Source organism: Eschrichtius robustus, chromosome 3, assembly GCF_028021215.1.
Source record: "Eschrichtius robustus isolate mEscRob2 chromosome 3, mEscRob2.pri, whole genome shotgun sequence".
NCBI lineage: Eukaryota > Metazoa > Chordata > Mammalia > Artiodactyla > Eschrichtiidae > Eschrichtius > Eschrichtius robustus.
Genome location: NC_090826.1, coordinates 108,995,546 through 109,101,202, shown reverse-complemented (window position 1 = coordinate 109,101,202; position 105,657 = coordinate 108,995,546). Strand labels below are relative to the sequence as shown.

The window sequence follows — 105,657 nt, the reverse complement described above, 5'->3', positions numbered from 1 at the left end:
TTTCATCCACAAACAGGGTTAAGTGACGTGTGTATGTTTTACATAAACTGGAGGCACAACCATGGCTAAAATAACACTTGGCTCAGCAACTTACATCACTGAGAAGGATCCTGGGAAGTTCATCATAAACATGCTTCTTTAAAAATGCATTAAATAACAAGAGTTAATAACTATCTTAAATTTGAAATAGTGACAAGTATAAATGATATTTGAAGATACCTGAAAAAACTGCAATGTGATACAAAAATATCTGAGTTTTCTTTGGGTGATAGAATTACAAGTATTGCTAATATTACTGTGGTTTATGAACTATGTTCAGAATTGAAGGAAATGCTTTCAGTTAGAGGTTAATGAAAATAAAGATGTTATTGTTTTCCCCATAAAAATCCACAGATTTTCTGAATTATATCCATGGATCCTTTAGGAATCCGTGGATCCCAGGTGAAGAAACTCTGAACTAGTAAGTAGAATAATGAAATATTTAACAAAAATCTTTATTGTATGTCTAACATAAGGAGAAATTTTTAGCCATAAGTAATTTCAAACTTACAGAAATAAAAAGCCTTTTTTAAAAAATAAAATAGTTTATACAAAAAATAAAATAAAATAAAAATGTTAAATCAAAAAAGAAATTTTAAAAAAGTCTTACTCTGGAAACTATATAGGATGATTTGAAGAAAATAAAAAGAAGAATACTAGCTTGAAGGTATTACAGCAAGTATATGTGTGGTGCTAAAACCCTGGACAAATTTTGTAACTGTGAAAAAAAGGAAAAAATTTACAAACAAATCAAAAACAAAGAGCAAATCTGGGAGACACCATAGAAGTTGACACAACTTTTAACTGGATAAAAAAAAGGTAAAGAAACAAGAGGACTTAAACATTCCAGAACTAGGAGTCCACTGGACAATGCCATTAAAAACATTTAAGACTCTTTGGGGCTATTCAGACCCCGAATAGCCAAAGCAGTCTTGAGGGAAGAAAATGGAGCTGGAGGAATCAGACTCCCTGACTTCACCCTATACTACAAAGCTACAGTAACTAAGACAATATGGTACTGGCACAAAAACAGAAATACAGATCAATGGAACAGGATAGAAAGCCCAGAGATAAACCCATGCACCTATGGTCAACTAATCTATGACAAAGGAGGCAAGGATATACAATGGAGAAAAGACAGTCTCTTCAATAAGTGGTGCTGGGAAAACTGGACAACTACATGTAAAAGAATGAAATCAGGACACTCCCTAACACCATAAACAAAAATAAACTCAAAATGGATTAAGACGTAGATGTAAGGCTGGACACTATAAAACTCTTAGAGGAAAACATAGGAAGAACACTCTTTGACATAAATCACAGCAAGATCTTTTTTGATCCACCTCTTAGAATAATGGAAATAAAAACAAAAATAAACAAATGGGACCTAATGAAACTTCAAAGCTTTTGCAAAGCAAAGGAAACTACAAACAAGATGAAAAGACAACCCTCAGAATGGGAGAAAATATTTGCAAATGAATCAACAAAGGATTAATCTCCAAAATATATAAACAGTTCGTGCAGCTCAATATTAAAAAAACAGACAACCCAATCCAAATGTGGACAGAAGAGCTAAATAGACATTTCTCCAAAGAAGACATACAGATGTCCAATAAGCACATGAAAAACTGCTCAACATCACTAATTATTAGAGAAATGCAAATCAAAACTACAATGAGGTATCACCTCACCCCTGTTAGAATGGGCATCATCAGAAAATCTACAAACAACAAATGCTGGAGAGGGCGTGGAGAAAAGGGAACCCTCTTGCACTGTTGGTGGGAATGTAAATTGATACAGCCACTATGGAGAACAGTATGGAGGTTCCTTAAAAAACTAAAAATAGAACTACCATATGATCCAGCAATCCCACTACTGGGCATATACCCAGAGAAAACCATAATTCAAAAAGACACATGCACCCCAATGTTCATTGCAGCACTATTTACAACAGCCAGGTCATGGAAGCAACCTAAATGCCCATCAACAGGTGAATGGATAAAGAAGATGTGGTACATATATACAATAGAATATTACTCAGCCATAAAAAGGAATGAAATTGGGTCATTTGTAGAGACTGTCATGCAGAGTGAAGTAAATCAGAAAGAGAAAAACAAATATCATATATTAACACATATATGTGGAACCTAGAAAAATGGTACAGATGAACCGGTTTGCAGGGCAGAAATTGAGACACAGATGTAGAGAACAAACGTATGGACACCAAGGGGGGAAAGCCGTGGGGGGTGGGGGTGGTGGTGGGGGTGGGGGTGTGATGAATTGGGAGATTGGGATTGACATGTATACACTGATGTGTATAAAATTGATGACTAATAAGGACCTGCTGTACAAAAAAAAAATAAAATTAAATTAAAAAAAATTTTTTTAAACCCTGCTGTATAAAAAAATAAATTAAATTAAATTTAAAAAAAAAACAACATATAAGAGACTCCCTCTTGCGAGAACACCAGAATCACAACTAACTGGTGAACAGTCATCCACAGGAAGACACTGGAACTCACCAAAAAAGATACCCCACATCCAAAGACAAAGGAGAAGCCGCAATGAAACGGCAGGAGGGACGCAATCACAATAAAATCAAATCCCATAACCACTGGGTGGGTGACTCACAAACTGGAGAACAATTATACCACAGAAGTCCACCCACTGGAGTGAAGGTTCTGAGCCCCATGTCAGGCTTCCCAACCTGCGGGTCCGGCAACGGGAGGAGGAATTCCTAGAGAATCAGACTTTGAAGCCTAGTGGGATTTGACTGCAGGACTTCGACAGGACTGGGGGAAACAGAGACTCCGCTCTTGGAGGGCACACACAAAGTAGTGTGTGCATTGGGATCCAAGGGAAGGAGCAGTGACCCCATAGGAGACTGAACCAGACCTACCTCCTAGTGTCGGGGGCTCTCCTGCAGAGGCAGAGGGCGGCTGTGGCTCACCGTGGGGACAAGGACACTGGCAGCAGAAGTCCTGGGAAGTACTCTTTGGAGTCCTTCCTATTGGACTCTGCTCCCTCTCAGGGCATGAGAACTCCCCATTCTGATCTCCCAACTCTATTTAATTGAGGTTTCTGTTTAATTATTTACAAAACTTTAAGTGTAAGGGAAATATGAAGCAAAATAAATAGACCAGGGGATTTTCACTATTTTTGACCCTGAAAACAGGGTTCTGGTCTTCATTCCTCTCCTAATTGACTCTGGGAAAATCTTTTCATATCTGGGGTGGCTGTTTTCTAACTGGTAATGCAGACATACCAAAGTTTATGAGTAATTAATATATGTCTACACTACTAACACAACTTATTTGCATATATAACAATCTGCAAACTAAGAAGTTTGTATTACTAGACAATCTCCAACTACCTACCAGCTCTGAGTTTATTATTTTGCTTCTAAATGAGACATTAATTACAGTAAAGCTAACACTGTCCCCACAGACATAGCACAGTGGAAACATCTAGGTAGGAGACTGCTAGGGCAGCTGGTTTCCTGAAGACACAGGAACTGTGAAGCGTGAATGCAGTATGTGGTAGATCCAATAACAAAATCAAAAGTTAGAAAATAATCAGAAATTAATTTGACTAATTAAATGGCCGTTGAGAACACTTTGGTCACTGTAAGACGGCTATGTATATCGGGAATGCTTAGCACATGCAATTAACCTTCCCCCGCTGATATGCGGCTTTTCTGGCCGAGACGAGTCCTTCAGGCTCTCGGGCGGGGTTCCCAGCGCACCTTGCGCTGCTCTTGGCGGGAAAGGTGACCCCGACCAAAGGTCAAAAGGCTACTGTCTCGCCTCCGCTGGCTACCGTTGAAGGAAGGCGCAAGCGCATTGGGCAAAGCGCGTGCCACGTCGTGCCTCTCTCCTGGTCGCTGCCGCCGGACCCTCAGACTTTACGTAATACATGTTTGTTTTTTTTATTTCCTTTCTTTCCCTTTTCTTTTATTCTTTTGCTTTTTAATGTCTTTTCCTGTTACCTCCCACCTACTTTTAAGTTTCTTAACGTCTTAACGGCGAAACATTCGGGGGAGGGGGAAAATGTGTACCTACTTATTTTTCACAGAGGTTCTTGAGAATAGGTGAGTTCTGGCCTCTGGTCCAGAATTATCAGGATAAATTTAAATGTTTACAGTAAATAGACTCTTATGTGAAGTCTTCTAGATGAATTGTCTGGTTAAGAAAGATAAAATTGGAACCAAAAATATCGAAACTTATTTCAAAATATCAAAGAATTGAGAAATCAAAATCAGTCCAAAATATCTAGAATATTTTCTGTTGTTCTTTTATTGTTGTTCCACAGAATAAGACAATGTGTTATATCCAGAGCCATGCTCAAGTTCCGGGGAGGAAAGTTAACCTGATTTGGTCATTTTGAAACTACAAATTTAAAACAAAAATTAAAAGATTATTTTAAAGGATTTGGCAGGGGTAGTTTTTCATTACCTACTTGTGCAATGTTGTCAATGTTTGAATACTGTGAAGAAAAATAGAAGATTTTGCTTTTTTAAAAAGGTCTTTTAAAGAGCTTTCTTAATAACGCTTTTATGTGAGGGTTGCTAGTCAAAGGGTTTAAAATTAGCACTTTACTCAAAAGAGTTCTATAGCAAAATGAATCTGTTTTCAAAGATTCCATTTTAAGTTAAAAAACATCCTGTCATTTAGTCACATAAAATTCTTTCTGACTTTACATATAGTAAACCAAATTAGTGATAAAAATAAGATCTGAAGTTAAAGCTTGTATTTGTGTCACAAGGTTGAATTAAAGAAAATACTTTATCAGAGGATGGCCACTGCACAATTGCAGAGAATCTCCATGGTATGATTTCTTGTATTTTTTTTATAATCTTGTATTGTACTATATTTTAATTTAGCTAATTTTATTGTTTCTTGAAGTCTCAACTATTTTTATGTTTGAAAGTTAGAGTCAACTCTTTGAGGGTTTAATGATATCAGTAAACTCAATGTTTTAAGAAATGAAGATATTTGCTAAACTAAGTTGAATTAATGGAGAATTCTATTGGATGCTTGATGCATTGTATTAAATTGCTGGTTCAAATTCAGTTCACATTAGGTATCAATGAATGCTATTAGGTTCCTTTGATGAAATTATCACTCATGCAGTCCGCTCCTAGAAAATGAATTTTTATGCCCCACAGACAAACATAAAATTGTCTTCCCTTCACAGATCTTGCATTACAGTTACCTGTGTTAAACCCAGTCAGTGACTAAAGAGAAAATAAGTGTTATCTATCCATGTATTATGCAGTTACAGACAGTTAACCTGCAAGGGATTTCTAACACGATTCTTAAGCATTTTTTGCATGTTACCTTTAGGCTGCTACCCTGCAAACACCCTCACATTTTAGAAGCCACTCTGATTTTGGGGGGACTACTAACTGCTATGGTTAAAAATTCTTTGGGAAAGTACCATGCTTATGCAAAAAATTAGATCTACTTTTTTTTTTTTAATGAATATCATTTTTGTAACATATAATTATGCTACTTTATAATTCTTTATTTTAGTTATTTATTTTTGGCTGTGTTGGGTCTTCGTTTCTGTGCGAGGACTTTCTCCAGTTGCGGCAAGCGGGGGCCACTCTTCATTGCGGTGCGCGGGCCTCTCACTGTCGCGGCCTCTCTTGTTGCGGAGCACAGGCTCCAGACGCGCAGGCTCAGTAGTTGTGGCTCACGGGCCTAGTTGCTCCGTGGCATGTGGGATCTTCCCAGACCAGGGCTCGAACCCATGTCCCCTGCATTGGCAGGCAGATTCTCAACCACTGCACCACCAGGGAAGCCCTAGATCTACTTTTAAGTTCAGGAAGACTGTATTTTTAGTAAATCTAAATAAAATGTTTTAATTTCCCTTGAATTTAGGGTGCGTTGGTATTTCCCAGTAAGATGTCAACTGAGCAGCAGTCTTTAATGTTAGTGAAGAGGCTTCTAGCAGTTTCAATATCCTGCATCACGTATTTGAGAGGAATATTCCCAGAATGTGCTTATGGAACAAGATACCTAGATGGTAATATAATGTTTATTTAAAGACTTTCTTTAAAGAAGATGTTATTTTTATTTTGGCTTGCTCTAAAATGATAATTTTTGACTTAGGGATTTTGTTTTTATAATAACAGCTTTATTGAGATATGATTCGCATATTTAACAATTCACTCATTTAAAGTGCACAATTCATTGATTTTGGGTATATTCACCACAGTCAGTTTTAGAACATTTCATCACCTTAAAAGGAAACCCCATACCCATTAAGTCACTCTCCACTTCCCCCACTTCCCAGTCCTAGGCAACCACCGATCTGCTTTCTGTCTTTATGGATTTGCCTATTCTAGCCATTTCAAATAAATGAAATCATACAATATGTGGTCCTTTGTGACTGGCTTCTTTCACTTGGCATAATGTTTTTAAGGTTCATCCATTTTGTAGCATGGATTAGTACTTCATTTTTTTATGGCTGAATAATATTCCATTATATGAATATACCACATTTTATTTATCCACTCATCAATTGATGAACATTGGGTTGTTTCCACTTTTTGGCTATTATAAATAATGCCACATTCCTGTACAAGTTTTTGTGTGGACATCTAAGTGATTTTTTTAAAAAGTATATTCAATACCTTTGAAAGCACTTAACATAAAAATTTCCCTTAATCTCTCAAGTATGATATCACCTGACATTATTCTTATAATGATGAAGTAAATAGTAAAAACATCCTATTTATAACCTCCTACAGTGGTAGTGTATGTTCTTGTGTTATTTTAAAGAAGTAAAAGTAATGGAGCCAGTTTATACTATAATAATAACTTATTGCCTAGCACATAATGTATACCTAACATTGTACACCAACTCTGTGGACAATATGTTAAGCACCATGTTATGTATGATATCTTGTTAGTTCACATTACAGACCTATGAGTTAGATATTATTCCTATTTTTCTGATAAGGAACCTGAGACTGAGAGATCTCGTCCTTTCCTCTATATTACTTGTTGCTTCCTTACAGGGCTCTGATAGCCTGTTAACTTCTTGGACTTTTACAAGTATTTTACTGGGATAAGAGTCCATAGCAAATATGCTAAGACTCTTGGATAACAATGGCATGAAAGTGTTATATCTAAGTTTCTATAGTTTTTATTTATTTTTTTAAAAATTTATTTATTTATTTATTTATTTATTTATGGCTGTGTTGGGTCTTCGTTTCTACGCGAGGGCTTTCTCTAGTTGCAGCAAGCGGAGGCCACTCTTCATCGCGGTGCGTGGGCCTCTTCACTATCGCGGCCTCTCTTGTTGCGGAGCACAGGCTCCAGACGTGCAGGCTCAGTAATTGTGGCTCACGGGCCTAGTCGCTCCACGGCATGTGGGATCTTCCCAGACCATTAAAATGGAAACATTTTTCTACCCATCAACATGCATCCTAATCATTATGATGCCATTTTATAATAAGGATAAAAAGATTATTTGTTTCCACGTAAACTTTCTTCCTTTAATTATATTAACATCAATCATCTGGAAGTTAATTGCCATTAATAATAAACCTGTAATACACAGCTGAAGAAAATAATCTTCATTTAAATTTCTAGTTGTTTGCTAATCTTAAGTAGCTCTATATTTATATCATTATTTTTGCATTTAGATCTGTATGTCAAAATTCTGAAAGAAGATAAGAATTGTCCAGGATCTACACAGTTAGTGAAGTGGTAAGTGAAATACCTAATGAAAGAAAATTATTTTTTCTTACATCACACTTTTTTGTGCCTTGGATACCTTTAAGTGTTTAACCCAGTTTTAGTGATTCCCTCTTTAACTCTGGATACCATTTTTGCAGGTCTTTGGATTTTTGCATTAAAATTTTACTTTATTTCATGCTCCATGTGAGCAGGCTTCACTTTCCTATTATTGTTCCTCACAAATAGCTGCCAGATATTTTCTATCTTCCTTTCCTTCCATCCCCTATTGACATTTTATATTTCTGCCACATTGTTTTATTATTTTAAGCTAGTTAATAAGAAGGAAGCTTTAATAATAAAACTGTGTATTATTTAGTAATGAGATAATATGGAGACTTATTAAAAGAACTATTTTCTGGAAGTGCATTCAGTCTAAAAATGAATCCTTGATTATTTTTTAGGATGTTAGGATGCTATGATGCTTTACAGAAAAAATATGTAAGTCGGTATCTCTTTATCCTTTTTTTCTACAGTTTATATTCTACAAATGTAACAGCCGTTACATGTAGTAAAAGATTAACTTAAACTAACTTGGGCATAAGCCAGTCCAAAGCTGAAAATTTGAATATTTTAAAGAATGATTTTCAACTCATTTAAAGCAAACAGAATTAATACTTTACAAATTTTGCCAAGTTTTGGTTGTTAACACTCATTTGTATTAATAACACATATTAACTTACAAAAACTTAATGAATTAAAAAGTCTTTTAAAATAGTTTATTCATTAGTTTCACATGCCTTCTATAATCATGTTTATACTAATAATTTAATAAATTATTTCTTCATGAGAGTTCAGAAATAAATTTACATGTAGTCTAGGTTAAATTGTGACAAGCCTTTTTGTATACTTACTTAGCTTATGTTTGTATCAACATATACAAAGAAGTCCAACTCTAAAAAAAATTATGAAAAAGATAAAATTTTATCCATGGTCACCAACCTCCCTCATTAAGACATTATGTATTTAATATTCATTAAATATTGAGTGCCTGCTCTGTGCTAGGCACGTATTCTAGGTAGGATCTGGGTAAGCTAACAATGGTCAACAAGACAAAGAGTGTCCCTTCTATAATGGGAAAATAGTCAATAAAACAAGGAAATTCGATAACATCCAATAGTGTTAACTGCCATTAACATTTTAAGAAAAAGTATGTGGCAAATGGAGAGATGGGGTAACTTTAGATAGGTTAGTCTGAGGAGCTTCTCTGAGGGGGTGATATTTAAGCTGAGACTTGAATTAGAAGAAACCAGCTAGGCACTGATTTTGGGAGAATATTCCTGACAGAGCAGCAAATGCAAAGAGTTGGAGGGGGGTTTGGAGAGTTCAAGGAACAAACAGAAGGCCAGACTGATTAGAGTGTGATGAGCAGCGCAAGAGAGCGGCAGGAGATGAACCTGTGGAGATGGACAGGGCCAGAGCATTCAGAACTGTGTAGGTAAAGAGTTTGGATTTTGGGACTTCCCTGGAGGTCCAGTGGTTAAGACTTTGCTTTCCAATGCAGCGGGTGCGGGTTCAATCCCTGATCAGGGAGCTAAGATCTCATATGCCTCAGGGCCAAAAAACCAAAACATAAAACAGAAGCAATATTGTAACAAATTCAATAAAGAGTTTAAAAATTGTCCACATCAAAAAAAGAAAAAGTATTTAAAAAAAAAAGAGTTTGGATTTTATTTTAGGTGTAAATAAAGGCCATTTGAAGGTTTTGAGTAGAACTGTAACATCATTTGATTTATATTCTAAATTAAAAGAAAAATCACTGTGAACTACTATTTAGAGAATGTACTGTAGAAGGAGAATAAGATTGGAATTAAGGAGAATGGCACTTAATCCATTACTACAGTACTGATAAAAAATAATGGTGGCTTAGACCAGGATGGCAAAGGAGAAAAATGAGAAGATTCAGGATATATCTGGCAGAACTGACTGGACTTGTTGACGATTGGTTCTGGAGTATAAGGAAAAGATCCAAATCAAGGATGACTCAGATTTTGGCAGATTACTTGAGTGAATGATTTCCTGTGATTCTGTTTTCCTATAGTCTCCAAAGCCTCTTCCCTTTACTAAATGAGCAGGGCCCTGAACTCTCTTTTTTCTCTTTTCAAAATCAGTTCTCATACTGGTAATATTTAATGTGTTATTTCACAATATATATTTTCCTTGTAACTGGCAGTAATGCCCCTGTTTGCTTAAGTTAGTGATATGAATTTCAGCCTTCAGTAAGTCAACTAGAAATAGATATTTTGGGGAATAGAGAAAGATATCTGAGGTATTGCTTTACCTGCATCATATGAAGTCTATTTAATGCAAGATTATTTTTATTAGGAATAAATTTGAAATAGGACAAAGAATTCTTATGGTCCATCATGCAAAAATATTTTATAGAATAAAAATAAGATTTTTATAAACTACTATGTATAAAATAAATAAGCTGTAAGGATATATTGTATAGCACAGGGAATATAGCCAATATTTTATAATAACTATAAATGGAGTATAACCTTTAAAAATTGTGAGTCACTATGTTGTACACCTGAAACATAATATTTAAACTATGATAATAAAAATTTAATTAATTTTAAAAAATAATAAGATTTTTGTTCTTTGTTATGTTTCAGCTAAGGATGGTTGTTCTAGCTGTAAGTATTTTTAAATTGTATATTCTTTTTTAAAGACTGTCAAATTCAGCCTTGCTTAATTAAATAACATTAAAACCACCTATTGATCATGTCACTTGATACAAACTACTGATCTATTCAATGGAAAAGTAGCGAATATTTTGAGGGGGTCATTTTGTATTTTGTTTTACTGAATTCATTTACTATTTTAGTCTAAATATCCAATTTAGTTCTCCTTGAATACTTAGCCTCTACAATTTACTAAATTGTAAATTATTTTTAAATAGGTATACACTAATCCAGAAGACCCTCAGGTAAGTATGCTTAAGTTAGTAAAAAAACATAATGCCAAAAAAAAAAAACCATAATGCCTCTAATATCTATAAGTAACATAAAAATATAATATAATAATATCCAGTGCTTTTAACTGTGCTTTTATCAATGCACTTTCACATATATTTTCAAAATTTGAACCTCATAAAGACTTTTTTGAGGTAAGACAGGGCTTGTATTGTTATCTTTAAACAGATTAATACACTTACTACAAGAGAGATTACGTGACTGAGCCTAGGCCACAAAGACAAACCATTAGAAATAACCTAAATCTCCTGACTTCTGGTTCTTTGCAATATTTTTTAATTATATTCTTTTTTTAGAATTATAAAATGTTTGAGTTTGAGAAAAATAAGATACTCATCCTTAATCTTTGAATATTCACCCCAATCCAGTCACATCTACCTGTTCATCTGACAATTAAAGGAAAGAAAGGGTTATAATAAATGAAAGGGAAAACCAGAGGACAAGAAACAAAGGGGAAAGATCTACTGAGTGCTTACTATTCCTAGGCTCTGTTCTTTGGGGTTTCATGTGCATTATCTCATTTATTCATTATAACCATCATGAGGTAATATATCATTATCATATCCACTTTATAGATGAGGAAACCTAGATACAAGGTTTCCTGTGTAAGGTCATAGTGGCAGAACCAGAATTTGGACCTAAGAAGACCAGTTCATGATCTGAGTGCTTACCCATTACACTATAGCTGTTACAATATAGTGTTTCATTCAGTCATGGAGAAGCAGATTTTTAAAAAAGAAAGAGAAAGCTAACCCCATCCCTAAGTGAGCAATGGAATATAAAGAAAGCAATAAAAGTATTAGAGCTTCAAGAGAGCTAGGAATGTCTTTTCTTTGATACTACAAATTAAGCCTACAATTAATGCTTAATATATGCCCAATGGTGACAAAATCATATGGGCAAAGGCTATGAATTATTTGATTGCTCAGAAACTAACTGTTCAGAAAATGTACAGAAAATGTACATGTGAAGATGTTTTATAGTTGCACATTTTTTCTTTCAGTAAAAGAGCAACATTGCTGATGCACTAATATTTATTGAATGCTTAGTGTGCCAGATACTTTATTAAGGGCTGTATATAAATTATCCCATTTGATAAATATTCATAGGCACCAATGAGATAGGTACTATTTTCAACCCCTTTTATTAGCTGGGGAAACTGAGACTTAGGAGGCTTAAATGACTTGCTTGTGGTTACCAAGGATTGAAGCCCTGTGCTTAGCCATTCTGTTAGAGGAAGAGATGTGCTGCCTCCCTCACCTGCCTGCTGAGTTCCTTCTCTCTGGTATATAAAACATACATTGCAATGACTGGGGGAATAACTATCTCTCCAACACTGAAGTCCCAAATCCCAGACCCTGGGAATTGACTATTAGGACTGGAAAGTTTCAATGGACGAATAGGGATTAACATGCAGAAAAAATTATTAAATAAATGGTGAGTCATACAAAAGCTATATATAGCTACTTGGCCACAGGTACTGTATATCAGATTCATAACTGCAGTATTTTCTATTTAAGACAATTTCAGAATGTTACCAGTTTAAATTCAAGTACACCAGTAATGGACCAATCATGGACTTCATAAGGTATTGTTCTATAGTTTTCTTTTTGTATTACAGATGACCACTTATTCATATTAATACTATATACCTAAACTTCAGGAATAATTCTGAAACTTCTCAAACATCCCCAATTAACCATCAAGGATACAAAATATCCTTGGAGTGGCTGCAAGCCAGAATTCTGTGGCTAATTATATACTGTTTTGATTGTGAAACAGAGCCAAAGAGTAGGAAAGCGACTGTATGCTTAAGTGACTAGAAATACAATAAAGGGCTTCCCTGGTGGCGCAGTGGTTAAGAATCCGCCTGACAATGCAGGGGACACGGGTTCGATCCCTGGTCCACAAAGATCCCACATGCCGTGGAGCAACTAAGCCCGTGCGCCACAACTACTGAGCCTTTGTTCTAGAGCCCGTGGGCCACAACTGCTGAGCCCGCGTGCCACAACTGCTGAAGCCTGCATGCCTAGAGCCTGTGTTCCACAAGAGAATCCACCGCAATGAGAAGCCCATGCACCACAACGAAGAGTAGCCCCCGCTCGCCGCAACTAGAGAAAGCCCGCACGCAGCAATGAAGACCCAGTGCAGCCAAAAATAAAATAAATTTTTAAAAATTAAAAAAAAAAGAAATACAATAAAAGTCCATCATTTGTTTCCTTTAAGCATCTTGTATAAAATGCATATTAATATATGTAAATTAGTTTATAATAATAATATTAACAGTGATATTAATTTTTATAATAGTGGCATTAAAACACATTATATAACAATTTTTAACTTAACAACTTAATGCTTTAATGGGAATAAGAATCTCAAGTAGTAAAATGTGAAGTTATGTTATTAGAAGCCATGGGTGCTATAAAAGAAATTAATGTGATTCTCTTCCAGTAAAAACCAAATCAGTGAATCTAGTATGTCATCTGCTGACACCAAGAAAGCAAGTATTCTTCTCATTCGCAAGATTTATGTTCTAATGCAAAATCTGGGACCTTTACCTAATGATGTTTGTTTGACCATGAAACTTTTTTACTACGATGAAGGTACTATTTCCAGTTCATCCTGTTTCAGTTGGTATCTGTATATTTTCTTGTCATTGAAACAGTTTCCATCCCAAATGTTTGTAAGCACCTAAATTGTTATATATATTTTTGAAATTATAAAATTTACATTTAATATCAGTATTTGAAAAAATATACACAACTTCTCCAGTGGTCTGAACATGTCCACGTGAAGTTCAACCTCATTCATAACTAAGGAAGTGAAGCAATGAGATACCATTTTTCAGTTATCGGATCAGTAAAACTTGTAAAATCATTGTTGGCAAGGGTGTGGGGGTAAGCAGGTACTTTTGTATACTCTTGAGGGAATGTATATAGGTGCCATGTAACATTTTAAGAGGACAGTTTGGCAGTATCAAAATTTGGCACATTCTCTTTAATCCAGAAATTCTGTAGCTAGAAGAGTATCTTGGGAATATACTTAGACAAACTTGCAAGGTTATATGTTTATGAGGATATTCATAATGTATTGGTTAAACTAGGAACAAACTGGAAGCAACCTTGAGTTGTTTATTGGAGGACTGAGTAAATAAATTATGGTGCATCTATATAGTAGTGCTGTGCAAGCTATTTAAAAGAATGTGCTGATAAATTGTTATCCAAAAAATATTAAAAACAGATTAAAAAGTGATGTTAAAGGGCTTCCCTGGTGGCGCAGTGGTTAAGAATCTGCCTGCCAATGCAGGGGACACAGGTTCGAGCCCTGGCCCGGGCAGATCCCACATGCCACGGAGCAACTAAGCCCGTGCGCCACAACTACTGAAGCCCGCGCGCCGTGCTCCGCAATAAGAGAAGCCACTGCAATGAGAAGCCCGCGCACCGCAACGAAGACCCAACGCAGCCAAAAATAAAAATAAATTAAATAAATTTAAAAAAAAAAGTGATGTTAAAAACAGCTAGGTACAGAAGAGTATGACCTCATTTGTGTTTTTTAAGGAGATATACATGTATTAATTATATAATGTAAATATTATATATTTACTATATAAATATATAACATATTATATACTTTACATGCATCGTATCTTCTAGAAGAACATAAAGCATCAACAATAATAACTAACATTTATTGAATACTTACTCTGTGCCAGTTCTGTTCTGAGCATTTTACAGACTTTAATACCACAGTGACCCTATGAGGTAGGTACTAGTATTTACCCCACTTGACAGATGAGAAAACCAAATCAAGGATGACAAGTAGTTTCCTCAAGGTTACATAGTCAGTCAAGTGTAGGGAAAAAAGTTTACCTTTAAGGAATAAAATAGGAACTTGGAGATAGTAGGAGAGTGATTTTTACTTTTTATTATATGTCCTTCTATACTATTTGAAATTTCTTTAATCTGCATATATTTTATAATAATAAAAGTTAATGTATTTTCTTCAATTTCATGAACAGCACAGTTTATACTTACTTTTCTGCAGTTACACCCCCAGATTACCAACCTCCTGGTTTTAAGGATGGTGATTGTGAAGGAGTGATATTTGAAGGGGAGCCTATGTACTTAAATGTGGGAGAAGTCCCAACACCTTTTCACACCTTCAAAGTAAAAGTGACCACTGAGAAAGAAAGAATGGAAAATATTGATTCAGCTATATTATCACTAAAACAATTAAAAACACCACTTCAAAAAATTCTCATGGACAAAGATGATTTCGAAGATGAACAGGAGCATTACATAAGTGTAAGTATATTCAAAGAGTTATGAAGAACAATAGTAATGAATGTTTGATTCAATTCTGAGGACTTTAATAGCTATAAATATTTATTACAATCATAAACTCAAGTTTGGAAGGGACCTTAAAGAATGTTAAGGTTTGTGGTTTTAAAGCTTTTTACCTGGATGCAAACAACATTATTCTCAGAAATTTAAAACACAACTCTTGTAAATGAAGTAAGGAATGGTCCTGGAGGCCCAGCCACTCACCACCTCACCTACCCTCATGGTGGACTCTGAGGAAACCCCTTGGTCTGGAGCATAATTTGAAAACCACGGAATTCCCTGGTGGTCCAGTGTTTAGGACTCAGTGCTTTCACTGCCAGGGCCTGGTTTCAGTCCCTGGTTGGGGAACTAAGATCCCGTGGCGTGGCCAAAAAAAAAAAAGAAAAGAAGACCACTGAACTACTCCAATCCCCCAACTAATGCTGGAATCTTTTCTACCATACAACACCCCTGTTAAGTGCTCATGCTTGAATTTCTTCAGGGCCTGGAAGGTCAGTGTCCTGAAGCAGGCTGGAAGTTCCTGGAAGGCAGGAAAAGTGTCTTATTCATCTTTTTAATCCTCCTGTCCCTAACGCTTAGATTTTTTTTTTTTTTACAGTTTTAAAATTCTTTCGTAGTTACATGTTTCATTAATCGTGTCTGAGAAAAGTCATTGATTTTCATTTTGTACAGCATTATTTTGTAAGGACAAGATACAGTGACAACTTCCAAGCTTTTTGCATATCAGAGCTGAAACTGAAATTATCTCCATAATTGAATTTTCACTTCTTATTTGTAATAAGTTTATCCTTAGGAGGATACTTTCATAGTGTTTGATCACAGATGAGTTTGGGCATTGCTATCACTCAATAACGTTAAGCATCTGTCCTAACGCTTAGATTTGCGGAATGCATTCTCCGTATTGGTTGAATGAATGGATGAATTGAAGTATAAAAAAAGCTTTTTTTGTTATAGCCTCACTCCCAGAAAATCTTTCATCATTAATACAATTGTTCTTTAATCTCATCTTTGTTGTTTTCTCTTGTCTCATTTTATTCTAAATTATGACCACAGTTCTTATGTATAGAGACTGACTATTCTGATTTAGGCTCTGTGGCCACATCCTTACAAGCAGAAAATTCAGTTTTTAACGAATTCAGTCAAAGAAGAAGGAATCTTCTTCCTAAAACCTAAATCCCAGTCTTGCCTTATAAACAAATATGGCTGGGATTTATGAAGTGTTCTTTAAAATATTTAAAGCTCTTTGACAAATGTCACAAAGGGAATAATAATTATAGACATTAAACCTTTGCTATTTCTACCATACCATAACTGTGCTTATCCTTCCCCAACTCCCTGAAGAGGGTTGGGTCATATTCAGAGTTTATGCTAATATCTATACAGAAATTCCAGAGCTACAGAAGTGGTAGCTTGTTGTGTGACCATGTCTAATTCAGTGCTCTCAAACAATAGTAAGATCTAAGTGTTCTTAGAACCATCATACCTTTTTGAGAAAGTTGTATATTTTTATCATCTGCCTTAAAGCAACCCTGCAAAGTAAAAAAAATAGGATTTTATACTTTGGATAAATAAGTTGCCTTATTATAGTAATTATAGGGCCACTTTATTTCTAGCAAGTGTAAGGTCGTTGTAGTGTTATGTTATATTTAACCTTCACATAAAACAAATTTGTTCATAAATATTCTACCCAGTTGTTTTAGTTTCTTTTTGAAATGTGTCCATTTTCTCCTTCATGTAATTATGTAGGGTGATTTTGACATTGAAACTAAAAGGGAAGAGCAGAAAAAAAAACCTGGATCTTCTGAACTTGGAGGTGAGGAGTTAATGAAAATGTAAATTAATTCACTTCCAATTCAATTTTATACCATTTTAACTTTTTTTTTTTTTAACAGAACCAGGTGTAGTTTGTGAAGAAGATGAAACTATGAGGTCTAAAGAAAGTCCAGATCTTTCAATTTCTCATTCTCAGGTATAAATTTGACAGTTCTATCTCACTTCTAATTTGATTTTTTTCAAAAGACAGGTGCTTATATGCTTATTTAGTTATTTCTCAGATTTTCTTATATTCTAGGTCTTTTAGAAGAAAATTAGGTATTAAGAATGCTTATTAATAAAATTCGAGAATTATACGTTGAGAAGTTTTGAGTATATTATTGGTTGATTTGTTTAGTAATGAATGTAAATACTGTTCAGAGAATCTCAGAATTTCAGGCTAAATAAAATCTTAAGCAATTATTAACTCCACCACCCTTTGTATTTACAAATGGACTATATAATACATTTTTGTTGCCTTGGAGCAGAACATGTTTAATTTTGTTTTCTACACACAGTAAAATACTGAAATAACATTTAGATAAAATCAACATGAAAATAATGGGACTGATGGTTGTCTGCCTTCCTTTGCGCAGCCCTTCTCCAATGGGGGTGGGCTGAAGTTCTTATCTTCTGGAAGAGTGGTGCCTAGTGATAATTTGGGACTTTCTGAATTCAGTGAATGGTCAATTGTGTACAGTGTCAGTTTCACTATCTTTACCTTTGCACTTTTTATGACAGTAAGAACCAACACAAAATTATTGGTTTTCATTAACTCAACATAGCAAAACCCTAAATTTTATGTGATTGAATTTTTGACCCCCATTATTGTTATGAAAAACTTTTATTATATTATTTTATGTGGTTTTGTGTAATTATTTTCTTTTCTAGGTTGAGCAGTTAGTCAGTAAAACATCTGAACTTGATGTGTCTGAAAGCAAAACAAGAAGTGGAAAAATCTTTCAGAATAAAATGGTAAAAGCATCTCTTTAGATTTGTTTTTCATTCTAACCTTGTAATTTCCCCCCATATTTGAGTTTATTTTGCTTTTAATACTTCATTTATTGGACCAACGTTTGGTAAGCACATACTATGTGTCAGGTACTTTACTAGGTGCTGGAGGTGTAACTTGCTCTTAGATGAAAGTCTAGTAATTGGAGGTCAACAAGCAGTGATACAGGGCCATAATAGCAGTCTGAATAGGCTACATAGAGGCACAAAGGAAAGAATGGTTAATTTTACTGAAGGTACGATAGAGAGCGGAGGGACTTCCCTGGTGGTGCAGTGGCTAAGAATCCGCCTGCCAATGCATGGGACACAGGTTCGAGCCCTGGTCCAGGAAGATCCCACATGCCCCAGAGCAACTAAGCCCGTGCACCACAACTACTGAGCCTACGCTCTAGAGCCCGCGAGCCACAACTACAGAGCCCACGTGCCACAACTACTGAAGCCCGCGTGCCTAGAACCCATGCTCTGCAACAAGAAAAGCCACCCTAATGGAAAGCCCGCGTGCCGCAACGAAGAGTAGCCCCCGCTTGCCCCAACTAGAGAAAGCCCACGTGCAGCAATGAAGACCCAACGCAGCCAAAAATAAATAAATTTATTTTTTTAAAAAATAGAAAGGGGAATCCAGGAAAGGCTTTGAAAAGTGATGCTATCTTCCAGACTCCCAAGGAAATTTCCTAGAACACCAAACTGTTCCCATGTTCTATCTTGTAAATGGACTATCTTGTTAATAAGACATTAAAAATGACTGTTTTATGTATATCTTACATAAAGTGAATCTCTTATTTTTTAAGAAAAAAACCCCCACTGCTTTATTTTAGTTTTTGGTATGAGTTGTACTGAATAGAAATTTGTATTTTATTTAGACCCTTAAGTTACTCTCAAAGGTTCAGAGGTGAAGAAAAAGCATTCTGTAAAATGTAAGGAAACAAATAGCACACTCTAACAGTGGTATGCTGGAGCATTTGTTTCCAACTCTTTATTCAGTGACATCATGTTGACAGCTTGAAACTGGACATGATGAGAGTATTCATAGCATGGAAATCAGCAAATGCCTCAACTCAGGATTTCTTTCTCCCAGAGAACTGTTTGTTAAACATTTACCAGAACACCACTGATGATAGTGCCATTTTTAGGTATCCTTTTTTTGTTTTTAATTTATTTATTTATTTTTGGCTGTGTTGGATCTTCGTTGCTGTGTGCGGGCTTCTCATTGTCGTGGCTTCTCCTGTTGCGGAGCACGGGCTCTAGGCGCGCAGGCTTCAGTAGTTGTGGCACGTGGGCTCAGTACTTGTGGTTTGCGGGCTCTAGAGCTCAGGCTCAGTAGTTGTGGCGCACAGGCTTAGTGGCTCTGCAGTATGTGGGATCTTCCTGGGCCAGGGCTCGAAACCGTGTCCCCTGCATTGGCAGGCAGATTCTTAACCACTGCGCCACCAGGGAAGCCCCTAGGTATCCTTTTTTTCCACATTCTCGATGGGAAGTTAGAACTGGTAGAAGGCAGCATTCAAACTAGTGTGCTGAGAAAAGCAAGAGATAAAAGAATTTCAAAAATTACTACCTCTAGCAGCAAAATGTTCTTCCTAGGCAGCTTCTTTAGGATGAGTATCCTTTACTATCCTTTACTCCACCAAAGTACTCCTGTATTTGAGAATAATGACTGAATTATGGTTAGAAAAGGGCAGGAAATGAAAATATTTAATAATATATATACTAAGGAAGTTATCATTGAAAAGTGCATTTCAAGCATCAGAAAATAAGTATGTACTTTTAGAGAATAATACTATGACAGCTAATAATTTGTCACCATCTAATATTCATTTTAAAAACTGCATATGTAGCATTATTCACAATAGCCAAAAGGTGGGGAAAAAAGCCTAAATGTTTGTAACAGATGAATGGATAAACAAAATGTGGTATTTATACAGTAGACTATTATTATTCAGCCATAAAAAGGAATGAAGTACCAGTATGTGCTACAACTTGGATGAACCTTAAAATCATTATGTTAAGTGAAAGAACCCAGTCACACACACACACACACACACATACACACACACTCTCTCTCTCTCTCTCTCTATATATATATATATATATATTATATGGTTCCATTTATATGAAAGTCCAGAATAGGGATTTGTATAGAAACAGAAGGTCTTAATGCTGGCGGGAGGATGGGGGAATAGGGGAGTGATAGCTATAAGGGTACAGGATTTCTTTTTGGAGGATGAAAGTGCTGTAAAATTGACTGTGGTGATGGTTGCACAACTCTGTGAATATACTTAAAATCACTGAATTTTGTACACTTTTAAATGGATGAATTGTATGGTATCTGAATTATATCGCAGTAAAGTTGTTTTTTTAAAAACCGCATATAGCTGCCTGCGGTTGAAAAAGCATGTTGGTTGTTCTTTGAGAAAAAACCAATTAGTAATTATTCTATCTTTGTGGAGGCTAATGGAAATCAACAAGTAAAATCTTCTAAGGAAAATCGGAAGAGAAGTCAGCTTGAATCTGCGAAAACAGTAAGTCTTATAATAATATATAGGCTGAATAAAATAGCAAGTATCAGAATATCATTACTATAGATTAAATTTAATGATAAATATGATTATATTCCTGGATATACCTCAGAGCTCTGGTACCCAAATCTTGTTTAAATATATTTGATTCTAAAAAATGGGGTGATTTTAAAATAAAATATGCTATGTGGTTTATTAATTTTTCCATGTAAACATTTACTATCTTATTCCATAAATGATTTGAAATAGTTGGAGGAATTTATAAAATAAAAATCAATGTCAGGGGACTTCCCTGGTGGCCCAGTGGTTAAGAATCCGCCTGCCAATTCAGGGGACACAGGTTTGATCCCTGGTCCGGGAAGATCCCACATGCCGCAGACCAACTAGGTCCATGCGCCACAACTACTGAGCCTGCACTCTAGAGCCCGCGTGCCACAACTACTGAAGCCCACACGCCTAGAGCCTGTGCTCCGCAACAAGAGAAGCCACTGCAATGAGAAGCCCGCACACCGCAACTAGAGAAAGCCCACGCGCAGCAACAAAGACCCAATGCAGCCAAGAATAAATAAAATAAAATTTTAGGGCTTCCCTGGTGGCGCAGTGGTTGAGAATCTGCCTGCCAATGCAGGGGACACGGGTTCGAGCCCTGGTCTGGGAAGATCCCACATGCCGCGGACCAACTGGGCCCGTGAGCCACAACTACTGAGCCTGAGCGTCTGGAGCCTCTGCTCCGCAACAAGAGAGGCCGCGATAGTGAGAGGCCCGCGCACCGCGATGAAGAGTGGCCCCCACTCGCCGCAACTGGAGAAAGCCCTCACACAGAAACGAAGACCCAACACAGCCAAAAATAAACATAATAAATAAATAATAAATAAAAATTTTTTTTAAAAAATGCTAAAAAAAATAAAATAAAAATTTAAAAGATCTATGTCAGGAAAAATATGAATAGAATGAGAAAATGAGAGTACAAGAATATTCAGGCCATTTTATTTCTATAGAATTAAAATTGGGCCACAGATTTGATCTGAGCTTTCTAGAGAAAGTAGAAACAAGATAAGTTACCAAATCCACATGTTCTCTAATAATATAGCATCTCCTCCTAGTACCTTAGAAGAAAGAAAATTTTCTTGCCCTAAATCTTGTAACAGTTGTCTTATATTTGGAACCTTATTTTACCAAATCAGATAATGTATTTGTCATTTCTGAGATAAATATTTATATTTTTTCAACCAGAATTTTTATTATTAGTAGTAGGTTAAAATTAGATAACTGAAAACTTAAGATTATTTTTAGAAATCAAGTGTTAAAGGGGTAATCTCAAAAATATACTAGTTGGTTAATACTGTTTTCAATTTATATATCTTAAGAAGGGAATGGAATAACCTGATATATTAGGTTCTTTAATTTTTTCCCCAGTATATTAAGCCTTGATTTTTTTCTGCAAAATCATAATCCAATTTGTATCATTAGTGAGTTTTACCAGAAAAATAAAACTTTGATAACTCAGAATCTTGTTAGCAATTTTCCTAATTCACCCTCCCATTCATTCAAGGGTGCATTGAATTTCTAAAATCTATCAGGCACTGCTAAGCACCATATACAAAAACAAAACATGATTTAAATCTTACATGATGCCAAAGTGGAATGTTTCTCTATTTGCTGCTCATTTTTTAATCTTTCCCCCCTCATTCCCCTCAAAATATTTTACTATTTTGAGAACATAATGTCAAATCTATCTTTCTAACTACTCCAACATCCCTAATGAAAATCTTATACTTTGTAAGGCTATACTTTCAGCAGCCATCAGGATATATAAATATGTCAATAATAAAATTTACCTACTTTTAGAGAACCCAGCTAGCGTATCTTAGGAAATGGTATGTTAGTTACAATTTTTTAAAAGAAGAAAGGAAAGAAGGAAGCAAGGGAGGGCCCTCAGAGACATGAAAAAGCTCGAAATTTAAAGACATTTAAACTGGAAAGTATCTATTCTTAGTAGTTGTTTTCTTTTGACAGGTCCTTCATCACTTTGATTCTTCTAGTCAAGAGTCAGTGCCAAAAAGAAGAAAGTTTAGTGAACCAAAGAAAAATACATAAAAAAATTTTTTTCTGCATGTTTGCAAAGTTCTTCACAACATTTAAAGGACATTATATTACTGTTTTAAGGTGTGTTTGCCCTACCTCTGAAAACTTACATGTAGTCTTAAGCAGTTAGTACACTAAAATTAATCCTTAGCTGACTATCATATTGTGATCCTTAATCTTATCTGAGACAAACTCAGGAGAACTTTTGAGTAAAAAGTACCAGTGTCATAATTTATTCTGTGAATTATCTGCTCAATATTGATCTATCTTCCATTTTGGTGGACACTTCCTTTTAACATATATTAACATTTAAGGTCCTCTAAAGCCATTTTTTGAAGTAAATAGTGTTTATTTTGGTATAAACTTTTGATAGTAATTCACTTTTTACTTATGTTAAAACTATACAATTTAACTGGCTATGTCTGTCATGTTATTAAAACAATGTTCTTCAGTACTTTGATATAGTGTATTAACATAATATATAATGTACAATTAAAAAGTGGTGCTTTAACTTTTTTAACATTTTTTACTACAAGACAAAATGATTTTAAAGTCTGGCATTTTTGGCAGCATAAATAAAATATTGTTCAGCATCTAGACTCTTTCATGGCTTCCAATTTTTATTTAAATAGCAGAAAATTTTTAGGCACTAATTTTGAGATCATTTCAGTAGATGTTACTTTGCAAGAGTTGAGCACACTTTCTAGAACTTCTGAGTGGTAGTGAAAGATACTGTGCTTTTAGTGAGAAACCTGGGACCCAGTTCCACACTTGACTGTTTTCTGTGCTCTAGAAAAGGAAAGCTTAAAACTTGGTCTGTTTGCCTCTTGCATTTTCAGCAGCCATATTCTAAAAACATACATTATCCATGGGCTTGCCAGTAACAAGCACTAATAGAGAATGATAGAATGAATGCTATGGTAGAAATGTGCCTATCCTGTTTAATGTAAACCAAGTAAACGTCCACAAACTGACCCAGATCGGGTTTTTTTGGAACAGGAAAGTTAGGGATAAGCTAATTGTCGAAAACAACCAATTTTTAAATGTTTACGTATTCTTAGCTCTATTGGATCCCAACCCGTCTCACCTAATTGTCACAGTATACACTGCTACAGTAACACACCTGCTACACTGAGGTTGACCAACAGAAATCTTTGTAGATCGGCAGCTGGTGATAGCTCACTGAACGCTTTGATTGGCCGGTTTAATGGGGGTGGGGAGCGCAGCCCTCTTTCCTTTCTCTACCAAGGTTCCTTCATTGGATTGACCAGCTGTCAGGTTGAGCCCAAACCTGCCTCCTTTTGGTGGTGTTTGTCTGGATCGCAACGCAATAGCCGGGCGGGGGGAGAGCCTCCCCTCGTAAGCTCCGATTGGCTGAACTCAACCTTGGAGGTTTCTGATTGGTCCAATGAAGAAACACCAAGGTAGGTTGCCTAGTGATCCTGAGGAAGCTGATGTGTTATTCCTTCTCTGCATCGAAGGATAAGGAAGTTTGTTCTCTCTGCGTGGCTGAGAAGTTTTTCACCTACTCGGACGGGGGTGGGGGGTGGGGGTGGGGACAGGTGTCCCCCTGAAACAGAGCGCAAGCTGCAGCCTGAGTTTGGCCGTAACCCAGGAAGTAACGTCAGGTAAGCAACGGGGGAAATATCAATACATTTTCTAACGTCGAAAAAAAAAAAAAAAACCTCCAAATTTTTCATTTTGTGGGGAGAGGGAGGTTTTTATTTATTTAATTTTGGGACCCTTGGGAGTTTTTTTTCAAATAGGGTCTTTAGTAAATGTCCAAGGGCGATTAATTTTTCAAAGAAAATGCCCCATTATTTTTTTGCCCTGAAGATTTAGTTTCTTGGACTGGATTAGGATATAAGCTCTATTCACCGTGCCAGATAGGGTTAGTGCCCTTAAGCATTTATTTCATGCTTCTCTTCCTCTTTCACTCTTCTTCCCACCTCCCGCCAAGAATTATTTGAAATAGCTTTGTACAAAGAATCTTTTGTAAGTCACTACATTTGTATTTCTTTTTTAAATGTTTACATGCATTTCTGAGTATTCATTTTAATCGGTATATATTTATCGAGCAGTTACAACGTTAAAGACATTGTGCTAGTTGCTATGGAGAATATAAAAACCCAAGAAGACAATATCCCTGCCCTCAAGAAGTTTACAGTTGAGAGGCAGCCATACCAAAAGAAAGACTATAATAAATACTTTAAAGGAAGTAAGTATAAATAAAGTTGTGTGAAAGTACAGCTGAGGAGAGACCTATTCTGGCTATGGGGCATAGGGGTAATGGAGAAGCAGATTCACTGAAGGCTTTACAGTGAGTCCTCAATAGGACTTTGAAGAATGTGTAGAATTTAGAAAGGAAGGGAAAAGGGAGAGAAATCCAGCCTGTACAAAGGAGAGAGGTGGAAGGCATGGACATGTTTGAGAAATGGTTTAACAGTACATAATTGGGAGTAATGGAAGATGTTGCTAGAAGATAGAATGGGATCCAGTCACAGAGGCTCTTGAATGCATTCTTTTGATCTTGAAAAAGCTATTTTCAATAATTGCTGATTTAAAATATTTATTGTATTTCATCTTAAAACATGACATTTAGATTTATCTAAAGTATGCTAACTTTAAACTTTATCACACATGGTAGTGCAATTTCTCTTGACTGTAGATTTTTAAAACAACTATAGTGCATGGTATAAAAGGGCTTGTGCTCTGATTTTTTTTGTACTTGAGAAAGAATCTGCTAATCTTTTAACATTCTCTTGGCAGTGCTTTTTGTTGCCAGCTGTTTGTGTATTTGCAAGGTGGCTAGCCTAGGGATAGAGATGAAAGTTTTCTAGCTATATGGAATTACTACACACGATCTTCTGAGTGTTATTCTCTAGACTGGTAATCTCCAAAGTGAATGCATGAAATGAGTCATTAGGGTTTGGGAAGGAAATATTGGAACATATATTTCTATTTAGTTTTTCTTAATTTTTTTTACTTTTTTTTGTATGTTTTATAATGAACTTGAATATTTATAGAAATTGCACATAAATTACTGTATGCTCTTTGGAGCTGGATGCTCACAATTTTTTGCTGTTCCATATTATTTAACTTGGGGAGAATCCATTTTGTGAAAGGATCACAATGATTATGTGATTAGGTTATGCACAAGAAATCAGCAGGCTTAAAAGTCGGTCCTTTCTACTGGTCTTTAGAATTAATGATTTGATTTCTTGTCAATGCCTCCAGTGGAGTTCAACCTATTGTACTTTGGAAAAGATATTGTTATCCACGTAATTTTTTCTGGTCATTACTCTTTCCTTTATTTAAGTTTGTAAATATTTCTTACCTGTATACATTTTTAGTATGCATGTATGAATATCTAGATGTTTATTTACATAAGCACACATATAGATATTTTTTCATCACCCCCTCCAGAGACAGGTAAGAATGACCACTTTAACTCACCGGGCCCGTCGTACAGAAGTAGGGAAGAACTCTGAAAAGAAGGTGGAAAGTGAGGAAGACACTAATCAAGACAGAAGTCAAGACAATGAGGACACTGAAGACTCTAAGGATATCCGCCTCACGCTTATGGAAGAAGTATTGCTCCTGGGACTAAAAGATAAAGAGGTAATGCAATTGGATTTGCTAGACTGTCTCAAAGACTTAAATATTGGAATGTTTTTAGGAAGTAATCTGATAAAATATTTTCATTAATACTAAATTGGCCTTAGAATTGTGCTTCAGCCATCTGGGGGATGGGGGAGTTTGGGAGTGTGGTTGATACTTGGAGGGTAAAATCCAGAAGTATAATTACTTGAAGTATAATTTAATTACAAAATTACTCCAGAATTTTAGAAGATATAACACAGTGTAAAGTGTTTGTACTTGTAGTTTCCCAAGTGAGATTGATGGTGAAATAACCTCTTATTAAACTAAGAAAGAGGGCTCACACATTGAAGTCTTCTTGAGCTTTGGGGAGAAAAGTCTTTTAAATGAGAAGACAAGGAACATGTATGATTAGCTGTCTTACAAAAATAAACAGGGGTTGGTTTCTTATAATACAGTAAGAATAACTTTTATTCTATACTGTGTGTCTTTATTTTTATTAGTGGTTTTGGACAAGCAGAACAGCTATTTTTTTAAAAATTATTTATTTATTTATTTGGCTGTGCCGGGTCTTAGTTGCAGCATGTGGGATCTTTGTTGCCACATGCAGGTTTTCGTTGCCGCGTGCGGGATCTTTAGTTGAGGGCACGTGGGATCTTTAATTGCAGCATGAAAACCTAAGTTGTGGCCTGTGGGATCTAGTTCCCTGACCAGGAACCTGGGCCCCTTGCACTGGGAGCGAGGAGTCTTAACCACTGGACCACCAGGGAAGTCCCTCTATTCTGTGGATTTTTAGAAGTTAAATATCAACAATTGATGAGGATTATTTTAGAAAATGTTTTAAAATTAATTACAGCTTTCCCTTTTTTTCTAATTTTTCCCTTATTAACAGAACATCTATTTTATAATGAAATTAGTGGAGATAGCAAATCTTGTGATACAACCAAATATTTTCTTGGCTTTTCTACTAGTAGTATACATTATCCTTCACTTGTCATTTAACTTTTTATTGTGTTTTCCCATCACTTTCTTCGCTAATGAAGAGGTTATAAAAATATACAAATAGGGGCTTCCCTGGTGGTCCACTGGTTAAGACTCCACGCTTCCAAAATAGGGGGCGAGGGTTTGATCCCTGGTTGGGGAACTAAGATCCCACATACTGTGCAGTGCAGCCAAAAAAAAAAAAGGATATACAAATAATATTTTAAACAATCTACTTCCTTTTTAAGAAGACTTTGGTGAGTACAAAAAGAGGCATATTTATTATTGGCCTCAGTTTTGAAAACTTATCAAATTAAAATGTTACTTTATATTAAAAAAATACTAAATGTGGCTTTTATCATCGTTCTTAGAAATGAATTGGTTACATACATCTAGTAATATCTCTTCTTTTCTACATTGACTCCTCAACTTGAGAATACCCTTATTTTAGTTTAGTTTAGTTTAGTTTTTCTTTACCACTTTTCCCTTCTCTGATTTTTGTCATGTCAAATTACCAACTTGAACAGAAATTACAAGACTTGTTATAGCCTGTGTATTATTAAAACTAACGTTAGAGACATGCCCATGTGTACTTGGCCAAGATGCAAATATATCATAAAATCTTGCCCGGAAGTATATTTTCCTGTTTGCTGAGAAAGTTGGTGAGGCTCTAGTTTTATAAAAGTCAAATAAATGAAAAAGCAAAACTGACTCTCTAAGAGAAAGTCAGAGTAGGTCTGAAGATTAGGTGGTATAAATACTATTTTGAGATGTTTACACGGTGCCTAGGAAACATTCACTCACTAAAACAGAAGAGCATATTAGATCTAAAAAGCTGTTTTGTTTGTTTTAGTTTTGAATAGGAATGATTAATTTCCTGCTGAACCTAGGTACTAGAATTTTTGCTTCTGTTCTGTAGCGAAACTGCCTTTGGACTTCTCTTTGTGTGTTTCTAAATTTATAATAGTTAATATAAACTTAAGGAAATAGGATAAAAAAAGGAGCTTGTTTAGAGCTATGATCATAGTACGTATTCAACATATTGGTGAAATACTGTATAAAGATGGGCAGATAATATCCATCTTTTGAATTGTTTGAATTTTATTTTTGGAGATAGCTGATAAATTAAGTTTTTAGCTTTCAGTTGGCTCAGAAAGGATGAGAAATGATAAATCCTTAGGCGTACATAAGTAGGAGAGGTCAAACCTTCTGATTTATTAAAGTAGTAATAGTTGCTCCAAAATGCCAGTTACATAACTTTCTCTAAAAAATACTACATTGATTTCCAGCTCAACTTATTTTCTTCTTATCTCTCAAACCACTTGTTGATTTATTTAATCAATGTTTAATGTGTTTAGCATTATACAAATACTAAGGTAAATATAAAATAGTATAATATATTGTCCCTGTCCTCCAGAAACTTGCATTCTAGCTGGGGAAACAAATAATACGTCTTTTTAAAAATTAAGTAACCCAAAGCTCCATCAACAGAAGAGTGGATAAAAATGAATCATTCATTTATTTAAATGAGTATAAATATACTTTCTATATAGAATGGAAATGAACATTGTTACAAAACATGTATGATTCTCATATATGTTCAATAAAGGAAGCCAGACACAAAAGAATACATATTGTATGATTATGTGTATATAAAATTCAAAAAACTAAACTATGGTATCTGGGATTGCATATTTAGGTGGTAAAACATACAGAAAAGCAAGAAGGGGATTACCATAGTTGTTAGAGTAGTGACGAGCAGGGGAGGAGGGGAGTTTTAGTGATTAGACAAGAGCATGAAGGGGTTTCTGGGTGCTAACAGTTTTCTGTTTCTCTACTTGGGGAAAGTTTCATGGATATGCACTTAGGGATAAATCATTGAGCTTTTCACTTTTGTGTACTCTTCTGTGTGTGCATTATATTTCACAATTCAAAAGATTTTTAAAGAAGTAAATGACAACTAAAAAACAGCAAGTGTTACCAAGTTAGAACAGTAAGAGCAGAGGAAGTTGGAGGGAGGAGAGATCATCATAAGTGGGAATAATCTGGGGAAGAACAGAAGGCAGTAAAACCAGCTGGGCCTGTAAGAACGGATAGGATTTACATAAATGGAAGAAGGGAAGGGAACACATTCTGGATGAGTGAGCAAAGGTTTCATAAGCTTGATGAATTTGGGAGATAATTGAGTACCAGTATGACTGAAGTAGATGGTGTTCTTAGAAAACCGTGAGATTCAGAATTGACAAATTAGACTCAGATCAGAGTAGGAATGATTTTAAGTGCCAGGCAAGACTTAGACTCTTTCCTTTAAGTAAAAGGGGATCAGCCTGATGAAAACAGCAATGTCCATTTCATTTTTGTATCCAATTGAAGAATATTTTTGCTCTATGTTCTTTGTGAATATATGTTTTGGTATGTATGTAATTTCTTGTTTTTTCATGGTTTATTTGTGACATGTCAAAAAAAAAAAAAGCCAATGTTAAACTTTGCATCCCAATGTCTCAAAGTTAACTTTTGCTGAAGAGTTTCATAAAGTTTTCAGTATAGAACCTAATGCTATAATTTTTTAAATTATGTTTTAAAAAGCCTATACGTAGAAAATAACATAATGACACTAATATTTCAAGAATTGTAGGCCTAGAAAAAAATGACAGCAGGTCATATAGTCGGATTGCTTGTGAAGTATTACTGTCATCCTTTCTTAAGAGTCTTCTGAGTAGTAGCTGCCACAGACTGGTTTAAAATATTAAGCTTCATTGTCTTGTGAAATAATCAAGAAATTTTTATGTTGAAGAGTCTAACCTTTCAAATACGTTTAAAATTATATGTTACCTCAGTTCAATAACACTGACCTCAACTGAGAAAATTAAACTTGAGCACCAGCCTGACCAAAATAAAATAGATTTATTTCCTGTTGAAATCAAGATCCTGTTTATTTGTCATTATTGCCTTTGTTAAGAGTTTTGATATAGATATTTGTATTGATTCATGGACAGTTAATGCTTTAATTAAATTGCTAATATATTTAAAACTTGTTCTTTATGAAAATCTTTATAATTAAGTTACCTGTAAGAGGAGTGAACCTACTAATGCTTTTGACTTTTGGCCATAATCTTTTAAATTTGGGTAGTGTTTTTTAACCCTCTTCCCTTCCTTGCAAAGCTCTTGCTTAATAATGCCATTTATTGAGTGCTTACTAAGCACTGTGACATAAAAGCTTTTCACCATATTTCTCATGTCACTGGAGTAAAAATCGACAAGAAGTGTTGTTCATTGGTATTAGGGAAATATATTTTCATTCATTTGTTTAGTCACCAAAAATTTATTGAATGTCTCATATATGTCAAGTGCTGAATATTAGAAGAGAACAAAAACAATAGTCCCTGCTTTTGAGATTATTTATAGTCTAGTGGCCTGGGGATGGCTGGAGAAGTTAGGAGGGGGTCAGGAAAGTCAGCGGACTGTTGGAGTACAGTGCGATATATGCATAACTATGTTCTGAGTACTGAGGGAACAAAGAAAGACACCTAACTTGGATGGGTGTGGAAAGTAGTAGGTGGGAGAGGGAAGGAGAAGAGATACTGGGAAAGACTTCTGGGAGGGGATAACTCTTAACCTGAATTCTGAAGATAAGCAGAGTTAGTCTGTGAAGAGAGACAGTTTCTAGGAAAAAAGAACATGAGCTTGATGTTTGTAATAATTTCAGTGATTTGCAGCTGGAAAAATCACAAATATTTGAAAGCATCCCATCTCCTTTAAATGAACTCAGATGTTTTGAAACAAGTACCAGAGCTGGACATCCAGTTGTGTGTTTTATTGTTTAACTTTTCAAAAATTGTGAAATATAGCACATCCAAAAAAGTGTATAAAACACATATGTAAAATTTAACAAGCAATTTTAAAGCAAACATTCATGTAACCACCATCAATAGAACATTGTCAGAATCCTGGAGGCATCATCTTGTGCCCTTCCCTAATCACATGCTGTCCTACCTCCCTGTAGTTTTAACATGTGTATATATCCCTAAACAATATATTTTAGTTTTGCCTGTTTTTAAACTTTATGTTTTAGGATTAATACTGTCATGTATTCTTTTGTCCAATATGTTTGAAATTCATCCATGTTGTTGCATATAATTTAATTCAGTTTATTGCAATATAGTATTTCATTATATGAATATATGACCATTCATTCTACTGGTAGATGGATATTCAGGAGTCCATTATGAATAGTGCTGCTAACAATATTCTTGTACTTACCAATTATGTTCTTTCAAACAATGTCACCGTACATATATAAAAATGATAAATCAAACTGAATAAAACTTTCATTTTAAATTATAAATATAAAATATGTTAATGCTATGCTTTTCAAGCTTACTAATGATCCTTCATCAGTTATAATTTACTCATTGTAATTTATTAGCGATGGGAGATTGGAAGTGCAAACATTTTTAAAGCTGGTAAAAAAAATCTCAGTGAACAATCAGTAAGTTAAAAAAAAATCAGTCACAGTAAGTCAGTACACAACTTGTGGATGAATGGCTATAGATGGAGAAAATTGCTCCTCTTTGAAAGTTGCTGAGTTCTAAAACATTTTATTAAAATCAAAAGATTAAAAGTGTAATTTATAATTTAGGTCACAACCTGGTCTTTTAGTTTCCTGATAGCACAAAATGAACAATAAATCTCTTGTCACTAGTATTGCCATTGTGAATAGGGCAAGTGTATCAGAAAGACTCGTTTGTCAGGTTTTGTGGTTTTTATTAACACAGGCTGTTATTAAAAAAGAAAAACTTTTGTTTTGCTTTTTTAAAATTATATCTAGTCATATAACCGCAAAGAATTATTTACTATTGGTACAAAAGGAAATAAACTGGGAGACCAATGTCCTATTTTAACAGTAGGAAAATATAGTTTAAGCTGTTTCATTGAGAGCCTGCCTCTCTGTATGCTCCCCCAACCACCAGTTGCACACTGTTGTCTTCTAAAATATCTGGTATTGATATTAAGACAAAATCCTGTCCTGCTTAAATTTGGACTTTTGGCAGTAACCACTGACTCTGTAAACTTGATGGGAGCCATTTCATCTCTTTTGTCTCCCTCTTCATATTTTATTAGTATAACATAGAGTTTTCAAAACATTTTGCACTTTCTCTTGCTTGATCCTGCAAGGCAAATATTATCCTCTCTTTATGGGAGTCAAAGTTAAACTGGCCAATAAATTGTGGAATTTATGTTCAAACCAAACATAAGTATACTAAAATGTTTTAATTCTCTTCTCATTTCGTTTTCTGTATATTCTGTAACTATTTTCTTTGTTGTTACCATGGGGATTACATTTAACATCCTAAAGTTATAACACTTTAATTTGAATTTATACCAACTTAACTTGAATAAAATAGGAAAACTCTGCCTCTGTATAGCTCTATCCCACCCCTTTTAGTTCTTGATGTTACAGAATTAGATCTTTATACATTTGTGCCCCGAAAGTTAAACTAATTATGATGCATTAGTCTCTTAAATTATGTACAAAACAGAATGTAGAGTAACAAACCAAAGTTATAGTAACTTTATCGTTTTTAGACTAATGTTTTAAAGTGTATTAGTCTCAAAAAAAAGAAAGTATATACCTCATTGGGAAAAAGAATAATAAAGTGTATTAGTCTCTTAAATCATGTAGAAAACAAAAAATGGAGTTACAAACCATTTTTACTATAATACTAGCTTTTGTAATTGCCCATATGTTTACCTTTACTGACATCTTTATTTCTTCATACTGCTTTGGGTTACTGTCCAGTGTCCTTTCTTTTCTACCTGTAGGACTCTCTTTAGCATTTCTTGCAGGGCAGGCCTAGTGGTAAAGACTCCCTGAGCTTTTGTTTATCTGGGAATGTCTTAATTTCTCCTTCACTTTCGAAAGATAGTTTTGCCAGATATAGAATTCTTGGTTGACAGGTTTGTTGGGTTTTTTTTTCTCTTTTAGCATTTTGAATATATCAGCTCATTGCCTTCTGGCCTCCAAAGTTTCTGATGAGAAATTTGTTGATAATCTTATTGAGCATCTCTTGTATGGGACAAGTGGCTTATCTTCTGTTGCTTTCAAGATCTCTCTTTGTCTTTGACTTTCAACAGTTTGATTTTAATGTGACTCAGTGTGCGTCTCTTTGAGTTCATCCTATTTGGAGTTCATTTAGCTTTTGGATATTTATATGTATATCTTTCATCAAACTTGGGAAGTTTTTGGCCATTATTCCTTCAAATAATCTCTCTGCCCCTTTTGCTCTCTCTTCTGGAAGGCCCAAAATGTGTACGTTGGTTTACTTTTGTTGATATCCCACAGTTCCCTAGGATCTGTTCATTATTCTTCAATCTTTTTTCTTTCTGTTCCTCAGACTCAATAATTTCAGTTTGTCCTGTCTCCAAGTTTGTTAATTCTTTTGTCTGCTCAAATCTTCCTTTGAATCCCTCTAGTAAATTTTTTTATTTCAGTTATTATACTTTCAGCTCTAGAATTCCTTTTTGGTTTCTTTTTAGGTTTTCTGCCTCTTTACTGATATTTCCATTTTGTTCATACATCATTTTCCTGACTTTCTCCACATCTTCCTTTAGTTCTTTGTGAATCTTTAAAATAGTTGTTTTAAAGTCTTTGTCTACTAGGTCTGCCATCTGGTCTTTCTGGGACAGTTTCTGTCATTTTTTTTTTCCTTTGAGTTGGCATACTGAACTGTTTCTTTATATGTCTTATGATTTTTTTGACTGAAAATTAGACATTTGAATCTAATGATATGGTAACTCTGGAAATCAGATTATGCCCCTTACCCAGAGTTTCCTGGTTTTTGTTTTGTTTTGTCTTTATTTTTTTCAGATTTATTTAGGTATAACTGACAAAATTGTAAAATATTTTAAATATATAACGTGATGATTTGATATATGTATACATTGCGATAAGATTCCCCCATCATGTTAATTAACACATCCATCACCTAACATATATTTACCTTTGTGTGTGTGTGAGAGAGAACAATTATGATCTATTCTCTTAGCAGATTTCAGTTGTACAATACAGTGTTATCAGATACACATCACCATATATAAAATAAACAAGTATTTACTGTAACGGCGCAGGGAACTATATTCAGCATCTGTAATAACCTATAATAGAAAAGAATCAGAAAAAAAGAATATATCTATCTATATCTATCTATCTATCTATATCTATATCAATCTATCTATCTAACCGAATCACTTTGTTGTATACCTGCAACTAACACAATATTGTAAGTCAACTCTACTTAAAAAAAGAAAAAGTAGATAGCAATACAGTGTTATCAACTATAGTCACCACATTGTACATTAGACCCTCAAACCTTATTCATCATGTAACTGAAAGTTTGTACCCTTTTACCAACCTCTCCCTATTTCCCCCCACCCCCCAGTCCCTGGCAAACATTTTTCTACTTTCTGTTCCTAGGAGCTCAGATTTTTTAGATTTTACATGTAAGTGATACTATGCAATGTTTGTCTTTCTCTCTGGCTTATTTCACCTCCAGGTGAAATATCTCCAGGGCATAATGCCCTCCAGATTCTTCCATGTTGTCACAAATGTCAGGATTTCTGTCTTTTTTTTTTTTTTTTTTTTAATTAATTAATTAATTTATTTATTTATTTATATTTGGCTGTGTTGGGTCTTCGTTTCTGTGCGAGGGCTTTCTCCAGTTGCGGAGAGTGGGGGCCTCTCTTCATCGCGGTGCACGGGCCTCTCACTGTCGCGGCCTCTCCCGTTGCGGAGCACAAGCTCCAGATGCGCAAGCTCAGTAGTTGTGGCTCACGGGCCTAGTTGCTCCGCGGCATGTGGGATCTTCCCAGACCAGGGCTCGAACCCGTGTCCCCTGCATTGGCAGGCAGATTCTTAACCACTGCGCCACCAGGGAAGCCCAGGATTTCTGTCTTTTTTAAGACTGAGTAACATTTTTTTTCCTTGATCCATTTATCCATTGATAGATACTTAGATTGTTTCTGTACTTTGGCTACTGTGAAAAATGCTGCAATAAACATGACAATACAGATATCTCTGAAATAATGATTTTTTTTTCCTTTGGATGTACACCCAGAAATGGGGTTGTTAGATCATATGGTAGTTCTATTTTTAATTTCTTGAGAAACCTCCATACTGTTTTCCATAGTGACTGTACCAGTTTACGTTCCCACCAACAGTGTACAAAGTTTCCCTTTTATCCACATTCTTGCTAGCATTTGTTATCTCTTATCTTTTTGATAATACCATCCTAACAGGTATGAAGCATTATCTCATTGTGGTTTTGATTTGTATTTCCATGATGATTAATGATGTTGAGCGCCTTTTCCTATACCTTTCGGTCACTTATATGTTTTCTTTGGAAAAATGTCTGTTCCGGTCCTTTGCCCATTTTTAAATTGGGTTATTTGGTTTTTTGCTGTTGAGTTATTAATATGTGTGTTCCTTGTGTATTTTAGATATTAATCACTTATTGGATATGTGGTTTGCAAATATTTTCTCCCATTCCATGTGTTGCTTTTTCATTTTATTGATGGTTTCCTTTGCTGTGCAGAAGCTTTTTAGTTTGATGTAGTCCTGCTTGTTGATTTTTTTGCTTTTGTTGCTTGTACTTTTGGTGTCAAGTCCAAAAAAAACATTGCCAAGACCAATGTCAAGGAGCTTACCCTCAGTTTTCTTCTTGTAGTTTTACTGTTTCAGGAGTTACGGTCAAGTCTAATCCGTTTTGAGTTGATTTTTGTGTATGGTGTAATGCTTTTTTTTTTTTTTTAATTGTTGTAGGCTATTTTTGTGCTGAGGATCAACCTAAAGTGTAAAATTAAGGTCTTCTCAAGTCTTTTCTGAGCCTGTGCCTTTCCTTGGGCATTTACAATAACCTTCTAATTTCCCCTGTGTATGTAGTTACTTTTGAATGTCCTAGTCTTTGGTATCTGGCTCCAAAACGAGGGGAAAGGAAAATGAACAGGAGGGAAAAAGCATAAGCCCTTTAAATCACCTGGAAGTCACCAGAAGGGGAAGGGCTTGCAGCAAACCAGGGAGGTTACAATAATGGCCTCTGTGTCTGCACTTCCATGATCAGAATGCAGATCCCTGATATCTGATATTTGGAGGACAGAGTCCTTATTGCCCACCCTAGGTCCTAGTAGGGGCATGTAAGCTGCTCTAAGAACATATGCATAGCTGCCTGCCATGGGGTGAGGGGATGGGAGATGGGTAGCTTCTGCTAAACTAAGATTTGAAATTGACTGGAATTAACTGTAATTTATGATTCACATCTTCCCCTGGAAGTTGCAAGCCTTCAGTAGCCTCCAGAGTTCCAAAATAGTTATGTCAGACAGATTCTACTGATACAGTTATTGTCTAGGTGGGAAGACAAATTTCTGGTGCTTCCTACTCTGCAACTTCCCAGAATCCCCACATTTGTTTTTTATATATTCCTACCATGTTACCGTCCCCATAGTTTGTTTTAATTTAAATTCTACATTTCCTTTCAAAGCCTATCACAAATCAAACAGTGATCTTTCCATTCTCTAAATTCCCTTGCGTTTATCATACATCTCAATGTGATTAGTTACTGCATTTTCTAATTTTCTTATGGGCAGTGTTTAAAGACACAGGCTTTGGGGGCTTCCCTGGTGGTGCAGTGGTTAGGAATCCGCCTGCCAGTGCAGGGGACATGGGTTCGAACCCTGGTCTGGGAAGATCCCACATGCCGCGGGACAACTAAGCCCGTGCGCTACAACTACTGAGCCTGTGCTCTAGAGCCCACGGGCCACAACTACTGAGCCCGTGCACCACAACTACTGAGCCCGCATGCCTGGAGCCCGTGCTCTGCCACAAGAGAAGCCACTGCAATGAGAAGCCCATGCACCGCAACAAAGAGTAGTAGCCCCCACTCGCTGCAACTAGAGAAAGCCTGCATGCAGCAACGAAGACCCAGTGTGGCCAAAAATAAATAAATAAATTTATTTAAAAAAAAAAACAAAACACAGGCTTTGGAAGCAGACATAGCTACATTAAAATGCAAAGTCTACCACTTACTAAATATTTGACTTGGCCTTGGTTTCCACATTATTTCCTTATCCTCATTTTATAGAGATAATAATATTGACTTCATAGTGCTATTGTAAGAATTAAATTACTTCTATAAAATGTTTAAATCAACCTGACACATATAAATACTCAATAAATAATAAACAAAGTGAACTGAAATAAGTCAGACAAAAGATACTGTATGATCTCACCTATATGAAGAATTTTAAAAAAAACAAAACTCATAGACACATAGAACAGATTGATGATTGCCAGAGGTAGGGATTGGGGGTGGGTAGGTGAAATGAGTGAAGGTAATCAAAAAGGTACAAACTTCCAGTTATAAAATAAGTCCTGGAGATGTAATCTTTGGCATGGTAGCTATAGTTAATAATACTGTATTGTATATATTAAAGTTGCTGAGAGTAGATATTAAAAGTTCTCATCACAAGAAAAAATTTGTAATTAACTATGTTTGATGATGGATGTTAAGTAGATTTATTGTGAGGATCATTTCACAATATATACATATATAGAATCATGTTGTACACCTGAAACTAATATAAAGTTATATGTCAATTATATCAATAAAAAACAATAGCCATATAAATTTATAATTAAAAAATTGGGAAGTAAAGGAATAAAGATGGGAGAAAGCATAGGAGAAATATTAACTTTTATTTTTTATAGTAAGAAGTCAATTAGATGTTGTCTAATATTGAAACATTTACTTTAAACAAAAAACTCAACCTCTTAATCTATTTTCTTAACCTTAGAAATGAGTCTTTTAGGAAAATCTCTTGTAATAAGGAAATGTTTGAAGTTCAGTAATTCCTTCAGTTTCAGTTCATTTTCTTTTTATGTTAAATTTAAGTAAAATTATATTTATTACATTTTACTTTAAAAATAGCACATGTAGTATGATTTACTCCATTTTTTTAAAATGTTGAGTGTAATGTTACTTGAATTTGACATAAAAGGGAAATTGAGGTTAAACTGAATATTGCTTTTCTTCATCACAAGATATCATTTACTAAAAGGCCCCACTAAGGTTAAAAAAGAGCTTATGAAAAAAATAAGACTATGTGTGGACCTTGTTTGGCTCCTAATTCAAACAAACCAGGTATTCTAAAAATGCATTAAACAATTGGTGGAATTTGAACGCTTACTGAATATTTGATAGTATTAAGGAATTATTAATTTTTTTAGGTGTGAAGTATTGCATTTTTTTTCCTTCATCTCTTGGAGAGATTATTGTAATATTTTATGGATGATATGTTTCAGCGGCTGGGATTTGCACTGAAATAATCTGGAGTTGGGGTGAGAGGTATAGATGAAAGATTGTACTGGTAGCTATTGAAGCTAGATGATGGATACATAGAGGTTAATAATCTCTATAGTTTGTGTATGTTTAGAAATGTTAAACCAAAAATGTGTTTAGAAAATGGTGTTGGGGTCATGTTTTCTTAAACCACATGATTCCAATTTAGGCAATATCCTATTGACTCCCTGTTATGAAAGATAAAGAAATTACCTCTCTCACAGTTTCTTTTACTTCTACTCCCCAGTATTTTATGAAAATTTATAGTGTATATGTTCTGTTCCATAATTTACACAAAGCTGTTCTATGAAAGGAAGCCCCACAACTGGGGTGGGGGGAGAAGCAGATGGGAAAATTGGTGGGTATGAGAGAAGATATGTGTATTGCATATATAAAGAAAAATCTGGTTTTACATACACCAAAATGATGATAAGATGATAGAATTTATGAGCAATTTTTATTTTATTTTTTATGATTCTTTTTTTCTTTCCATATTTTCTAAAATATATGTATATTACTTTTTAATCAGGGAGAAAAGATCTATTTGAAGACAAAAGATATATCTGCATTTACCTAGTTTGGCTCTTCTGAGGTTTGAACATACCATAAATGCCTTTATGTGTTTCTAAATCTATTTTAAATCATTTGAGGAGTTGTAGGGAAGTAGATTTAGTGCCTTAGACACATTTTCAGATTTTTTACTCCCCCTTTTCAACTTTCTTTGGATGGTGTGTAGCAATGAAAATTCCATTTTCTCATAAGTAACAGATTGTGGGAAAAGAAAGGCATGTAAGTTACTGTTACTGTTTTTGGTGCTGCAATCATTTTAAAATTTTTTAGAATAAAAAATTGAGGACATTTTTACTGGCCAAAATGAGATTTAAAGCTTATGTAGGAATATTCAAAGATTACCAGTTGCTTTCCTTTATTTTGGATTTCCTTTTCACTGACAAGGCATTTCCATGTTGTTTTTATTTTCTGAACTTTTGATAGTGGTTTTTATTTTAAAAAGGGCACAGGGGGAGTTCCCTGGTGGCCTAGTGATTAGGATTCCTGGCTTTCACGGCTTGAGAAATTGTATCCATTTGTCTAGGTTTATAATCCATTCTTCACAATCATGCTGAAATCATCTGTTAAACCAGAATAACATCCAGGTCACAGTTCCTTATTCCCCATTATGATTAAGCAGAGTGAGCTTTTATTAATGCTTAATCTCTTTTCTAAAATGTCTCTTTTGACTTGGATGGACCTAGTGACTGTCATACACAGGGAAGCAAGTCAGAAAGAGAAAAACAAATATCATATATTAATGCATATATTTGGAATCTGAAAAAATTGGTATAGATGATCTTATTTACAAAGCAGAAATAGAGACACAGACCTAGAGAACAAACGTATGGATACCAAGGTGGAAGGTGGGGGAATGAATTGGGAGATTGGGACTGACATATAGTATAGCACAGGGAACTCTACTCAGTGCTCTGTGGTGACCTAAATGAGAAGGAAATCCAAAAAAGAGGAGATATATGTATACGTATAGCTGATTCACTTTGCTGTACAGTATAAGCTAACACAATATTGTAAAGCAACTATACTCCAATAAAAATAAATAAATAAAATGTCTCTTTTGGCTCTGTGGACATAGAAATATTAATTGGAGTTAGAATGAATCACATTAATTTATAAAAGAGGAATTTAGATCAAATCCTGGAAGCCACTCTTTTTATAGAGCACTTCAAAGGAAAATAGTAAATTAACTCTTCTTAAAGTAATTTTTTAGAGGAAAAAAATGAATTAAAATTCGTTTTGCTTGTAAAACTTCTTTTTTCTTGTATAATTTTTGATAACCCTGGAGATCATCATGCAGACATTGGGCTTTGGAACTGGGCATATAGAAAAGGCTTCAAGAAGAAACAGTAAAATTCTTTCTCTCATGGAAAGTGAAGCAATTTTTATGTTGAATCTTCAGATTTGGTCGGGGAGAAACATTTTTTTTTCAGTGTAGATAATTTGGAAAAATTAGAAAACCACTTTTTTGGTTGGTTTGTAGACAGTATTTTACATAATTGTGATAATCCTGAATATACAATTATGTATTTGCCTGTTTTTCACTCAAATTTATCATAAGGATTTTCGAACCATATTTTTTAAAACTCCTTTTAATGATGCTTTAAGTTTCTTTGCTTTCTTTCCTCTTTTTACCCCAAGCAGGCAACTTTAAAATCTTTAACCTTCGTTGTTGTTATAAAGTGTGTCTTTAAAAAGGTTTGAATAACGAATACTTCACTAGGCAGAAATTCAGTGCAAAGTGTTGACTGTCTGAATTTATTGAAATCTTATTGTCCAACCTTTTACAAGAATAAAATAGCATTATCAAAAATTTCTATATGTATAATCTTTGACTCAAAAATTTCTTCTGGGAATTTATTCAACAGACATACACATACAAATGAATATTTCTTTATAGCATTTTTTTTTATAATGGCAAAAATTTGTAAGCCACCGATACATACATCAGTAAGGACTTGGGTAGATAAACTATAGTGCATTTAGGGGCTTCCCTCGTGGCGCAGTTTTTGAGAATCTGCCTGCCAATGCAGGGGACACAGGTTCGAGCCATGGTCCAGGAAGATCCCACATGCCATGGAGCAACTAAGCCCGTGCACCACAACTGCTGAGCCTGCGCTCTAGAGCCTGTGAGCCACAACTGCTGAAGCCCGTGTGCCTTGAGCCCGTGCTCCGCAACAGGAGAAGCCACTGCAATGAGAAGCCCGTGCACCGCAACGAAGAGTAGCCCCCGCTCACCGCAACTAGAGAAAGCCCATACACAGCAACGAAGACCCAACGCAGTCAAAAATAAATAAATAAATTTACTAACAAAAACAAAAAACTATAGTGCATCTAAAATGCAGTACTATGCAGTCGCAACAATGATTGAGGTAGCTCTGTGTTTAGTGATGTGGAAAGATATCCAAAATAATAGCTAAGTGGAAAAGTTGCCACTCAATATGATCTTATTTCTGTATGTAATATTAACAAATATATAATAGACTATGTATGTAAAATCTAGAAAATGTCCACTAAACTGTTATGTGGAGGTGATAAGATTATAGGAGACTTTTACTTTCTAAATTATACATTTCTAAAATATGATCTTTTTTTTTTTTGACAATCATCTATTACGTTTATAATCAAGACAAAAAAAAATCTACTATCCAAAGATCTCATTCTGCCAATTCTCCAATAGTCTCTATTGGTCATGAAGTAGTGTGCAATTTTGGTATTTTTAGTAGATCCTAAAATTTTTCTTTTTCTCTTTTCCCTCATGTATATAGCCTTTGGTAATTAAATTTAATGACTGAATGCTGAATTTCAGTATACATGTGCTAGATCATCCTGCATACTAAAGCAGTGGCCCTTTAACACAGCATCTTTATTATAGATGGTTTGAGAATTTACCAAGACAGCTCCATATATTTAGAGCAAAATAGACTTACAGTTATAATCATTTTTAAAACTCTTCATGTGTATTTTTATACTTTTTTCTATTATGGCATATGATTCAATAAAAAGAAAGTTAAAAAACATTTGAAGAGTTTTATATAATATGAGATACTATGATGGGGAAGGGTGATATTGAAAAACATACAGTTTATACATCCTGGTCTCCATTGCTTCTTTTCTTTTTTTTTTTTTAATTCATTTTTGGCTGCCTTGGGTCTTCATTGCTGCGCGCGGGCTTTCTCTAGTTGCGGCAAGTGGGGGCTACTCTTCCTAGCGGTGCGCCAGCTTCTCATTGTGGTGACTTCTCTTGTTGCTCTAGGCGTGTGGGCTTCAGTAGTTGTGGCACGTGGGCTCAGTAGTTGTGGCTCACGAGCTCTAGAACGCAGGCTCAGTAGTTGTGGCACACGGGCTTAGTTGCTCCACAGCATTTGGGATCTTCCCGGACCAGGGCTCGAACCCATGCCCCCTGCATTGGCAGGCAGATTCTTAACCACTGCTCCACCAGGGAAGCATCCATTGCTTCTTTATTTGCAGTGATTCTCATTTATAGTTCTGTCGACAGTCTGACATCATTGTTACTGAAACAGAAGTTATATGGTCAGGCAGAAATGAAAAAACAAGAAAAACTTTCCTCTAATTGCTTTAATACTGGCTGAAATGTTTGCACACCTGTTGAGATTCATAAAGTCACCAGGATTATATAAAAGTTATGCCTAAGTATATTATATATTGTAAAATAAAGTTATAGTTTAACCTTAATGAGGCAGCTAACTTGTATAAACCGAGTATTAATGGGGAAAAAAAAGGCTTACTGCCTCCTTAAAGAGGAGTTATAAGTATTACTCCTGAAGTAGCCACAAGGCAGGCAGTGGAGAGAATTAATCCCAGCTTTTAGTCTAAGATCAGGCCCTCAGGAAATTTGGATATGTCTAGGGATGCTTATGATTCAAGCTGACCTTTTGCCAAGTTAACATATTTACTCTGAATCATAAATTTATGCCTTCAAAAAACATTTATTGATAAATACTGTATATCACTCTCTCCCTAAGGAATTTATAGTCTACTGAGGACAAGCAGTTGGTTGCAATGTGATATAATAAATGATAGGGGAGAAGTAGACACACACACACACACCCAGGTGAGGAATCTAACCCAGAGGATGGAGTGGAGGGAAAGATAATATTGGAGAAGGTGACATGGAAGGTGTGACCCTTGTACTCAATCCTTAAGAACAAGGAGGAGTTGAGTAAAGAAGAGTATTGGTTCTTCTAGACAGAGTGAACTGTGTGTGCAAAGGCCAGTAGGCAAAAACGATGCATTAAGAGTACTTAACATGGTTCCAGAAAGCTGGGGCATAGTGTTCTAGGGGAAAGAAGCCAGAGAGAGACTAGTAAGCAGCCTCCTGATTTAAGTGCTATGACTAAAAAATTTGGATTTGACTGGGAGGAGCATTTGAAATATTTTTAAGCAGAAGGGAAGGGAGTTATATGATTAGCTTTGAGCTTAAAGATCATCCTGGCTGTGGGAAAAATGGAATTAGAACACCTCTACTTCTGGCAGTATAGTGGTAAGACTTAATTTTTCCTTTGGAATGGAAAGGAAATCTTCAGGGCCCCCAAACAAACACCAAAATTAAAATCCTAGACTTGAGCGAAAAACAAACATGAAAACCAGATTGCTCTGGGGCAAATTACCGGATCAGTCCAGAGATTCAGGAATTAGGTGGTCAGCAGTAAACTTTTGGGTTGAAATAAAATGGAGAAGCTAGGTTTAAATGTGGTCCCTGTTGTGTGGCAGTCTCCCAGTCCCACCATGCCTTACTCTCAGCAGAAGCAAGTGCAGATCTTCCTCTCTAGAGGAAGATATCCTCAATTTAGGCCTCCAGAATCTCATAGATTCAAAAAAAATTAAATATGGACCTCTTAATCAAATATCATCAAACATACAAAGAAAAATACACGTGAGAAAAAATCAGCAGAAATAACAAATAACAGGTCATTCAAAGACCTTAGATATTAAAATGATCAACCAATATGAAGTATCTATGATATTTTTAAAGAAATATAAGAATCACAAAATGAACAAGAAGAAATGATCACAAATGACCAGGCAAATGTGAAAAATAACTAAATAAAACTTTTAGAGATGAAAAATAGTTGAAATCAAAATCTCAGGGATAGTTTAACATATTAAATATAAATGGAGAGAGTACATTGGAAGCCAGATATGAACTAACTCTTGTGAAATCAATATAGAGACAAAGGAAAATGGAAAATATAAAGGAGAGATTAAAAGACATGGAGGTTAGAATAAGAAAGATTGAAAGAAAGAAAAAAGGAAATGAAGGAAAGCCAAAATTCTTAGAGATAAGAATTGAGAATTTTTGAGAAGTAAAAAAGGAACGTACAGACACAGGAAGCATATTACCAAACAGGATGCGTAAGTTCACACACAGTCATGTTGTAGTCAAACTGCAAAACACCAAGAGAGAAGACCTTAAAGAACCTAAAAGAAAAAAGACAAATCGCCTACCACAATCAATAAGAGTGATAGATTTCTCACTGCAACAATGGAAGTTAGGAGGGCATAATATCTTCAATGTGATAAAGAGAAAACTATCAACCTAGAATTTTATGTCCAGAGAAGCAGTATTTTAAAAACAATGGTAAAATAAAGATATTTCATATAAACAAAATAGAGTTTGCCTCCAACAGACTTTCATTTAAGGAAATTCTACTTTAGGAGGAAGGAAAATGGTACCAGAAAGGAGGTCTGAGATGCAAGAAGGAATGGTGAGCAAAGAATTTGGTAAGCAACTGAGTAAATCTAGACAAGAGCTACCTATATAAAATAATGATGATGCTAATAATGATGTCTAATTTGTGAGGTTAAAAAAAAGATAAAATATTGGCAAACTAGGAGAGTGATAAATATATTGATTTGTTTTAAAAATAAATTAGGTCTTGTATGAATGTTAAATGATCATGCATGTTAAAATTTCAAAGATAACTTCCTAAAGAAAAGTGAATGTATAACTTCCAAATCAATAAAGAGGAAAACTGGAATTTTTAAAAGATGTTTTTTAATTCTTTGCCACCACTTAGCTTTGTGACCTCTATCATATTACATAACCTCCATAAGCCTTAATTTCCTCATCTTTAAAATGTGGATAATAGTAATACCTCCCTTATAAGATTGTTGTGAAGATGTAATCATATAGTGCATGCAAAAAAGCTTAGCACAAATCTACTGCATAATAAGTGTTCAAAAAATATTAGATATTACTGTTATTACTAGTGACTTAGTCTTGGTGATGCTTTAAAGCCATGCTAGAATCTGCCAACATCACACCCACCTTCTCTCCAGTGAGAGGGAATGCTACACACAAAGATAGCTAAAGAGTGTTAAACAGTTCTGATAACACCGATGGGTCTTCCTTGTGTTAATCATAACTCCTTGTTCAGAACGTTCAGAATTTAATATTGCCTTTCAATAAAACGTTCAGAGCATCAAGGCTTTCCACAGCCTAGCCCAACCAACTTGATCTCATGAGTTCTCTTTAAATTCTTGAGTTAAATCTGTAAACATATTTGAGGTCTCCTTCCTTGACACTTTTGCTTGGAACGCCCTTTTGAAGAAGAGGTAAAATTTGGATGACTTCCTTCATCTGGAAAATCCACCCTCTCTGCTAAATTCAACCTATTCTTCAAACCCCAGCTCAAGTCCCGTAAGAGTTTCTGACTACTCTAGCCCAAAAGTGATTTATAATTTGAAAAGCTATCATCTAAACCAAACTTCCGGGACTTCCCTGGTGGCGCAGCGGTTAAGAATCCACCTGCCAGTGCAGGGGACACGGGTTCGAGCCCTGGTCAGGGAAGATCCCACATGCTTCGGAGCAACTAAACCTGTGCACCACAACTACTGAGTCTGCACTCTAGAGCCCGCAAGCCACAACTACTGAGCCTGCGTGCCACAACTACTGAAGCCCACATGTCTAGAGCCCGTGCTTCACAACAAGAGAAGCCACTGCAATGAAGCCCACGTACCACAACGAAGGGCAGCCCCCGCTCTCCACAACTAGAGAAAGCCTGCGCACAACAATGAAGACCCAATGCAACCAATAAATAAATAAATAAATAGATTGATTAATTAAAAATAAACAAATAAGCCAAACTTCCTATAGTGATTTATGCCTGTCTCTTCTACTCCATTTTCGGTTGAGCTTTTATTTAAATTTTATGTTATCACAGAAAATTTTCCTGGAGTTTGCATGGTCTTTCCAGCTACATTTTCAGCTCCTTAAGACAGTGGCTATTAACTGTATACCTTTGTATTCCCTATAGTTCCTAGGGAAGAGAAACTAACATTTAAGTGCCCTATGATATGCCAGCTACTATACTAAATGGTTTCTTATCTATATCTCACTTATTCCTCACAATAAACTTATAAAGATAGATATCAGTGCCCCCATTTTACAGATGAGGACATTGCACTTGAGAAAGGCTAAGTAACATACCCAAGGCACTTAACTAGTCAGTGGCAGAGCTGACTACACCACCCATCAAAATAGCTTGCAAATAATACATATCTTGGAGGCGTAAAAGGCTCAAATGATTTATACATTTTTCTACCTGACTTATTTGTATCCCACTCTGAAATTTAGAGTGTCATGGAAACAGATTTCAAAGAAGACAAAAGTCTTCTCAAAAATTAAAATTTGACATGCCAGTTGTTAACTAACAGCCAAACCATAGGAATTCACAAAGACCTTGAAGTTAGACTGAAAGTCATACTTTGGGGCAGGAGGGTTAGATTAAGGGACTTAAAGGGATTTTTTTCATTTATTTTATACGTTGCCTTGAGTTCATGTAATGTGAAGCGAAATGAATCACACAACAAAGTGGACCATTCTTTGGGTGCTTGCTGCAAGTCCATATCCCTTTCAGAACATTCTTTCTCTTCTCTTTTCCCCTTTCCTAGGGTTACACATCTTTCTGGAATGACTGCATATCATCTGGCCTGCGAGGGGGCATCCTGATAGAGCTGGCCATGCGAGGTCGAATCTATCTAGAACCCCCCACCATGCGTAAGAAGCGACTACTAGACAGAAAGGTAGAGCGTCCTCTGCGAACATCCTCTTATGAAAGGGCAGATACCAACAGTCCATTTCGGATGAATAGGAAGATTTGAGTAGTGAGACAATATAAATGTCACTTATTCAGTTGTCCCATTGTCTAGCAGGTTTAATTATCCTGTAGCAGAGAAAGAAATCCAAGTATCCATGGTCAAAAGAGTTATAAGAAATTCATGATTTTGTCTTCCATTTTTATGCAGAAAAATCACATTTAGGGTGGTGGTGATTATTTTTCTCTCTATATCTGTACCTATAATATTATGAAATAGAGTATTGTATATGAAGAGGCAAACATGTGGGTCAGGTGCAGTCTTTACTTAACTCTGGTCATCCTCAGATAACCATTCAATTTCCCTCCTTCCAAGTATTTCGCAAGTTCTCTCTAGCTTATGAGGTATACCGCTCTCTCCATTTTCTTACTACTCATTTTTTCCACTCACAACTTCACTGTCATACTCAGCACTCTACTGAAACTACATTCTTAGGTGTCACCAGCTAATTTTCAGTCTTCAATTTATTTTTCTCTTTTAACCTATATGTGGTGTTCAACACTTCTGACTACCTCTTACTTGAAACTTTCTGTTCTTTTTAAAAAATATTTATTTATTTTTATTTATTTATTTGGCTGCGTCGTGTCTTAGTTGCGGCATGCGGGATCCTCTTGGCAGCGTGCGGGCTTCTCGAATTGTGGTGCATAGGCTTCTCTCTAGTTGTGGCACGTGGGCTCAGTAGTTGCAGCACACGGGCTTAATTGCCCCACAGCATGTGGGATCTTAGTTCCACGACCAGGGATCAAACCTGCATCCTCTGCATTGGAAGGTGGATTCTTAACCACTGGACCACCAGCAAAGTCCTATCTGTTCTTGACCTTTGTTATATTACATCCTCTTGCTTCTCTGGCTGTACCCTATTTCCTTTACTTTTCCATTCCTTAACATCTAAGTCTCAGTTTGTATCACTTTGTATAACTTTTGGAGATATCATTTACTTTTACAGCTTCATCTATCACCCCCATGATATATTAACTCCCAAATTTCTAGGTCTGTCTTCTTTTAATACCCCCAGGAACATAGTTAAGTATTGTCCAGACATTTCAACTTGGCTATCCCGTATCAGTTAAAAACAAACTTCATCAACTTTTCCTGACTTTCCTATCCTTATTAATTGTTTCACAAGTTGGTTTTCCAGGCTCAAAGAGTTATTATTGAATCTTTTCTCCATTATCATTTATATCCAGTTTGTCATTGGGGCCCACTTCAAATGTTTTTTTTTTATCTCCCTATTATCACCCCATACTAGATTTTAAATTCCTGAGGACAGAGAAAATATGTTATGCTGCTTTGCATTTCCTATGACTTAAGCAATAATATATGTATAGCATATTGAATAACTTTAATTTGAATGAAGTATATCAACCAGGGTCTCTTGTTTCTTCTTTTCTGAAAGGTACTACTAAAGTCAGACAGCCCAACGGGTGATGTTTTACTGGATGAAACTCTCAAACACATCAAAGCAACTGAACCCACAGAAACTGTCCAAACATGGATAGAGCTACTCACTGGTAAGATGACTCAGAATGATTTAAAAATCCCACATTTTATAATTTGTATCCTACTGTTAAGGTTGGGAGAAGAAGTATAGAAGGTCAGCGTGCTGCATAAGATATATATGGTTCACTGTTTAACTGTACTAATGAGGGACAAAAAAGACACGATTAATCAGTACATAAAGTTTTCCAAAGCTTCATCTTACCTCTGTCCACCTCATAAGCTCACAAGAAATTTTTTAACAACCATGTTGATGTATAATTCACATACCATACAGTTGACCCATTTAAAGTATACAATTAAATGGATTTTAGTATATTCACACAATTGTGCAACCATCATCACAACCTAAGTTTAGAACATTTTTATCGTCCCCAAAATAAACCCCATACTCATTAGCAGTTTTCCCCACATTTCCCCAACCCTCCTGCCCAGCTACAGGCAACCACTAATCTATGTTCTATCTCTGTAGATTTGCCTATTCTGGATATTCCATATAAACGAAATCATACAACTTATGGTTTTTTGTGACTAACTTCCGAGGATAATATTTTCAAGGTTCATCCATGTTGTGGCATGTTTTAGCACTTCATTCCTTTTTTTCTCAAGGGCAAGTTCAAAAACTTTAATATGAATAATCAAGCCTAAGGCATAATATTTTAGGAGAATATTCCACAGGACACTTTGAGATCACAGCCAGTGTCACCTTCTGGAACAATTTTTTTAACTGAAGTTTTTATTGAGACATTTGTATATTCACATGCAGTTGTAAGAAATAATACAGAAAGATCCCTTTATATGCTTTGTCCAGAATCCGCCACTGGTAACATTTCTCAAAATTTTAATATATGACAACCAGGATACTGAAATTGATACAATCCACCAATCTTATTAGAATTTCCCCTATTTTTTTTTTTTTTTTTGGCCACACTGCATAGCATGCAGAATCTTAGTTCCCCAACCAAGGATCAAGCTTGTGCCCCCTGCAATGGAAGTGCAGAGTCTTAACCACTGGACCACCAGGGAAGTCCCAAGAATTTCCCCAGTTTTAATTTGACTCCTTTTTATTGCCAAATAATATTTCATTGTATGGTTATACAACTTTAATTACTTATTCATCAGTTGATGGACATTTGAGTTATTTCCACTTTTGGGCTATTATGAATAGTGCTGCTATGAACATTCATAGACAAGTTTTTGTGTGGACATGTTTTAACTTTGGGGGTGTATATAGTTAACTTTTTATTGTGGTAAAATATACGTATTTATTATCTTAATCATAAGTGCACAATTCAGTGACATTAAATACAGGCACAGTGTTATATAACCATCACTTCTCTCTACACTCAAAGCTTTCACATCATCGCAAACACCCCTCTTCCTCCCTCCCCTCATTCCATCTACTTTCTGTCTCTATGAATTTGCCTGTACTAAGTAACTCATATAAGTGGAATCATATAATATTTCTCCTTCTATGTCTGGCTTATTTCACTAAGCATGTTTTCAAGGTCCATTCATTTTGTAGCATACATCAAAATCTCATTCCTTTTTATGGTTGAATAATATTCTGCTGTATGTGTATACCACATTTTGTTCATTTCATCTGTTGATGGACACTTGGGTGTTTCCATCTTTTGGCTATTGTGGATAATGCTGCTGTGAACATTTTTGTACATATATCTGTTCAAGTCACTGCTTTCCATTCTTTTGGATGTATATCTTGGAGTAGAATTACTGGGTATGTGATAGTTCAATGTTTTGAGAAACCACCAAACTGTTTTCTACAGAGGCTGCACTCTTTTACATTCTTACCAGCCAAGTGTGAAGGTTGCAGTTTCTCCACATCCTCATCAGCACTTTTTAATATTCTAATTTTTGTTTTGTTTTGTTTTTAATTATAGCCATCCTAGTAGGTGTGAAGTGGTATCTCACTGTGGTTTTGATTTGCATTTCCCTAATGATTAATGATGTTGAGCATCTTTTCATGGACCATTTATATATCTTCTTTGGAGAAATGTCTATTCAAGTCCTTTGCCCATTTTTGAATTGGCTTCTGTTGTTGTTGTTGAGTTTTAGAAGCTCTTTCTATATTCTAGATAGTAATCCCTTACCAGATATATGATTTGCAAATATTTTCTCTCATTCTGTAAGTTATCTCTTCACTTTATTGATAATAACTCTTGATGTACAAAAGTTCTTAATTTTGATGAAGTCCAACTTATCTACTTGTTGCCTGTACTTTTGGTGTCATATCCATGAAATCTTTGCCAAATCTAATGTCATAAAGATTTTCCCCAGTGCTTTCTTCTAAAAGGTTTATAGTTTTAGTTCTTAAATTTGGTTCTTTGATCCATTTTGACTTAATTTTTGTATATGATGTAAGGTAAAGGTTCAGCTTCATTCTTTTGCATGTGGATATGCAGTTTCTCAGAACCATTTGTTAAAAATATTATTCTTTCCCCCTTGAATGGTGTTGGCAGCCTTGTTGAAAAATCAGTTGACCATATCTGTGAGGGTTTATTTCTGGGCTCTCTATTCTATTGCATTAATCTGTATGTTTGTCCTTATGCCAGTACCATACTGTTTTATTTACTGTAGCTTTGTAGTAAGTTTTGAAGTTGGGAAACTATGAGTCCACTAACTTTATTCTTCTTTTTCAAGTTATTTTGGCTGTTCTGGGTCCCTTGCAATTCCATATGAATTTGAGGATCAGCTTTTCCACTTTTGTGGAAAAGACTGTTAGAATTTGATAGGGATTGTGTTGAACCTGTAGCTCTCTTTGGGTGGTATTGCCATTTTAACAGTGTTAAGTCTTCCTGTCCATTAAAAGAAGCTCAGGCTGTCTTTCCATTATTTATGTCTTCTTTAATTTCTTTCAGCAGTGTTTTATAGTTTTCAGAGTACAAATCTTCCACCTCCCTGGTTAGACTTATTCCTAAATATTTAATTTTCTTCGACACTACTATAAATGAGATTGCTGTCTTAATTTCATTTTCAGATTATTCATTTCTGATATATAGAAACAACTGATTTTTTGTGTGTTCATCTTGTACCCTGCAACTTAGCTGAGTTTATTAGCTCTAGTAGCTTTTTGCGTACTTCGGGGGATTTTCTATGTATAGGGTTATGTCATCTGCAAACAGAGATAGTTTTAGTTTTTCCTTTACAATTTAGATGCCTTTAATTTTTTCTTTCTTGTCTACTAGCTCTGGCCAGAACTTCCAGTAAATTGTTGAATAGCAGTGGTGAAAGCAGGCATCCTTGTCTTTCTTGTTCCTTGACCTTTGGGGGAGCTTTCAGCCTTTTACCATTGAATATGTTATTAGCTGTGAGGTTTTCATAAATACTCTTTATCATGTTGAGGAATTTTTCTTTTATTCCTAGTTTCCTAGAAGTTTTTATCCTGAAATGGTGTTTGTTTTTCTCAAGTTGCTTTTCTGAGTCAAGTGAGACAATCATGTGGGGTTTTTTTCCATTCTATTAAATGATGTATTACATTGTTTGACTTTTTATTGAGATGTAATTGGCATAAACATTATATTAATTTCAGGTGTACATCATATCGATTCGATATTTGTACATATTATGAAATGATCACCACAATAAGTCTAGTTAGCATCCATCATCACTCATAGTTTTTTTTTTTTCTTGTGTGAGAACTTTAAAAAAAAAAAATTATTTATTTATTTATTTATGTATTTATTTGGCTGCACCGGGTCTTAGTTGCAGCACGTGGGATCTTCATTGCTGCATGCAGGATCTTCGTTGCGGCATATGGGACCTTTTAGTTGTGGCAAGTAGGATCTTTAGTTGTGGCATGTGAGCTCTTAGTTGTGGCATGCGGGATCTAGTTCTCCGACCAGGGATCTAACCCAGGCCCCCTGCGTTGGGAGCATGGAGTCTTAACCACTGGACCACCAGGGAAGTCCTGAGAACTTTTAAGATCTGTTTTCTTAGAACTTTCAAATATATAATACAGTGTTATTAACTATAGTCATCATGCTGTACATTACATCCCCAGGATTTATTTATTTTCTAACTAGAATTTTGTATCTTTTGATCTCCTTCACCCATTCTGGCATTCTCCCCCTCCCTGCCCCTAGCAACTACCAATCTGTTCTCTGTATCTATGATTTTGGAATTTTTTGTTTTTGTTTTAGGTTCCACATATAAGTGAGATCATATAGTATTTGTCTTTCTCTGTCTGACTTTTTTTTTTAATAGATTTATGCAGGCATTCAGCCTCACTTATTTATTTTATTTTATTTTTTTAAAAATATTTATTTATTTATTTGGTTGTGCCGGGTCTTTGTTGCAGCAGGCAGGCTCCTTAGTTGCAGCTCGCAGGCTCCTTAGTTGCGGCTCGAGGGCTCCTTAGTTGCAGCATGTAACTCTGAGTTGTGGCATGCATGTGGGATCTAGTTCCCTGACCAGGGATTGAACCCAGGCCCCCTGCGTTGGGAGCACGGAGTCTTCACCACTACCACCAGGGAAGTCCCTCTGTCTGACTTACTTCACTTAGCATAATGCCCTCAAGGTCCATCCAGGTTGTTATGAATGGCAAGATTTCCTGTTTTTTATGGTTGAGTAATATTCTATTGTATGTATATGTGTGCATATATGTATGTGTGTGGTGTGTGTATATACATATACCACATTTTCTTTATCCATTCATCCATAATTGATATTTAAGTTGCTTCCATGTCTTGGCTATTATAAATAATGCTGCAGTGAACATGGGGTGCATATATCTTTTCAATTCTACTCAGAAGTAGAATTACTAGATTATATGGTAGTTGTAATTTTAATTTTTTGAGAAACCTTTATACTGTTTTCTTTTTTTTAATTAAAAAAATTTATTTTATTTTATTTATTTTTTTGGCTACATTGGGTCTTCATTGCTGCATGTGGGCTTTCTCTAGTTGCGGTGAGTGGGGGCTACTTTTCGTTGCAGTGCATGGACTTCTCATTGCAGTGGCTTCTCTTGTTGCGGAGCACGGGCTCTAGGCACGCGGGCTTCAGTAGTTGTGGCATGCGGGCTCAGTAATTGTGGCTCACGGGCTGTAGAGCACAGGCTCAGTAGTTGTGGCACACGGGCTTAGCTGCTCTGCGACATGTGGGATCTCCCCAGACCAGGGATTAAACCCATGTCCCCTGCATCGGCAGGCAGATTCTCAACCACTGCACCACCAGGGAAGTCCTATACTGTTTTCTGTAGTGACTGGGCCAATTTACATGTTCACTAACAGTGCACAAGGGTTCCCTTTTCTCTATATCCTCACCAACAGTTGTTATTTTTGGTCTTTTTAATATTAGCCATCTTAACAAATGTGTAGTGTTATCGCACTTTGGTTTTGATTTGCATTTCCTTGATGATTAGTGATGTTGAGCGCGTTTTCATGTGTCTTTTGGCCATTTATATGTCTTCTTTAGAAAAATATCTATTCAGATCCTCAGTCCATTTGATTTTCTGTTACATTCCTGGGATAAATTTTACTTGATCAAGGTGAATAATCATTTTATTATGCTGTTGGATTCAATTTGCTAATATTTTATTAAAAATTTTGCATGTATATTCATAAGACTTATTGGTCTGTAACTTTCTTTTCTTGTGATTTTTTTTTTAATTTATTAATTTATTATTTATTTTTGGCTGCATTGGGTCTTTGCTGCTGTGCACGGGCTTTCTCTTGTTACGTTGAGTGGGGGCTACTCTTCATAGCGATTCACAGGCTTCTCATTGCGGTGGCTTCTCTTGTTGTGGAGCACAGGCTCTAGGCACACAGGCTTCAGTAGTTGTGGCACACGGACTCGGTAGTTGTGGCTTATGAGCTGGGCTTAGTTGCTCCACGGCACGTGGGATCTTCCCGGACCAGGGCTCGAACCCGTGTCCCCTGCATTGACAGGCAGATTCTTAACCACTGTGCCACCAGTGAAGTCCTCTTGTGATGTCTTTATCTGGCTCTAGTATCAGGATAATCCTTGCCTCACAGAATGAGTTAGGAGGTGTTCCCTCTTCAGTTTTTTGGAAGACTTTGAGAAGGATTTGTGTTAATTCTTGTTTAAATGTTAGGTAGAATTCACTGATGAAGCCATCTGGTCCAGGACTTTTCTTTTTGGGGAGGTTTTTGATTACTGATTTCATCTTTTTACTTGCTATAAATCTGTTGAAATTTTCTATTTCATCATCAGTCAGTTTAGATAATTTGAGTGTTTCAGGGAATTTGTCCATTTCGCTGAAGAAATTTGTCCATTTCTTCTAGGTTATGTAATTTGTTGGCTTACCATTATTCATAGTATTCTCTTATAATCCTTTTTTTAATCTCTGCAAGGTCAGTTGTAATGTCCCCACTTTAATTTCTCATTTTAGTTGTTTGTATCTTTTCTCTTTTTCTTTGGCAGTCTACCTAAAGGTTTGTGAATTTTGTTGATCTTTTCAAAAAACCAACTCTTTGTTTCTTTGGTCTTCTTTGTTGTTTTTCTGATCTCTCTTTTTGTTCATCTCTTCTCTAATCTTTATTTCGTTCCTTCTTTTAGCTTTGGGTTTACTTTGCTCTTCTTTTTCTAGTCCATTAAAGTGTAAAGTTAGGTGATTGATTTGAGACTTACTTTTTTAATTTAGGCATTTACAGTTATAAATTTCCCTCTGAGCACTGCTTTCACTATATCCCATACATTTTAGTGCATTGTGTTTTCATCCATTTCTAAGTATTTTCTAATTTCCCTGTAATTTCTTCTTTGACCCATTGGTTGTTTAAGCTTGTTTAATTTACACATATAGGCAGATTTTCATTTTCCTTCTTTTACTGATTTCTAATTTCATCCCATTGTGGTCAGAGAAGATACTTTGTATGTATCTTTTGAAATCTATTGAGATTTATTTTATGGCCTAACAAGTGGTCTGTCCTGGAGAATGTGCCATGTACACTTGAGAAGAATGTGTATTCTGCTGTTAGGTGGAGTGTTCTGTATATGTCTGTTAGGCTTAGTGAGTTTATTATGTTGTTGAAATCTTCTATTTTTAAATTATTTTCTGTCTACTTGATCTAAGCCTCATTGAAAGTGGGGTGTTATAAAACTGTCTACTTCTGACTGTTCTGTCCATTTTGCTTCATATATTTTGAGTCTGTTCTTAGGAGTGTAAATATTTATACTTGTTATATCTTCTTGTTGTACTGAACCTTTTATTAATATATCATGTCTTTCTCTGTCTCTTTTACCTTATATGATTTTAAATCTATTTTGTCCAAAATTAGTATAGCCATCCCTGCTGTCTTTTGGTTACTATTTGAATGGAATATCTTTTTCCATCCATTCACTTTCAGCCTATCTGTGTCCTTTGATCTAAAGTGAATCTCTCATAGCATATAATTGGATCATGTTTTTTAACCCATTCTGCCAATTTTTTTTTTATTATTAAATAGTTTAATCCATTTACATTTAAAGTAATTACTGATAAGGAGACAGTTAATTCTGCCATTTTGCTATTTGTTTTCTTTTCTTAATAAAAAAAAATTTTTTTAATTAATTTTTTTTTATTTATTTTATTTTTGGCTGCATTTGGTCTTCATTGCTGCACACAGGCTTTCTTTAGTTGTGGCGAGCGGGGGCTACTCTTCGTTGTGGCACGCGAGCTTCTCATTGCAGTGGCTTCTCTTGTTGTGGAGCATGGGCTCTAGGCCCATAGGCTTCAGTAGTTGTGGCACACAGACTCAGTAGTTGTGGCTCGCAGGCTCTAGAGTGCAGGCTCAGTAGTTGTGGCACACGGGCTTAGTTGCTCCACGGCATGTGGGATCTTCCTGAACCAGGACTTGAACCCGTGTCCCCTGCATTGGCAGGCTGATTCTTAACCACTGCATCACTAGGGAAGCCCCAGCTATTTGTTTTCCATTACTATATGGCCTATAGATTTTTGTCCTCATTTCCCGCATTACTGTCTTGCTTTATGTTTGGTTGATTTTTTGTAGTGAAACATTTTGATTCCCCTCTCATTTTCTTTTGTGTATATTCTATAGACATTTTCTTTATTGTACCATGGGGATTACATTTAACATCCTAAAGTTAATGACAACCTAATCTGAATTTATACCAACTTAACTTCAATAACACAAAAACTGTTCCTATATAGCTTCGTTCCACTCTGTCTGTTTTGATGTCACAGATTATACCTTTATAAATTGTGTGACCAATAATATAGATTAATAATTGTTTTTTAATGCATTTGTCTTTTAAAGTATATAGAAAATAAAAAATGGAGTTATGAAACAAAATTAGCTTTTATGGTTGTCCCTGTATTTAGCCTTTATTGGATATCTTTATTTCTTCATACTGCTTCAAGTTACTTCTAGCTTCCCTTCATTTCAACCTGCAGCACTCCTTTTTAGCATTTCTTGTAGGGCAAGTCTAGTGGTAACAAACTTCCTCAGTTTTTGTTTATCTGGGAAAGTCTTAATTTCACTTTTGAAGGACACTTTTTCTGGATATAGAATTCTCAGGTGACAGATTTTTTTTCTTTCAGCTCTTTGAATATATCAGCCCACTGTCTTCTAGCCTCCAAAGTTTCTGATGAGAAGTCTGGTGATAATCTTATTGAAGACACCTTGTGTGTGACAACTCACTTCTTTCTTCCTGCTTTCAAGATTCTTTATCTTTGTAAACTACGTATAATTCTGGTGAGGGTGTGGAGAAAAAGGAACCCTCCTACACTGTTGGTAGGATTGCAAATTGGTGCAGCCACTATGGAGAACAGTATGGCGTTTCCTTAAAAAACTAAAAATAGAGTTACCATACAATCCATCAATCACATTCCTGGGCATATATCTGAGAAAACTCTAATTCAAAAACATACATGCACCCCAATGTTCATAGCAGCACTATTTACAATAGCCAAGACATGGAAGCAACCTAAATGTCCATCAACAGCTGATGAATGGATAAAGAAGATGTGGTATATATACACAATGGAACATTACTCAGCCATAAAAAAGAATGACATAATGCCATCTGTATCAACATGGATGGACCTAGAGATTATCATATTAAGTGAAGTAACTCAGACAGAGAAAGACAAATATCATATGATATCACTTATATGTAGAATCTAAAAAAAAAATGATACAAATGAACTATTTATAAAACAGAAATAGACTCACACATAGAAAACAAACTTATGGTTACCAAAGTGGATAGCAGAGGCAGGGTGTGGGGGAGATAAATTAGGAGTTTGGGATTAACATATACACACCATTATATATAAAATAGATAAACAACAAGAACCTACTGTATAGCACAGGGAACTATATTCAATATATCATAATAACCTATAATGGAAAAGAATCTGAAAAAAGAATATAGGTATATACATGTAACTGAATCACTGTGCTCTATACCTGAAACAAACACAACATTGTAAATTAACTATACTTCAATTTAAAAAATGGTTAAAAAAAAGATTATTTATCTTTGGCTTTCAATAGTTTGATTATGATGTGTCTCAGATGGATGTTTTAGTCAACATTGAGCTCATTAAGCTTCTTAGATTTGTAGATTCGTGTCTTTCATGAAATTTGGAAAGTTTTCAGCCATTAGTTTTTCAAATATTTTTTCTGCCCTTTTTTCTCTCTCTTCTCCTCTGGGATTCCTACAATGAAAATATTTGTCCATTTGGTGGTGTCTCAGAGGTGCCTTAGGGCTCCATTCACTTTTTTTTTTTTTTTTTTTTAAATAAGAGGCTCTTTTTTTTTTTAATTTATTTATTTATTTATGGCTGTGTTGGGTCTTCATTTCTGTGCGAGGGCTTTCTCTAGTTGTGGCAAGCGGGGGCCACTCTTCATCGCGGTGCGCGGGCCTCTCACTGTCGTGGCCTCTCTTGTTGCGGAGCACAGGCTCCAGACGCGCAGGCTCAGTAGCTGTGGCGCACGGGCCCAGTTGCTCCGCGGCACGTGGGATCTTCCCAGACCAGGGCTCGAACCCGTGTCCCCTGCATTGGCAGGCAGATTCCCAACCACTGCGCCACCAGGGAAGCCCTCCATTCACTTTTTTTGCTGTTGTTCCCCAGACTTTATTACTTCAGTTGTCCTATCTTCAAATTTGCTAATTCTTTCTTCTGCCTGCTTAAATCTGTTTTTGAACCCCTATAGTGTATTCTTCATTTTAGTTATTGTATTTAAGCTCCAGACTTTCTTTTTGGTTCCTTTTTATAATTTCTATCTCTTTATTGGTATTCTAATTTTGTTCATACATCATTTTCCTGTCTTTGTCCATGTCTTCCTTTAGCTATTTGCTAAAGGAAGCATCATAAAGGAACAACTCTAAGTCAGTTGTTTTCAAGTCTTTGTCTAGTAAACTTGACACCTGGACTTCCTCAAGTGCAAATTATGTCATTTTCTTTTTATCCTTTTAATGGGCCATACCTTTCTCCTTCTCTATATGCCTTGTGATTTTTGTTGTTGTTGTTGAAAGCTGGACATTTAATCTTATAATGTGGTACCTCTGGAAAACAGATTTTCCCCATCCCCCAGGCTTTGCTGTTTTTGTTTTTGTTTTTTCCTGAGGTTACACCTTTTCTTGAGCAAGCACAGTGGCTTTCTAAAATACTGTGTACATCTAGTTGTTTTTGAATGTAAAAAAAAAAAGCTTCTTTTTTAAATCCCCTGGAAGCTGCTTCAGCTGGTGGGAATTGGGACAATAGCAGCCTTTAGCTGCATGTCAGCCATCAGAAGCTGCAATCCATAATCAGAACACTGATCCTGATATTTCAGAGACAAGGTCCTTATTGCCCACCCTGACTCAAGCAAGCTACACCAAAACAACAGATTGCTCTCCCCACAGCTGCCTATCGTAGGGCTGGGGGCTGAGTAGTCACTACTGCACTGAAGGCTGAAATTGACTGATATTAACCACAATTTGCCAGCCTAGCCTTTCCCTGGAACCTACAAGTGTTCACAGAAACTCCAGAGTTCCAAAACTAGTTGTTTCAGATAGATTCTACTAGTATAATTATTGTCTAGGTGGAGAGATGAGTTTCTGGTGTTTGTTACTCTGCCATTGTCCCAGATGTAATATCTCAGTGATTAACATTTTAAAGACCCTTATCGGGCTTCCCTGGTGGAGCCATGGTTAAGAATCCACCTGCCAATGCAGGGGACACGGGTTTGAGCCCTGGTCTGGGAAGATCCCACATGCCGCAGAGAAACTAAGCCCATGAGCCACAAGTACTGAGCCTGAGCTCTAGAGCCTGCCAGCCATAACTACTGAGCCCATGTGCCGCAACTACTTAAGCCCGCACACTTAGAGCCCATGCTCCACAGCAAGAGAAGCCACTGCAATGAGAAGCCCGTGCACCGCAACAAAGAGTAGCCCCCGCTTGCCGCAACTAGAGGAAGCCTGGGCACAGCAACAAAGACTCAACTCAGGCATTAATTAATTAATTAATTAATTAATTAATTATTTTAAAAGACCCTTATCAACTATACCCAGTTTTTCTTTAGGGCCCACTTCAAATATTATTTTTGTGTCCCCACTTTCACCTCATTCTAGATTGTAAATTTCTTGAGGACAGAAATAGGGACTGTTTTTCAAAGTGGCTATACTGTTTTACATTCCCACCACCAGTGTGTGAGAGTTTCAATTCCTCCACATCCTCGTCAATACTTGTTATTCTCTGTCTTTGTAATTTTATTTTAGCCATCCTAGTGAGTATATAGTGGTATGGCATTGTGATTTTTATTTGCAATCCCCTAATGACTAATGATGTTGAGCATGTTTATATGTGCTTATTGGCCATTTGTATATCTTCTTTGGAGAATTGTCTATTCAGATCCTTTGCCCATTTTTAAATTGGATTTGCTTTTTACTATTGAGTTGTACTGTTAAAATGTGTTCTAAATACAAATCTTTTCAGATACATGATTTGCAAAATTTTTCTCCCATTTTGTGGGTTGTCTTTTCAGTTTCTTGATTGTGTCCTTTGAAGCATAAAAGTTTTTGATTTTGATACATTTCAACTAATCTTTTTTTTCTTTTGTTGCTTGTAATTTTGTTATAATATCTAAGAAACCATTGCCTAACCCAACGTCATAAAAATTTATTCCCATATTTTCTTCTAGGAGTTATATAGCTTTAGCTCTTTCATTTGTGTCTATTATCCTTTTTGAGATTAATTGTTGTATATGATGGGAGGTAGAGCTCTAATGTCATTCTTTTGCATGAGGATATATATACAGTTGTCCTACCGCTATTGTTAAAAAGACTGTTTCCCCCATGAACTGTCATGGTACCATTGTCAGAAATCATTTGACCATAAATGTATGGGTTTATTTCTGGACTCTTCCACTGATCTATATGTCTGTCATTATGCCAGTACCACACTTCTCGATTGTTGTAGCTTTGTAGTAATTTTGAAATCAGGAAGTGTGAATCTTCCAACTTTGTTCTTTTTCAGGATTATTTTGGCCATTCTGGGTCCTTTGCATTTCCATATGAATTTTGGGATCAGCTTGTCAATTTCTGCAATAAAGCAAGCTAGGATTTTGATAGCGATTGTGTTGAATCTGTAAATCAATTTGGGGAATAGTGAGTGATATCTTAATAATATTAAGTCTTCCAATGCATGAACATGGGATAGCTTTTCATTTATTTAGATCTTCTTTAATTTCAACAATATTTTGTAATTTTCAGTATACATGTCTTATACTTCTTTTGTTAAATTTATTCCTAAGTATTTTCTTTTTGATGCTCTTGTAAATGTAGTTGTTTTCTTAATTTCTTTTTCAGGTTGTTCATTGTTAATATATAGAAATTAAGTTCATTTTTGAGTATTAATCTTGTATCCTGAAACCTTGCTGTACTTATCAGCTGTAATACTTTTAAAGCAGATTTCTTAGATTTTTCTGTACACAAGATCATGTCATCTGAAAATAAAAATAGTTTAACTTGTTCTTGTCTAACCTGGATGCCTTTTATTTCTTTTTCTTACCTAATTACCCTGGCTAGAACCTTCAGTACAGTGCTGAATAGTAGTGATGAGAATGACTTCCTTGTCTTATCCCTGATCTTAGAAGGACAACATTCAGTCTTTCCGCATTAAGTATTATGCTAGCTGTACGTTTTTCACAAATTCCCTCTATCAAGTTGAGAAAGTTTCTGTCTATTCCTAGCTTGTGGGGTGTTTTTATCATGTAAGGGTGTTGGATTTTATCAAATGCTTTTTTTTGTGTCTATTGAGATGATCACTTCGTTTTTGCTTTTTACTCTATTGACATGACATATTACTTGATTTTTATATTTTAAAGCAACCTTGCATTTCTGGTTTAAGTCCCCCCGATCATATTACATAGTTTGGGAGGGTTTTTTGTTTCTTTTCTTTTATTTATTTATTTATTTTTGGCTGCATTGGGTCTTCGTTGCTGCATGTGGGCTTTCTCTAGTTGTGGCGAGCAGGGGCTGCTCTTCGTTGCAGTGCGCGGGCTTCTCATTGTGGTGGATTCTCTTGTTGCAGAGCATGGGCTCTAGGAGCACAGGCTTCAGTAGTTGTGGCACGCGGGCTCAGTAGTTGTGGCTCATGGGCTCTAGAGTGCAGGCTCAGTAGTTGTGGCACACGGGCTTAGTTGCTCCACAGCATGTGGGATCTTCCCATACCAGGGTGCGAACCTGTGTCCCCTGCATTGGCAGGCGGATTCTTAACCACTGCGCCACCAGGGAAGTCCCATTTTTTCTGTTTTTTGTTTGTTTTTTCCTTCAGCCTCGCCATGCAGCTTTCAGGATCTTAGTTCCCTGACCAGGGATTGAACCCACACCCTTGGCAGTGAAAGCAGAGTCCTAACCACTGGGCCACCAGGAAATCCCCTACATAGTGTTTATTATATGTTGCTAGATTTGTTTGCTAGTACTTTGTTGAGCATTTTTGTACCTATATTCATAAGGGATATTGGCCTATAGTTTTCTTGTGAAGTCTTTGTCTCCTTTTACTATCAGAGTAATACTTACTGTGTAGACTAAGGAAGTGTTCCCTCCTCTTCCTCTTCTTTTTTTTTTAAGCATTTGTGAAGGATTGGCATTAATTCTTCATTAATGTTTGGTGGAATTACCAGTAAAGCCATCTTGACCACACTTTTCTTTGTGGGAAGTTTTAAAGTTACTATTCAATCTATTTACTTGTTATATATATATTCAAATTCTCTCTTTCTTGTTGAGTTGGTTTAGGTAATTTGTGTATTTCAAAGAATTTGTCCATTCTTCTAGGTTGTCTAATTTGTTGGCATCCTGTTTTTCATAGTATTTCCTTATAATCCTTTTTATTTTTGTAAGGTCAGTAGTGATGTCTCCTCTTTCATTCCTAATTGTAGTAATTTTGAGTCTTCTCTCTTTTTTCCTTGGTCACTCTAGGTTTGTCCTTTTTTTATCTTTTCATTGAACCAAGTTTTGATTTTATTGATTTTTTTCTGTTTCCTCTCTAATCTTTATTATTTCCTTTCTCCTGCTTGCTTTGGGTTTAGTATGATCTTCTTTTTCTAGTTTTTTAAGATAGAATGTTGGGTTATTGACTTGACATCTCCTTTTCTAATATAGCATTTGGATCATAAATTTCCCTCTTCGTACTGCTTTAAGCTGCATCCCATAAGTTTTGGTATGTTGTGGGGTTTCTTTCATTCAACTCAAAAGTATTTTTTAAATTTTCCTTGTGATTTCTTCTTTGACTCATTGGTTATTTCAGATTGTGTTGTTTAATTTCCACATATTTTTTAATTTCCCGTATTTCCTTCTGTTATTAATTTCTAGTTTAATTCCATTGTGATTGGATAGCATACTTTGTATGTTTTCAGTCCTTTTAAATTTATTAAGGCTTGTTTGTTTTATGGCCTAGCATATGGTCTATCCTGGAGAATGTTTCATGTGCACTTGAGAAGAATGTACATTCTACTGTTATAGGGTAGAATATTCTATAGATGTTTTCTTAGGTCTAGTTGGTTTATAGTGTTGTTCAAGCCTTCTATTTATTTTTCCCATAGGTGAGACCTGGAACCCTTTCAAATTACAGTACCAGCTGAGAAATGTAAGAGAGAGAATTGCAAAGAACCTAGTAGAGAAGGGTATTCTAACCACTGAGAAGCAGAATTTCCTCCTATTTGACATGACTACTCACCCAGTGACCAATACAACAGAGAAGCAGCGACTAGTGAAAAAGCTTCAAGACAGTGTCCTAGAGCGGTGGGTAAATGACCCTCAGCGTATGGACAAGCGAACACTAGCACTACTGGTGCTAGCCCACTCCTCTGACGTGCTAGAGAATGTCTTCTCCTCTCTGACAGATGACAAGTATGATGTGGCAATGAATCGGGCCAAGGACCTAGTGGAACTGGACCCTGAGGTAGAGGGGACAAAGCACAGTGTCACAGAGATGATCTGGGCTGTGCTGGCAGCCTTCAATAAATCCTAAAGCCAGCAGGTGGGTTTCTCCTTTTCCCTTGCTGGCCAGTGACTGTCAGAGACACCATCACCAAGCTTTGTGTGATGAGATGTTCTCCACCATGTTTTTTCCTTCTCTTGAATCAAACTCGTTATTTGGGGAGAGCAACTTCAAGGCTCCTGTATAGACCTTGATTATTATAAGCAGACTTTATTTTTCCCTGTACTTCCACTCCAGAGGTGAATAAACTGGGTGAACCAACACACACCCAATAAATAAACATTTTCTCTCTTTTCTTGGTTTACTTCCATCTAGTGTGCTTTTGCATTAGCAGGAACATCTAAGTGAGATTTGGATTTCTCTAGCCACAGAATGTGAATGAGATGTAGAGCAAACCATTTATCATATTTTTAAAATTTTATTTTCCATTTTAAATATATGTTTTCAGTCTGTCTCTCAGGCTCTGCTAAGTAATGTAGCTTGTTGAAGTAACCATCTCTTTGAATAAAGGGCAATGGAAACAGAACTAATTTTTGGAGCATATGGTCTCTGGGATATAAATGCATGTCCCGCTAGTGGTTTTCTCATTTTTCCTTTTCTAACCTAATGAGAATATTCCAAATGTGATTACCTGGTTCTCACAGTCCTAGAACCAGAAATATATTCTCTACTCTCTCTCAGCATTATCCTACTCCATCATTCATTAGAACAGAAGTCTAAATGAAAAAAATGTCTCTCTCAACCACCTCCTTCAAGCAGTCAGCAAGACAATTTGCAAAGGGAGGTGGCATCAGAATTTCCACTCTTTAGCACATGACTATCCTGACTCCTCCAGACTACTTTAAATGTCCCTACTCTGATTGAATTTAGGGAGTTGTAAATTTCAATTGCCCAGTAGCAGCATCCTGAGTCCAGACAATGTATCTAAACTCTAGATGATCTTGTTCCCTATTTTGGCTTCCTACATAAATTGATAGATTCTGTCTATATTTAAGGGTTCTGGAGGTAGCTTTATCTATATTTAATCCACAGATACCCTTCCAGTCATTAGTCTTGTCTCAACACAACCATCTGTCTAACCAAATCGCTAAAACATTTTTTAATTCAGTAGTGAATGCAAACAGAAGCTTATTAAGAAAAATCCTGTTTAGAAGGGCAACTTGATCTTAAAAGCATCCTGATATAAAGTCCAGTATTTGGGAATATAAAGAGGACAGGCACCAAACTGTGCTAATGTCAAGCATTTGTTATGCTGATACTTTTAATGGATGTTGCCTCTTGACAACTACAGAGAAACCGGCTATCAAAGGGCTAATACAGATGATCCAGACCTGATATCAAATCTTCCTGATCAGAAGTAATTAAATGAATGATTGTAACTTTCATCTTCTCCCCTAAACCTGTCTAGCTCCACAAAATTCCCCAACTCAATTAACTTTCTTTTTTCACTTTAGGTATCACTTAGGTGACTAGAGATACAAATTTTAAAGTGAAACAAATTCTTAAATGTGAAGCTGAGTAGAGCTTCAGTCTGGCTCTCTAAAAGTATAAAAACCAGTCCCTGGTTGTCTCTCCCTGACTTAGTTTTTTCTTTCCATTTGAAAACAGTTCGGCATGAATTGAAACCAGGTTTTCCTGTGGAAAGTTTCAGCTTGATTGGGAGAGTAGAAGTTGAGTTCTTTCTAGCAACTCTTGGTCAGTGTTATTTTTATATTGTATCTCAATAAGATGACGATGTCTTCAGTTTGAATCTGCATAATGTTCATTGCAAAACACCTTTTCATTTAATGCATATGGCCTTCACATTTCTGTATAATAAAGATCAATTATTGTCTCTGGTACCTCTGTGCAGTTTTACAACTTCAGTTATTTTAACTGGAAATAAGAACTTTTCACACAAGGCCAGTAACACTCCCCGTTTACACTAGGATACCAGCCTCTGTTTCATCCTGTGTGGAAAATTAGGGATACACAAATATTATAATTGTAACATATGTATACTGGAGGGCAGGGCCAGGGCATGTTAAGTCTAACCCAAACACCAGCTAATGTAAAGTCTGAATGGTGTCTCCATCTTGAGCAAAATAAGTTACCCAATTACACCATTATTACCATGAAGAGAATGAGTATATTCTGTCCTATTAATAACTACTTGCACATGACACCTGAACTTACTGAAGAGCTGAAAGTCTTAGGTTCCAAGTGTAGGTAACATACCTAACTATAACAGAGTTAACAACGTGTGAAAAGAAAGATAATTGAGCTTGTAATTGGCTTATTGTTCTTCACTTCTTTTATAATGTCTACAGCATAAAGGACAATAAGAAATGTATTTACTAGGATTGTTTATACTTGTTATTTTTATTTCAGAAAAAGTATTGTTTTCCCATAAGTCATCCTTTGTAACAATGTTTCTTAAAATGTGGTGCATCAAAATAACCTTTGTGGGGGTGAGTACTTTGCCAAAATACAGGTTCCTAGTAAATCAGTCTCTGGGGTTGGGGGCTTAGGAAGCTGCATTTTAAACAGTCTCTAAAAGCTTACACGTTAAAATTTGGGAACACTGCTTTATATTTTATTGCCTATAATTCATTCATCCAAAAAATATTGAGTACTTACAAATTAAATGGCACTTGCTAGGTGTGACAATAAAAAACTGTGTAGGACACAATTTCGGCCCCCGAGAACTCACATTTAAGTGGGCAAATAAGATACTTTGTGATAAATGCTCATATGGAAGTATAAACTTAATTTTTAGAAGCACAAAGCAGTAGCATTCTTCCTGGGAACATTAGGAAAGACTTAGAAGAGGTTATTTATTATAGTGGCTTTCATATATTGAGTACTTTTCTTGTGAGGTACTATACTAACCACTTCATATATTTTCTCATTTAGTCCTCAACACTAAAAAAACCATAGAAGATTATTTTAAAGAAAATTCAGAGAGGTAGTGAGGCTTGCCTAAGGACACTGTGCAGAGCTTGAGTTCAAACACAGGCTTTTAACCACTACTCTCTCCTGCCTTCATTTAAGCTCAGTCTTGAAGAATCTTCTTAGGTTGAAAAGGAAGAGCCAAGGCTATGCTGGGCTAGGGAAACAAAATACAGAATGTACAAAGTAATTTGTTATGTGCTAGAATTTCATGAATGTGTGTGCTTTTCACATATCTCTATCTCTCAAAAGAGATTGTTCTAAGAGAATATATTCAAGTTGTAGACTAAAGAAGGGTTTTTGAAACTAGCAAATTATCTGTTTTTGTTTACCTTCATTTATTCCTTCTCTGATGCTTTTCTTATATAAAACTTTTCTGGCATATCATTTTCCTTCTCCCTTAACTTCTGTTAACACTTCTTACAGGGCAAGTGTGCTGGACATAAATTCCCTCAGTTTTTATCTGAGAAAGTATTTATCCTTCCCTTTTGAAGGATAATTTTACTGGATATAGAATTCTAGATTGCTGGGTGTTTTTTTGTTTTTGTTTTACAACACTTTTTTATTTTTTATTTTTTTAAATATGTATTTATTTATTTGGCTGTGCCGGGTGTTTGTTGTGGCATGCCAGATGAGGGATCTGTAGTTGTGGCATGCAGGATCTAGTTCCCTGACCAGGGATCGAACCCAGGCCCCCTGCATTAGGAGTGCAGAGTCTTAACCACTGGACCACCAGGGAAGTCCCCAACACTTTAAATATTTCACTGTACTCTCTTCTTGCATGAGTGTTTTCTGATATCAAATTTTAACAAAACTGGGCTTCCCTGTTGGCTCAGTGGTTGAGAATCTGCCTGCCAATGCAGGGGACACGGGTTCAAGCCCTGGTCTGGGAAGATCTCACCTGCCGCGGAGCAACTAGGCCCATGAGCCACAACTACGGAGCCTGCGCGTCTGGAGCCTGTGCTCCGCAACAAGAGAGGCCACGATAGTGAGAGGCCCACGCACCGCGATGAAGAGTGGCCCCCGCTTGCCGCAACTAGAGAAAGCCCTCGCACAGAAACGAAGACCCAACACAGCCATAAATAAATTAATTAATTAATTTAAAAAAAAACAAAACTTTTTCCCCCAGCTCTGTCACCCCAGCCTTTCTTGAACTCCCAGGTGGAGGCCAGAAAGGTCTTAGATAACTTAGTTTAAACTGATTTATATTAAACTAAATTGGATTCCTTTCACTTGAGAGCAGGGAGGAAGAGATGTTTATGATCAAAGAGGGGAAGACTAGAGAAGGTAACAGAATAGTTGACTAGATTCTTAACATTATGAACATTTAAAAGACTGAACAAATACTTTTTATGTTAAAATGTTCATGTTTTAAAAATTAGATGACTTAATTCAGTCTTTCACTTCTCTCCTCCATCTTACTCTTCACATTAGATACCTTTTAAAACTTTTTATGGAATCATAACCAGAGAAAAATGCTTAAATCAAAATAAATAAAAATGTACGACTCAATAATGAATAGTGAGCATTCCTATGTAACCAGCACCCCAGTCAAGAAACAAAACATTACTAGCTCCCCAAAAGCCCCCTTCATGCCCTCTCCCAGTCACTATATCCCTCCTTCAAGCTAACTACAATCCTGACTTTTAATACAATAGATTGGTTTTGCTTTTGAACGTTATTTAAATGAAATCATCCAATATGTATTTTTTGTGACGGTTGATTCTTTTATTTTGAACATTTGGGTTGTTCCAGTTTGGAGCAATTATAAATAGAGCTGCTGTGAATACTTGTTTTGGTGAACATGAGAATGCATTTCAGTTGGATATATGTACCTAGGAGTGGAATTGCTGGGCTATAGGGTTTGAACTACATTTAGCTTTAGTATATAGTGCCACCAGTTTTCCAAAGTATGGTTGTACCAATTTACACTCCCACCAACCATACTACAGAGCTTTTAAATTGTCAAATCATAAATTTGGGGCACATAACTGGGCTGAACACAAATCTGAATAAATGAAGGCCACTGTAAATTCCTGTGACAATGCTTTAATTTATGGAAACAACTTCTCTGGTGGGCTTCAGTGGGTCTCTGTACACCCTGAAAATATGTACAATATTTTTGCATGCATGCATGTGTGTATACATGCACTTTGAGGAGAGAAGAAACAGCTTGTATTAGACTCTCAAAGATCAGATTTTCCATACTTCGGAAAACTGGTGGCTGTGTATACTAAAGCTAAACATAATCCAGTCCTTCACACACTCACACATACACACACACACACACATGCACACACACACACACACACACACACACACACACATTAAGAATGATTGCTTTATGGGAGCCCAGCAATCAAGAAGCTATTTGCTTGCTATTAGCAAACTGTTCTACATTGGTTATGGTGCATTGACATAGACAGTCTGAATAGGCAGGTTTCCTGTGGTTAACAGAGAAGGATTAGCACCCTTGACCACTTAATTTTCCTTTTATTTTTAGCAGGTTAAAATCCTTTATTAAAATAGCTTCATAATGTTTTGATAACTACATATTTTGATAACTATTTTTATAACAGCTTTATTGATATAAAATGCACATACCATATAACATACCTACTTAAAGTGAATAATTTGATGGTTTTTTAGTATATTCACAGCATCATGCTATCACCACAATCAATTTTAGAACATGTCATCACCCTAGAAAAAAACACATACCCATTAGCAGTCATTCCCCATTTCCCTCAGTCCTAATGTACTTTCTGTCTCTGCAGATTTGCCTATTCTGGACATTTCATATAAATGGAATCATACAATATGTTTCTTTTGTGACTGCTTCTTTCACTTAGCATAATGTTTTCAAGGTTCATCCATGTTGTAGTATGTATCAGTGCTTCATTTATTTTTACTGGCAAATAATATTACACTGTATAGAAATACCACATTCTTGGACTTCCCTGGTGGTCCAGTGGTTGAGACTCCATGCTTCCACTGCACGGGGCACGGGTTCAATCCCTGGTCAGGGAAGTTCCACACTCCGTGTGATGCCTCCAAAAGAAAAGTGCTCTCCTCACCAGTGTGTCAAAAAATAAATAAATAAAGCAATGTGGATATTAAAAAAAAAAAGAAATACCACATTTTAAATGATGTCTTTAGAGAATATAATGTGTCCAAAACAAAATCTATATTTCTTCTCCTAAACCTCCTACTTTCATATTTCCCCCTATTAGTAAATGGTGCCATCGTTCACCTAGCTGCTCAGGCCAAAAGCTTTGAAGTTATCCTGGATTCATAACAGCAAATTCTGTTGGTTGTACCTTCAAAACTCCACATCCAGCCATTTTCAACCTTCTCTGTAGCTACTACCTCCTAGTCCAAACCACTGTCATCTCTCCTAATTGGTGTCCTGCTGCTGCTTCCACTTCAATGCAGTGTACGGCAGAGGTGAGATATTTATGAGAAGAGAGGCTTTTCTGTTCTCAGGGGGACAATCATTTTAAAAACTTTGAAATGGGCAAAAACATTATTGGGTATTGTCTAGAGGAGTCTTTGGCATAATCGATCTATGGCTTTCATTGTCTTTGAACTATTTTACAATTTGTAAATTGAGAAAACTGATGGCAGTGCGAATGATTCTTATACATAGAGAGACAAATGAATTTTGGCCAGTGAGATACAATTTCCACCCTGTGAAAAAGATAACTCCAAACATAATATTTTATGCCCTGTAGATATTGGCCAATTTTATATCTATTAGCAATTTCAGCATTCTTAATTGCCTATATATGCGTCTGTCTTCAGATTCTCTTTTGAACCAGTTTAACATCTTACTGGTTCCCTCATTTGTATGAGTTATGATTTTACTTTTTTGAAAATTATCTTTAACACTGTGTTATTCTGATCATTTAGCTACTTTTCTTAGGCTACACTTAAGGCCAGCCCTAAGAGTATACATTTCTAAAAGAGACAAGGAGAGGATTGAGCTTGGTTAATTCCCTGGTATTCTCAGTCTGGCCCATCAGAGAGTGCTAATGGCATGTGTCTTAAGCCCAGATATTTCTGCAGTTTTCTGGCCACGCTGTGCGGCATGTGGGATCTTAGTTCCCCGCAGGGATCGACGAGGGATGGAACCCGTGCCCCTGAATTGGAAGCACGGAGTCTTATCCAGTGGACCACCAGGGAAGTCCCCAGTTTCACTTTTTATATTCTTTTTATATTCCATTCTTCTGTAGAATCTTGCTTAAGCACTGATGAATTTTACAGTGTTATTCCAAGATACCTCATCTCTCATACTCTGAAAAGATTTAGGTCTTCCCCTGAAAAATTCAAACATAAACAAGAAAAAAGACGAACAGACTAGGAATAAACAAGAAGTTCAGGTCCTCTTCTCTCCTCACTTTCCCCCCTCCAATCTGCTCTTCTCCCTGTATCTGCTTTTTGGTAAATGGCACCACCGTTTACTCAGGAATTTGGGATTCATCCTTAATTCTCTGTCACCTTCATTCCCTACATCCAATATCATTTGTCTCTTCAGCTTCTCTTCATTCACACGGCCCTGCCTTTGATCAGGCCTTTCAAGTCTTGCCTGGATTACTGCAATCCTGGAGTCTCCCTCTCCACTTCAGTCCAATCTCCACATGGCTACTGTTGTCAAAAAACCTTGGCTCTCTGTGCACCGATGCCGAACAGAAATACGGAGACTGAGATTTTGAAGGATAAGGCTTTGAAGGCTTTATTCCTCTGCCATGCAAAGGAAAGACAGAGCAGGCTAGCGCCTCAAGAACTGTGCCCCCCTCCCTGGGGAATTGAGAGAGAGGTTATATAGCCAGGGCTCATAGTCTATGGTAGGTGATAAGGCTCTAGTAATGAAGCTCTTGTATTCTTCTTCTTCCTGCGTTAGTTCAAAACAGTCACAGCTGACTCAGGCAAGCCAGGTAATTGGGTCCGTTTGTCTCTGGGTTATCGGCCTGCAACCTTCTTTCTGAAATGCAAATGCTACAAGGGGTGATTTGCTACAGGGGAGTGCAGGGTGTAATTCACATAGTGTTAAGGAGTGATAGGTTAGCTTCATGAAGTACAAATCTAGTTACAGACACTATAGATTAGTAACAGTTAAAATAAAACTAGGAGTGATTGACTCTTTCGGGCCAGTTTGTTTCTTCTCTAGCCTGTTCACTGTTCCCTTGTTTTTTTTTTAATTAATTAATTAATTGATCTGGCTGCATTGGGTCTTAGTTACGGCGCACGGGCTCTTCGTTGCGGCACACGGGCTCCAGAGCAAGCAGGCTCAGTAGTTGCGGCACACGGGCCTAGTTGCTCCGCGGCATGTGGGATCTTAGTTCCCAGGCCAGGGATCGAACTCGCGTCCCCTGCATTGGAAGGCAGATTCTCAACCACTGGACCACCAGGGAAGTCCCCTCTTTTTTTTTTTTTTAATATTTTATTTATTTATTTATTTATTTGGTTGTGCTGGGTCTTAGTTGTGGCAGGCAGGCTCCTTAGTTGTGGCTCACCAGCTCCTTAGTTGTGGTATGTGGGCTCCTTAGTTGTGGCAGGTGGGCTCCCTAGTTGCAGTTCAAGGGTTCCTTAGTTGCAGCACGTGGGCTTTTTAGTTGCAGCAGGTGGGCTCCTTAGTTGCGGCCATGGGCTTCTTAGTTGCAGCACGTGGGCTCCTTAGTTGTGGCATGCGAACTCTTAGTTGCAGCATGCATGTGGGATCTAGTTCCCTGACCAGGGATTGAACCCAGGCCCCCTGCATTGGGAGCATGTAGTCTTAACCACTGTGCCACCAGGGAAGTCCCGGGAAGTCCCCTCTTGTTTTCTTTGTTTATCAGAAAAGTCTCATTTCTCTTCTTGCTGCAACACTACCACAGTTATATCTTTCCAAATCCCAAGTCTAACAATACCATTTCCCTGCTTGAAATCAGAGGTTCCCCCTTTGTCTTCATGAAACCCCAACACTTTAGCATGACTTACAAGTCTCCCCAGGACCCTAGCAACCTGAACAGTGTCATGTCTTGCTGCTCCACAGGGGTTCCAAATCAGCCTTATTTGCAGTTTCTCCTTAGGGAGCTTTTTAAAAGTATAGATTTCCAGGCCCCAGCCCAGAGATGCTGATTCAACTGGGGTGAAAGAGGGCTGAGGAAATCCGTTTTTTTAAGTAGTTCCCTGGGAACTTCTAATCAACCGAGTCTGAGAACCAAGGATCCAGAACATGGAGTTTCTTATGGCTCTATGTCTTTTCACATGAGGCTCCTTCTGCTTGAAAATGGCTTCTCCACACTCCCTTTTTTTTTACCTTGAGTATTCCTATACTTCCTTAAATGTCATCTCCTCCAAGAAGATGCTTTTAATAGTCTTCGCCAGTGTAAACCGTCTTCATCTCTTATCTTCTTACTCATCTGTGAACAACTTGAAGGCAGGGACTGACCTTTATCTTTGCATCCATCCATGGTGCCTGAAATTGAGCAGGAACTTGCAGGGCCTTCTCAGGGACAGATCCCACTGTGTCCCTCACCTCTTGTTTATAGAAAAGCTTTAGCCTCCTAGGCCTTCCCCAGGTTCCAAAGAGCAAATTTAATCAAGAAAAGTGAGAAATGCAGAAACAAAGGAAATCAGTCGAGCAAGACAAAATAATAATAGTTTAGCCATAAAATAAAGTCAAGGACCTTTAGTTCCTCCTCAAGGGCTGTAGATAATATCATGAGCCATATCCTTGAGTTCTTTTTCAGATACTAAAATCCCCACCAGGCAGAGAAAGTTAACTGCATGCTGACCACCAGCACACAGACCCCACACCAGTTGGAACCAGAAGGTTGATGACTGAGATTCACAAAACATCATCCTGTTACCTCACCATCACCAATTAGAGAATTGTGTAGGAACTGATCACACACCCTATGACCCCTCTCCCTCACACTGGCATTAAAACTCTTCTCTGAAAGCCATGGGGGGTAGGGAGGTTTGGGTCCTTTGAACACTAACTACCCATTCTCCTGTGTGGTGCCCTGCAATAAACACTGTACTTTTCTTCATCACAACCCAGTGTCAGTATATAGGCTTTGCTGTGCATCCCAAGCACAGCAGACCCAAGTTTTGTTTGGTAACATGCCCAGCACAATACATAACACGTAATGAGTGCTCAATGAAATTTGTTGGATGAAAGAGGAGTCTTGCTGGGCTAGTAGGATCTCACTCCCTGTAGAAACTCTTGCTATAGATACTTTCTCCTCAGTCAGGGGTCAGTCACCCTCTAAACTTTTATAAGATAGGGTGGTCCCCTAAATTGTCTTCCTTTCCTCCCCCCTCCTGCTAATCTCCAACTTTCCTATTCATCTTCATAGTCCCAGTTTAGGTTCTCTAACATCTAAAACATTCCTTGACCAGCTCAGCCAGAAATGATCTTTGAAACACTTACAAATACAACTCATTTGGTAAGTGTCATACATTACCTAATATTATAGTTACTTCCACACAGTGTGGTACCTTATATACTTAAATACACGTGTTGGTGACCTATAGCTCATTCCAACATATGGGTCGCAGACACCCTGTCCTAACCACCTTCCCTATCATGCTCTGGAACTTCAAATTTTGTGACTTCACATTTGCTTGATTGTATCAACAGTGACTACTATAGCCATATCTGGCACCAATTATAATTATTATAGGCTAGAGCTCATCATAACCTACAATGTCTCCACCTTCCCAGATACAAACTGAAATTTCCCTCGCACTGCAACTTCCTATTCATCTGCCTCTCAGTCATTCCCACCAAATCTGAGCTTCATCTGTCTCATAACCAGTTCTTCAACTCTTTTCTACTCCTCCCAGTTCATCAATCTCATTCTGTCTTTCCTAAAGAGCCTAGATGCCACAGTCAGCTATTTCAACAAACTGGCAAACCATTCTAGACTTCCTCATTGTCCTCCCTCCACTGTTCCTTCTTTACCAGTCCTTTGTCCTGGTTAATTAACTCAGGCTGTCTGTTTTCTCCATCCCAAGGCAGCCAGGAGTTACTGACCAAAGTCACAAAGCCATGCTGATTAGGACTACTACACATTCACTCTTTTTTTTTTTCTTTTTTTTTTAAATATTTATTTATTTTTGGCTGCATTGGGTCTTCATTGCTGTGCGTGGGCTTTCTCTAGTTGCAGCGAGCAGTGGCTTCTCGTTGTGGAGCACGGGCTCAGTAGTTGTGGCTCACAGGCTCTAGAACGCAGGCTCAGTAGTTGTGGCGCACGGATTAGTTGCTCCGCGGCATGTGAGATCTTCCCAGACCAGGGCTCGAACCCGTGTTCCCTGCATTGGCAGGCGGATTCTTAACCACTGCGCCACCAGGGAAGCCCTACACATTCACTCTTATCTAATCTCAGGTAGATCTTTCTTGCTGTTTTGCATCATTGCCATTTTCTATAGCACAGTTTCTACCCCATTTTTCCTAGATCCTCTATCCCACCCATCATCCTTTTTATTCTCAAAAGATTAACCTCAGAAAAGCAAGTCCATTCAATATGACTTCTCTAAATGTTTAGCCACCTCAAAATCTCTCTGTACATTTCCCTTCCCATTCTTCCTTTTCAGTGGCCAAAGCCGACCTGTCTGCCTCTCTCCCTGCTGATCTAATGATCTCCTCTGAGACTTTAACTTTTTTTTAATTGAAGTATAGTTGATTTACCATGTTGTGTTTGTTTCAGGTATACAGCAGAGTGATTCAGTTATGCATGTGTGTGTGTGTGTGTGTGTGTGTATATTCTTTTTCAGATTCTTTTCCCTTATAGGTTATTACAAACTATTGAGTATAGTTCCCTGTGCTATACAGTAGGTCCTTGTTGGTTATCTATTTTGTACATAGTAGTGTGTATATGTTAGTCCCAAACTCCTAATTTATCCCTCCCCGCTCTTTCCTCTTTGGTAACCGTAAGTTTGTTTTCTATGAGACTGTAATTATTTATTTTCTCTTTAAAGTAGTTAATTATATTTTTAGTTTTTCTCTCAATTAGCCCTTCCCCTTTTCTAAAACTTGCTTAAATCTTGCGTACTCTCCAAAAAAAGAAAAGTCCTCTGCTGCTTCCTCTTCAGTTCATTGTCCTCATTCCTTTCTTTGCTTTATTGTTAAATATTGCTACCACCTCTTCACTCTTTAACCACTTGCAATTAGCTTTTGTCCCCTTCAACTTTAACTTCTCTGTTACTTCTCTCTTCTTACCACTCTGATCATTTGTCTCTGTGTCCCTTGCCAACTTTTCCCCAGGTTTCTGTCTTGGGACTTCTTTTTTTTTCTACTTTCTCCTTTGTTGATCCCATCTAATTCCACAACTTTACTTACAGTTATGTGAAGAAGTCCAAATTTCATTCATATTCGGCTACTACTTTTATTCCAAACTCCAGATCTATATTTCCTAGAACGCTAAAATTTCAGCTATGGAGATCTCAGAGGACATTTATCCTAAGTCTTCATCGCCTGGATATCTCCACCAAATGGCTCATTGGCTTTTAAAAAGTCAGTGATTTCAAAACTGAACACCTCATTTTCTGTCTGCTTCCAATTCCATTTCCAAATCGACTCCTCTTCTTGAATTTGTTTCTACAAACAGTCAACTGAGGCACATGGTCTCCTCATTCCCTATATTCAATCAGCTGCTAATCTAGTAGATTCCATTGCCACAGACTCTCTCAATTAGGTTCACTGTTTTCCATTCTAAACTATCACGTTTCAAGTTTAAATCCTAATTATCTCCTACCCAGAGTATTGCAGTGGACTCCTGGCTAGACTGTCCACCCCCACTATCTTTCTGCTTGGAATTCTGAATGATTTTTATTCATTACCACTAGATTAATCTTCCTAATGAACAGTTCTGATCTGCCACTCTCTGGCCTAAAACCCTTAAATGTCTCCCCTGGATAACTAAATTATTCACTAGTTCCTTATCCTGGCATTCAGAGTCCTCCATGTTCTGGACTCAGTTCTATTTTTCTAGCCTTCATGCTGACCCCATCACCTAGAATACCCTTCCTTCACCTTTACCTGGCAAACTCCTAAATTATTTAAAGCTGATTTCAAATACCCACTTCCATCACAAAGTCTTTTTTTTGTGGGGGGGACCCTAAACTGAATATGAACCTTCCTTTGAACCCCTATACCACTTTATTAATACTTTTACTTCAATGCTGACCAGATTTGTGTGATGATAATCTGTGTATTCTATGCTTCTCAAACTTTTCCATTAGAAGTGTACCTAATTATACAGGAAAATGAACAGCCCCCAAGGCTATCTGTCACAACAGGCTGCCTGGAAAATTAAAATTTAATATGAATTTTTCAGTGTTATTAGTATTAGACTGTCTTAATATAAAAATGTCGTGCTTTTTGACTAACACTCTAGGAAGACGTGTCTATTTAATCTTGAGGATTTAAGGTACACCTGGCACACTGTGAAAACCCTCCCACAAGCCCACTAAACTTTACAAGCCCACTAAACTTTCTATGGCAGAGACTGCCTTACTACATATGTATCCCCTGTAAAACTAAAACAGTACCGTCTTCAAATAGACGCTCAAAAAAATATTGTTGAACTGTGATTCAGATACCTTAGCAAGTATTTACTAAATGTTTACCAGGTACCTAGACCTGTACTGTTTCAAGGAGCTCAAGTCTCCATGGGATGACTGTGAACAAGTAAAAAACTGTACATAGGAGTTAAATCATGAAACGTAAGCCATTTGTGTTCCACAAGACGACTCAGTCTCTCCATTCCACACCCCAAGTGACACATTGGAATAGTGTGGAGTACCACGTTAAAGTCCACTCTGACCTCTTAATTATTTTCTGGTGATTGATAATTTTCTGCTAACACTGCGCAAAGCTTAATCCTCTTCACCTGGAAATAAAAGGTTTCCATCATTTCGCTCTCCAATTTGAAGCTCAACTAAGCCTCCTGGTCGCGGGGCGGTGGAGCCGAAGGAAGTCTGACCCCATCAAAGGAGCAAAAATGCCAGGGCTACCAGCACCACCCCCTCACATCCCCCACGCCCTTCCAATTGGTCCTTGTGGGTCACTCTCTTTCCAGGTTGGCCTTCCAGCTTGCCCGTCGCCTCCATAGAACCCACATTTAGCCAGCAACTATTGGTAGGTCTTTACGTCATTGCGCTAGCTACCCCGCTCCCATTGGCTCCCATAGGAAGGGGCGGCCGCAACGTCACAGGCAAGAGCCGCCATTTTGACTGAGCAATCCTAGTGACAGGAGCCGAAGAAGCAGCTCAGGTTGTCCCGTTTCCCCTCCCCCTTCCCTTCTCCGGGTGACTTCCTGGGTCCCCTACACTCCACAGTCCCGGTCCCGCCATGTCCCAGAAACAAGAGGAGGAGAACCCTGCGGAGGAGACTGGCGAGGAGAAGCAGGTGAAATGGAGGGGGTGCGGTGGGCGAGCTGGGGGCGACCGTGATGGGGCGGGAGACGGTCTGCCACCAGCGCGGATTGGTCGCCATGGTCTCGGGCTCTGCAGGGGTTGGCCACTTCTCGCGTCATGCAGGGTGAGCTGCAATACGGCTTGCTGCTTTGGCGCTGGTTAGTTGGGTGGATTGTCAATCAGTGCGGTACTCTTCTTGATTGGCCAGTAGACCTACCGCTCAACTCATTGAAGCTGTGCTATAATTGGCCGAGCCTGGGCGCGGGGCGGGTGTTTAGAAAGACTGGGTGAATGAAAGGGGGTTGGTGGTCCCGGGACGAGATGTGTGTTATTGGTTAGTAGGGGTAAGATGACCCAACAACTAGGCTTGGGGCTCGCATTCTAAATCCCCAGAAAGATACAAGTCGAGGTAAAGACGTTTAAAAAGGACCAGCACTGGGGGAAGGGAGAAGAGTAATTATTATCATGGCTAGTTTAAGGCGGCAACTTTCTCAAAGAGACCTGTTTTGACCGCTGGAGATGGTCTGTTGCCCACCTTCAAAGAGGACCTTACAAAATTGAAGAGGACTAGAGTTCCAAACAGAATAATGGAGGTTAAACCTAGAAAAGACGCCGACAGAGTCGTGACAAGAAAGACGCCACCATATTCCCCCCAGACTTCCAAGGTAGTGGGACTTAGTTAACCCGCAATTCTGTGATGAAAACACGCCACCCTCTTTAGGGGTTTGTATTTGACTTAAAACATTTAGTACTGGATTCGGGTTCATGAAATACACCTGGTGTTATGTCTGTGCCAGGTTTTCAAGGGAAGGGAATGTAATTCCACTAAAAAGAACCACAAATTGGCTTCATGTCCTTTTTAAAAAAGTCAGTAAAGAAAAGGGCAGCAGGGCCTACAAAAAGCAAGCAGAGAGTAACAGCAAGAGCCCCCCGCAAGCTAATTGAGCTCTTGGCATGTTCCCCAAACTTCCGTCACTAGGGAAGGTGTTGATTTTTTGGCAAAGCTGGTAGGTAAATACTAGTGAACCTACTGTACCTTAATTTTCTTGAGGTTAAAAAGTGTCATTTTAATCTCTGTTTACCTGTCACCTTCCAACTACAGTGTTTATGGAAGCAATGCTGTCCCATTACTAAGGTGGAGGTGTCTGGAGATGGCTACATAGCTAGCCTCCTCCGTAGAGAGACTTATCTGCTGACTAGCTTAGGAGGGAACATCTCAGCAGTTATCCCCCTTGATTTCCCATTTGACCTGTACTGCATTTTAGGGACAGCTAGGGAGCTTTCCTACTAATTTTGTATCACCAGAAGCCCTGCTAGCTCTTTTCTCTGTCTTTCCTAGCTTCTGTTCTGAGTGAGATATCACTTGCTCTTTGAGTGAAGTATTGTGTTTAGGTTTAGGTATAGGTCACTCACAGGTCACTGGGGTGGTTCCCTGGGTTTCGTGTGAGAAGCAACTTATCTTTTCTTCTCACAATACAGTCATCTTGAGCTTTAGGGATTTGAACAAAGGTCTAGCTTTATTTAAGAACAGAGTGGAGGGCTTCCCTAGTGGCGCAGTGGTTAAGAATCCGCCTGCCAGTGCAGGGGACATGGGTTTGAGCCCTGGTCCGGGAGGATCCCACATGCCACGGAGCAACTAAGCCTGTGCGCCACAACTACTGAGCCTGCGCTCTAGAGCCCGTGAGCCACAACTACTGAGCCTGCGTGCTGCAACTACTGAAGCCCGTGTGCCTGGAGCCGGTGCTCCACAACAAGAGAAGCCACCGCAATGAGAAGCCTGCGCACCGCAACGAACAGTAGCCCCTGCTCGGCGCAACTAGAGAAAGCCCGTGCACAGCAACGAAGATCCAGTGCAGCTAAAAATATAAGTAAATAAATAGATAAATAAATAAATAAATAAATAAAAAGATTTAAAAAAAAAAAAAAAAGAACAGAGTGGAAATAGCATGTTTACTAATGGGTAGACCTCCAGGAAAAGGTAATAGTATAAAAGTTATCAGATATTAGAAGCAGTTGCTTCTTAGTGTTTAATTTTGTTGGCCCATTTGTTTCCTCCAGGACACACAGGAGAAAGAAGGTATGCTCCCTGAGAGAGCCGAGGAGGCAAAGCTAAAGGCCAAATATCCAAGCCTAGGACAAAAGCCTGGAGGCTCCGACTTCCTCATGAAGAGACTCCAGAAAGGGGTATGGGGCACAATCTCTTACCCTCTTATTTCGGAGCCAAAGGGGGCCTTAGGGATGAGATCTGTGGAAGTTCTACTGAACACCGATATGAAGGTTTTGTTGTGGGGCAGTAGTAGAGAAAAATGAGAAACTTGTAAAAAGCAAGGCAAATATTGTAAATCCCTGAAATGGTGTCAGTTATCTTCTGATTTCCCACGTAGGATATTCAGGCTTAATGTAGGGACATTTGGGCATGGGGTTGGGGGGAGTGAGGGAAGGATGTTAGAGTCTGGAATGCTGACAGCCTCCAGACATTTGCCTGTTTGGATGGTGGGAGTTTTAGGATTGCACATTTAGGATTAGAGCTAAATTCTGGGGTGTGTTATTTCAGAAAAAGATCAGCCCATCTGTCCTACAGATTTCCTCAACTTGAAATGAATAGTAGATGTCTTTAGACCCTTGAAGTTAGCACCAACTATTAACTATGCTCCCTGAAGAGACTTATTTTTCCTGTCCAGAATGGTGGTCCTCCTCCCAAGGCAGAGTCTTACCTTCATAGCCATCTAGCTCCTGATAAGGTTTCTCAGTCCTCAGAGGTACCAAAAGCTGACTGAGGGATTGTATGTCATTAACCTGGAATGTGTTTCTCTATGTGGATGAAATGGAGAGGGAAGCAGATCCGTGTGGAGAATCCCGGTTACTGAGTCTTAGTCACAGATGATGATGTGATGCTGATTTGCAGTTTACCTTGCTGTAAGCAAGGCAGGCGTGGGCAGGCTGTCAGAGCCATGGAACATGTGTGGGAGTGCTTGCAGTCAGAGGAAAGTACATTATTCTCATGAACAAACCCAGTTTCTATTCATAGTCTGAGAGAATAATTTTTAATTTTGAGGTTGTTAGCTTGAGGTTGATCTCCTGCTGATAGCCCCAGATCGACCCTTCTGTGTATCTTATTCATTTCTGTTTCCCCAGCACCAAGCCCATTGGAGGCTAATAGGTCCTCATAAGCCTTAGTGAATAAAGTCAGTAATTTGGTTGAACCATCCTGTACTCATGGGGCTACAAAAGATATGGGTACAGAGGATGTAGGAGCTATCTCTTAACTCCAAAAATAACACACCCTAGCTGGGAAACTGCTTCCATACCTGAAAAAGTCAGAACACACTGGGGAGAAGACATAAGTAAATGTAATTAATGCTAAGCTCTGTATGCAAGAGACTAATCCAAAAGAGACTTGAAAGATCTGAGCGTGGATGAAGGTTTATAGTGGATGTGAGTCTCCTTGTTTTTGAGGAAGACCAGAGCTCCTCACTCACCTAAACCTCCCTCTTGTCTCTTAGCAAAAGTACTTTGACTCAGGAGACTACAACATGGCCAAAGCCAAGATGAAGAATAAGCAGCTGCCAAGTGCAGGACCAGACAAGAACCTGGTGACTGGTGACCACATCCCCACCCCACAGGATCTGCCCCAGAGAAAGTCCTCACTCGTCACCAGCAAGCTTGCGGGGTAACCAGGGCCCCCTTCTGCTCCCCTTCCTCACCCACTGGACTTTTGTATATCATAGGCAGGGATGGAATGGGCACCTAGTTATATCTTCTCAGCTTGCTAGCCAGAAATGACTGTGATTCTCCTGGGGGCTGCTGAGAAGGTAATGCGGGCTGAAGAGAGGCTCTGAGTTCATTTCTTTGGATAAATTGATATTTCCACACCCTCATGTAGCCCAGGTAGAGGCTCAGAAATAGGAGACTAGGATTGGATAATGCTGCAAACTCTCTTTTTCTTTTGTACAAGAAACTGGGGAGATGTGACTTCTCCTTTTGGAAGAGAATATCCCAAAATTGGTTAGGCTAGGCCTTGGGAATAATATGACAGGTTTAACATCCCAAGGCTAACCTGACATGGTTGGGAAAGGTAGATTGAATGGGATCTGTTTTCTGTGCTTTAAGTGTTTTGTCCCTTGGGCTGCTACTGCTTCATGTTTCCATTATGGCAGGTTTAGAGAAGCCTCAAAAAGAAAAACTGATTTGCTTGCCCAAAACTATAATGCCCACTTAACCTCCTTTACTCAGTCAGTGTCTTTTACAGTTTGCCCTGGTTCTTAAATAATGTAAAGATTGGAGGATATAATTCACATAAAATGGGCACCTTCTCTCTCTCTCTCCCAGCATGTTGCTTTTTGAAAGTATCATGGGATAGTGGAAAGAACACTGGGTTAAGAGTCAAGATATCTGGGCTCTAGTTCCACTCAGTCTAGGCAGAATTGACGTGTAACCTTGGTCAAGTCATTTAACCTCTCTGGATTTCTATTTCCTCATCTGTAAAACAGTTGAATATAGATAAGATTGATTCTGATTCTAAAATCCTGAAAAAAACTGTGCTGTTCATTGTAAAGCCAAAAGTGAGGAAGGCCCATAGGTGAGCCTACAGAGGGGAACTATTTGAAGCCTACATGGGGAGAGAAGTTGAGGTTTGGGGGTTATAAATTCAGGCAAGAGGGCCTCATAAGTATCATGGTCTTGAGGGTCAAGAAAAAAAATTCTAAGAAGCTAGCCATGAAAGCTCTTGCCTCTGCCCTCACCTGCTTTCGTACAATCTGGGCCCTTGCTGCTAAAAAGCTGCTCTGGCAGCCAGGCTGTGGGCCTGAAGAAGCATGCTCAGTCATGCACATTTGGAGTCCCATATTTCAGATGTTATCAGCTGCCAGGTGTATTGTTAGGGAGACAAGAAGAAAAGGGATGAACTGAGCGAGCCTCCGGGGCTTAGTGCCACTGCAGGGCTGGAGCAGCAGGTTCTCAGGAGATGAATCACCTTGGAGGAAGCTGGGGAAGGTGGTTAGGGAGAAAGAGAAGGAGCACTGAGAAATCTCTGCCTTCCTAGAGCTCAGTAACCCAGCTCCTGTGCTCTGAGAAGTAGCAACGCTGATCGTGAACCAGGTGGAGGAAAGGGGCCGCAGGTGGCCAGCATCGTCCATCTAGTTATCACTAGCTTGGCCTGAATGTTACTGAATGCAGCCTGCTAGTTATCACAGAGAGGGCAGGGTGAGAACTAGCTGTTCAGGAGGGGAAGATTCTATAATCCTCTTGCCCTCTCAGCTCACCAGTTCTGATGTACCACACATCTGGCCTGATGAGAACGACTGATGAACTTGCTAATGCACGTGGTGGGGGGGGGGGGGTTGGGGTGTGTCTCTGCTGCTTTCCTGACCAGCCATTCACTTTTCGGGCCATCATTCAGATTGGATAGGAAAAAGTTGGTGAGGAGGGAATGGGGAGAGCAGGATCCTGTGATTCCCTGGCCCCCAAACTCCTTGGCTGTCACTTGTAATTGTATATAATTTTTGTGTTTCTTGCTCCATTTCCTCATGCTGTCTTCCTTAGTCTAAAGTCCATGTGGGAAGGGGAAAATGCTGAACATCCTTGTATAGTTTCCTCAACTGTCCCAGACATGTTGTACATAGATATGTCATGTTATTATATATATAAATATATATATAATTTTGTACGTTTTCTTCATCTCCGATCTTCTCAAATTTTGTATCCTTTTCTTTTCTGTCTGAGCTGCTTTCTCTATCGGTCAGTATGACTCCTCAAGACTGAGGCCACAGTGAGTCTGGTTTTTAGGAAGGAATAGAAGAAATAGGGAAATCAGAAAAACTGTTGGTCTCTGTCTCCACCTGGTCATCTTCAAGGCTAAGAAAACAAAGAAGCAAGCTACGTTCTGTATACGCCACCTGTTTCCACAGCGTGAAGTACATAGCTTCCATGGCAAAGAAGGGTCATTTCAAAATCCAAATCCAAATTGCTTTGATTAAACCTAGATTACTAAGTCCACTCAAAACAACATGTGTGTTGTCTGGCCCTGACCTCCGTGCAGTTACCGCCTCATCGCTGTGTGCCCCCGTCCGTCTCCGCTGCTGCAGGTGGCTCTGGCCGTGCCTCTGAAACCAAGCCTGCTCTGATCCAGGCAGCTTAGACCCCTGAAAACCTCCAGTTATTTTGATCTTGTCTAAAGAATTTTTTTTTCTGTTTTTGTTTTCATGGGTATCTCCAAAAAGACAGAGAACATTTTGTTTTGAAAACAGGAAAAGACTGAAATTCTTTTTTTTTTTTTTTTTTAAACAACTCGCTGGATAGGATTGAGACATGTGCCAGGTAGCCCTAATGATTGTTAAGTGTGGAAGAGTGATGGGGTAGAGACTGGGGTGGAACTTAGGGTTCTTTCCCTTACTGCTTGACAGTGTTTTCTTTTTCTTCTGTGTTCGTCCGCAGTGGCCAAGTTGAATGATGCTGCCCGGGGCTCCGCCAGATCCTGAGACGCTGCCCCCCTGGGTCCTGTGCTGGCTCCTGCCCCTCCCTGCTTTTGCAGCCAGGGGTCAGGAGGTGGCTCGGGCGCGGGCTGGAGAGGCAGAAGCCCCTGCCCGTCGGTGTCCCAGCGCATGGAGCCCCTTGGGCTGAGCACCAAGACCTTGAACCTTTTTTGTTTTCCCTTTTTTTCCAAATAATTGTTGGGAGACATCTCAGTGAAATCCTGGGGGTGGGGTGGGGGGTTGGGAGGGTGGAGTGGGAGATTTGGGGGAATATGAATTAGGGCTTGGAGTTGATAAAAACATTCTTGACTATCCTCCTTAACCATGTGGCTGGTGTGGGGTGGGTGTGAGGAGGAGGAAGTAAAATGGACAAAAGATGAGAGGCTCTAATTCAGCTCTGTAGAAGAATGCCTTGTTTGCTTGGATGTGGCTGGGGACCTGGTGTCAGATAAAAGAAACTGACCGTCTAAATATGAAAGATGCAGACAGCTCCTCTGGTTCTGCAGAGCAAGCTGAGAACTCAGTTGTTCATAAAAAAAAAAAAAAGTGCTGTCCTTGAAATAGATTTGTTGTGGGAAGAAGGGCAGTGAGCATGGGAGAAGGGGGCTATGAGCGTGGGGAGCCCCATAGAGCCCAGGGGACTTTTTCAGTTTGAAATAAAAAACAAAAGAAGACCCACAAAAAAAAAACCCAACCCAGAAATACTCTGAAGCAGTTGGTGTGTTTTATTGGGGTTTGGGGAAAGGGAAGAAAACAAGACTGAAGACACCATTCAAGGGGAGAAGCCAATGTGGGGACCTAAGTTACTAAGGAACAGGGGCCCTTCATGTGGGATGTGTCTGGGTTCCCCGTTTCCCTAATTTACGGAGAGGGAGCAGGGACGTTGGCATATAGTCTAGGACTTTTCCTGACTCCTGTCCAAGCTACTGTTTCTATAGCTAATGCAGAAGACGCAGCCACCTCAGGTTTTGACTCACAGAATAAGGGGTTTGCGGTATTTGATCTAAATGGTTTATTGACACCTAAAGCTCAGTCCAGGCTAAGCAAAAAAGGAAGCCTGCTCTTCCTTTTCCCTTTCAGTCTTCCATTCCTTCACAAGCTCTCATGTCTGTGAAGGAGAAATGTGACCTCTAGTAGTAAGCTAAAAGGAACTCAAGCCTTTCTGCTAGTGGCCGGCAGGGGGCAGAGTCACTTCTTTCCTCATGATGTCCTAACCATCACTGGAATCCTGCCACTGAAAAAAGTTTAAAACTACTTGTGAGTGTAATATACAAAAGAAATGTTACCCAAGGAGAAACAAACTCACTTGTCTCCTCTCACACTCACACCAGTCTACCATGTGTGAAGACTGAAACTTGCCCATTTGCCCAAGTTTGATTAGGAGAATTTATCATGGTATTTTCCCAAATGTGATTGGCGTCTCAAATGAGTATGCATGAAGGAAGATAAACAGGGTCCAGGAGACATAAGATAGTCCAGAGAAATCTCTATCATGTTGAGGGGGAGGAGTACTTCTAAACTAGAGAAGGAATGTTCTCAGTATCTAACTCATTCTCTCTTCTTAATCAGAAACTTTCCAAATAAGTTTTCAGCTACTCGGGATGTTACACTGACTTGCTCTCTCCTGATTTAGCCAGGGGATTGTGATGCCTCCTAACCGTCAGCCTTTCTGAACAGCATGCTAGACACTAAGTGAGCCAGGTGATTTGGAGAAATATATTAAAGGCATTCCCTGCCTTTGTGGGGTTTATTGTCTAACTGGAAGAAAATATATGAAAAAGTTCATATATTTTAAAAGGTATAGACTTTATATCTTTTTTTTTTTATACAGAGAACATTTTAAATTTTTACTTAGCGATTAGAGCCATTTTTCTCTGGTCTCCACGTTTTGGGGTTGTTTTTAGATACTTCTTCATTTCTTTTTTTTTTTGGGTCACGCGGCACATGGGATCTTAGTTCCCCGACCAGGGATTGAACCCACGCCCCCTGCATTGGAAACACGGAGTCTTAACCACTGGACTGCCAGGGACTTCCCTAAACTTTATATCTTAAAGCTAGGAGATGTATGAATGTTTATTGTGGTGGGGTTTCTGAGCCTTCTCATCCTTATTCCCCTTAAACCAGTCCCATGACTTCTTTTTGAGCATGTTGTCCCTAGTTTTATGTTTGCCAGGTGGCTACAGCTGGGGAATGAGGCCAGCAAGTCTCAAGATGTGGAATCATCTAGTTAGTGCAGTTTCATTTAATATACAGGTAACGGAAGTTGACATATAGAAATAAGTTACTTACAAGGTGGCAGTGCTAGTTTACTGAAGAGCTTGAGTTAATATCTAGGCTTTTATATGATTTTTCCATTATTCTTGGCTTCCCTGGCCCTTAGGTTTAAGCGTAGCATTAGGGATCCTGGGGTGCCAAGAAATGTTTGTTCCCATTTCTGTTTCAGTTTAAAACTTGCCATTCCTTTTCCTTCACTCCCATACTATAGGGCTAGGCAGTCAGGGAAGACTGATTCTGCAGTGCTTCAAATACCTGTTCCTGCCCATTATTTTAGTTTGGTGTTTTCTAAAATCTTTATTCCAAAGAGTGGGTTCAAGGGTTCTTCTACTCCTCCAACATGGTTGAGTGATGATTGTGCTGACAAGCCTCTCAGTTGAGCCATCTGATATGCAGGGTGGCAGGGATGAAGTCACCATTATTATTGTCCAGCAGCATTTATTTTAAGCTGTTGTGGCCCTAGCATGGAAAACACAGGCAAAAGAAAAATAGCTCAGAGAATCGCCATTGACGATATCTACAGTCAGCCAGTGGCACCCACACTAGCAGCCCTTGTGTGTATAGTGCCCTCTACTGGGCCTTGAGGGAGGTTAACAAGGAAAAGGGAAGATCTGTTCCCTTGGAAGCTAAGACATGACAGTGGCATACAGATAAAAGCAAATTAATGTAAGATCCCGAGTGGCGGGAATTTCCCTGGTGGCGCAGTGGATGAGACTCCATGCTCCCAAGGCAGGGGGCCCAGGTTCGATCCCTGGTCAGGGAACTAGATCCCACATGCATGCCGCAACTAAGAGTTTGCATGCCACAACTTAGGAGCCGGCGAGCCGCAACTAAGGAGCCTGCCTCCAGCAACTAAGACCCGGTGCAACCAAATAAATAAATAAGATCCCGCGTGGCATGCGGCATCTTAGTTCCCTGACCAAGGATTGAACCCATGCCCCCTGCAGCGGAAGCGCAGAGTCTTAACCACTGGACCTCCAGGGAAGTCTCCAAATTAATGTAGTTCTAAGCGGAATTCCCACAAGCTAAGAGAAGGAGGGTCAGGAGATGAGTTGTTAGGTGAATTTTCTTAGAGATGGGTGACTTACTAATAAAGATAAGATGAGGCTGCCCATGCTTGGGCAGCAATGTTTTAATTCACAAGTATTGGGTTGGCCAAAAAGTTCGTTCGGGTTTTTCCGTTAGCTTTTTCGGAAAAACCCACACGAACTTTTTGGCCAACCCCAATAATTGTTGAACTCTAACTTTGCGATTGGAAATATTAGCAGTTGTTGGGCAGATAAACAGTGTAAGAAATGGTGTCTGCCCTGAAAGAACTTGAAGCCTCATTGAGACAACACTTCTACATATAATGCATGTCAGTGGTAAAAGAATTCTGAGAAGGGGAAATTCAAAGGGCTGGAATCATTAGGTAAATATTAGTGGAAGAAATGGAGATTGAACTGGGCCTTGAAAGATGGGTAGTATTAAATTGTCTAGTTCAATTATCAGTTAATAAGTGCCTATAATATACCAGGCATTGTGCTAAAATATAAATGATATGTGGGTGCTTCTTTCAAGGAGATTCCACTCTGGTGGGGAAACTACACATGAGGAAATCATATTGCAGTGTTAAACTTGCAGCAGTAGAAGCCCAGCTACATAGAGGAATAGGAACAAGTATTTAATAGTAATTGCACCTAGCCCATTGCTAAGTACTCAATTTACATCATCTCATTTAGTCCTCACAACAATTCTACAAAGTAGGTAGTCTTAGTCTTGCCATTATACAAATGAGAAAACTAAATCAGTAACTTGGCCAAGTCACATAGCTTCCGAGAGTGGAGGCAGGATTCCACTGCCTGCAATGGGGTGGGGAAAAGAGTGATCAGGAAGCACTTCCACTGCCGGGCCGGTTCAGTCCCTGGTCGGGGAACTAAGATCTCACAAGCTGCACAGTGCAACCAAAAAAACACAAAAAAAGAGTGATCTGGGGACTTCCCTGGTGGTCCAGTGGTAAATAATCCGCCTTACAATGCAGGGGATGTGGGTTCGATCCCTGGTCAGGGAACTAAGATCCCACATGCCGTGGAGCAACTAAGCCTGTGTGCCACAACCACTGAGCTTGCACGCCACAACTAGAAGCCCTCGCACCACAACGAAGAGCCCACGCACCACAACAAAGACCCGACGCAGCCAAAAATAAATAAATGAATTAATAAATCTTTTTAAAGAAAAAGTGATCAGGAAAGGTTTCATAGAGCAAATTCTGAAGGAGGAACAGGATTTCTCCAGAAAGGTAAGGTGAGAAAGGGCATTTTTGTACAGGGACCAACACTTAGAGAAGGATGAACGTGTGGAATCTGTGGTGACTCTGCAGTAGCAGTATCAAGTGAGTCCTGGGGAGTGACTGGAGACCAGGCCAGGAAGGTAGACAAGGATGTGGCCTGCCCGCAGGCATAGGAACCACTGAGGGGATTACAAAGAAGAAATCTTGTCAGTTCTGTGTTTTAGATAGGTCACTGCCAAATTGTGTGGAGAAGGGATTTAAAGGTAATAGATTTAGTGATGGACTGGTTCTAGTGTCAGGTTTCCTGGTTTTGGTAACTTGGGACAAGTTTCTTAAACTCTCTTTGCTTCAGTTTACTTATTTTGTAAAATAGGAATGATGTCGTACCCACCACAAATGACTGTTGTGACGATTAAACAAGATAAAGCATGAAAAGCCCTTACTTCAGGGACTACAGCAGTGCCTAAGATATGGTTCCTGCCCCCAGGGAGCTTACAGACTATTGGGGGATATAATAAAGATAGGTAGACTGACAATTATTAGAATACAAGGATTCGGCGCTAAAATAGGGATAAGCACAAAATGCTCTGGAAGCACAGAATACACACCTAATTTGGGCAGGTGGGAGAAGAACAGTCAGGAAAATCCCTTCACAGAAAGTAGCTTCTAAGCTGAAATATGATGGAGTAGTAGGACTTAGGTAAAGGGATTAGACTGGGAAAGGTCTTCCAGGTGGAAGAAACAGTATGTGAAAAGATGCAGAGGTATTACATTCTGGAAACTTAAAATAACTGAGAGTAGCTGTAGCATAGCATGCAAGGAATGAGGCCAGATGTCGGTGGAGGGAAGCAAGGGTTAGATCACAAAGGGCCCTTTAGACTTTATTCTGGAGGCAATGTGAAGCTGCTGAATAAAGATTTTGAGCAAGGAAATGACATGATCAGATTGGCTCCTTAGAATAATCTTTCTGATTGCAGTGTCAGGAAGAGATTGGAGAGGGTAAAATGGATGTATTACCATTGTTAATTATTATTAATGGGATGGAAAAGTTGGGAAGGGTTAAGGCTATTGTGAAGAGGAAGATGATGAATTCAATTTCAGACATAATAAGTTTAAAGTAACAAACATCTAAGTGGAGAATTCTGTACTACACTTAGTAAACTGTTACCATGGGTTAGTTGAGTTATGAGTGAGACAGACTACGTTGCTACAGTACTGTAGGTTAGATATGACTGGGAAATAAAGAAGGTAATGATAGTGGGGATGAAGAAGAGTGAACAGATTCAAGAGATATATGAGAAGTACAATCAACAGAACTTCATGGGGGTGGGACTCGGGAAGAGACAGGACTCCAATAAAAAATTCCGAGGTTTCCGGCCCGAGTTACTGGGTAAATGATGATGCCATAATCCAGAGAGAGAATACAGCTGGAAGAGCAAGTTTAGCAAGGAAGACAATGAGTTCAGTTTTGCAGAAGAGTTGATATGAGGTGCCTATAGAACATCCAAGAGTAGATGACTAGAAAGTTACTGGATTTATGAGCCTAGAGGTTGGAGAAAAAGTCAGAATAGGAGATACAGATTCTGTAGACTTCAAGATGTACTAGTAAAGCCATGGCCGTGAAAACATATAGAGCAGAAAGACTGAAGAACTGATCCTGATGAAGGCTAACATCTGAAGGGAATAGAGAAAAGGGCCCAACAAAATAGGAGAATCAGGAAGATGTCATACCCAAGGACAGAGTTTAATGGAGAAACTCAATCAGTCAATAGTGTAAAATGCTATTAGAAGTTAAGTTTAAAAACAAGACTATCTCACCTATGTAATAAAAAGTGCCCCCAAATTTCAGGAAAGCAGTGTGCCAAAATCGTGAATAACTATTTGCCAGGATTATGGTTTAAGGTGTGTGTATGTGTGTGTGTGTCCACTTTCTGTACTTTTCAGGATTTTGGCAGTGAGCATGTATTTGATCACTAGAGGTAATTTTAATTCTAAAAGCAAGAATAAAATCAGAAAATGTTTTTTTTTTAATGGACTAAAAGGGGCTTCCCTGGTGGTGCAGTGGTTAAGAATCCACCTGCCAATGCAGGGGACACGGGTTCGAGCCCTGGTCCGGGAGGATCCCACATGCCACGGAGCAACTAAGCCCGTGTGCCACAACTACTGAAGCCCACACACCTAGAGCCCGTGCTCTGCAACAAGAGAATCCACTGCAATGAGAAGCCTGCGCGCAGCAACGAAGACCCAACGCAGCCACACACACACACAAAAATCAACTAAAGGGTGTCCATTTGATTTGCCAGTTAGTAACCTTTTAGAAACCAGTTGCAATGGATTGGTAGAGGTAGAATCTTGCTTGTAAAACTGAGTGGTGTGTGAAGGTTTTGTTGTTTGCTGTTGTTTTAGGATGGGAATGATAGGCATGTATATTTACCAAGTGAAAGGAACAAGTAAAAGTAGAAGCTCAATAGAGAATGATGATAACCAAAAAGCAGTGTTCCAAAAAGAAACGGGGAGTTGGGGGGCAAGCAAGAGCTCAGGTGGATGTGGTTAATTAAAGAATAGTTCAGCAAACATTTATTGAGCATTTATTATGTGCCAGCCACTGTACAAGGTGAGGTGCTGAGGTTAGTCTAGTTAGCAAGTCAGCTGAGTAAGGAATTGGTCTGAAGCAGGAGGATATATACCTCATCCTGCATGAGACTCAAGGTGAAGATGTAACAAAGCGTAAACTCACAGCTGTTTGTGAATAGGGGTAGGTAATTGATGGGAGTCCTTGTCTGACAGCTTCCTTGTTCTTTGTGGAATAGGATGTGAGGTTGATACTTGAGAGGGAAGTGGGAGTTAGGGGGCTTAAGAAAAGTGGCCATAGTGTTGGAGAGAGGATGAAAGGGAGGAGGATGAAAGAGTGATGATAAAAAATACTAAGTAGGGCTTCCCTGGTGGTGCAGTGGTTAAGAATCCGCCTGCCAATGCAGGAGACACTGGTTCGAGCCCCGGTCTGGGAAGATCCCACATGCCGCGGAGCAACTAAGCCCATGTGCCACAACTACTGAGCCTGTGTGCCACAACTACTGAAGCCCGTGCACCTAGAGCCCGTGCTCCCAACAAGAGAAGCCACGACAATGAGAAGCCTGCGCACCACACGAAGAGTAGACCCCGCTCGCCGCATCCAGAGAAAAGCCTGCGTGCAGCAACGAAGACACAACACAGCCAAAAATAAAATACATTAATTAAAAAAAAAAAAAACTAAAAGAGCTAGGCAACAATGTTGAGGGTATAACAGAAACCATGAATGTGTGATCCTTGGAATGCATCATCCATTGGAATGGTATCAGTCCATATATTTCTGCTGTCTTCTCTAGCAACACCCAGCTGCCTGGGTACAAGAGCAGAGAAGACACATTATTGTATAGATCCTGGATCATGATTTGTAGACAGATGAAGAGGATTGACAAGGGAACAAGGGGATTGAAGGTGCTGGTGAAAGATGGAAGCCACCCAATTCAGACTGGCAAGGTATGTTATACTCTGGTCAAGAGAAGTCTTGATAAGGTCAAAGAGCAGATGATTTAGAAGTGAAAGTGGTAAAACTTGAAGCCCACGCAGGACATGGTGGCAGAATGATGTTGGAGTTTAAGATTTCAGAGTTGGAACTCTTCCATAGAATGACAAGGGCAATAGGAATGGGTGTTTTAAGTGGAGTAAAGGTAAAGATCATTGGAGAGTTAAAGAACTAAGGGAGTTTCCATATCCAACTGCCAGGGTAGGTGGCTCATGTGTTTGAGATTTTGTACTGTTATCTCTTATTAAACCCAACTGTATTTTTTTTTTTATAGCTACTCTATTTATTTATTTATTTATTTATTTTTAGCTGTGTTGGGTCTTCGTTTCGTGCGAGGGCTTTCTCTCGTTGAGGCAAGCGGGGGCCACTCCTCATCGCGGTGCGCGGGCCTTTCACTATCGCGGCCCCTCCCGTTGCGGGGCACAGGCTCCAGACGCGCAGGCTCAGTAGTTGTGGCTCACGGGCCTACTTGCTCCGCGGCATGTGGGATCTTCCCAGACCAGGGCTCGAACCCGTGTCCCCTGCATCGGCAGGCAGATTCTCAACCACTGCGCCACCAGGGAAGCCCTGTATTTTTTTTTATAAAAGGAAAATGGAAGTGTCTAGCTTAGTAAATGACAACAGTAACAACAAAAGAATTATGGGCTTAGAGTGTTGGGTCAGTAAATCAAGGTGTTTAAATGAATCCAGAATTGTGCAAGCCTAGGGGGGAGAAGATGAAGCCAGCTGCCAGTCCTGGTGTAGGAGTGACCAAGAATAGCAGAGAATATGAAGGAGAGTTTAGCTTGATGGGATGAACTCCAAAGCAGGAGAGGTAGCATGCAAATATCTTGGAAAAATAAGGGCCTGAAAAATGACACGAGGGAACCAGGGGTATCTCTGTTCCCCCACTTTCTGATATAGGAGGGAAAAACCCTCTAGGTCTGCAAATAAAGCTGTGTTTGGGGATAACCTCAGTGTAATTTGAATGAGTGGGTTGAGGGAAATTCTCTAAAGAGGAGTTTCTGTGTGAGGCATCAGAGAAATGAGGGGACCAGGGATGAAAGTATAAGTAGGAGAGATCTGCACTTGGGGCAGGGTCCAAAGATTATAGAGATGGGAACCACTTGTGCAGTGAATTAGCCTAAGGTTCCCAACTTTGGTTCAAAAGTTGTTTGGTACCAGTCTTGACTGAAGGCCCCATAGGGCTATGGAGTCCAGTCTCCTCAGGCCTCCCTCTCAGGGTTCTGAGGGGAAGATTAAGCATTCCATCTCTGAGAAGACATCCTAGGAGAAAGAGAATGGAACAGTAGCTTGAACAATGATTACAAAGAGGAACAAGTAAGCTAGACTAAAGCGAACAACTGGAGGAGGGTCCTTCATTCACACCTTTATCAAATATTTATTGAACTCCTACCAGGGCTTTGTCTTGTTCATTGCTATATCCCCAGCATCAAGTGTTTGGCACATATGTGTTCAATAAGTATTTGTTGAAGGAATAAATTGTTCACTAACTTATGTTCAGATTAATCTATAAGTATTCAGAAAACAATAAAAAGAGTTTGACCTCTTTCAACAGTCTCTGAATGGCAGCAGCAGTGGATAAGCAGGGAAATGAGACTTCTAAATGAGAGAACAATGTTGGAAGGGTACTCCCCACACAAAGCTGGGTCTCTCTTTTGGAAAACTTCTAGATGAGCCACATGACTAAGAACAGGTAAAGGCCGAGTGCTCAGAAGGTCAACCAAGCATAGCTTTTCTGTAAAACATTAACTTATGACAGGAAGAGAGCACCAAATACTGATAACCACATTGTGGTAAAGTGGCCTCTTCAGGTAAAAGAAAAGTTTTGGTATAAACGGAAGTTTAGTGACAGAGGCACTTAGTGTTTTTAGATGGACTTTTTTTGAACCTTCTTCTGACATATATTTATCATGGGTAGATATTAGAGATTAATGCAAAATATGAACTCCTAGTTATTAAATCTTTATTATTATATTTAGATTGAAAAGATTGAACTGAATGGAATTTACACAGTACAAGAACTTTTCTCAAGTTATTCATATTAACTGCTAGAGCTACATACCTATCAAGAAGCATCATTCTTGATCAAGTGCCAGCTACCTACCTACCTTACAGTCCCAAACCCAATTAGTAACATCAAACTGATACTTACGCTAAAATATTTATATTTTTAACTGCATATAAAACTCTCATGGTAGAAATTCGAACATAAGCAGACCTATGGGGGAAATATTTTTGGGGGGGGTGGGGGGCAGGTAGAGACAACTTTATCTTCTTACCCAGTCTGAATCAGGTGGATTCCTTGAACTGTCTTTCACCAGCACCTTTAATCACCCCACGTAGATACCACCTACTCAAATATACAAAGGAAAGACCTGGAATCATTCAGCGATCATGAGTCCTGGTTTGACATTAAAGTCCATGTCTGGGACTTCCCCGGTGGCGCAGTGGTTAAGAATCCGCCTGCCAATGCAGGGGACACGGGTTCGAGCCCTGGTCCGGGAAGATCCCACATGCCGCAGAGCAACTAAGCCCGTGCACCGCAACTACTAAGCATGCGCTCTAGAGCCCGCAAGCCACAACTACTGAGCCCACATGCTGCAACTACTGAAGGCTGCGTGCCTAGAGCCCGTGCTCTGCAACAAGAGAAGCCACTGCAATGAGAGGCCTGCGCACTGCAACAAAGAGTAGCCCCCGCTCCCAGCAACTAGAGAAAGCCCGTGTGCAGCAACGAAGACCCAACGCAGCCAAAAATAAATTTAAAAAAAACAACAAAACTGGTAAAGTCCATGTCTGAAGCACCTTTTATGATTAGGAAAGTCTGAATCACCCTCAGACTTCCCTCCATTGCATTTCTGAGTCATTTCCTTGTCCAGTGACCCAAGTTGTGTACAGCTACATGCAAGAATTATCCAAAAGTACAGAGTTTAGAACTAAAGGAACATTTGAGATCATTGAGTTCAGTGAAACACTGGCCAAGAGATCATGCCTTTTGTCCAGTTGCACAGCCTCCGTCAGGCAGCTTTTCCGATACCCAAGGCCCTCTTCTCTAGAAGCTGACTTTACAGCAAATTTGGGACTCCAGCTTAAACTTGTTTTTGTTAGGAGTAAACAAACAAAATACTTGAGTTGGAAGTTTGAGAGGAACTCAGGGCCCAGGGTAACAAGCTGGCATCCCATGGTATTCCCTTCAAGTAATCTGACCTATCACTGGTGCTCCTGCAATGGACCAAGGAGAGGACTCATGTAGGACCAGAATATTCTAACTTTCAACCTTGGGACTATTGACATTTTGGACTAGATATTTTGTTATGGGAGCTGTCCTGTGTATTTTAGGATGTTAACAGCATCTCTGTGCTCTACCCACTAGATGCTCAGTCAGGACAATCAAAAAAGTCCCCAGACATTGCCACATGTTCCCTGGGATCCCGTGGTTGGGAACCACTGTGCTGACTAAAGGAAGAGGTTCTTGTAACTCAAGCCTGGGGCTATTTAATCCTCTCAGCAGTGCCTATTCTTATTCCTACACCCTGGTGCCTGGTTTCTCACCCTCACCTTTCCCTCTGGGGCCACCATGCCTTCATCAGATGGGATCCTCCGACCTCTCTCTACCCTCAGTGGCCCTGAAAGTGGCACCTGGGGTGAAAATGGGAAGCAAAAGTTTCTACCCTTCCCCTCTTGCACCAAGGGGATCCCCCTGGCTGGATAGGAATTTACATAATTGGTTAAAATAAGACAACGTGTATGCAAGGCTTAGCTCTTACCTGTAACTGCTGTGAATCAAGGAGAGAGCAGGGCTTTAAGCCCCTTTCCTATCTTGAGGGTGGGCTGGGAGGGAGAGGAGGGCATACCAAAGGAATCTGCCCTTTCTGCACAATTTCCCCTTGACTCAGCGGTCCTACTTCCCCTCCCCAGCCCACACTCATCCTCACCAGTGCCCATATTTAGACACTGCAAGCCTATGTTGTCATAGAGAGACATAAACCAGCTGGTTGCTATGAAGGTTTATACACACACACACAAACACACCCTAGGGTACGGCCCAGGCTGAGCAGTGGGGATGAATGGCAGTTCTCACTGGGACATGCATTTTTTCTTTCTCTTAATTTGCTATTGTCCTACCTCTTCTATTCTCCCCACATTTTCATGCTTCTCATTCCTGCTCCCAGATGACACTTCCCACCGACGAGTACTGTTCTTAAACATCTCTCTTGCCTCAGGAAGTCACAGTTTAAGAACAGAATTACTTAACCTTTTTGAATTTCAGTCCCTTAATCTGTAATATGAGGATAATTATAATAAAAACCTTATATGGCTTTTGGTAGAATTAAATTGGATATATGTAAAGAAACTTGTATCATGGCTGGCAAAGTACATGCTCAATAAATGGAATTTGTTCTTACGCTAAAATAAAAGCCTGCTCGGGGGCACCTGGGAACCAACCACAGGTGCCTTTGGAAATCTTGGCTTGTGTGTCCTCTCTGATAGTAGAAAAAAGCTATTGTGGGAGTGTCCCTTGTCCTGTAGAATGATGGAAGAACAGAATTGTGTGGGAAGATTGCTTTGTTTTTTGCCTTTGTTGTACTCAGCTGGAAAGCTGTTTTGGGTAGGAAAATCTGGGTATATGATCTCTTCCTTTCTGTAGTTTGAAATGAAAGCCACAGGAAAGAAAAGACACAATACATAAAATCACTGCCTGGCTGAAATGGAAGAGTATAATGGAGGCAGAGTGCTCTCTGGGCCTTTGGCTCTGGCTACCCTTCTCCAGCAGACCCCTATCCAAGAGCAGGCTGCCTGTGCTGGTGTAACAGGCTGGGGCTTATTCCTACTGTAGATTCTGTGCATGATGTCTACTGAATTTTTTTGGAAAAAAAAAAAAACAAAAAAACCTGGAACTTTCTAATATCAGATAAAGGGCAGGTATTTCCAACCCTGAAAATAGGTAAGATTTCTCTTCTTCAGCTTGAATTTAGTGTACAGCTATGTTCCTGCAGGAGGTCTCAGTTCCTCCCAACACACTGAGAAAATAGAAGAAAACATTATGCACCTTGCATTTTCACCTCTGTCCTATTTCACAGAATAGATATTACTATCCTATTTTTACAGGTTAAAACAGATTTGATTGAAAAAGGAAAGATAATTTCTAAACTAAGAATTGTGGTTACATCTGGAAGGGAGTTAGGGGAATGGGATTGAAGGTGATAACCAAAGGAAAGTTAGTCTCATCTTAATGTTTTGCTTTTTTTATGAGAGTATTTATGCATTAATTATGTGATTAAAATTAAATTTTGAATTAGAAGGTAAGACTATTTTACAGATGTTTAATGAAGCTCAGAAAAGGTAATTTATCTAAGGTCATTTGGTAATTGACAGACTCCAGGGTCCATGGCTCTCCCCCCAAACAACAATGTCCTAGGTACACCCTCATGGAGAACTAGGTTTGGAGCCAAGAGGGAGTCCTGAGCGTTCCCTCTCATGGGCGGTGGGGTCATTGTACTGGGCCCTAGACATTAGCTTGGCTTTTTTATCACTAAAGGGAGGCATAACCAAACCATGTCTGACCAACTTGATGACTACCCTGTGACTTGGCCTGTGAAGTATGACTAAATCACATAGATTCGAAGGTAGGCAATGGGTAAGGATGTAAAGCAGGTTGATAAAGGAGATTATGTGTTACACTTAAGATTTTAACTGGATGTTTCAGCTGGGGTACCAAGATATAATAGATATGAAATTCCAAAGGGAGACACCAGACAGAAATGCAAAGGTTTAAAGGAAGTTAACAAGGACCAGTTCCACAAGTCTTGAATCCTCATTTCAAGAGTATAAAAAGTGGGGATAGGGTTTACAAATGAGATTTCTTTGGAGAGAGCTACTACTGTGTTGTGATCCACATCCAATCTGGAGGAGAGGGTGTGGGGAGTACTCCCCTCTTCTCAAGCCTAGAAGGAGGGGCCTTACGGGACAGCTGCATCTTGGAAGCAACTGCACTTCCTTCTGACAAAGGGTCAAATATACATGAATCCTGGGAACCAAGTATGAAGCCAGTGTAAATCCTGCTCAAGAGAACTTCCTGGACACACAGTGGGACCCTTTACAAAAGGTTCCGTGTAGAATGGACCTCTGGAAAACAGAAAGATGAGGGGGTAGTGGTGGCCATAGAAATACAATGCATCATCTCACTTAAGGGAAGCTGATATTGCCATTGAAAGGCCCAGCAGGGAAGCCTCTGATGGATCCACACAAATGCCCATGAGACAGTCAGCTTTCAACATCAGCATGAGGAGAGCATGAAGCCACCAAGAATATTCCTCCCTTTTCCTTCTGCCCCGTTCTCGGAGGTGTCAGTGTCAGCATCTAGGAAGTGGAGGAGAAGCCAACGACCACTCTTCCACAAAGGCAAGCTTGCAGGCTACACCGATCCTAGCTGTGGGGTGAAGACTCTGTTCTGCTACTTAAAGTGATCGCAAGACTGTCACCCAAAGGTGAAGAAATGTTGGGGGGGGGGGATGCTGGAATATTCATCCAGATCAGAGGGAAACATCTCCTACTGAAATAAATTTTTCAGTGGCAGGAGACAAAATTAAACTTTAATTTTTACTACATCCCTTCAGTTGGTACTTGTTAAACATTCCAACTATCATCTTTATATTCTCTGAGGCATTTAAGTGGCACGCGTGGAATGAGATCATTCCTTCCAGTTTGTAGTCCAAAGAGCCTTTGAAAGGCTAAGATCCTCTCCACCATAAAACAACTCAAAAGAAGGGAGGTTTAGGGATTTGGGGTTTGGTAAATCTGGCTGAGACCAAGGGAATTTAAAGTAGACTCTTAGAGTTAGTTGGAACCTTGAAGATCATCTAGTTCTAATTCCTCCTGAATTAATCTTTTCCAGAGCATCCCTGACAAGTGATCATTTAGTTTTTTCTTGAATAACTCCAGTGTCTTAGAATTTACTACTATCTTCACCCTCATTAAAACTCTTCGAGGGACTTCCCTGGTGGTCCAGTGGCTAAGGCTGTGCGCTCCCAATGCAGGGGACCGAGGTTCCATCCTTGGTCAGCGAACTAGACCCCGCATGCCACAACGAAGATCCCACATGCCGCAACTAAGACCCAGCACAGCCAAATAAATAATTTTTAAAAATAAAATAAAATAATACATCAATCGACCCTCATTATAAAAAACAAAACAGGGACTTCCCTGGTGGCGCAGTGGTTAAGAATCCGCCTGCCAATGCAGGGGACACGGGTTCGAGCCCTGGTCCGGGAAGATCCCACATGCTGCGGAGCATCTAAGCCCGTGTGCCACAACTACTGAGCCTGCGCTCTAGAGCCCGTGAGCCACAACTACTGAGCCTGCACGCCACAACTACTGAAGCCTGCACGCTCTAGGGCCCGTGTGCTGCAACTACTGAGGCCCGTGCGACTAGAGCCCATGCTCTGCAACGAGAAGCCACCGCAATGAGAAACCCATGCACTGCAACGAAGAGTAGCCCCCACTAGAGAGCAGCAGCAACTAGAGAAAGCCCCCCCCCCGCCAAAAAAAAAAAAAAACAAAACACTCTTCATTTGAGGACCACTTCTCTCTACATCTCATTTCACTAGTCTAAACATTCTCCCTTCCTTCAGTTATTGCTCCTTGACATGGTATGGACTCCTGGCAACTCCCTGACTATTTTCTAGATGAGCTCAAATTGTGTCAATGTACCTCTCTAAGTCTGGTCCAGATGTGACCTGAATCAAGTAGAAATAAATCATCACCTCCTGGTTGTAGACTTGGACTGTGAGAGAGCCTTAGGTCCCCTTAGATTTTCTTCAGTACTAACCCTATCACACTACTGACTCATTAAAACTAACTAAAACCTAGAGATGTAATTTTGGGGATGAGATAGGGTTGTTTTGATTTTATAAATAATATATGAATACAATTACTTTATAAAACTTGTAAATAATAGAGATTAAAATCTTCATTCAAAAAAACTACAGACAAAGGCAAAGTCTTCCTTGATCATTAACCCAAATCCTGGTCCTCTAGTTATGTATCCTTCCAGACTTTTTTCTATGTATTTACATGGATATACAGTTACATGTAAAAATATGTAGTTGTACAGGATTTTTAAAACATAAATGGTATCAGATGGTTTGTGTTATTCTACGTCTTCTTTTTTCACTTAACATGATTCAGAGACCTTTTCATATCCGCACATATAAAGCTATCTCACTCTTTGTAGCTGCTATAGTAAGGATCCCATAGTATGAATGTATCACAGTTTATCTAACCATTCTGTTGTTGGACATATAGATTGTTTCCAGTGTTTTGCTATTACAATGTTTCACAGAAAATCGAATTGAACAATTGCAGGCTCCACTGTCAGACTTCACAGAGGAGAATTCTGAGTTACATATCCCAGGCCAAGAGGAGAAAAATTAAAATTGAGTAGTAAACCAAGTTTACTACCCCTTTCATGGCTAGTCCCCTCATTGTTGTTCCTTTTTTTATTTTTTTTCTTTCAAGAGCCTCTTGGCTAGTCTTGGCCCTTTGGTCTTACATGTAAGTTTTAGGATCAACTTATCAATTTCCTTATCTGGAACTGCATTTAGTCTATACATCAGTTTGAAGGAGAACTGACATTTTTACAATTATGAGTCTTCCTATATGTGAATATGGTTTGTGTCTCTATTGGGTTTTGCTTAATGTATTTCAATAGAATTTTATAACATTCTCCATATAGTTTTACACATAGTGGTAGAGACTGCTGGTTATGCTTCCTTCCTTCTATAGTACAGAATCCTCAATTTTTAGCTGGGCACACAGACACTCACAATAATGACTGTATTCTTAGAATAAAGACTCCCTTGCAGGTAGGAGATGATGTAACTAATTTCTAGCTAACAGGATATTAACAAAAAAAGGTATGCAACTTCAGGGAAGTGTCAATAAAGAAAGCTAGATACCCTTTGCTTTCCCTTTTCTATTGTATTTCCCGCTGGTTGGAATGTAGATAAGATGGGTAAGGCTAGCTGTCTTGGACCATGAGGTAGAAAAGTATGTATGAGGATAGCAGAAGAACACAATAGAAGGAATATGAGTTCCCGATCATTATGGAACCACTATGCCAACTCTGGGTTTGTCAGAAAGGAATAAGAATGAATATTGGATAAAGCAACTAGCAATGTCTGTCACACCTTATGAAAGGCTACTGAACCCTAGTTCTATGCTAGTGTTACCTGTGGAGACTAGGGCCCGAAATTATAATCTTATAGGCAAAGATGATAGATTACAGTGTTGTGATGGCAAGGTAGGAAGATACTGATACTGAAGGCACAGTATGAAAGAGTATGGTATTCAGTAAGAAGTGTAAGAAATGTCCAACTAAGCAATAAGTTCAATTAATGATTTTGACATAAAAACACGAGATCAACTTTTTAGTGTGTGATCAAGAATAATCTTTAGAAATTATTTATGGTCACAGGGGGGAATGTTTGGGAAAAATTACCTACATTTTAGAAATAAGGCAAAAAGATGACTACATGATCTTTTAATATCATGTTAGAGCATTTTCAAGTAAGTCCACCTGAGGGTCACTAGATTACCTTGGTGAATGTTATTTTATTTGATTAGCACCCAGGAGTTTTAAACCCTCAAAAATTAGAGGGGGCTTCCCTGGTGGCGCAGTGGTTGAGAATCTGCCTGCTAATGCAGGGGACACGGGTTCGAGCCCTGGTCTGGGAAGATCCCACCTGCCGCGGAGCAACTAGGCCCGTGAGCCACAACTACTGAGCCTGCGCTCTAGAGCCTGTGCTCCGCAGCAAGAGAGGCCGCGATACTGAGAGGCCCACGCACCGCGATGAAGAGTGGCTCCTGCTTGCCACAACTAGAGAAAGCCCTCGCACAGAAACGAAGACCCAACACAGCCAAAAATAAATAAATAAATAAGTAAAAAGTTGGAGCCTTCCCGCCCCACCCCACCAGTCCCTTTAAAAAAAAAAAAAAAAATTAGAGGATAATGTGATTGAGTATGGTATGAAGAAGCCTTAGAAATAGTTTATAAGCAAAAGATTAGCCTCAATTTAGAGAAAGAGAACAAGGTGCTCCAGTAGTTCTGGAAATTTCTATCAGTCGAGTAGAGAGTCTCCCCAAACTTGAGTTACATATAGGGCCTCAAAACAAAACAAAACAAAAACAAAAACGCTGCTTTATTAGGCTGAGGAATAAAAGGGTTGAGTAATTAAGAGAGACGGTAAGGATAAGAGCAAGAGATTTTTTTTATATTTATTTTATTTATTATTATTTATTTTTGGCTGCATTGGGTCTTTGTGCCCAGGCATGGGCTTTCTCTAGCTGCAGTGAGCCGGAGCTACTCTTCGTTGAGGTGCACAGGCTTCTCATTGCAGCAGCTTCTCTTATTGCAAAGCACAGGCTCTAAGCGCGTGGGCTTCACTAGTTGTGGCACATGGGCTCAGTAGTTGTGGCTCGCGGGCTTAGTTGCTCCGTGGCATGTGGGATCTTCTGGGACCAGGGCTCGAACCCGTGTGCCCTGCATTGGCAGGCAGATTCTTAACCACTGCACCACCAGGGAAGCCCAAGAGCAAGAGATTTTTAACTAGGAGGGAAGGCAACATGAGATATTAAGTATGCCCAATTTCAGGCCCCAAAGAGTGGAGAACAAGACTATTAGAGTGGACTTCCCTGGCTGTCCAGTGGTTAAGACTCCATGCTTCCACTGCAGGGGGCAGGTTTGATCCTTGGTTGGAGAACTAAGATCCCATATGCCAGGACTTCCCTGGTGGCACAGTGGTTAAGAATCCACCTGCCAATGCAGGGGACATGGGTTGGATTCCTGGTCCGGGAAGATCCCACATGCTGCGGAGCAACTAAGCCCGTGCTCCGTAACAAGAGAAGCCACTGCAATGAGAAGCCCGTGCACCGCAACAAAGAGTAGCCCCCCACTTGCCACAATTAGAGCCCACGTGCAGCAACTAATACCCAACGCAGCCAAAAATACATAAATAAATAAATAAATAATCGATCCCACATACCTCATGGTGTGGCAAAAAAAAAAAGAAAAAAAGACTACTGGAGTACCTCTTAGATCCTGTATTAAGACCTTTTCTTTGTCTATTTTGAAAGAAATTATGCAAATGAATTCTCTGAAACAAAGGCACATTTTAAGGAGGAAATGTGCTCACAATTTGGGGACATTTCAAAGCATTCATGCCTACAAGAAAGAATGACATAATCAAGATGTCAACAATGCTTTCTTTTCCGGTTCAGGACTGTGGCCAATATAGTTATCCTAAGAACAAGAGCCATTCTTGATATGGAGTGTGTACAAATCCAGAGGCTCCTGTGACTCTGAATAATGCTAGGGATCAGAAGACCCTCTAAGTGAAGTAAAATTCCCTGAGGACAGGACCTCCCAGACATCCTGGAAAAATGCTGACTCCTTGCCTCTAAGCTGCATAGATCCTTTCCCCCACTGGTGAGAGTAGTGGCTTTCTAGGGTAGCCCATAGTAGTCTGGAAGGTGGTCTACCTGTTGATCGTGTATAATATGGATGCCTGTTTTATGATGTCACACTCCGTTCTTTCATCCTCTTAGTCATCAAGCCCTGTAGACTCTGCCTCCACAGTGTCATGTTATTTTTTCCATTTCCACTACCACCACCTGAGTTCAGGTCACCACTAATTCTTTTTTTTTTTTAATACTTATTTATTTATTTGGTTGCGCCGGATCTTAGTTGCAGCAGGCGGGCTCCTTAGTTGTGGCATGCTAACTCTTAGTTGCAGCATGCATGTGGGATCTAGTTCTCTGACCAGGGATGAACCGAGGTCCCCTGCATTGGGAGTGGAGTCTTATCCACTGTGCCACCAGGGAAGTCCCTAATTCTTGCCTATCATATTGCAGTAGCCTCCTAATTTATTTACTTCCAATCCTTTCTCTCTCGATCCATTCTAAAACCAACAACTAGAGTAATGAACCTAAATTAGAGCATATATCATGGCACTGTAGTTCTCAGAGGTTCCCAACTGTCTAGAAAAGTTCTACGCTCTTCAACTGGCTTTCAAAGCCCTCAATAATATGACCCCATCCCGCTTTTCTAGCTTTTGTATATCCCATATTAGTAAACATTCAGATTTAGCCATTCAACAATGGAGTGTTTGCCATGGGTCAGGCATAGCTAGAGTTACAAAGGGAAACACGGTAAGTGTCCTCATCAAGTGGACAGCCAGTGGAAAAGAATAAAACTGAAGAGTAGCCCGCGTGGAAGAAGGAAAACCAGGAGAGTATTGTTCCCTAAAAAGCACATGAAGAAAGTGTTTCAAGAAGGGAATGATTAAATACATGTTAAATACTGCTGAGAGGTCAAGTAAAATGAGGACTGCAAATTAACCACTGGAGTTTGGTCATGTGGAGGTCATTGCTGACACTGACAAGAATGGTTTCAGTGGAGTGGGGGGAATGAAAGCTTGATTGGAGTGGGTTCAAGAGAGAAAAGAAAGTAAGGAGGCTGAAGATTTTTGCTACAAAGGGGAACATCAAGAATTTAGGTTCAAAAAAAAAGAATTTAGGTTCTAGGGACTTTCCTGGAGGTCCAGTGGTTAAGAATCTGCGCTTCCACTGCAGGGGGCACAGGTTCGATCC

The 105,657-nt window shown here is 38.4% G+C and overlaps 3 protein-coding genes, 1 long non-coding RNA gene and 1 other non-coding gene across 6 annotated transcripts; 3 read left to right on the top strand and 2 right to left on the bottom strand.

Annotated features, from left to right (window-relative positions):
• The first annotated feature begins 3,924 nt into the window (after window positions 1-3,924).
• Window positions 3,925-22,541, top strand: HORMAD1 (HORMA domain containing 1). Its single transcript, XM_068538188.1, has 15 exons — window positions 3,925-3,947; window positions 4,804-4,866; window positions 5,925-6,069; window positions 7,697-7,760; window positions 8,192-8,228; window positions 10,406-10,426; window positions 10,693-10,719; window positions 12,286-12,353; window positions 13,217-13,368; window positions 14,810-15,069; window positions 16,855-16,921; window positions 17,001-17,077; window positions 17,812-17,895; window positions 20,376-20,447; window positions 22,461-22,541. Exons 2-15 carry the CDS (start codon window positions 4,834-4,836, stop codon window positions 22,539-22,541), a joined length of 1,188 nt encoding a protein of 395 aa, XP_068394289.1. The 5' UTR covers window positions 3,925-3,947; window positions 4,804-4,833.
• A 1,530-nt stretch (window positions 22,542-24,071) lies between these two features.
• GOLPH3L (golgi phosphoprotein 3 like) lies at window positions 24,072-64,395 on the top strand. 2 transcript variants are annotated; one of them, XM_068540725.1, is made up of 5 exons: window positions 24,072-24,157; window positions 25,956-26,150; window positions 46,985-47,116; window positions 48,585-48,699; window positions 63,694-64,395. In XM_068540725.1, the coding sequence occupies exons 2-5, from the start codon at window positions 25,968-25,970 to the stop codon at window positions 64,119-64,121; spliced, it is 858 nt and encodes a 285-aa protein (XP_068396826.1). In that variant the 5' UTR covers window positions 24,072-24,157; window positions 25,956-25,967; the 3' UTR covers window positions 64,122-64,395. The 2 variants fall into 2 exon arrangements, with proteins under 2 accessions (XP_068396826.1, XP_068396827.1); XM_068540726.1 differs by lacking the exon at window positions 46,985-47,116.
• A 3,293-nt stretch (window positions 64,396-67,688) lies between these two features.
• Window positions 67,689-67,761, bottom strand: TRNAR-CCU (transfer RNA arginine (anticodon CCU)). Its single transcript has one exon. It is a non-coding gene; the product is annotated as a tRNA-Arg (tRNA).
• A 10,463-nt stretch (window positions 67,762-78,224) lies between these two features.
• ENSA (endosulfine alpha) lies at window positions 78,225-85,128 on the top strand. The gene is made up of 4 exons (XM_068540724.1): window positions 78,225-78,423; window positions 80,490-80,615; window positions 81,935-82,101; window positions 84,864-85,128. The coding sequence occupies exons 1-4, from the start codon at window positions 78,367-78,369 to the stop codon at window positions 84,877-84,879; spliced, it is 366 nt and encodes a 121-aa protein (XP_068396825.1). The 5' UTR covers window positions 78,225-78,366; the 3' UTR covers window positions 84,880-85,128.
• A 2,002-nt stretch (window positions 85,129-87,130) lies between these two features.
• On the bottom strand, window positions 87,131-95,361 carry LOC137761272 (uncharacterized). Its single transcript, XR_011073412.1, has 3 exons — window positions 95,292-95,361; window positions 94,171-94,275; window positions 87,131-87,634 (listed from the first exon to the last, which is right to left on the bottom strand). It is a non-coding gene; the product is annotated as an uncharacterized lncRNA (long non-coding RNA).
• Between the last annotated feature and the right edge of the window lie 10,296 nt (window positions 95,362-105,657).

Coding starts and splice junctions, on each gene's coding strand:
- HORMAD1 (XM_068538188.1), top strand. CDS start 4,834: ATGGCCACTGCACAATTGCAGAGAATCTCCATG. Junction 6,070..7,696: donor TGGAACAAGATACCTAGATG/GTAATATAATGT, acceptor TTTTGCATTTAG/ATCTGTATGTCAAAATTCTG. Junction 15,070..16,854: donor AACAGGAGCATTACATAAGT/GTAAGTATATTC, acceptor GTAATTATGTAG/GGTGATTTTGACATTGAAAC.
- GOLPH3L (XM_068540725.1), top strand. CDS start 25,968: ATGACCACTTTAACTCACCGGGCCCGTCGTACAGAAGTAGGGAAGAAC. Junction 26,151..46,984: donor TGGGACTAAAAGATAAAGAG/GTAATGCAATTG, acceptor CCCCTTTCCTAG/GGTTACACATCTTTCTGGAA. Junction 47,117..48,584: donor AGCGACTACTAGACAGAAAG/GTAGAGCGTCCT, acceptor CTTTTCTGAAAG/GTACTACTAAAGTCAGACAG.
- ENSA (XM_068540724.1), top strand. CDS start 78,367: ATGTCCCAGAAACAAGAGGAGGAGAACCCTGCGGAGGAGACTGGCGAG. Junction 78,424..80,489: donor AGACTGGCGAGGAGAAGCAG/GTGAAATGGAGG, acceptor TGTTTCCTCCAG/GACACACAGGAGAAAGAAGG. Junction 80,616..81,934: donor TGAAGAGACTCCAGAAAGGG/GTATGGGGCACA, acceptor CTTGTCTCTTAG/CAAAAGTACTTTGACTCAGG.